Source organism: Oryctolagus cuniculus, chromosome 4, assembly GCF_964237555.1.
Source record: "Oryctolagus cuniculus chromosome 4, mOryCun1.1, whole genome shotgun sequence".
In the NCBI taxonomy this organism is placed as follows: Eukaryota; Metazoa; Chordata; class Mammalia; order Lagomorpha; family Leporidae; genus Oryctolagus; species Oryctolagus cuniculus.
The window spans coordinates 121285078-121429256 of NC_091435.1; positions in this window are offsets into that span (position 1 = coordinate 121285078).

The window sequence follows — 144179 nt, forward strand, 5'->3', positions numbered from 1 at the left end:
TTTTTCAGATCAGTTTTAAATTATTTATTTATTTACTTGAAAGTCAGAGTTACCCCGAGAGATGGAGAGACAGCGATAGATTGATCTTCCATCTACTGTTTCACTGCCCAGATGGCTGTAACAGCCAAGTCTGAGCCAAGAGCTTCAGCCAGTTCTCCCATGTGAATGGCAGATACACAAACACCTGGGCCATATTCTGTTGCTTTGCCCAGGCCAATAGTAGAAAGCTGGATCAGAAGAGGAGCAGCTGGGACACAAACTGGTACCCACCTTGGATGCCAGCATTGCAGGTAGTGATTTTACACACTATGCCACAACACTGGCCCCTCCAGTTCATTTTCTACCAACTGCTAGTCATGGCTTGTCACACTCAGGCCTATCCTGGGAGGTTTCTTGCAGGTGGTGAGGGCCCTGGGAGAACTGAGCTTCTAACACCCACAGCTGTACTGCTCACTAACCCACTCTTCATGGTCTTCCTCCCTTCCTATTCTCACTTTACCTCCCCTTCTCAGTGCTCCCTAAACAAACTACCTGCTCCAAAATCATTAGCTCAGCACCTGTAGTTGTAAGACCCAAACTAAGATAACTTTCAGTCTTTCTCTTCTTTGGTAATAAGAAGCAAATCTTGGCTAAGTGGTACCTGGGATTAGATCATGGAATCCAGTGAATGAACTGACAGACTCAGACACTGGCCTCATTCCCTCAAGTAGATCCTAACAGGTAGGGTGTTCCAGAGGGTACAAGAGAGGCAGCAGGACCAGTAGGGCACAAGCTCAATGGGCCCATCGGAGTTAGCTGAGGCAGTGGGCAGAGTGTTAGCACACTAGCTTCACTTTGAAATACTGCTGTTTTCAGTGTTAATAAAAGTGATGGGCTGCACTGAACAACTTGAAAAAAAATACACCTATTACTGTTTGGATAATAAAATAAAACCAGTTATCATATCGTGAGGAGTTCTCAAACATGACTGCTTATAATGCTGAGGAGTACAGAACCAGAATCTCTGAAGATATAATAGCAGATCAGAAAGATTAATGATCTTCACAGTAATGACATTTTTACCATTCAAAAAGAGCAATTTGCTGTCCCAACTTCCTCTTCTTCCTATCCCAGCTTGTCAGATAAAATCGCAGTCTCACACATGAAATATTTTCAAACTAGAGGTGGCAGGTTTATGGAAAATGATTCTGAATGTATTTGGGTTCAGACCAACTCTCCTAGCTCTATATTATTCATGATAAGCATGACTTCCAAGCCGTGGCTTTGTCAGATTTTCCTATTAATTGTTAATGTAACAGCTAAGTCTCCCTGGAGTGTGGGTTATTTTCTCATTTATAAAATCATAAGCCTTGGGATAATCCCTCATTAGATCAATAATATTCTCCTCAAATAAACATAACCCTGGCCAAGGGAGGGATGTTGCAGTTCACCACGGCAGTGGAGAGCCACTGTTACCACCCTGTGAGTTTATCTCCATCTTTGTCCCCAGGCTCATTCAGTAGTTCTCAAGTAGACCCACACAGTGGCCCACTACCAAAACCACTGCCCTCTTCCAGCCTCTCCAAACCGCATGTCATGGTCCAGCCAGCCAGAGGGACTGATGGTGTCATTACTCTGTTCGGAAAATTTTCACAGTCTTTATAGGGGAAGTTATTTATTTTTTGTTAACTCATCCTGTATTGATTCTTCCCCCAGCACCAGCAAATTTTTGTGTGTGTGAAAAGCTGAAAGGGAGGCTAGTGTTGTGAAATAGCAGGGTTAGGTCACAGCCTGCAGTGCCAGCATTCCAGACAAGCGTAGGCTCAAATCCTAGATTCTCTGCTTCTGATCCAGCTCCTTGCTAATGCATGCGGGAAAGCAGTGGAAGATAATACATGTACCTGGGCCCTTGACACCCAGGTGGGAGACCTGGGTGGAGTTCCAGGCTCCTGGCTTTGGGTTGGCTCAGCCCCAGCCATTGTGGCCATTTGGGGCTGTGAGCCAGCAGATGGAAGATACCTTTCTCCCTCTCTGTCTCTCTGTAATTCTGCCTTTCAAATAAATACTTAAAAAAAGCTGAGAGGGCATTTGCATATTCTCCCTGCAGTCCTCTCCTCTCAAGCCCAGGGAGCACAGAGGACTCCACCTCAACCAGTTGGTTGTAGGCTTCCAGAACTCGAGATTTTCAGCATGAGATAGAGGCCAGAAATGAAGACTGGTGCTCTCCTATCCTGACCCTTCCTGCCGGGGCTCGCTCCTAGCATTCCTCTTGCTTCAGCAACAGGAGATACTGCTCTCCAAGCAATGCCTGCAAGTCTCCAAAGCTATTCTCCAGCCTTCCTATGGGCTTCCTAAAAGCCCATTGTATGCCCTTGAGTTCACGATAGCTAAACAGTCAGTATCCATTGCATATAGTAAGGAACTAGGCTGATGAAGCTCACCACTGCCTTCAGGCTAAAGCCTCACTTACAGTCACAGTTCCTTCCCATTGTCCCATGTTCATATTGTACCCTATCCACTCCAGACTAATCACCACTCCCTGGACAGGACATGTAGCCATACAGAAGCCCCCAGAACTGGAGCTAAGGTGCTTCATATGACAGAGCAGGCCCCTCCACATCTCGCAGCTGCAGGACTGGTGGGCACAAGCCCCAGAGTCAAACTCACTTACTCTGTGCAACCTAGAAACATTCCCCTCTGCTTCTTGATGTTCAGCACCAGCAGTAGCAAATGTACAAGCCCAGAGGAGAGGACCAGGGGAAGTCCTCTATGCATCTCTTAGCGCAGGGTGTTGAGTGGCTAGGATACAAACCCTAGCATCACTTTGTGCATGCTGTGGGAACTGGGGGCAGTACCTGTTGTTGTCCTGAAGTTCTGGGACTATGGCTACTGATGCTACAATTCCTGGAATAACTCACAGACATCTGTGGGACGTAGAAGGCCCTGTCTGCTTTCCTCTACTTCTGGCTCGGTTCATGATCTGCAGCATAACTGTTGCTCATCTTGTGAGACATGGGTAAAGACTCCATTGCATCCTGCAGCTCTGAGACTATGACTGTTGGTTCCATAAATCCTAGGGACACCTGTGCTCCCCTGCAGTCCCTGGGCAAGGCCCAGTCTGCACTCCTCTGCTGCAGGACTGCACCTGCTAGTGAACAATTCCCAAAGGAACTTGTGACCATTGGGTGGGACCTGGGTAAAGTACTCTCCAAGTCTTGTAGCTCTAGGATGTGAATTTTGTAGTTATATTCGAGTCACCTGAGTTCACCCAAAGGGATCTGGGTAGGTACTCCACAGCAATCTGTAGCTCTGGGTCTGCATGTAAAACATAAGACCTGGGTAAGGTATCCAGTGCATCCTGCAGCTCTAGGACTGTGACTGTGAGCTCTATAAATCCCAGGAACAGCTGCACTTGTCCTTTGGGACCTGAGGAACACACTCTTTCATCTACTGCTTCAGGTCCATGGTTACCAGTGCACAATATCCAGCATAACGTAGACCAGGTACTCTTCCTCCTCTTCAGTTCCTGTGGGATGTAGACAAGCTACTGTTCCTGCTCTGCAGCTCTGGGACTGTGGTTATTAGTGTAAATTTCTCAACGTTATTGGAAACCACCCTGTGGGATCTACAGAAGACCCTACCTGCCCTTCACTGCTCTGTTCTGATACCTACAAGTGCACAATCTCCAGCACAACCTTGTGGAACTGTGGCAGGGGTCAGTTCAAATCCCCAGTGGTGAAACTAGTGATATTGATGTTGTATACTCCAGCATCATTCAGCCAAAGCAACAACCCAAGTGATATTCTGAATCCATTTAAAAAAAGTCTTTTCCAGGGAGCAGCAAGATGGCGGAATAGGAAGGGAGCACACTGATGGTCTGGGAGGAGACAGTTAAATAAAAGTGTTGATACTGCAGGTTCAAGGAAGAGTAGGGGAAGAAACAGCAGAGGAAACTCTTCCGGAACTAGTGATTCACAGTGGACCTGCATGGAGAGCGTGGGAGCCCACATTTCGGGACACCAGTGGCAGAATCAACGCACCAGCACTGGAACGCAAGGTGAGCCGAACCTCAATAGCCCAAGACACTGGCGGGCAAGCGGAAAGAGGAGACTAGAGGGAACGAGGCTTGAAACCCTGTGGGGAAAAGATCACCAGGCTAACTAGAAGAGAGAGGAAAAAAAAGTGACCGATATGGACACGAGTTTCTCTCTCTCTGCTCACCTCTCAAAGGTGAGCAAGACAAAGAGCAGGTGCCATTTTGGACATACGTCATAAGCAGGGCAACCTCAGGACTGCACCCACCCTCAGCCAAGCAGAAAAACCTGACTCTGGGGTGCGTGAAATAACAGGAGATTAGGACCTAGTGAATGTGTGGAGCTAATGAACTGAGATTGTGGAAAAAGAGACGGTGGGGTGAGAGAACTCATGGAATTCACGTGAGTACTCTCCAGAGATGCTGCAATTTGGTAAACTTGGCAACCCAGTGGGAGACTGCAGGAGAATTTGAGCCCACTCTGAAGGCAGAACAGATTCCCTGTGTGTTCTTTGGGAAAGAGCTTCCAATCTCTGGCTCCTGTGGGTATATCATTCGCCTGCTAACTACCTTCAATTCCACTCAGCTGTGTGGAATTACTTCCCTTTTGAATCAAAAGAAAGAAAGAAAGATAGATAGATAGATAGATTGACTTACCATGCCTAACCTGGGAGTGTCACCTTTGGCACACCCTTAACCCTGAGGAACCAAATAGAGCTCTCAGGCCACACCCATCTCAAGCCTCTAAGGCTCCATCAAAAGCAGACAGACCATTTAATACAGTCATAGTATAACAAGAAAAACACCACAGCAAGGGAAGAATCCAAAGGATATCTCCACAATGCCTAGCAAAAAACACAGAAACCGAGGAAACAAGAACAAGGAAGACATTATGACACCTCCAAATGAACAAGACACCCCAAGCCAAGATTATGAAGATGATGAGATGGAAGAAATGCACGATACCAATTTTAAAAAATTTATAAGAACAATTAGGAGTTTTCAAAAACAAATGCTTGAGCTACGAAAATCCTTACTGGACAGGATAGAAAATCTCCTTTGAGAAAATGAAATCTTAAGGAGGAATCAAAATGAAATGCAGAAACTAGTAGAACAGGAAAGTGTGATAGTGAAGAGAAATCAAAATGAAATGAAGAACTCAAAAGATCAAATGACAAACACATTAGAGAGCCTTAAAAACAGAGTCAGTAAAACAGAAGAGAGAATATTGAACTTAGAAGACAGAGCACAGGAAAGTATACAGTCAAACCAAAGAAAAGAAGAGGAAATTAGAAATCTAAAAAATATTGTTGGGAATCTACAGGATACTATTTAAAAACCCAACATTTGGGTTCTAGGAATTCCTGAAGGCATGGAGAGAGAGAAAAGATTAGAAGGCCTTTTTAGTGAGTTACTTGCAGAGAACTTCCTGGATTTGGAGAAGGACAGAGACATTCTAGTACAGGAAGCTCATAGAACCCCTAGTAAACATGACCAAAAGAGATCCTCACCACGGCACGTTGTAATCAAACTCACCACAGTGAAACATAAAGAAAAGATTCTAAAATGTGCAAGAGAGAAAGGTCAGATTACTCTCAAAGGATCTCCAATTAGACTCACAGCAGACTTTTCATCAGAAACCCTATAGGCTAGAAGGGGATGGCGAGACATAGCCCAGGTACTAAGAGAGAAAAATTGCCAGCCCAGAATATTATATCCTGCAAAGCTCTCATTTGTGAATGAAGGTGAAATAAAGACCTTTCATAGCAAACAGAAATTGAAAGAATTTGTTGCCACTCATCCAGCCCTGCAAAAGATGCTTATAGATGTGTTGCACACAGAAACACAGAAACACGGTCATCAATATGAAAGAAGGTAAAGGAAGGAAACCTCACAGCAAAAGATCACAGGGAGTTCAAAGCATATATTAGAAAATATCTTTGGCAAATGGCAGGACAAAGTTACTACTTATCAATAGTCACATTGAATGTTAATGGCCTGAACTGTCCAGTTAAAAGACACAGATTGGCTGATTGGGTTAAGGAACAAAACCCATCTATTTGCTGCTTACAAGAAACACATCTTTCCAACAAAGATGCATACAGATTGAAAGTGAAAGGCTGGAAAAAGATATTCCATGCCAACAGAGATGAAAAAAGAGCAGGCATTGGCCGGTGCCATGGCTCAATAGGCTAATCCTCCGCCCAGCAGCACCTGCACACCAGGTTCTAGTCCTGGTCGGGGCACTGGATTCTGTCCCGGTTGCCCCTCTTCCAGGCCAGCCTCTGTTGTGGTCAGGGAGTGCAGTGGAGGATGGCCCAAGTACTTGGGCCTTGCACCCCATGTGAGACCAGGAGAAGCACCTGGCTCCCGCTTTCGGATCAGCGCGGTGCACCAGCCACAGCGCGCCGGCCGGGGCGGCCATTGGATGGTGAACCAATGGCAAAGGAAGACCTTTCTCTCTGTCTCTGTCTCTCTCTCTCTCACTGTCCACTCTGCATGTAAAAAAAAAAAAAGGGCGTAGCCATCTTAATATCAGACAACATAAACTTTAGCACAAAAACTGTTGAGAGACAAAGAGGGACACTATATAATGATTAAGGGATCAATTCAACAGGAAGATATAATGATTCTCAATGTTTATGCACCTAATTACAGGGTACCAGTTTATTTAAAAGATTTGTTAAGGCACTTAAAGGGAGACTTAGACTCCAATACAATAGTACTGGGGGACTTCAATACTCCACTCTCAGAAATAGACAGATCAACAGGACAAAAGATCAACAAGGAGACAGTAGATTTAAATGACACTATAGCCCAAATGGATCTAACAGATATCTACAGAGCTTTTCATCCTACACAGAAAGCATTTACATTCTTCTCAGCAGTACATGGAACCTTCTCTAGGACTGACCACAGACTAGGCCATAAAGCAAGTCTCAGCAAATTCAAAAGAATTAGAATTATACAATGCATCTTCTCAGGCCATAGAGGAATGAAGTTGGAAATTAGCAACCCAGGAATCCCTAGAGCATATACAAACACATGGAGATTGAACAACATGCTCCTGAATAAACAATGGGTCATAGAAGAAATCAAAAGAGAAATCAAAAACTTTCTGGGAGTAAATGAGGATAACAGCACAACATACCAAAACTTATTGGATACAGCAAAAGCAGTGTTAAGAGGAAGTTTATATCAATAGGTGCCTACATCAAGAAATTGGAAAGTCACCAAATAAATGAGCTTTAAATTCATCTCAAGGATCTAGAAAATCTGCAGCAAACCAGACCCAAATCTAGTAGGAGAAGAGAAATAATTAAAACCAGAGAAGAAATCAACAGGATTGAATCCAAAAACAAATTACAAAAAATCAGCAAACGAGGAGCTGGTTTTTTGAAAAAATAAACAAAATTGACACCCCATTGGCCCAACTAACTAAAAAAAGAAGAGAAAGACCCAAATCAATAAAATCAGAGATGAAAAAGGAAACATAACAACAGACACCACAGAAATAAAAAGAATCATCAGAAATTACTACAAGGACTTGTATGCCAGCAAACAGGGAAAGCTATCAGAAATGGATAGATTCCTGGACACATGCAATCTACCTAAATTGAACCAGGAAGACATAGAAAACCTAAATAGGCCCATAACTGAAACAGAAATTCAAACAGTAATAAAGGCCCTCCCAACAAATAAAAGTCCAGGACCAGATGGATTCACTGCTGAATTCTACCAGACATTTAAAGAAGAACTAAATCCAATTCTTCTCAAATTATTCATAACAATTGAAAAAGAGGGAATCCTCCCAAATTCTTTCTATGAAGCCAGCGTCACCTTAATTCCTAAGCTGGAAAAAGATGCAGCATTGAAAGAGTAGTATAGACCAATATCCCTGATGAACATAGATGCAAAAATCCTCAATAAAATTCTGGCGAATAGAATGCAAAAACACATCAGAAAGATCATCCACCCAGACCAAGTGGATTTATCCCTGGTATGCAGGGATGGTTCAATGAGCACAAAACAATCAACGTGATACACCACATTAACAGACTGCAGAAGAAAAACCATATGATTATCTCAATAGACGCCGAGAAAGCATTTGATAAAATACAACACCCTTTCATGATGAAAACTCTAAGCAAACTGGGTATGGAAGGAACATTCCTCAATACAATCAAAGCAATTTATGAAAAACCCACGGCCAGCATCCTATTGAATGGGGAAAAGTTGGAAGCATTTCCACTGAGATCTGGTACCAGACATGGATGCCCACTCTCACCATTGCTATTCAATATAGTTCTGGAAGTTTTAGCCAGAGCTATTAGGCAAGAAAAAGAAATTAAAGGGATACAAATTGGGAAGGAAGAACTCAAACTATCCCTCTTTGCAGGTGATATGATTCTTTATTTAGGGGATCCAAAGAACTCTACTAAGAGACTATTGGAACTCATAGAAGAGTTTGGCAAAGTAGCAGGGTATAAAATCAATGCACAAAAATCAACAGCCTTTGTATACACAGACAATGCCATGGCTGAGGAAGAGCTTCTAAGATCAATCCCATTCACAATAGCTACAAAAACAATCAAATACCTTGGAATAAACTTAACTAAGGACATTAAAGATCTCTATGATGAAAATTACAAAACCTTAAAGAAAGAAATAGAAGAAGATACCAAAAACTGGAAATTCTTCCATGCTCATGGATTGGAGGAATCAATATCATCAAAATGTCCATTCTCCCAAAAGCAATTTATAGATTCAATGCGATACCAATCAAGATACCGAAGTCATTCTTCTCAGATTTTGAAAAAATGATGCTGAAATTCATATGGAGACACAGGAGACCTCAAAAAGCTAAAGCAATCTTGCACAACAAAAACAAAGCCGGAGGCATCACAATACCAGATTTCAGGACATACTACAGGGCAGTTGTTATCAAAACAGCATGGTACTGGTACAGAAACAGATGGATAGACCAATGGAACAGAATAGAAACACCAGAAATCAATCCAAACATCTAAAGCCAACTTATATTTGATCAAGGATCCAAAACCAATCCCTGGAGTAAGGACAGTCTACTCAATAAATGGTGCTGGGAAAATTGGATTTCCATGTGCAGAATCATGAAGCAAGACCCCTACCTTACACCTTACACAAAAGTTCACTCAACATGGATGAAAGACTTAAATCTATGATGCGACACCATCAAATTATTAGAGAACATTGGAGAAACCCTGCAAGATATAGCTACTGGCAAAGATTTCTTGGAAAATACCCCAGAAGCACAGGCAGTCAAAGCCAAAATTAACATTTGGGATTGCATCAAATTGAGAAGTTTCTGTACTTCAAAAGTAACTGTCACGAAAGTGAAGAGGCAACCGACAGAATGGGAAAAAATATTTGCAAACTATGCAACAGATAAAGGGTTGATAACCAGAATCTACAAAGAAATCAAGAAACTCCACAACATCAAAACAAACAACCCACTTAAGAGATAGGCCAAGGACCTCAATAGACATTTTTTCAAAAGAGGAAATCCAAATGGCCAACAGACACATGAAAAAATGTTCAAGATCACTAGCAATCAGGGAAATGCAAATCAAAACCACAATGAGGTTTCACCTTGCCCCAGTTAGAATGACTCACATTCAGAAATCTACCAACAATAGATGCTGAAGAGGATGTGGGGAAAAGGTGACACTAGCCCACTGTTGGTGGGAATGCAAACTGGTCAAGCCACTATGGAAGTCAGTCTGGAGATTCCTCAGAAACCTGAATATGACCCTACCATTCAACCCAGCCATCGCACTCCTTGGAATTTACCCAAAGGAATTTAAATTGGCAAACAAAAAAGCGGTCTGCACCTTAGTGTTTATTGCAGCTCAATTCACAATAGCTAAGACCTGGAACCAACCCAAATGCCCATCAACAGTAGACCGAATAAAGAAATTATGGGACATGTACTCTATAGAATACTATACAGCAGTCAAAAACAATGAAATCCAGTCATTTGCAACAAAATGGAGGAATCTGGAAAACATCATGCTGAGTGAATTGAGCCAGTCCCAAAGGGACAAATATCATATGTTCTCCCTGATCGGCGACAAATAACTGAGCACCAAAGGGGAAACCTGTTGAAGTGAAATGGACACTATGAGAAACAGTGACTTGATTTGCCCTTGTCCTGACTGTTGATGTACAATGTAAAACTTTATCCCTTTTAGTATTTTTTTTTTTTGTTCTAGTACCATTGGTTGAACTCTGTAATTAACACACAATTATTCTTAGGTGTTTAAATTTAACTGAAAAGTGATCCTGTTAAATATAAGAGTGGGAATAAGAGAGAGAGGAGATGTACAATTTGGAACATGCTCAATCGGACTTGCCCCAAATGGTAGAGTTAGAAACATACCAGGGGATTCCACTTCAATCCCATCAAGGTGGCATGTACCAATGCCATCTCACTAGTCCCAGTGATCAATTTCTGTTCACAATTGATCATAATGATAGGACTAAGAACCAAAGGGATCACATAAACAAAAATAGTGTCTGCAAATACTAGCTGATAGAATCAAAAAGGGAGAGAATGATCCACCATGGGAAGCGAGATACACAGCAGACCCATAGAATGACAGATGTCCTAAACAGCACTCTGGCCTCAGAATCAGCCCTTAAGGCATTTGGATCCGGCTGAAAAGCCCATGAGAGTATTTCAGGCATGGAAAGCCAAGACACTCTGGGGGGGAAAAAAAAAAAACAAAAAAAAACTAAAGATCTCCGTGAGTGAGATCCCAGTGGAAAGAATGGGCCATCAAAGAAGGAGGTACCTTTCTCTGAAGGGAGGAGAGAACTTCCACTTTGACTATAACCCTGTCGGAATAAGATCGAAGTCGGTAAGCTCAAAAGGATTCCATAGCCTTGGAAACTCATGACTAGAGCCTAGGGAGATTACTGACGCCATCAACAAGAGTGTCAATTTGTTACGTCAACAACAGGAGTCACTGTGTACTTACTCCTCATATGGGATCTGTCCTTAATGTGTTGTCCAATGTGAATTAATGCTATAACTAGTACTGAAACAGTATTTTACACTTTGTGTTTCTGTGTGGGTGCAAACTGATGAAATCTTTACTTAATATATACTAAATCATTCTTCCTTATATAAAGTAATTGAAAATGAATCTTGATGTGAATGGAATAGGAGAGGGAGTGGGAGATGGGAGGGGTGCGAGTGGGAGGGAAATTATGGGGGGGGGGAAGCCATTGTAACCCATAAACTGTACTTTGGATATTTATATTTACTAAATAAAAGTAAAAAAAAAAAGTCTTTTCCAACAAAATCTACAGCATAAAGAAGGAATTGTTATAACCAGATGTGCAAACATCACAGTAGGTTCACAGGAAACATGAAGAAGTAATGAACTAAGATATCTCCAAAAGAAAAATAAAGTTTTCCAGAAACTGATCCTAATGCAAAGGAAATCCCTGAAATGCCAGAAAAAGAATTAAAAAATAATGTCCCTAAGAAAATTCAATATACATGAAAGTAAGATAGCTAATTCAAAGAAATCAGAAAAACAATACCTGATATGAATGAGAAAATTAGCAGAAATAGAAATCCTTAAAAATCAATGATCAATTTTGGAGCTGCAAACTTTTATTACTGAAATAAAAAATACAATTGAGAGCTTCAATAACAGAATAGATCAAGCATAGGAAAGAATTTTTGTTCTTAAGGACAAGACTTGAAATAGTTCAACCAGACAAAAATAAGAAGAAGAAAAATAAAAGAATTACAACAATAAAGAAAGCAATTGGACATTTAAGATACCATTAAACAAATATTTGTGAGGAAGAAGAGAGCGGGCAGAAGTGCAGCACAAGCATGGACACAACACGAAACCCCAGCATCTGAGAGCTGGAGAAAGCAGCAGCTTTGGAGAGTTCACTGCGGTCAAACTGCAGCAGCTGTGTCATTGGTGAGCTAGCCAGAGGAAGAGCTTGCTGTGAGTCTGTCCTGGAGTCCTTAGGGCCATGGGGTATCTACTAACACAGCCAAAAAAAAAAAAAAAAAAAGGTTTCTCTTTCTATCCCCCACACAATGGTGCCTGACAACTGCCTGAGAGAGGGTGGGCGTGGTTTTGGACTTAAGTAGCAGCTGCAGCTGGGACAAGATGCCATCTTGTCAGCAGTAGTGGTGGCAGCAGCTGAAGTGCAGGTTCCCAGCAAACAGCGAGGAAAAGGAAGCATTGTGAAATGTGTAGGGGCTGCAACCAGTGGCTCTGGTGCAAGCATATGATCCAGGAGTTTTACCAGAGGGAAATATCTGTGTTCCCCATTGACTTTGACTCTAGCTGGAAGGATTGATAGGGGATGGGCACCCACATAGGACTGTGAGGTGTGCCCAGCTTCTCAACTTATCACAGGCTCTTGGGCTCAAACCACCTAGGTGGAGCAGTTGGCACTGAGGATATCTGACTCTGTGGACAGGGCAGGCTAGTGGAGTAGGGTGCCTCCTCTGTACTTCATGTCTGTGGGATCCTTGTGTGCTGAGATTGTGGGATCTCTGTCACTGCATGAAAAGGCACAGGGTATAGCTGGTTCTCTCAGCAATCACTGTGAGTGGCTCCAGATGCTCAGAGCTTCCTGATTGCCTGGGGTGGGAATTGTAATAGGATCTGTGTTCACACTGAGGACAGCACAGATCCTTTGTGCAGTTCGTAGGGCAGCATGGATGAGTATTGCACCCAATATGGGAAATACCTGGGAATTAATCAACTTGGAAGAGTGGAGGTGAGGGTGTGATTATGCCAACAGAGGTGATCATACACTCCTTTCTGCTAAAAAGAGGAGATCTACCATGCCCAACTTGGGTTGCACCTTGGATATCCACCCTACCCTGGAGCACTGACCAGAGCTCCCTGGCCATACTCAGCACATGCTTCTGGGTATTAATTGAAACAGCAGACATCCCACTAAGCCACAGAGGCATAGTTTAAAGATAAAAGCCATGAGAGGAAAATAAACCCCAACATTTCCATAAATGCTTAAAAATAAATGCAGAAATACAAGAAATAAGAATGACAACATGACCCCCAAAGGAAGAAAAACATCAATATTAGGATGTGAAGGTATTGATGAAATGCCTGATATGGAATTCAAAAGATTAATCATGGGATTACTCAGAAGCAAAGGGAAGCAAATTCACAAATTAAAGGAATCTATGTATGATATGAATGAGGAATTTTCCCATGAAGTTGATATTCTGAAGAAAAATCAAAATGAAATAATAGACATGAAGAATTCAACAAGCCAAATAAACTACACAGTGGGAAACTTAACAACAGACTCAGTGAGGCAGAAGGAATAACATCCAAAATAGAAGGCAAATATTTGGAAATTTTTCAGTCAGACCAAAAAAAAAAAAAAAAAAAGGTAGAGAAGAAATTAGAAAAATTAAACACATTGTTGGAGATTTATAGGATACTATCAAATGACCCAACATACGAGTTCCTGAAGGGATAGAAAGAGAGAATAGATTAGAAGGCCTATTTAATGAAATAATTACAGAAAACTTCCCCAATTTGAACAAAGAAAGGGATACCCAAGTACAGGAAGCAATTAGAACACGTAATATATATGACCAGAAAAGATCTTCACCACAACACATTGTAGTTAAATAACAACAGTAAAACATAGAGAAACAATTTTAAAATGTGCATGAGAGAAATTACACATTACTTTCAATGATATCCAATTAGACTCAGAGCTGACTCCCATCAGAAATTCTATAGGCTGGGAGATAATGGAGAGACAGAGTGCAACTTTTAAGAGAAAAAACTGTCAACCCAGAATATTGTACCCTGCAAACCTCTTATTTATGAATGAAAGTGAAATAAAGACCTTCCATAACAAATAGAAATTGAAATAATTTGTCATCAATAGCCTTACCAAAAATGCTTAAGGATGTGCTAAACACAGAAACACAGAAAGATAGTCATCACTATGAAAGAATGTGAAGGCAGAAAATCTCCCAGTAAAAGTATAAAGGAAATCCAAAGCAAACAATAAGAATATTTATTGAAAAATGGCAGGGCCAAGTCACTACTTATCAATAGTAACCTTGAATATAAATGGTCTCAACTCTCCAATTAAAAGATACAGGTTGGCTGAATGGATTAAAAAATAAGACTTATCTATTTGCTGCCTACAGGAAGCACACATCACCATCAAAGATACATGCAGACTGGAAGTGAAAGGATGGAAAAAGATATTCCACGCTAACAGAAAGCAGAAATGAACAGGTATAGTCATTGTAATATCGGACAAAATAGACTTTTTAAAAATTATTTATTTATTCATTTATTTATTTATTTGAAAGGCAGAGTTACAGAGAGGCAGGGGCAGAGAGTAAGGTCTTCTATCCACTGGTTCACTCCTCAAATGGCCACAATGGTTGCAGCTGGGCCAATCTGAAGCCAGGAACCTGGAGCTTCCTCCATGTCTCCCATGAGGATGCAGGGGTCCAAGGAATTGGGCCAACTTCTACTGCTTTCCCCACCATAGCAGAGAGCTGGATCAGAAGTGAAGCAGCTGGGACTCAAACCAGCACCCATATGGTATCCTGGCACTGCAGGAAGTGGCTTTGCTACTATGCCACAGTGCTAGCCAAGACAAAATAGACTTTAGCAAAAGAGACACAGAAAGGTACTATGTAATGATTAAGGGATCAATTCAACAAGAAGATGTGACTATAATAAATGTATATGCATCCAATGCCAGTGTTACTGGCTATTTAACACCAGTGTTAATGGATCTAAAGGGAGACACAGACTCCAGTCAAATAGTACTGGGGACTTCAATGTATAGATCAACTACACAGAAAATCAACAACAACAACAAAAAAACATAGACCTAACTGATATCTACAGAACCTTTCATCCCACAGTTGCAGAATACACATTCTTCTCATCAGTGCATGGAACTTTCTCTAGGATAGATCATATGCTAGGCCATAAAGCAAGTCTCAAAAAATTCAAAGAAATGGAAATTATAGCATGCATGTTTTGTGACCACAATGGAATAAAGCTGGAAATAAACAACTCAAGAACCTTGAGAACATATGAAAACACATGGAGACTGAACAAATGCTCCTGAAGGAGCATTAGGTTATAGAAGAAATAAAAAGAGAAATCAAAAAAGTTCTGGAAACAAAAGAAGATGGCAATACAACAATTAAACTTATGGAATACAGAATAAACAGTGTTAAGAGGGAAGTTCATAGCAATTGGTACCTACATCAAGAAATTAGAAAGGCACCAAATAAATGAGCTATCAATGCATCTCAAGGACCTAGAAAAAACAACAAATGAAACCCAAAATTAGTAGGAGAAAATAAATAATTAAAATTAAAGAAGAACTAAACAAAATTGAAACAAAAAAGTACAAATGATCAGTGAAACAAGGAACTGGTTGTTTGTAAAAATAAACAAACTTGATACACCATTGGTCCAACTAACCAAAAATGAGGGAGAATACCAAATTAATAAAGTCAGAAATTAAAAAGGAAATTTTACAACAGATACCATGAAAATAAAAAGAATTGTAGTGTCAATTTGTTAAGTCAACAACAGGAGTCACTATGCACTTACTCCTCATGTAGGATCTCTGTCCTTAATGTGCTGTACAGTGTGATTTAATGCTATAACTAGTACTCAAACAGTATTTTTCACTTTGTGTTGCTATGTGGGTGCAAACTGTTAAAATCTTTACTTAATATATGCTAAACTGATCTTCTGTATATAAAGAGAATTGAAAATGAATCTTGATGTGAATGGAAGGGAAGAGGGAGCGGGAAAGAGGAGGGTTGTAGGTGGGAGGGAAGTTATGGGAGGGAAGCCATTGTAATCCATAAGCTGTACTTTGGAAATTTATATTCATTAAATAAAAGTTAAAAAAAAAGAAAATAAAAAGAATCACCAGAAATTACTACAAAGAGCTGTATGCCAACAAATTGGGATACCTAGAAGGAATGGATAGATTTCTGGACACATACAATCTATCTAAATTGAGTCTTGAATACATGGAAAACCTGAAAGACCAATAACCAAGACAAAATTGAATCAGTAATAAAGACTGTTCCAACAAAGAAAGACTAAGGACTGGATGGGTTCACTGCTGAATTTTATCAGACATTTAAGGAAGAAATAATTCCAATTCCTTTAAAGCTATTCAAAACAATTGAAATGGAGGGAATCCTCTCAAACACCTTCTATGAAGCCTTTTACACCTTAATTCCTAAACCAGAAAAAGATACAACAGAGAATGTGAACTACAGACCAATAACTCTGACGAACATAGACTTAAAAACCCTCAGCAACTAACTAATTAAACCCCAAAATATATCAGAAAGATCATTTATCTGGACAAAGTGGGATTTATCCCTGGTATACAGGGAAAGTTCAACATTCGCACATCAATCAATGTGATAGATCATATTAATTAAATGAAGAACAAAATCCATATGGTTATTTCAATAGATGCAGAGAAAGCATTTGATGAAATACAGCACCCTTTCATGATGAAAACTCTAAGCAAGCTGGGGCTAGAAGGAACTTTCCTCAACACAATCAAGGCAGTTTATGACAAACTGAGGGCCAGCATTTTATTGAATGGGGAAAAGTTGTAAGCATTCACCCTAAGTTCTGGAACCAGACAAAGATGCTCATCTCACCACTGCTATTCAATACAGTCTTGCAAATTTTAGCCAGAGCCATTAGACAAGAAAAAGAAATCAAAGGGATACAAATTGGTAAGGACAAAGTCAAACTATCCCTATTTGCAGATAACATGATTCTATATAAAGGGGAACCAAAAATCTCTGATGAAAGACTAGTGGAAATCATAAAAGAGTTTGGTAAAGCAGCAGGATATAAAATCAATGCAGAAAAGTCAATAGTCTTTATACACACAGACAATGCCAAGGGCGAGAAAGAACTTTTAAGATCAATCCCATTCACAAAAACTAAAAAAGTATTAAATATCTTGGAACACATTTTACCAAGGACATCAAAGATCTCTACAATGAAAGTTATAAAACATTAAAGAAAGAAATAAAAGAAGACAAAAATGGGAAAATCTTCCATGTTAATGGATTGAAAAATCAATATCATCAAAAATGTCTATACTTTTGAAAGCAATTTAATTGTATGTTATCCCAATCAAAATACAAATGATATTCTTCTCAGATCTAGAAAAAATGATGCCAATAGCTACAGCAATTTTATACAACAAAAATAAAGTCAAAGACATCACAATACCAGCTTTCAAGACATACTATAGGGAAGTGATAATCAAAACAGCCTGGTAGTGGTACAAAAGTAGACCAATGGAACAGAATAGAAACCCCAGAAATCAATCCACACATGTATAAACAACCAATGATTGAAAAAGGAGCTAAAATCAGAAGGAGCAAGGACAATCTGTTTAACAAATGTTGCTGGGAAAATTGGAATTCCATGCACAGAAGAAACAAGACTCCTGCTTTATACCTTAAACAAAAATCAAAACAAAATGACCAAGGATCTTAATCTATGACCTGATACCATCAAATTGCTAGTTTCCAGAGAAACTGGAAGACATTGGCATAGGCAAAGTCTTCTTGGAAAAGACTCCAAAGGCACAGTCAATCAAAGCAAAAATAGACAAACGGGATTACATTAAACTGAGAAGCTTTTGTACTAGAAAGAAAGCACTCAGTGAAGTGAAAAGGCAACCTACAGAATGGGAGAAAACATTTGCAAACTATGCAAGGGATAAAGGATTAGTAACCAAAGCATATAAAGAGCTCAAGAAACTCAACAACAACAAAACAATCAATTCAGTTAAGAAATGGGCAAAGGACTTGAACAGGCATTTTTCTTTTTTTTCTTAATTTTTTTTTTATTTAGTAAATATAAATTTCCAAAGTACAGTTTATGGATTACAATGCCCCCCCCCTATAATTTCCCTCCCACTCGCACCCCTCCCATCTCCCACTCCCTCTCCTATTCCATTCACATCAAGATTCATTTTTCAATTATCTTTATATACAGAAGATCAATTCAGTATATGTTAAGTAAAGATTTCATCAGTTTGCACCCACACAGAAACACAAAGTGTAAAATATTGTTTGAGTACTAGTTATAGTACTCAAATGTGTCCAATTCACATTGTACAACACATTAAGGACAAATCCCACATGAGAAGTAAGTACACAGTTACTCCTATTGTTGACTTAACAATTTGACACTGTTGTTTATGGCATCAGTAATCTCCCTAGGCTCTAGTCATGAGTTGCCAAGGCTATGGAAGCCTTTTGAGTTCGCCAACTTTGATCTTATTTCGACAGGGTCATAGTCAAAGTGGAAGTTCTCTCCTCCCTTCAAAGAAAGGTGCCTCCTTCTTTGATGGCTGAACAGGCATTTTTCGAAAGAGGAAATTCCAATCGTCAACAGACACAGGGAAAAATGTTCAGGATAACTAGCCATCAGAGAAATGTAAATCAAAACCACAATGAGGTTTCACCTCACCCCAGTTAAAATGGCTCAAATACAGAAATCAATAAATAATAAATGCTGGTGAGGATGTGGAGAAAAAGTACCCTAATCTACTGTTGGTGTGAATGCAAGGTAGTACAGCCATTGTGGAAGACAAAATGAAGATACCTCAGAAAAACTGAAAATAGATATTCAATATGACCCAACAATTTAACTCCTGGGGATTTACCCAAAGGAAAGGAAATCCACATATGATAGAGCTATCTGTACCCCATGTTTATTTCTGATAATTCACAATAGCTAAGATATGATATCAACCCAGATGTGGTTTAGATACACTATGGAGTATTAATCAGCCACAAAAAAGAATGAAATATGGTCTTTTGCAACAAAATTAATGAAATTGGAAACTATTATACTTAGTTAAAAAAAGCCAGTCCCCAAAAGACATATCCCATATGTTTTCCCTGATCTGTGGTAACAAATAGGGTACCAAAAATGTAATGTATAGGAGTGAAATTGACATTTTGTGATTCAATGATTGTTTATAGTGCTTGTCCCTACTGTTGATGAACAGTGTTTTTTTCTTCTTACTATTTGTTGAATTTTTTAGTTAGTGTAGGTTTAATATTAGGAGTATAAAATAAACTGAAAGTTGATCCTTGTAAAAATTAAGAGAGTGAATAAGAGAGGAAGGAGGAGGAAGGGTGGGATCATGGGCAGAATGGAGGGTAGGGTGGGAAGTGTCACTATTTTCCTTAATCTGTTTATATGAAATACATGAAATTTGTTTACCTTAAATAAAAAAATTAAAATAAAATTAACTGAAAATAGATCTTTGTATAAAATAAGAATGGAATAGGTAAAGAGGAGTAAGATAGTTGGATTGCAGGTTAGAGGGAAAATAGTTTGGGAAAATTACTATATTTCTAAATTTGTATATATGAAAAGCATAAAGTTTGCATACCTTAAATAAAAGGTTTCTAGGTAAGAGAGAGAGAGAGAGAAAGAGAGAGAGAGAGAGAGAAATTGTTCCAAATTGTGGGAAAAATTTTAAAAACAAAACAAAGCAAAAAAAATAATGAGAGGTAGAAAGAGGGGGTCCAGTGCTGTAGTGTATTAGGTTAAGTCTTTGCCTGCGAAGCCAGCATCCCATATGAGTGCTGGTTTGAATCCCAGCTGCTATACTTCCAATCCAGCTCCCTGCTAATGGCCTGGGAAAGCAGTGAAAGATGACCCAACTGCTTAGGTCCCTGAACCCATGTGAGAGACTCAGAAGGAGCTAGTGGCAACTGGCTTTGGATGGGCCCAGCTCTGGCCATTGCAGCCATGTGGGAAGTGAACCAGCAAATGGAAGACCTTTCTCTCTGTCTCTTCCTCCCTTTCTCTGTAACTCTGCCTCTCAAATAAATAAATAAATCTTTAAAAAAAAACACAAAGAATAAATAAAATAAGCAATAAGCAACCAACATAATGCCAGAGATTTGTCCTTATCAGTATTAAACTTGAATGCAAATGGATTAAATTCCCCAGTCAAAAGACAGATATTGGCCAAATAGACTTTTAAAAAGATTTATTTATTTATTTGAAAGGCAGAGCTACAGAGAAAGAGTTAGGCAGAGAGAGAGAGAAATCCTCCAACTGCTCTTTCACTCCCCAAATGGCCACAATGGCCAGAGCTGGGCTGATCCAAAGCCAGGAGCCAGGAGATTCCTCTAGGTATCCAATGTGAGTGCAGGAGTCCAAACTTGGGTTATTCTCTGCTGCTTTCCCAGGTGCATCAGCAGGGAGCTGGATCGGAAGTAGAGCAGTCAGGACTTGAACGGTGCCCATATGGGATGCTGGTGCTGCGGCTTTACCCACTACACAAAACTGGGCTTGGCCAAGAAGATTTAAAAATGCAAAAAGGGGCCAGTGCCATAGTGTAGTAGGTTAAGCCTTCTTAGGCCTCCATCTGCGGTGTCAGCATCCCTTATGGGCACCGGTTTGAGTCTCGGCTGTTCCTCTTCCAATCCAGTATTCCTGCTGATGACCTGGGAAAGCAGTAGAAGGTGGCCCAAGTGCTTGGGCCCCTTTACCTGGGAGACCTGGAAGAAGCTTCTGGCTCATAGATTCAGATTGGCTCAGATTCAGTCATTGTGGTTATTTGGGGAGCGAACAAGCAGATGGAAGACCCCTCTCTATGTCTCTCTCTCTCTCTCTATTATTTTGCCTCTCAAATCATTAAATAAATCTTTAATAAAAATAGAAAATACCCAACTACATTCTGCCCTTAAGGAACTTTACATACTGCTCTTAAGAAACTTTATAGGTAAAGATCCATATAGACTGTAAATGAAGGGTTGGAAAAAGAAATAGCACGTAAATGGATAAGAAGCTGGAACAGCTACACTCAGATGAACTAAAGCATAACTAAAAATACTGTACAAAGAGATAAGGATGCACATTATCTGTTGATGAGAGGATCAATTCAGCAAGAAAACAAAGCAGTCATAAATACATATACCCCACACAAGACTACCAAAATATGTAAAGCAAATATTAGTAGACTTAAAGGGAGAGGTATACTCTAATACAATAATAGTGGAAGATGTCAATCCTACTGAAGACATCACAATACTTAATTTCAAAACTTACTACAAAGCATACCACAAAGCTATAATATTTAAAACAATATGGTACTAGCTTAAAAACCAACACATAGATCAATGGAACAGAAAAAGAACCCAAAAACTGATGCATATACATGTAGCCAAGTGCTTTTTAATAAAGGTGCCAAAATATGCATTTGAGATAATCTTTTCAATAAGCGGTGATAGCAAAATCGGATACACATATCTAGAAGAAGGAAATTAGGAGTCCTCTTTCTCATGATGTAGAAATATAGCTTTAAGATAGAGCAAGACCTAAATGTGGGACCTGGAACTAGGTCACTGATAGAAGAAAACATAAAGGACACACTACAAGACATTGCTACAAGCAATGATTTATTATAAGACCCTAAATGTGCAGACAACAAAATCAACACTACAGAAACGAGCTTATACCAAACTCAGAAGCTTCTAAACAGTAAATGGAGCAATTAATAGAGTGAACCGACATCTGATGAGAGGAAAATATTTGCAAACTACTTATCCAACAAAGGATTAATAAACTGTTGGAAGGAATGCAAATTTGTATAGCCCCTATGAAAAGCAGCACAGAAAAGTTTCAAAAATCTAGAAATATACCTGGCATATGATTCTGCAATCCCACTCCTTGGTATACATTCCAAATAATGAAATAATTATATCGAAGAGATACCTGCTGTACCATGTTTATTGCAATACTCTTCACAATGCCCAAGTTAGGAAATCATTCAAGAGTGTCCATCATCAGATTAATGGATTAGGAAAATGTGGCACATATAGAATAGAATACTATTGCACCATAAAAAATGAAATCCTGTCATTTTCAACAAAATAGATGGAACTGGAGGACATCATGTTAAATGAAATAAGCCAGACATAGAAAGACAAATACTGCATATTGTCTCTCACATATGGGGGTAACAATAAAATAAAAATTCAATCTTAGTACAGAATGATGATTACCAGATGCTGGGAGGGGTGGAGGGGACAGAAGGAGTTTGCATAATGAGTACCAAATCAGAACTATATGGAAGGAATATGTGTTACATGGCACAGTGGGGAGACTATAGCTCACAATAACCTGTTATATATTGTATGAACAAATAGAAGAAAGAAACTCCAAGCCTCCATTCATAAAGTAAAGTCAAAGAAGGAGAAATGTTGATTAACTCATTTTGATCATACACATTGTATTCATGTCCTGTAATATCACACTGTAGCACATAAATATGCACAGTTATTGTTTAAAAAGTCAAAAATGAGTACGAGTACTGATTTGAAGTCTCATATGCCTGGGTCCAAAACCCAGCTCTCCTTGGCCCACCGACCCCAGTGACCAACTGCTTGGCTTTGTGCAAATTACTTTGGGTTTCTACATCATTTCACCTAAAAATGGAGATAATAGTGACTACTTTACAGGAGTTTGTAAAGCCAAAAGAGAGTCTGGAGACAGTCCTTATCACCACCAAGGGCTCAATAAGAGTTCACTGAAAGAATAGCTAAACAGTTTCAGGCTTCCTCCAGGAACGTGATGAAAACAAGTAACCTATAAATGAAACATGGAGAGTCACTTAAGGGTAATAAGAAGCACACATTCCAAGGAATGTAAATGTGTGTGTGTCCATGTGATCACGCATGTGTGCGCTATTTGAAGGCTTCTCCTCTGGTCAGAGTCTAGCAAAATAAACTAGCAGGAAAGACTGCCCTTCTGTGATCAACTCACATTATCTCACATGCAACACAGAAGTTGGAAGTGCCTGCCCTGCAAACATGGTGATTATAGTTCTCCAGGCCCAGCCATACTGGATAACAACTCTTGTCTCCTGAGAAAATAGCCTATATAACGCCACAGTGCATAGCCAGTCAGAAGGGTTGTGCTCTGGGAAATGAAGATACATTGCCTTCCTCATAAAAGTGAGCTTTAGTTACTAGCAAATGAACTGTTGAGTAAGGATGATAACCTGTTCTGAGCATTAAGACTGAGCCAACCAAGTGAGCCATGGGAACTACAGGAAAGACTAGGTTGGTTTATGAGTGTGCCTATGTCTGCAATAAGATAAACTTTTGATTTAATTACAGTATAGATATAAATAATATGGTCATGCTCTGTTGGGAGACAGTGTGAATGTCAAACGATAGCAAATCAGGCATAAAAATATGCTTGGGGATGAAGTTAGAGATAGAAAATCCTAAGACACTTGGCAGAAGAAAAGATTCAATTCTAGTTCTAAATTTATGAACAAGAGCAGAGAAAATTATACAAAATCACATATTTATCTGTTTTCCTCCTTTTTCTAAGGGCCCAGATAAAAATCCTGGAGTCTACAGAAGATAAGGCTGTGCAACATATCATCAGGCAGAGTTGTAGGGGAAAAGCAGAGAACCTATGTGCTGCTTCTCAGCCCATTTTGGTTCTGAATACCATGTCTGGGAGTGGGAGGATGCCTTTGAGGGAGATTGCCCTGGAATGAGGAGCAGGTGGCCAGGACCTAGGAGCAGACCTGCTCCTCAGAGGGGCATTCTCATAGGCCCTTGGACAATTCAGGCCAAGACACAGTTTCAGTCCTCCTAGAAAATGAGGGTCTTTGTGATGGGATCAGAGCTTCTCAATCAGGCTCCTACAGCTCTTAGGTTCCAAAGGAGCACTCAGGAGTAGCTTCCTCCCAGTCCTTTCATCTCCACAAGTCAGCTGTGAATGTATAGGTTTTATATATTACTTCTGAGTAAGATTGCCACTAAATATTTAGGACAATTATGGTCTAGATAACCATGGGACCAAACCTGCATGTGGTATTTTCCATGTGCCAGGCTCTTTGCTAAGCACTTTACATTTATCAAATCACTTTACTCTCACAACCTCAAAGAAGTAATATTATTACCTCCCATTTTATTGCTGGAGAAACTGAGCTGTTAAGCAATTGACCCAAATTAATAAAGTTTGCAAGAGGCAGAGTTAGGATTAAACCAAGGCAATCTGGCTCCATAATTGATGTCCTTTTGTTTTATAAACTTTTTTAAAAAAATATTTATTTGTGTATTTGAAAGGCAGATCAACATAGAGAGGAAGATGGAGTATCTTACATCCACTATCAGTTCCTAAAGGCCACAACAGCCAGAGTTGGGTCAGGTGGAAACCAGACGCCAGTAATTGCTTTCTGATCTCCCACATGGGGAGCAGAGGCCCAAGTACTTGGCTAGCCTCTACTCCTTCCCAGGTGCATTAGCAGAAAGCTGAATAATAAGCAGAGCAGCCAAGACTCGAACTGGTACTTTGATATAGGATGGCAGCTCACAAGGGGTAGCTTAACCTGCCATGCCACAATAGTGGAATCTGATTGATGTTCTTAAACCTATGTCATATTACTTCTCGACTTCCCTTTGAAAGATTGTATAATTGCAGTATCAGAAACTCAGTCTCATCTTTAAACACAAACCTGGTCTCATCAAACTAATCTTGGTATCCACACACTTTCTACTACATGGCTTGCTTTGCACAAGAATTTAGGTTTTTTGCCCTTTAGCTATGGGTGGGCAAAAGAATGCCTTTGGCTTTCCTTAGCAGGAAGTAGACTTTTGAAAGACAAACTGGGATTGACTTTTCTTCCCTACTGTTTCTTTCTTTTATTTCCTATTTACTGATTGTCAAAGGCCAGGAACCAAACTAAGCAGTGGAGGTAACAGAATTGAAGTTCCATTTCCTAATGAAAAAGACCTCAGAGTCTAGAGAAAATGAATGTCTTTAATTCACAGAATGTGACCTGAGGCAGCCATAAGCCAGGATGGTGTGTCAATAAGAAGAGCCCAAGGATCCTTGGGGCTGAGAGGCAAGAAAGAATCCTAAAGGAGGATGTTTTACGTGCTACAGAATGGAACCGAAGGATTTAATCAGGTGGACGAGGCTGAGGGAGATTTACTACAGGCTGAGTACAGGAAGATATGGCCAAATGAAGCAGGGAGGCCACTTTTGGCTAATGGTGGTGGAGCACTTTCAAAGGCATGTAGATAAGAGCACAGTATTTCTGGCATCTTCAAGTAATTGACATGACTGGAAGCGTGGGGGCACCAAGGACATCAGTGAAGATGGTTGTGGAGAACAGTAAAACTTGGTGAGGGAAGATCTCACACACTAAAGAGATTGTTTTGTTTCCTTAAGACAATACGGAGTCCAATGAATTACCATGTGGACCTAGCAAAAGACCACACAAATTAGAAGTGGAAAGGATTAACAGTGTTACTATTGCCAATTAATCAATGGCAGTTGGACGTCTATACTCAAGGCTAAGAACTGGAAGGAGTGGGTCATGCTCACCATGATTCATTCTACATGATAGTTCCTTAGAACTGCATGGAGGACTAATAAAGCACCTGATAGATGCAGAGCCCCCTGAAGATTCGAATCCTGGCACACACAGAGTAGGAGGCAAACCAACATCTCAGCTGAGAAACCTCAGTCTCACTAAAGCTCAACTGTACCTGGCTGAGACCATTGCTGCTCACATATTGAATGTGCCACTTGCACTCTTAGTGTTTAATTCCTTTTGCAGATAACTTTCAGGTAACCTTTGGTCCCAAACATGCTTTATCTTCTGTGATCAAAATAGGATTCTATACTTCAAGTTTAAGACTCAATTAAATATCTGGGGTGTTCACTACCTTTGTCAAAAATCAATTATTTTAGCCATTAGTATTTGGAAAAGGAAAGAGAGCACAGTCGAGAAAAGGCATGGAGCTCCTCTAGTCCCAGTGTAAAGGGAAAGGACGGACCCAGGACTGATCACTTTACGATAGAGAGACTCTCTACCAGATTCCCTCTTGGGGTTCATTTCTCTTAATGTTCAAAGCAACTTGATGAAATAGATAGTCTTCCATTACGCAGGTGAGAAAATGGAACACAGAAATATAAATATGGGGCTGGTACTGTGGTACACAAGATTAAGCCTCTGGGGTCAGTGCTGTGGCTCACTTGGTTAATTCTCCACCTGTGGTGCTGGCATCCCATATGGGCGCCACGCTGGGTTCTAGTCCGGTTGCCCCTCTTCCAGGCCAGCTCTCTGCTGTGGCCCAGGAGGGCAGTGGAGGATGGCCCAAGTGCTTGGGCCCTGCACCTGCATGGGAGACCAGGAGGAAGCACCTGGCTCCTGGCTTCGGATCGACGCAGTGCGCCAGCCGTGGTGGCCATTTGGGGGGGTGAACCAATGGAAGGAAGACCTTTCTCTCTGTCTCTCTCTCTCACTGTCTAACTGTATCTGTCAAAAAAAAAAAAAAAAAAAGAAAGAAAGAAAGAAAGAAAGAAAGAAAGAGCCTCCACTTGCAGTGCCAGCATCTCATATGGGCACCAGTTCAAGTCCCCATGCTCCATTTCTGATCCAGCTTAATGCTAACACACCTAGGAAAGCAATGGAAGATGACCCAACTGCCTAGGCCCCTGCACCCATGTGGGAGACCTTAAAGAAGCTCCTGGTTCATGGCTTCGGATCAGTCCAGCTCCAGTTGTTGTGGCCATTTGGGGAGTGAACCAGCAGAAGGGAGACCTCTCTCTTTGTCTCTCCCCCTCTCTTAACTCTGCTTCTCAAACAAATAAATAAACCTCTTTTTAACAAAGATATAAATATGGGCTGGCGCCGTGGCTCAATAGGCTAATCCTCCGCCTTGTGGCGCCGGCACACCAGGTTCTAGTCCCGGTTGGGGTGCCGGATTCTGTCCCGGGTGCCCCTCTTCCAGGCCAGCTCTCTGCTATGGCCCGGGAGTGCAGCGGAGGATGGCCCAAGTGCTTGGGCCCTGCACCCGGATGGGAGACCAGGAGAAGCACCTGGCTCCTGCCATTGGATCAGCGTGATGCACTGGCCGCAGCACACCGGCCGTGGTGGCCATTGGAGGGTGAACCAACGGCAAAAGAAAGACCTTTCTCTCTCTCTCTTTCTCTCACTGTCCACTCTGCCTGTCAAAAAAAAAAAAAAACACACAAAGATATAAATATGTTTTAATAAGTGGGTGCTAACGGGATCGGAGCCCAAGTCTTTTGACTGTAAAGTTTTCAGTACTATTTCCCATGAACAGTTTATCTTAAAAGGTAGCAAACAGTTAAGGAAATTGTATTCAAGAGTGAGCATAGATGTGTGGAAAATTTCAGCATGATAATTTGGAGAGTGGTGCTGATTAAATCACTTGTAATATTGTGAAGGTTCATTGGGTGACCACACCTGTGGAGCATTTTTATCAGCTTTTTGTTTTCCACTGAAGCTTTCAGGCTGGGCTGTCAGATATCATCAGTTAAGATGTTGGCTTAGGAGGTTCTTATCATGCAAACAGGACTAATCTGCCCTTCTTCAGTCTGGAATGGCTGTCTATATCTCCTGCTGGGTGATATCATTCAATAAGCTGAGTTCTCAATGAAACTGAGTTAGATTTTATGGAATTTTTATACCTTTACTTACCCTCAAATATTTCCAAGAATTTGGGAGAAACTTACACCTGCTTAGTGGGATGGTGGGGAGCATCACATACTATGCCTGGGAGATGACGTCATGCAGTGTGGCATTTCCACAAACTTATCCTAACAGAACATAGTATTCTTATTAGCATGTTTTGAATACTAAGCTAGATCAAGACTATATTTACATGCACAATGTCTGAAAGAATGTAGCTTCTGTTATGAGCAAACCTTGAAATTGTGAAGTGCCTAAGGCAAAGCTCTTCACCTGTCTCTCTGGGTTCACACTGAATCATTTTGAAGATCCCAGAGAGTCCAAGGGGGCATACTAAAACAAGAACTCACATGCTAGCACCTGTCACCAGAGAACTGAAACCTCTGCTGGCCATGACCCTAAGAATTCACATGCAGGGCAACACTTGTCCCTGGAGCTGCAGTGGGAGGCATTTAGGGTTTGTTTGAGTGTTCTGTTGCTTTGATGAGACTCTGTTGACATAGTTATACAAAGATGTAATAATAGCAACAGCGTACAAAGAACATTTGCCTCAAATCCTCTGTGAAACCAAGCAGGGTATAAACAAACAAAATGCACATTGCACAGAATATCTCATTTAATCCAGATAGTAACCTTGCTGTTGAGTATTTGTTTATCTCCATTTTAGCGATGAGAACTCTGAGGCTTAGAGAAAACATGTATCTTGCCAAAATCCAAGGCCTGACTAGAATCTAGACATACTGATTCCAAATATTGTGTTCTAACGAGTATAAAGTTAACTGCACACAGAAGTACATGCTGGTTGATGGCATTTTGCCTTCCATCATCTATGGTCATGGATGAAGTGATTCTAGGAGAGTAAAGCCAAATGTACCTTTAAGGAACATCTACTCTGTCTCCACATTTTACAGGTGTAGAATAGGACAAGGTTGAGGTGCAGTGTATCACAAAGTGCCTGCTCATATATTTTTGTGCTAACAGTTACAGGAAATGAGCAAAGTAGAGGAAGCCAGAGAGTGGCACACACTGTTGTTTGACTGCCCCAAAGCCATTCCCAACCACCTTTTGCTCTGCCTGCTCCACACTATAGGCTAAGAAAATCAGAAACTTAATTTCCCAGCTACCCCCTGAAGGTAGGAATGCCATGTAGTTCTGTCTTGGACAGGTATGATAGATATACTGGAGAGGTTTGGGGAGAAAAAAATTCCCTCCCTGTTGAAAGGAGAGAAGCACATGGAATCCTCTCATACTCCCTGCCTTTGGAAACAGGGGGGTGAGGATATGATGCCTGGAGCTTTGGTAACTTTCTTGATATCTTGAAAAGAAGCCCAATGGAACTGATGATACACTAACCTATCACCCTGACATCAGAGAACTAAAAAACTGTCTTTAGAACCATCTAATTCAGGTTTTGGTTCCTTGAGCAATAAATGTCCTTGATGTTTAAGTCACTGCTAGTTGGAGTTTCTGATGTCTGCTCTCTAATGCACCCTAACTGATATGGAGTAGAAATCAGCAAGCACCATCCACTGCCTCCCTCCCTCCCTCTCTCTCTCTCTCTCTCTCTCTCCCTCTGTCTCTCTCTGTGTGTGTCTCATGGTCGAAGGATCCAGGATTCTGAAAACAGCTCTACTCAATTGTACATTCCATTAGGGCAAGGATGGCTTCTGTCTTGGTCATTGCTGTATTCTTCACCTAGCAAAGCAGATATTTAATAAACATTTGTTGATAAGTTTAATCACTCAACCACAAACATTCACTGTGCACCTCTGTTATATGACAGGCACTGAGGTGGATGCTGGGATAAAGAAATAAGACTTGCATTCTACCCTTAATATGCTCACAGTTCAAGTAGGGGAGGCAGACATGTTCAAACAACGATGATGCAGTGTGAGAACTACTTTAGCAGCAAGAAAGTTCTGTAACATGAAATGGTTCATGGGGTAGGGAGTATGGAGTAGCCAATGCTGTAATGGAGGCAGGTGAAGATGAAAGAAAAAACCCTCCCAACAGACATCACTCTATTTATCAGTGCTGGTGTCCAGTTCAGACAGCAAATATTTACTCAGCATCTATTGTGTGCATGGCACTGTTCTTAATAATAATTTATATTCATTATAAACTTAGCTAAGCTTTGCAGTGCTTAGAATGCACCAGTCACTCCTTTTGTGACTAGTACTTTTTTAAAGACTTTTCTTCACAACAGCCCATCCCTAGGAAGTAGCTATTATGGGGAAACTGAGACAGAGGAAGATGAAGTTAATTTATCCCATGTCACACAGCTAGTAAGTGGCAGAGTGAGAATTGGACTCAGCCAAACTGGTTCAAAAGTCCTTATTTTAATCAGTCTTCCTAAGTCACATTCACTGTTCTATTGGTATTCCCAATCATTTGAGGAGAATGGAAAAAATCCTTTTGTCATTTCTCTGCTTCTTGCGTTTGATCTGGACATATATTTTGCTGGATTTTAATTCTATCCAAGAATCAGGCAACAATTCTGTTCTTCAATCTCTTGTGGAGCACACAAATAACGTAAAACATGACCACATTGATTTCCACCTTCATTATAAATGTGGCCAGCAAAGGACCAACCCTGGGGTCGGTCTGAGAATGTCTCTTTTCTATCTGTGCAAAATGAGTTTAAAGACATTTTCCACTAAGACATTTTTTCCTTACAAAATGTGAGAGATGTGAAGTCTAATTACTTAGCTGTGCCAGATATGCTTTTTTCAGCTTCTGCTAGACTTAGCTCAACACAAACTGTGCTTACCCTTGCATACACAATGAGTCTCATTAATTCCTTCTTCCTTCCAAGTACACTGAAGGAAAATGGTAACAAAACTGGGGGCAGATTCTTCTTTTTTGTGAGTCTGTGTTAGAAGCTTCACCTCAGATCTGACTCTTTCCATTCTTACAAGGGCTGCCCTGCCCCAACCAGCTAGACAACCAAGGTCAAACCCTACAGGAACTCTGTAGCTAACATCATTGTTTCTCCCATGAAATATTGCATGAAAGAGCATACATGAAGGAAGTCTGCATAGTAATAAAGGAACACATGGAGCCATAGAGCCATCAACTCCCTCCCTTTTCTCATTCCATCATCAATGTAAGCATCTCCGTGCTGTCTTGGAAACCTCAGCAGATGCAACTGAGTGATAATATGCTCAGAGTTACACAAACCTTCTGAGGCAGGTATATGCGACATGGTACTATTATACTTCATTACTACATACCTAATAAATCTAGGATCATCTGAGTGTATTAGGTATCTCCAATGTGAGATTTTTCCAAACTTCTCAATTGTGTCCATCTCAAATATAGTTGTCACTATATTTTTTTTTGACAGGCCGAGTGGACAGTGAGAGAGACAGAGAGAAACAGAGAGAAAGGTTTGCCTTTTTCCGTTGGTTCACCCCACAATGGCCGCTGTGGCCGGCCCACTGCGGCCAGCGCACCACGTTGATCCAAAGCCAGGAGCCAGGTGCTTCTCTTGGTCTCCCATGCAGGTGCAGGGCCCAAGCACTTGGGCCATCCTCCACTGCACTCCCAGGCCACAGCAGAGAGCTGGACTGGAAGAGGGGCAACCGGGACTAGAACCCGGTGTGCCGGCGCTGCAGGTGGAGGATTAGCCTATTGAGCCGTGGTGCCAGCCTGTCACTATAGTTTAAAAAGATGTTTACACATACTCTGATATTTCTCACTTAAAAAGTAGGATCCGTACTCCTTGATTTGGGCTCTACAGGAACTTATTTCTAACTGAACCAAATTTAGTAGAAGTGAAGGTATGTCATTTCCAAATCCAAATCATGAAAGATTTAGAATTCCACCACTCCCTCATTCTGTGTGTGTCTTTCATCATTACTCTAAAGAAAGCCAGTTATATGTCATGAGGACACTCAAGCAGTTGTATGGAGAGGCTCATGTGGAGTTCCTAATACAGTATATGAATGAAATATACCTCTATTTTCATTTGATTATTGTTTATAGACCTTGCCTATAGTCCTATTGAACTATGGTCTCTTAATTCTTATTTGTTGGACCCTTCATTTAGTAGAGCATTAAGCCTTTGACCATAATGTAAATTTAAAATATGTTGTCTCAAAATTTAAAAATAGTAAAAAGTTAAAAAAAATAAAATTTTTAAAAACAAAGATAATTCAATACTATGAAGTGATAACTTTTTGCTATTATTTTTACCTACCTTTTTTATTTTATTTTATTTTTTGACAGGCAGAGTTAGACAGTGAAAGAGAGAGACAGAGAGAAAGGTCTTCCTTTTTCTGTTGGTTCACCCCCCAAGTGGCCGCTATGGACGGTGCGTTGCACCGATCCGAAGCCAGGAGCCAGGTGCTTCCTCCTGGTCTCCCATGCGGGTGCAGGGCCCAAGCACTTGCGCCATCCTCCACTGCCCTCCCGGGCCACAGCAGAGAGCTGGACTGGAAGAGGAGCAACCAGGACAGAACCGGCGCCCCAACTGGGACTAGAACCCGGGGTGCCAGTGCAGCAGGTGGAGGATTAACCTAGTGAGCCACAGCGCCGGCCTTTACCTACCTTTTTAAGAGTCCGACATTTGAGTCCAACAATCCTCTACCTCATGTTTGCTCCACCTGTCATAAGTCCCATCATTCTCATTTCAATCTTTCTCTCCCTGTATCTATCTCCCTTTCTCTCTTTTGCTCATAATTATATAATGATTTCTTTTATCTTCAAGCAATAAAAATGACTACCAACAAATGAGACTTCTTATTCAGTTTGGCTATTTCTTCACCTTTCTGTCTTTTCTCTCTCACTTTCTACTCCTCCTCTGTCTCAGCTGCCGCTATTCCCTCATGGCCCACTCACTTTTGAGACTACCTAGCCGCTCATGCCTCACCCCACACCCTCAGAAACCACGCTCCTGAGCATCACTGGTGAGACTTCCAATGGCCTCGCAGACTTCACCTCCCTGCCCCTTGGTGGCGACTCTGCCCCGTTCTTGCCACGTTCCCTGCTGGCTCTGTCTGCTTTGCCCACCTCACCACTGGTGCTGCTTCCTCCTTGTGCTTTCACTTCTTGTAGTTTTCCTCTTTGAATGAAATGTGCTGCTCCTTAAACTCTCTTTAAACGTGTAAGAGCCCCTTTCCTTAGGAGAAGCTCACCATAGACCTCAAATTGGTGTTGAAAGCCCTGTCACAAAGGTAGATTTTCCTCCTCAGATCTTGTGGTTTCAACTTCCACTTACTGTTGTAGCTCCGGCTTTCCTCTTCATTTCTGGAATCTCAAGATACCCCTTGTTTGCTGGGAGCACTGCCTTGTCTTTTTACTGGATATGCTATTATTGGGGGGCACTTTTATATAGTAAAGGATACAGAGTTGCAGGTCCTCCTGAAAGTCCTCTCAGTCCATCTCATCCATCAGACTTATCCCTGCCACTGTCTGTAAGTCCTGAGGCCAGTGATTTCGTTTTATGATTCTCTAGTAGTTTGCTCTATAAAAAATATTTATTAGAGTTGCACAGAGGCAGAAACAGAGAGAGAATTTCCATTCTCTGATTCACTCTCTAAATGCCTGCAATGGGTTGAAGCCAGAAGGAAGTCACTCAAACCAGGTATCTCATGTGTGTGGCAAGGATCCAATCACTACTGCCTCTCAGGGTCTGCATTAGCAGGAGGCTGGAGTCGGGCACCAGAGTCAGGCATCAAACCCAGGCACTCAGATGTGAGGTGTAGGCATCTTAAACAGTGTCTTAAGCAACAGGCCAAATGCTTGCCCAAACTGGTGGTTTCTGTTGAGCGCTTTCACTCCATCTCTACCAGATCATAAAAAAATTCTAATATTCACCATCTTAATTTCTTTATTGAATAAACTTATTCAGCCTAATAACTGTTTGATACCCCTCCCCTTACTTTCTCCCATTCAATGCCCTAAGCAGCCTTCAGTGGCCCCTATATGCACAAACAATTCTTGGGAAACCAGATTGAGCTGCGAGCCTAGAACCAGAGCAGAATGTAGCCTCAGGAAGCATTGTTTTCCATCCAGTGAAATCACTAAGCTTGATTACTTCTCTGGATCCTGATTTTACAAATGTAGGTTGTATCTAAAATTAAAGTGCATGACTCCATTTTTTTATACTGTAAATATAAAATGATGGGAATTTTCCACAGGGCTAGGACTCTATATTTTAGAAAGCAACAACTAAAACTGAGCTTAAGGAGTGGTTAATACTTGAACAGAGACAACTGGAATGTACAGGGGATTTGTTATTTTCTAAAAACTCAGAAGAAACAGAGGATTCCCAATTCAAATCAAAAACACATGAAGAAACAGACCCCACTTTTGTGTCCCCTCTGTATTGGCTAATATAAGTGTCATTTCACTCAATGGTTTCTTTTCTAAGAAATCAAATTTTCTTTTCTCTTTGGTCTGGGTGGTGGGAAGCCCAGACTAACCACGTTAATAGCTTTTGCTCTGCCCCATGTTCAAAAGCATTTAGTTGTTGTTGCTGTTGTTGTTGTTGTTGTTGTCTCCTTATGGTTCCTCCCTGGCCTTCCCAGGAGCTAGTACATCATTGGTATTCAGGAGCAGCCACCGTGACAGTTTAGTAAACAAACCCAACACTGAATTCATCTTTCCTGACACATGTGACAAAAGTCCTTCAGAGGCTTAATTAATGCAATTTAGGTCTCCAGACCTAAAGTGTGTGGTAATTTTATTTCACAAAAGCCCTAGGCAGGCAAGTATTTATTTTACACTCCTGGACCTCATTGAAGATATGGCATAACCTGCTCCTGTGTTTATCTTTTTGCAAATGAGCAATATTATATGGAGATGCCACCTGCTTCATGGTGGGAGAGCAGGAGAGAAGGGGGGATTAATTAGTTAATATCTATGAAGTGCTTTGCAGATGGAGAGCAAGATGCAACTGTGGATTTTCATGATGGTTCCCTGCTCTCCCTGGCACTTGCTAGAGAGGCAGAGACAAATAGGATAATTTCTTGGAATGAGAAGCAATGGTCTCACTTATCACTTTGCAGCTCTGAGCTTCTGTGGAAGGCAGCATTTACTGCCCACCCCACTCCTCTTTGGGAGATATGGGATTTGTCTTCTTCATGGAACCAAAAGTGGGAGACCCTACAAAAACATTGCAGTTCTCTTATGAAATTGTCAAGAGCTCATGGCTATTACTGGATTCTACTGCCATCATTTACGCTTTGCTCCTCTCTGCCAGTGTATATTTTCCTTTTGGGAGCACCGTCTGTTTACTCACAGAAGGGCATTAGAACCTGGAATGCCACTCTTAGGTATACAGCTCCCAGAACTGCCTCCATGTTTCCACCATTATTCCATGTAGTACAGTGTTCATGGCAACATTATTCATAATAGCCCTACACTGGAACCTGGCCAAACACCCGTTGAGAATTGAAAAGATGAATAAATTGTGATATATTCACACAAGGGAACACTGTACAGCTATGAGATTGGCTGATCTGTAAGTAAATCCAGTGCAAAATGTCTGACTCACAAACATAATGAGAAATGAAAGAAGCCAAACACACACAAAGAGGACACACCGTATGATTCCATTTATACAAAGAACTAAGAAGTAGGAAGAATTAGTCCCCACTGCCATTACCAAGCACAGTGGCTCCCCTTGGAGTGGTCTAGTGATTGGAAGGCTCACAGTGGCCGGGGTGGCTTTGGAACAGCTTACAATGTTCTGTCTACTGATCTAGATGCTGTAACACAGGTGTGCTCAGGTTGCAACAGTTCACCGAGCTGTGTACTTTTTAAAGATTTGAGAGGCATGGGACCAGTAAGTGGTACAGTGGATTAAGCTGCCACCTCTGACACTGACATCCCATAATAGAGCACTGGTTTTAGTCTGGCTTCTCCACTTCCAAAACGGCTCCCTGCTAATTCACCTGAGAAGGCAGAGAAAGATTGTCTAAGTACTTAGGTTCCTGCACCCCTGTGGGAGACTCAGACGGAGTTCCAGGCTCCTAATTTTGGCCTGGCCCAGCCCTGGTCACTGTAGACATTTAGGGAGCAAACCAGCAGGTGGACAATCTCTTTCTCTCTTTCTCTTTCTCCATCTCCCTCTCTCCCTGTAACTCTACCTTTCAAATAAATAAAATACATCTTTTTTTAAAAAAAATGAGAGAGACAGAAAGGAGAGACAGAGAGAAAAAGAGAGAGAGAGAATGAATTCCCATCTGCTGATTCACTCCCCAAATGTCTTAAACATTCTAGGCCGAGAAGGAGCTGAAGCCCGGAACATGATCCAGGTTTCACAGGTGGGTGCCAAGAACTCAGTTACTTGAGTACCTTGGTAGGAAGCTGGAATCAGGCACCAGAGCTGGGAATTGAACCTAGGTATTCTGTTGTGGGATGTGCTACCTTAATCACTGGGCCAGACATCTGCCCCACTGTAGTTTATAAGTAACACATGTCAATAAAAGATTTAATTTAAAAAAGTACTGATTATCCCACTAGTATTAGATTAGCTTGAGTTTTAAGGTACCAGGTACCTATTATTTCTGGCTTATAACTTAAAATATAGCAAAGCATTTGTTAGGTATATCTGGAAAATAATATAACCTGGCTGATATTTTTATAAAATTCAAGAATTTTCTAAAAACCCTAAGTCAGAAGATATGTAGGCAACCTGCTTCAAACCTTCCCATTCCCTTGCTGACAGTCAGTGGAGAAATGAAAGAAGGAGCCCTCAGATTTCTGCTTCACATATTACTATGCACACAGGCTGGGTTGAGAGCACACCATATACAACATCTACAGATCTCTGCATGTAAGAGGTCTGCAAATACTGTGTAGAAGATGCACATTATGAAAAACCTATGCATAGATCTCAAACATTTTTGCATAAAACAGACATCATTTCATTCCATTTTCCATGAACTTTTTGAAGTACCTTGATATGTTAGAATGTGACAAACTCTATGCAATGAAACAAAAAATACAGCAGGCAAGGGGTCTAGAGATTGCAGGGTCACAGTGAGAAAGGGAGCAAGTTGAAATTTTCATTAGATTGCTCAAGGTCTCAGGTTTCACTGAAAAGGTGAGTTTCATGTTTTTCTTAAGATTTATTTATTTATCTGAAAGACAGAGTTATATATAGAGACGGAGAGACAAGGAGATCTTCCATCTCATTTTTGATAGACACTGACAACTCTAAAGAGGTGAGCTCTCACTTGGGTCAATGGATTCCCTTTCTCAGCATCAGCCAGGCTTGTCTTGAAAATTGGCCTGGATCTACTACACAAACAAATAATTGCTTATATCTTAAAAGTTGCACACCATATGGCTAGGATAACAGTGGTTTGTGTGATCTTCAAAGTAGGTCTTAGCAAATGCCCACCACGGCCATAGAAATGGCACAATAGTGTTTTCTCAGTAAGTAAATGAATCAACTTGCTTCCTGGGGCTATCAAATTGGACCAATTACATTTAAAAGACATCTGCCAAAAATAATGCTCTCCATTTTCGAGCAGTTGATAATTATGCCATTGTTTCCAGTAACAGTCAGATAGCAGGACAAATTGTCTTTTGAGACCTCTTCTACTTCTGAACAATCAGATCAAATCACCCATGAAGAAGAAACTTCCCTCCTGTTCTCCACGGCCTACATGGCAATCATCCGCAGGCATTCACATCATTAACTTAGGAATAACAACTAAGGAGAGACATGCACGACTTGGAAGGTCACAATCCAGCTGTCCCCAACCCTCTGGCCTTCTTTAACACTTTATTCTTTTCACCTGGTGAACCTGATGTTTCCATCTAAAGAGGCTACTTCTACTTTTTCATACCCTTTGTGCATTTTCTCCATTGCTCCTTTGTTCCATCCATTCCCTAGCCCACAAAACCTCCTTTGTACTATAAATCCTCTCATTCCAAAACCTCAAGATATTTTTCCTTCTTTGAGAGGCCAGTTCTGACCCCTCACTCTTCTAATGATTTCTTTTTTCTTTACCTCCTGTAGCATTTATCCTTGTGTACTATCTGCACTATTGCTTGGCACCCAACATAAGTTGACTTCTTTTCTCTCTGTGCCCTCTTTCCCTGGGGATGCTATAAGACCCTCCTGGGGCTTTTGTGCTACTGGGTCTTAGTGCAGATCACGTAACTTCTTAGATCTATAACTAACAGCAATGAAAGCAGTAGTAGTAGCAGCAGTAGTAGTAGTGGTAGCAGTAGCAGTAGCAGTAGTAGAGAGAACTGGTCTTCAGACAATAAGCAAGAATCCCAGTTCTCCTTGCAATGGTCCTTATGTAGTCTGTGATCTAGGACCTCCATTTGTCCCATCAGCTACCTAGTACCTGCAGGCCCAGGCAGTGACCGTGACGCTATGACTGTACCTGGCTGTCTGCAACTAGAAAATATCATTGTTTTGAAACCACAACCATTTTTAGAGTTATGAGAATGTGAGAAAAGAATACATTCCCTAAATAAGATAAAACATGGCAGGAGAAAAGAGAGAGGTAAAATGACAACCATTCACTATTGTCATGAGTGCCACCCAAACACAAGTATTAAGTACCACTATTGCAGGCCTGTTGTGTGGCAGTCCTGGTACTAGGTGCTTCACCCACAGTACCTCCACCCCTCAGGCCAGCACTGCAACCTAGGTTCCCTATCTCCATTTATAATGGCAGAAATAAAGTGCAGAGAGATGAACTGGCCACGTTCTAGGTCGCTCAGCCAGGAAGAGGTGTGCTCAGTATTTAAATTCAGGCTTGTTGGTGCCTTTCCCTTTCAATGTGCTTCCTTATCCCTGGGGTGTAGCTGCCTCATGTTTTTGTTTGTTCAGTAGGTGAAATGGATATGAGAAGTGAACCAGGGTCCACAAAATAAACAACACTTCATTTTCTTACAGAGGTGAGGAAAAAGAGGCCCATGGATTTGTGTCCACAATCACAAAGAACTTGAAGGACAAAACCCCAACTCAGACTGCATCCTGGTGAACTCCCAAGTTCTCATGCTTTCCGTTGCCAACACTAAGAGCTGAGAATCTTAGAGGGGGAGATGCAATGTTGGCAGCCACAGAGCTCTGACATCAACTTCCTCTGAGGCTTTAAGCCATCACTGAGTCCCGGAAACAAAGCCAAGGGCTCCATGTCCATTATAGAAATTTGCCAGGTCACACCAGCTGAACAAATGAAGTCTGCACCTAAGGATATGAATTCTTGATTTAAAAATAAAATGCTCTCTATATAGAAACATAAATAATGATTGCAATAGTCAGTATTTTGTATAATTTGTAGGAAAATAATATAAGCTAAAGTTAATAAATATGAAATTCTTATAAAATCCTTTTAGAAAGAGGCATTATATTCATCCTTAAAAATAAGATTATATCCAAGCACAATTTAGAAGCAAGTTTTAATGACAATAGCTAGCAGATTTTGAAATGCACATATTCTTTGACCTAGCAATTCTACCTCTAAGAATTCATCCATTATATCAATATGCAAGTATACAAAGGCATCAATCTGTGTACATTCTTGGCAGTGTTGTTTGGCTAGTGAAAATGTGGACACAATCTAGATGTCTGTTGAAAGGAGATGCATTGGGCCTAGCACCATGGCTCAGTGGGTTAAGCAGACATCTATAGTGCTGCATCCCATATGGGGCCAGTTCAAGTCCCAGCTGTTCCAGTTCTGATCCAGTTCCTTGCTGATAAGCCTGGGAAAGCAGCGGAGGATGGCCCAAGTACTTGGGCCCCTGCACGCACATGGGAGATCCAGATGGAGCTCCGGGCTCTTGGCTTCTGCCTGGAACAGCCCTGGCCACTGCATCCATTTGGGGTGTGAACCAGCAGATGAAATCTCTAATTCTGACTTTCAAATGAATAAATAAATCTTTAAAGAGAGAGGTAGAGGATGCATTAAATAAATCAGAGTGCTTGAATACAATGGAATATTCTACAGTTAGTTCAAACCGAAGAGGTTGGTCTTTATATGCCATTATGGAAACAGCTCCAAGACATATGTTTCAGTTACTATTGTCACAGTAACATTATTTAATAAATAAATACCAACATTAGTAGCCTTATAATAGTAAATGTTCACTCACCTAGCATCTTGTTTCAAATGGGTTGTGTATGAGAGGGAACTAGAAGGATATTGGTTGGTTCAACCATATATCTGAGGGTTGCTGGGTAGTTGGCTGACCCAAGCTGTGTTGTGCTGGGAAGACTGGGACAACTCAACTGTTCCATGGTAAGCCAGCCCAGACAAAATCTTAAGATGATTGCAGAGGTTCAAGTGAGCACAACCCTATTTGAAAATCTACTCTTTCAAATCTGCTCATTTACCAATTAACCAAAGCAAGTGACTTAGCTGAGCCCAGTGTCAAGTGATGGGGCAGGTCAACTACCCTTGGTAGGAGGGTAATATAAAGTTATAGGAAAGAATGAACACTCAGACCATCCTTAAAATCAGCTACAGTATAGAAGTTGAGGAATCACATTCTTTGATCCTATTACTATCCAGCTATCATCTATTTACCTATGCATAAGCATAGACCTATGTTTATAAATACCTAGGACATTTTTAAAAGGATGGCAACAAAACTTATAATAGTTGTTATCTCAGGAATGTGGGCTTGTGGAAGTGGGTGGGATAGGTTTTTAAATGCATTTTCTAATAATAATTTGCGTGATTATCATGAACAAACATTGCTTAAAAATCATATTCACATATTCATTCAAAATACAGAGAGAAAGATAGAGATCTCCTATCAGCTGTTCCATCCCCAGATGTGTGCAAAAACTGGGGCAAAGCTGGGGCTAAGCTGGGGCTAAGCTGGGCTGAAGTCATGTTGGTTTCCCACGTGGTTGTCAAGGACCCAATAACTTAAGCATCACCTGCTGCCTCCCAGAGTGTGCATTCACAGGAAGTTGGAATTGGGGGTGGAGCTGGTACACAAACTCAGGCACTCCACTATGGGATGTGGGCATCCCAAGAATTGTCTTTACCATGATGCCAAATACCCAACATAAGAATATTAATTTTTAAATAGAATATCTTTTTATTGTGGTATCAGAACTCATGAGATTCAGTGATTATGGGACTCTCCACAACTGGATGACTTAGAACCTCATATTCCTTCTGTCAAGCTCTGAATGGTCTTCCAGAACTTTCTGCCAGTGATTCAGAGCCCAGCTTGGGAACAAGTGCTCTGTTGGAGGAAGAACTCATTAGTGAGCATAAATCACCACAGACCTGTCTTCAGCAAATTTTGCCAAAGGAAGTGGCTCAAAAGGATTGAAATATGACACATATAATAGCCTACACTGAGAAAGCTCTTTCATCCTGAAATTGAACACCCAGTGGCTCTTCATTTTCAGTCATGTTACAGACTGAAGTTGACTCAAATCATCTGAGTTTTTATTTCTTAAATGTGATTATGTCTGGCTACCCTTTCCTGTCGGGGACCCACATTGGCCCTGACAAAGTAAGCAGCAGCCCCAACCGCATACACACATATCATCCTGTTGGAGGCAGACTCAGGTGTGTTTTGGTGTTCTGTTACTGTCATATAATTTAATGCCTTGTCTAGGAGCACCATGTAGCTATACCACATGCATGTGTCAGATGCCAAGAAGTTGTACAATTAATACCTTCCTACTTTCATTAGAAACACTAAATCAAGATTTTAAATGTGGAATCAATCCAAATTTAAACTTTACTCAGGTATTTTGATGAATTATTGAATTTTGGGAGACCAGAAAATGAAAAAAGCCAATTAAAAAACACAAAATATTTATGGATTTTCTTCGAGTAGAATAAAACAATTCAAGAAAGTGTAGCAAAATGGAAGCTTGGTTATCCATTCACTCAAAAGATAGTTAAAAGCCTGTTCTACCCCAGATACTGTTCTAGACTCTAGAGATATCACAATAAGAATTAAATGACATCTACTACACAGAGCTGATATTTTATCAGGTGAAAATTGACAATAAACAAGAAACCAAATAAATGCATAAATAATTTTAGATAGTGATAAATGCTGTGAATAAAACTGAGAAAATAGGATGGATGGTTATGGGTAGAGGTGAGGCCATGACCCAAGATGGATGGTCATGGATACGATCTCTATAGAGATCATATGTAATATAAGACCCAAACAATGAGAATGCACCAGCCACAGGAAGATTTGGGGACAGTACAGCTGATGCAAAGGTCTTGGTTTTGGAGAATTTAAAGAGACCAAGAATGTCAAAGAAAGTCAGGCGTTGTGGTACAGCAGGTTAAGCTGTCACTTGGGATACCTGAATTCCATATCAGAGTGCCTGGGCTCAAGCCCCCTTTAGTTCTAATCCAGCTTCCAGCTGATGTGCACTCTTGAGGGTTAGAAGATGATGGTTAAAGTATATGCCACCCATATGGGACACCTGGGAAGAGTTCTTGGCTCCTGACTTCACCCTTGCCCCATCTCAGCTATTGTAGGCATATGTGGAGTGAATCAGCAGTGGAAGATATCTCTGTCTCTCTCCATATTGCTCTGCCTTAAAAAGAGAAAGAAAGGCCAAAGAATAGTAAATGAAATGGCAGTGGTATTAAATAAGGTCAGGGAGACAGGAGGAAGGTACTAGATCATGTGAAATCCTGGATATCATTAGTTTGATGTTTGCCCTCGACCAGGAGTTAGCTCTTTATATTGCAATCCCATCAGCTTGCTTCACTAATGTCAACAGAGCTGTAAATCAAAGCAAAACAACTCAAAAGTCGATTTTTGGCATGTGTAATAAAAATGTCACTGTTCTTTCATTTTACTAAGTTCTCCATTGCAGAACTCTGTGTTATCTTAAGTTAATAAAAACATTTATTGAGTAATTACTATGTACCAAGACTGTACTAGTTTTGTATATTTTAATTTCAATACTTAATTTTTAAATTTTTACCTGGTAGTCAGACATACTCAGGAATGTATTCTTAATTTTTGCTTTAAAGAGGATTAAATAGAGACTCGGGGGAAAGGAGTCCTTCTCCCCAAATCTCCTTGCTATTAAATGCCCACACAGGCATTCAATAAACATACAATTAGCCTTTGAATCCACAGACTATTCCTTCTGCATGAACACGCTGGTGCCAATTCAACTATGCTTTTTTATAATTATTAATATTTTTAATATGAGACTAGACATTGAAGCTAAAAAGCAAAGTTCTGCTGATAATCATGTCCCATAGGATTGTACTGGTCATACCTATGAAGCCAGCCCTGCCTACAGAACTAGTTACTTCCAGAGTATGTAAAAAAAAAAAAAACAAACAAACAAAAACCACAAACATCTGTGTATATTTGTGTGTACAGGCCTATGTAAGTGTTTAAATGTCTTTTTATTTTATTTATTTATTTTTTGACAGGCAGAGTGGACAGTGAGAGAGAGAGACAGAGAGAAAGGTCTTCCTTTTGCTGTTGGTTCACCCTCCAATGGCTGCTGTGGCCGGTACACCGCACTGATCCGAAGCCAGGAGCCAGGTGCTTCTCCTGGTCTCCCATGCAGGTGCAGGGCCCAAGGACTTGGGCCATCCTCCACTGCACTCCCGGGCCATAGCAGAGAGCTGGCCTGGAAGAGGGGCAACTGGGACAGAATCCAGTGCCCCGACCATGACTAGAACCCAGTGTGCCGGTGCCGCTAGGCGGAGGATTAGCCTATTGAGCCACGGCGCCGGCCTTAAATGTCTTTTTAGATACAAATACGACGGCTGGTGTCAAGCACCAGTCTGCAATGCCGTCATCCCAAATAGGCACCTATTCAATTCCCGGCTGCTCCACTTCCAATCCAACTCCCTGTTAATGTGCCTGGAAAAGCAATGGAAGATGGCCCAAGTACTTGGGCCCCTGCCACCCATGTAAGAGACCCAGATGGAGTTCTTGGCTCCTGGCTTCAGCCTGACCCAGCCCAATCAGTTGTGGCAATTTTGGGGAGTGAATAAGCAAATGGAAAATCTCTCTCTCTCTCTCTCTAAGTAAATAAAAATAAATATTTTTTAAAAAAAGAAAATATGATTACTGTCAAGATTCAAGTCATGATGCCAAGCAATCAATAAAGGTAATTTTTCCAAAAACATTATACAGCTTTGATTTTTTATTTATTTATTTATTTATTTATTTATTTTTTTGACAGGCAGAGTGGACAGTGAGAGAGAGAGAGACAGAGAGAAAGGTCTTCCTTTGCCGTTGGTTCACCCTCCAATGGCCGCCGTGGCCAGTGCACTGCGGCCGGCGCACCGCACTGATCCCATGGCAGGAGCCAGGAGCCAGGTGCTTTTCCTGGTCTCCCATGGGGTGCAGGGCCCAAGCACCTGGGCCGTCCTCCACTGCACTCCCTGGCCACAGCAGAGGGCTGGCCTGGAAGAGGGGCAACTGGGACAGAATCTGGCGCCCCGACCGGGACTAGAACCCGGTGTGCCGGCGCCGCTAGGCGGAGGATTAGCCTAGTGAGCCGCGGCGCCGGCCTACAGCTTTGATTTTAAGAAAAAAGGTAAATACTGTGTACAAATACTTTAAAATTTTAAGACATCTTACCTACAATATCAAATACAGACAATTATAAAATGTTTCTAAGTTTTGGAGGATTTCAGGATCTTCAATTACAGGAACCATCAATTTTTTTTCTTCTACTACCTGGAATGTCATTTTTCTCTTCCACACTCTATTTAATGATCCTCACTAATCTTAAATGTCCAAATTCCAACTTTTTCTTAAGGCCTTCCCCAACTAACCTGTGTTAGTCAACATTTTTTTTCCAATTTATTTGAAAGGAAGACAGAAATTTTCCATTTAACAGGTCATTCCTCAAATGCCCATAACAGCAAGGGTTAGAACAGGCCAAAGCCAGGAGCCCAGAACTCCATAAGTCTCCTACGTGAGTAGCAGGGACCCATGTACTTCAGCTATCATCTGTTGCCTCCAAGCAAGCTGGAAGCAGAAGCAGAGCCAGAACTCAAACTTGGGCACTCCAATATGTCATGCAGGCATCCCAAGCAGCTTAACCAGCTTAACCAGCTTAACCAGCTATGGCACAGTACCAGCCCCTGAACCTTTTCTTTATAAATTTGCTTCTCTCAGGTGTTTTAGTTGTAGTAATGAAAAGCCACCTAGGTGGGCATTTGGTTCAGTTGTTAAGATCCTGCTTGGGATGCCTGCATGCCCTATTGGAGTGCCCAAGTTTGAGTTTCAACTATGCTTTTGTTTTAGCATTATGTGCTTACAATAAAAAAGAGAAATGTCTCAAATTACAGATCTATTAGTGTATCTTGAAGACTTAGAAAAACAAGAACAAACCAAAATCAAAATCAGTAGAAGATGAGAAATAATGAGAGTAGAAATAAATGAAATTGAAACTAAAAAAAAAAAAAACACACAAAAGATCAACAAAACAAAAAGTTGATTTTCTGAGTAGATAAATAAAATAGATTAACTTCTAGCCAGACTAACAAAGAAAAAAAGAGAAAAACTCAACTAAGTAAAATTAGAGATGAAAAAGAAGACATTACAACTGATACCACTGAAATACAAAGGATAAAATACTACTGTGAAGAACCATATGCTAATAAACTGGAAAATTTCAAATAAATGTATGAATTCCTGGATTCATTAACCTATCAATATTAAATCAAGAAAATATAGACAACATAAACAGATCCATAGCAAACAATGATATTGAAGCAATAATCAAAAGTCTTCCATCAAGGAAAAGTCCAGGACCTGATGGCTTTACTACACAATTTTATAAAACATTCAAAGAGGAAGTAACTCCAATACTCATCAAACTATTTCAAAATATTGAACAGGATGTGACTCTACCAAACTCTTTTTATGAGACCAGCATTACTTTGATACCAAAACCAAAGACAACATGGAAAGAAAACTACAGACTTATATCCTTAATGAACACAGATGCAAAGATTCTCAACAAACTACTAGCAAATCAAATTCAAAACCACATCAAAAAGATCATACATCATGAGCAAGGGGTATTTGTCCCAGAGATGCAAGGGTGGTTCAACATTCACAAGTCAATAAATGTCATTAATCACACCAACAGAATGAAGAACAAAAACCATATGGTCATCTCAATTGAGGCAGAGAAAGCATTTGGTAAGATTTAACACCACTTCATGATAAAAGCCCTCCACAAATTAGATATAGAAGGAACATCCCCAAATTATATAGGCTGTATATCACAAACCAACAGCCAATGTCATACCGAATGGGGAAAAATCAAAAGACGCCCGCTTTTACCACTCTTATTTAATATAGTACTGGAAGTGTTAGCAAGAGCAACTAGGGAAGAGAAAGACTTAAAGGGCATCAAAATTGGAAAAGAGGAAATCAAATTATCCATGTTTGCACATGACAAGACGCTGTACATGGAAAAACCTAAACACTCCACCAAAAAGCTGTTAGAATTGATAAACCAATTCAGCAAAGAGCAGGTTACAAAATAAACATACAAAAATAATAGCTTTTTGTATGCTAATGATGGCCTCACAGAAAGAGAAGTCAAGAAAGAAATCCCATTAGCCACAAAAAATCAAATATTTGGGAATATATTTAAACAAAGAAGTAAAAAATTTCTACAATAAAAATTATCAAACACTGATGAAAGAAATCAAGTACACAAAGAAATGAAAAAATATTCCTTGCTCATGGATCACAAGAATCAGTGTCATCAAAATGTCTATACTACCTAAAGCAATTTACAGATTAACAGAATCCCTATCAAAATATCAATGGCGTTCTTTACAGAGTTAGAAAAAATCCTAAAATTCATATGGAAACACGAAAGACCCTGAATAGTCAAAGTGATCATGAGCAAGAAAAACCAAGCTGGAGGCATCACAATATCTGATTTCAAAGAATATTACAAAAGCTATAGTAATTAAAACAGCTTGATACCAGTGTAAAAACTGATAGATAGATCAATGGAACAGAATAGAGAGCTCAGATATTAATCCATGTAAACACAACCAACTGATTTTTGACAAAAGTGCTCAGACCATACAGTGGAGTAAGGGTAATCTCTTCAACAAATGGTCCTGGAAAAACTGCATCCTGTTGGAGGCAGACTCAGGTGTGTTTTTGGTGTTCTGTTACTGTCATATAATTTAATGCCTTGTCTAGGAGCCCCATGTAGCTATACCACATGCATGTGTCAGATGCCAAGAAGTTGTACAACTAATACCTTCCTACTTTCATTAGATTCTTCTACATGAAAAAACACTAAATCAAGATTTTAAATGTGGAATAAACCCAAACTTAAACTTTACTCAGGTAAAAATCAAATGAAAAAGAGAGAAGAAAGAAAGATCTGTGTGTATCAGTATTGTTGCAAATGTAGTTTGGTAAAATTTTGTTATAAGTTTGTCAAACCAATGATTAAGAATGCTATACTACTACAGTTTAATGATTTGTGATTACTTTAAAATTTACTGTATATAGGTGAAATGGTCAATTATTGTCTATATTCAATTATTATCTATATTCTCACTAAACTAGGGCCTTTTTGTATTTTAGTTGTTAAACTTCTTATTTGGTGAAGTATTAAACCTTTTTACTATAATGTAATTTTAAAATATGTTATATTAAAAACTAAAAAAAGAAAGGGAGAAGTAAAGATTGGGAGGCAGAGAGGGTCAGGGAGGGAAGGAGGAAGGGAATATCATTATGTTCTTAGAATTGTATCTACAAATCGCATTGAATCTTAAAAACTGATAAAAAATTAAAAATAGCAAAATTTTAAAACACTCCCTGCAAAACTTAAAAAGGACACAGAACTTCAAAACACAGTGCTCAAATACCCAGGGTATAATCCAAAATTACTTGAAAAAATCATCTTTTCATGTGGAAAAAGACAATCACTGGATGCCAGTAACAATGTAGCACTGATGTCAGAATTATCTGACAAAGACTTTGAAGGCATTCTCTTCAGTCAGAAGTCCTGCCACAGTACATGCTGTCTCTAATATAATAAGATCAGCAGGCTAAATATGAAGAAGCAGCAGTTAAAACTGTGAGTATATAATTAAATTTGGTGTCTTTAAACTGGACCAAACACGTTGGAATAGTCCCAAAAGAGGAGCATCTGGCTTCCCATGGCCCTGGATTCAAAGAACATCTCAACTTGGCCATTTCCTATCTACTTAATCATTTGTAAAGTACTTTTCTTCCCCCATTCCTATATAAGTGGAAGATAACAATGTTTACCAGATAGATTTCTTGTGGGGCTTCAAGGTCACGTCCCTAAGCCACTAGATAGTGTTGACACAGAGAATGAGAGCATTAATATGTGCTTTTTTCTCCCCTCCCTACTTTAGATTACCAGTCCTGACAGTGAAATGGTGAAAATTTTTCTTCTGAAAAGAAACAAAATGTTTGGAGTCTATTTCTCTACTGGTGACCCAAGAATAATAGGAAGGGACACAGAACTCCTTCTTTTCCCATGGTGCCATGCCACTGCATGGTTTGTGTGGAACAGGGGTTCACACAAGCCCCACAAAGCAGGGTGTTTTCTGTTGTAGCTTCTTCAGGGGGCTGCTAGAAGGAATGATTACACTTGGGTCCCCTAACCATACTTCTTGGTTTGTTCTTCAGTTGACTTATGAGTTTTGTGCATGGAAAATTGTCAGAAACTGATTTAAGATTTCATTTTTAGCATTAAGAATAGGGAAGTTGAATAATGAAGGGTACTGTCCTTCCCCCAACCTGATGCAAGTGATAAGAGGGTCACAGGATTTTAGGGCTGGGACATGCCTGGGGAGGTATCCAGGTCAGTGTACTTATTTTGAACTTGGGGGAACTGACAACCACAAGATAGAATAGTTTTCATGACTTGGAAACAGCTGTTTATACAAGTAGTTTTTAAAGTGTCATTTTTCACAGAGCATTTAGAAATGCTCAAGAATGAGATCTGAGAATTTATCATGTTCACCTTTACATCCCTGGTACCCGGAAGACTTCCTGCAACACTTAGCAGACTCTTTTTTTTAAACTTTTTTTTAGCAAATATACATTTCCAAAGTACAGCTTATGGATTACAATGGCTTTTTCCCTCCCATAACTTCCCTCCTGCCCGCTCTTAATAAATGCTTGTTGAATCAATGTAGGAATCCTCAGCTGAGACAAATGTTCCAGGCCTTATGTTTTGAAAGATTACCTGATTAGAAGGATTTTGAAAGTGCTTTTTTTATTTTTTAGTTCATAAAAATAATGAATTCCCATAAAAAGGTCAATATCTAGCTGCTAATTACCATTGAGGATGACTCTGTCCAGTTCCATAGCCTCTTTCACTCAGCGTTCCCCTACCCAGCCTCTCCTCCTCGACTGTATTGTTTTCTCTGGCCTCTAGACCAGCTCCAACAGCCTGGTGCAGCTGAACCCAGGCTGTAGATCCAGATGCTGCAGCTGTGCCTGCCACCTGTTTAGTAGAACTGCTCTCCTGCTGGGCCAGGGCCATTGGGAACTAGCACCAGGAGGCACCAGTCTTTCATCATAATATAAGGGTTCTTGTCTCTGAAATTTCATAGTGTAATCTGGATCCACATAGCCCCAAAGCACCATTTTGGACCCATAAAATTGACTGGTCCTTTTCAAGTCAAGAAAATATATTTTCTCCAAGTGCACTAGAGAGCTCTTAACACATCGCTATATATCATAATGGCTACCCTGTGGGTGTTTGTGGTATACCACCTCAGTTTGTGTACCCAATTACAATTACAAACCAGTGTTTGAACTGTGCTATCTATGTATCATGTCAGGATGTGGATTGGAAAGATGTTAAATATGCTAAGTACTTATTACTTGCCTGGAAAAGTCCTGGTGAATGCCCAATAAAATTGCTAATAGTGTCCCATTTTACTATCAAATTAATCTCAGTTTGAATGATAATCCTTATAAGATACAGTCTGATCTTTGATAGGACAATAAATTTGCACTAAAGTTCCGCAATTGGTTAGTAACTAAGAACATGGAGGGACTGGTGTTGAGGCATAGTGGGTTAAGCCATTGCCTGCGAAGCCGGCATCACAAATGGGTGCCTATTCAAGTCCCAGCTGCTCCACTTCCTATCCAGCTCCCTGTTAATGCACCTGGGAAAGCAACAGAGGATGGCCCAAGTGCTTGGGCTCTTGCCATTCACGTGGGAGACCTGAAGGAGGCTCCTGGCTCCTGGCTTTGGCCTGGCCCATACCTTGCTGTTGCAGCCATTTGGGGAGTGAACCAACAGATGGAAGATAGTCATTCTCTTTCTCTCTCTCTCTCTCTCTCTCTCTCTTTCTCTCTACCCTTATCTTTCAAATAAATAAATAAAACTTAAAAACATGTGCTTTAAGTTCAGATTCTGGCTTTGCAAGCTGGCGCCGTGGCTCACTAGGCTAATCCTCCTCCTTGCGGCGCCGGCACACCAGGTTCTAATCCCAGTCAGGGTGCCGGATTCTGTCCCGGTTGCCCCTCTTCCAGGCCAGCTCTCTGCTGTGGCCCGGGAGTGCAGTGGAGGATGGCCCAGGTGCTTGGGCCCTGCACCCCATGGGAGACCAGGAAAAGCACCTGGCTCCTGCCATCGGATCAGCGCGGTGTGCCGGCCACAGCGCGCGGGCCGCAGCGGCCATTGGAGGGTGAACCAACGGCAAAGGAAGACCTTTCTCTCTGTCTCTCTCTCACTGTCCAAAAAAAAAAAAAAAAAAAAAAAAAAAAACCACAGATTCTGACTTTGCCACTTATTAACTAAATGATTTTGAGAGAAGTTGCTTAACCTTACTAAACCTCAGTTCTTCAGCTGTAGTCCTGGGATGGACAACATTAACATCTCCTTGGTTTGTTTGGTGGCTTAAACAAGATAATATATGGTTAGCACATTCCCTGCTGTGTAATAATCAGTTGGTAATCATTACCTTCAATAATAACAATATATTGATAGCAGCATTAAGTGATAAATGGACTCGTTCTTGGCTTGATTTTGATCTTCCATTTCAACTCAGAGCTTTTCCCTATGCTTATGTTATGGTTTCCTTATAATAGAATGTATCATCCTTGGTCTTCATGCCTAATGAATGCCTGAGTCAAGATTGTGAGCTTTGCAAAGCAACTTTCAGGTGGGGTGAACACAAATTCCAAGTCTAATTGCTTTTACAAGGTTACATGAGCATAGTTTTCAGTGTCTGATCTGTGACCTGGTGTCAAGTCATGAGGGTCTTGATAATGGCCTAAGAACTGGTTCAAACATGAAGATGTTTTATTTTATTATTGTGGATAAATGATATTCAGTTCCATAAGCTTCAGTTCAATGAAGATTTGAGGGTTTCTTATGATTGTTTTTTAAGGGCTATGACATTTATTTATTGGATAATTTAGTTAATCCTTCACTATACATTGGTGCATCAACCTAATTTTTGACCTGTTATTTTTTAATTGATATTCTTTAAAATGTATGTGCTGCAGTTCAAGTAGGATTTATCCATACTCTTATTGATATGATAGCCTTATGTCTAATTGCCCTTATGTTTACTTAAATGGAGACATTTATAGATTATTCCTACATTCTGTTTGTCCAGTAAGGAATAAATAAGAGTAAGCAGGTGTGGGATCTTGACCTTTGTAAATGAGCTTCTGTTAGTTTGAAAACCCCTGGTTTGTGTTCTTCCTTTTTTTAAGATTCTTTTTTATATTGAAAGGCAGAGTTACAGAGAGAAAGAAAGATCTTCCATCCACTGATTCACTCACCAAATAGCTACAATGGTCACAGCTGGGCCAGACCAAAGACAAGAGCTTCATCTGGTTTTTCACATGGGTACAGGGGCCCAAATATTTGGGCCATCTTCTGCTGCTTTTCTCAAGCCATTTACAGGGAGCTGGATTGGAAGTGGAGCAGCCAAGATTTAAACTAGTGCCCATATAGAATACCAGCATTGAGGAGGCAGCATAACCCACCACACCACAATGCCAGCCCTCTGTGTTCTTCGTAGATTCCTCAGTTTGGGTACAATAGGATCCATGTGGGGCCTCACAGCTCATAAGTGTGTAAAATTTGAGGTGATGTTTCCAAAAGTAATTCACAATGCGAATGTACAGGAAGATAAAAAGAATATGGATTTGAGTACTGATTTTATTACCTGAAATTTGGGTTGGTGTTAGGATTAAATTAAATTATACATATGCCAGGCAAATAGCAAGAGTATAAAAAATGGTAATCATTGTTACTTAAAATTATTTAACTCAACAAATGTATGTCATTCAATATTGGTTTATGTTAGAAGTATACCCTACTGGTTTAGATATTCACTTGGTTTAGATTTTCAACTTTGTACATCCTTTCCCATAAAATGCAGGCTAAGTATATACTAAAAACCTGGATACTTACTAGACTCAGTGGAATTACAGTCAGTTTACTTCCTATCAAGCATGAACTTATTTGTGTAATATTGTTTGAAGATATAAAAATTAAGATCTTACACATCATGCTTTCAAATTGTTCATGACTAGTGGCAGACTAGATACTATAGGACTGGCTGGAATTCATTTTTTAACACTATATATCAAGTACAAGTTCAGTAGATCTGTGTACATAATCACTTGGGATACTAACAGCCATATTAATAAATAGTATTATGTTCACTTAATAAATGAGGCTATCCAGTTCTAGAGAGGTCAAACAACTGGCCTAAAGACACAGAGGTTGGGCAGACCTAGATATCTAGGGCCTGTTCTTATCACTGATACCCTGGAGATGAGTTCCATGTGCTTCTGTCTCAAACATGGGAATCTCAGGATTGGCATTGTAGTGTAGAGGACTAAGCCACTGCTTGCAATGTCCACATCCCATTTCAGAGCATAGATTCGAGTCCTGGCTGCTTCACTCCCATTCCAGCTTCCAGCTAATGAGCTTCAGAAGATGGTGAAAAATGCTCCAGGTACACGGTCTCCTGCCACCCATATGAGAGACTGGATGGGGTTCCTGGCTCATGTTTCAGCCTACCTCAGACCTGGCTGTGGTGGCCATTCGGAAAGTGATCCAGCAGATTGAAATCTCTCACCCTTTCTGTTCTCTTATCCCTGTTGCTTTGCCTTTCAAATCAATCAATCAATCTTTAAAATACTTGCTAGGACACTGAATTAAAGAGTAGTTTAGGGCAGAACAAAGGAGAGATGAGAAGTGAAGGGATTAAGTGATCAGTCACCAAATACTCTTTCCAGATCCTATGTTAGGCTCACTTCAAATTACTCAGAGGCTACAGGGAACCAGGCATTTCTAGTAATTTAATTCTGAATGCATGATAATGAAGTGGAAAGAGAGGGAGCTTTGAGGCTGGACAGACCCACATTGGAAATCATTTACTGGCTGTATACTCAGAATCCAGTTATTTAAGTCTTTTGAGTGACAATTATATCCTTTGTCAAAAATAGACAATAATACTATTTTACAGATGATTGGGCCATTAGGATAATAGATACAAAGTACCTGGCATATAATAGCGTTGAGTTTATTTTAGATATTATTTAACAAACATTTTAACTACTCGATACACCATTCTGTTCTCTGATGGGAACTAAACAAAATAATTCTTAACCAGTTGTTTCTCAATGAATTATCACAAACATAATAGTATTCTCCCCTCCAAAATGTGCCCCCACTTATACCTACCAACTAGTTTCTCTCTTCAAGCCCATCCTAATCTTCTCATCTCCAACTCTTAGGTGCCACACAGATCTCTCTGTTTCTTTAACTCCAATATGTAAATACCAGGTCCATTATTGCTTCTATAACTTACTTGTCAGAGCATAAAATTTCCTGGACCATGGATTTCTATCATGCTTGGGTATTTTTCCTCCATAGAAATTCCAGGCTCCTAATGTGCAGGAAAGTATCTGAGACTTTTAGCAGGTGTTAACCACTGGTTAAATGCTCCTTAAGTTATTTGTTATCAAAGTTTGGTCCTTAGACCACCAGCATAGGCATCACTAGAAGCTTGATCAAAATGCAGAATCTAAACTGTCATATTCACTGATTGCATCATAATCTGCATTTTAACAAGATCTGCAGGTAATTCTTGATTGTGTCTAAGTTTGAGAATCACTATTCAGGGATCTGTTACATTGGATTGGAATGTGCAAAGAATAGTGAAAAATGGAGGTTCCTGTATGGAGATTATGGTGCTTCACTAAGATAATAGAGTGCCTCAGGGCTAAGCAAACAGTCATTAACAAACATTTATTGAGGGTCTCCCGTGTGTCAGGCACTATTCTGACACTTGGTATCCAGTGAACAGATAAAGACCCTCCTCCTGTGGAGGTTCCATTCCTGCAGGGGGGAGAGATAATAAATAATAGAGATAATGAGTAAATACATGATCGAATACAAGATGATAAGAGGAAAGAGAAAAAGGAGTAAGGAATGATTGGAATTACAATTTTTTAAAAGATTTACCTATTTATTTGTAAGGCAGAGTTATGGAGAGACAGAGGCAGAGAGAGAGAGAGGTCTTTCATCCACTGGTTCACTCCCCAGATGGCCACAACAGCTGGAGCTGGGCTCATTTGAAGCCAGGAGCCAGGAGCTTCCTCCGGGTCTCCCATGAGGGTACAGGGGCCCAAGGACTTGGGCCATCTTCTGCCTTTTTCCCAGGCCACAGCAGAGAGCTGGATTGGAAGAAGAGCAGCAGGGACTTGAACTGGCGCCCATATGGGATGCCGCACCATAGGTGGTGGCTATACCTGCTATGCCACAGCACTGGACCCGTGGAATTACAATTTTAAATAGTATGGTTTTGGTAAGATTAAAAGGGGAGGAGACTGAGCAAAGCCTTGAAGGAGGTAATGCAGTTAAGCAAGCTGATTTGGAGAGAAGAACGTTACAAGCAGAGAGAATAGCCGCTGAAAAGGCCTTCAGGCCAGAGTGTGCCTAGTGTGTTAGAGCCATGTCAATGAAGCCAAGGTAGTTGGAGTGGGGTAGGGTGGCGTGGGGTGAGCACAGGATGTGAGGTTAGGGGGGAACAGGTGCTATGAGTTGTGCTGTAGCCTGAGCCTACTGCTCACCTTGTTAAGAATCTTCATATCTAAGTTCCAAGTAGTATGCAGATATGTCAAAAATAGAAAAATAGAATTAAACATAAGTTTATTTCATTGCAAAAAAATTTTTAAACCCATTCATGGTTTTTTTACATTCATGGTTTTTTAAATATTCATTATATCATAAACTTTTTGAAAATTCTTCATGTGCATAAGTTTCAAACATTTTTCACAAAAATAAACATGTATTTTAATTCCATTTTCCATGAACTTTTTAAAGGATCCCCTATTTCTGACTGCCTATGGGACATTTCCACCTGAGTATCATAAGGTACTCAAACTCAAAAAGAACCAAAATTTAACATATCACCTCCTGCCCCTTCTAACTTCTTCATGCCTCCAAATGGCGTATCTATATATCAACCAAACCAAAAACGGAGTCATCTTTGAGTCTCCTGGATCTCTCATTCTCCCCTTAACCACATTCAAGTAATCACCAAGTCCTGACTATCCTACCCCCAAACACCTCTCAAGTCCTTTCATTTTTATGCATTTCCATGAACTCAGAGTCAAGTCACCTATAGAAATCACCAGGATCAAAATGTTTGTGCCCTAGTTTCTTTTTCTGCATCCCATCTTGCTGCCATGCCACCACATTACAGTCATGGATGCTTTTCCAAGGTTACTCCCTTGAAAGAGCCACTCCGATGTCTCATTCTCTAAATTAATAGTCTCCTCATTCAACCTTGACCTACAAGAACCCTCATCATTGCTCTAAAGACCTTTGTTCTGCCAAGGACATTTTCTTAAGTCTCAATCGTGTTTACATGTGTTCATCAGAACAGTACCTCTGGTCTGACTGCGCTGCCACTAATGCTGATTTGTTGAGAGGGCTCAGAAATGACTCTGCTTGCTGTAAAATGAAATAAGTAAGAGCTCATGAGAAGTAACAAAGAGATGTTTGCCAGCTCTGTAGGGCTTCCAAAGGTATAGGCACTTACAGAAAAAAAACCCAAAGTGTCTTTTGAGATATCTCTCTTCTTCCAGAAGGGAAAGAAGACAAAAGGCCTGGCCAGGTTGCCCGTTTCACTTTATCCTTTGCTGAATCTGGCATGAGCGTCATTGGATTTACAGCTGGCAGGCCTGCGTTTGCCATGTGTCTGTCATGCCATTACCTTGCAGTGTAGCCATGGGCAAGCTATTCCAAAACTCCAGACTTCAGTCACTTCCTGTGTAAGATGTAGAAACTGGTTTTAATGGCTCCTAAGGTGTAGATATGTTACCCTATAAATCCATGATTTAGGGATAAGTAAGTAAGAGGAGAAAGGGGAAAGAAAATTTTCTTTTATTTTCCCACCAATGCAATGAAGTAATGGATGATATTTTTTCTGTGCACTTTCATTCAATAAATATTTATCAAGTATCGTCTACGAGCAAAGATCCATAGATAGGACCTTGACCTAAGAACAGAATTTAAACAAAAGTCCAGTGAGTTGCAGAAATGATTTTTATACAGATGTACATTGCACAGCTTAATTGCTTTCAGGCAAATGCCCCTTTGAGCCTAGGTATCTAAAGGTTTTCCTTAGAGAATGTATCATATTTTTATACTCTCAATATCTTCAGTATTATGTATGAAAGCCCTGAAATAAAAGAAAAGAGGCCCCAGACTACCACCTTGAAATCCAACATTTGGATGAAATAATTTTAATTCATGAATTCATCAGGATTGCCATCAAAATGATTGAAAGCAGCAAAAAAAATTCTAGGAGAACTGGACCTTTAAGAACTGACTTTTTGTTGGCAGCGGAAACATGTCCACTATAATGGGACAATTTAAATGCATAACTGTTAAAACAAACTCTTCAGACTATTCCCTGCATGTCCCAACATTCATCATGTTGACTAGCAAGACATCAATTTTTCATAAAATACTGTATAACTGAGAAGGAGACATTTAAAGGAGAGAAAAAAATTGAATTCGCTGTTTCAGCTCAGGCCCTGACAATTTCGGCATCAGGTGATTAACTGATTGTGTGAAGAAAAGAAGCAAGTGGCACTTCACCAGCTCTATAGATTGAGTTCTCGCTCCTGTTTTATTTATTTATTTTTTTGCTCCAGAAGCACCCTGAGTTTTTTTTTTCCTCCCCAAAGCATTGCTTATGTGGCAAAAAGGAGAGGGTCGTGTGACAAACTCTTTGCTGTGGTGACCCTACTGCTACCTGGACAAACACCAGTGTCAGCATCCTGTGTCTGGCCAAATGGGTTAGAAAGTGCACAGCTCTCTTTTGTTGAAGTGTAATACCCAAATGTGCTTTATCTTGGCAAAGGGGAAAAACAGCAAGGATGACATTCTTTTCTTTCAGGGTCTAGCCTTAATATGTTAATTTTCAAAAGAGCTAAAGAGTGTTTTTTTCCGTCTCTCCCACCCGCATGGGGGTGGGGGGGAGCCATTGTAATCCATAAGCCGTACTTTGGAAATTTATATTCATTAAATAAAAATTTAAAAAAAGAGTGTTTTTTTTTTTAAATGGGTTTAATACAATGCCTCACACTCTTGGTTTCTATAGTCCCCTTCTCCTTTAGTATAAATTTTATCTTCGGTCTGTGTTGAAGGACCTTGGGGTAAGACAATCAAAACTACCAGTTCCTTTTCTGGCTCATCTTGTTTTAACATACAACAGATGTGCTACATCATTGTCCCAACAAAGAGTGCAACTGAATCACTAAATAAAATCTTGTTCTTGTCCAGGGCATAGCAAAGTTCATTTGATTTTGAATAAGGACAGATGGTTAAACTACTGAAAAGACTATGCATTAAAGAACTTCTTGTCTCATAAAAAAGCAACTGCTTGAATATTATGCTGAGATATAATTTTCAAAAAATTGCAATCCTGGCTCTTATGCAAGTATTAAATGTCCATGTCAAAGATTATTTTTGATTCATAAATTAGGAAATCAGTAACATCTTAAGACTAGTGCAGGGGCTGGTGTTGTGGCACAGCAGGTTAAAGCCATGGCCTGCAGCACTGGCATCCCATATGGGCGCTGGTTCGTGTCCCGGCTGCTCCACTTCTGATCCTGCTCTCTGCTAAGGCCTGGGAAAGCAGTATAAGATGGCCCAAGTCCTTGGGCTCCTGCACCCACATGGGAGACCTGGAAGAAGCACCTGGCTCCTGGCTTCAGATCAGCTCAGCTCTGGCCGTTGCAGTCATTTGGGGAGGTAACCAGTGGATGGAAGACCTCTGTGTGTGTGTGTGTGTGTGTGTCTACCTCACTCTGTAACTCTGTCTTTCAAATAAATAAAATAAATCTTTAAAAAAAAAAAAGACTAGTGCAATGAGGAACCCGAAACACATTTTTTTTAAAAAGGCTTTTCAAATTTATTTTTATTCATTATTTGAGATACAGAGATCTTGCATCTATTAGTTCACACCCCAAGTGCCCCCAGTAGTAGGGGCTGGGCCAGGCTGAAGCCAGGAGCAAGACATTTAATCCAGGTTTCCCACATAGGTGGCCAGGACCAAAGTATTCGAGCCAATCCCAGGGTTTTATTAGCAGCAGCTGGTATCAGAAATGGAGTCAGGACTTTAACCCAGGCACTTTAATTAGGGATATGGAAGTCCAAGCATCAACTCAACTGCTGCACCAAACATCAACCCTCTTGAAGAAATGACATTTTATACACATACACATGAGTGTGGATAATCGGGAATGGCAAAGTAAATTTGTTAATAGATGCAAAAGTGGTTAATATTCCATAAGAAAATTAAATATTGTATTTGGTGGTATCCTTTTCTATTGGGCAGAAGTCAGTTTTATTTCTATGGAATATAATTCATTTGCATTCCTATGGACAAGGATCATTTGCATTAATATTCATTTTCTACAACTTCCACCCTTTCAGAATTACAAAATATCCTAGCAAACAGAAATAAAAAGGTGCTGATGCGTTACAGAATTAGATAATCTGTAGACTCTATTCAGCAATGTCTACCCTTCATTGAAAGAATACCCAGTAATCTCACTGGCCTATTCCCAATTCTTGTGCAATTTTTCCCAATAATTTATGCATAATTACACTTATTCTTGGTTGAGAACAGTAATACACAGCAACGTTTAGATTGTCCCAATACTTTTTCCTATTAGAAATCATACATCATTGGTTATTATTTTGCATATATTTCAGTACAAATATGCTAGCATTTATATAGGAGTGCTTCTATCAGTGAAATTGCCAGGTACACAATCACTAAGTGGAATTGCATGACCACTTAAAGAGTGGCCAAACAGCCAAATTGTCCTTCAAAAACACTTTGCTAGTTTTACTCCCACTTAAAGGTGTATGGAAGGCACTCTATACCCAGACCTTGCTAACACTTAATATTAGAATCTTGAAAAATTCTGTCATAGAGAGGAAAATTTTTGTTTTAACATGTCTTTTATGAAAATTAGTAACATTAGGGGAAAACATATCATAGAACATATTGTTGTGAGGATTACATAAGTAAACCCCTTAAAACAGCCCTTGTTACATAAAATTCAATCTGTTTAGGCTTTATTTTCTTTTAAAAAATGATTTTGATTTTTAATTAATTTGGGGAGCTCTTTCTACATTAGAAATATTAAGCTTTCATACAAGATACACTGTGCATTTATGCGTGTATTTGTATATACACACATATTTATAAATATAAACATATAAAATATAACACACACACATACATTCAAATCAAATATCTCAGTGTTTTTCCTTTCATACAAGATTTTGTGGTATTCTGTCCAAGCTTATAAACTATGTTCTAATGCTTTTATAAATTTTACATACTTAGATTTCTTTCATGTATGGTGTGAGGAGAGGATGATATTTAATGTTTAAGAACTCATATGGGTAAGCTTCTTATTTTAAGATAACTTATCAAATAGTTTATCTGTTCCTAACCAATTTGCAATACTACTTTTATTATACATTTCTTTTTATGAGTTTACCTTTGAAGTGAAAATTCTGTACCATTGATCTATTGTCTATTTTTCAAAATTATAAAACACAATTACTGTAGGATTAAGAAGTTTTAATATTTGAAAAGGCCAGTATCCTTATGTGTTCTTCTTTTTTTCATGTTTTAATTAATCTTGCCTTCACATTTGCTCTCCCCACTGAACTTTATTATTGTGTACAGATTTACAAATGGCCTGTAGAGACTTTCAGAGAGTTTATATTGAATTTATAAATATACTTAGGGAGAAACTGATATTATATGCCATTTAGAAAAGTTTTTAGTCCCTTTATTTAGGATTTGCACATTTCTTTGTAAGTTTACACCTTGGCAATTTTAATTTCTGACATATTGTGTGTGAAAGTTTTTTCTCTTACATTTTCTAATTGCAATTTCTGGTATTTGGCACAGCAATTAATCTTTTTATATTTACTTTATAGGCTATTTATCTAATTCTATGAGCTTTTCAGTTGATTCTCCTTAGATATTCCAGGTAGAGATCCATATTACTTATAAATAATGATGAGTTTCCTTTCCAATATCTTTACTGCATTCTTTTCTCTCCTATTTCCTTGGGCTGAAATTCTCAAAACATCACTGAATAATGTAGGATATTGCATTCATTTCAAATTTATTGCTTTGATGCTATAGAAACAATTCTAATATTTTCCCATTAATTTAATTATTTTTATGTTTCTAATAGTTCTTCTTCCTTCAGAACTGGATTACAAAGGGGAAAAAACATGGCCACCATTGTTGCCTCTCCTGTGCATTTCCTTTAAAATCTACACCATAATCATTCGGTGTTAGAGAAAGCACGGTTATGTTGATTATGTAACGAAGGTGTTGGCAAACTATAGTCAGCCATAGGCCAATACCATTTCACCACCTGTCTTCTGAATATAGGTTCATTGGAACACATGCCTACTTATTTACATATTGTGTTTGATTGTCTTTTACTACAATGGCAGAATTAAATAGTCACAACAAGGATCACATAGGTTCCAAACTCTAATATATTTACCATCTGGCCTCTCACCGAGAACGTTTGCCAGCCTTTCATGTATCAGATCATTTGGCGATGTCATTAAGGAGCATCTGACTTCCTTGTTCAAGAATGCTCTAAAGGTATCCTTCATTCAGAAAGCTAATTTTGTATTTTTCATTTTGGTAACTACTGCTTGCCAGATAACTAACGTTGAACATTTCGTTTCTACTTTTTTTTATCATGCAAAGTTTCATTTTTAACAAGTCAGCCTGGTGAAACCAGTCTCATTCAAAATTCATTATTTAAGTAATTTTATGGTAGAGGTACATGATAATTGTTATGCTCAAAAGTCTTTAGTATCAAGGTCACTTCTTCAATGCTCCACAGTGCTGGACTTCTGAGTATTGGCTTAACTGAGATGTTGATGTGTGAGAACTGGTTTTGTACTTTCATATTTCGCCTTCAGTTTTCTGCTGCTTGTGAATAGATTTCCCTTGCTGATAGGATAAAAAACAGTCTATGGAAAAGAGATGGTGAAACCAGTCTGCCTGGGCTGAAGCTAGATAAATTTGAGGCAGAGGCAACTCACAAACCATACTGGATGTATAACATGAGCAAGAAATAAACATGCTGTATGAGGGGGTCTTCAAAAATTTCGTGGAAATGTGTTTATGAAAAACGATGCATTGTTTCATTTTTTATCAATATCTTACCTTTTAATTCCATTTCTCTATGAATATCTTGAAGTTGCCTCATATTATGACACTGAGGTTTTGAGATTATACGCTGCTAAAGAAGAACTACTACAACTATTTCCTTTTTTTAAGATTTATTTTATTTATTTGAAAAACAGAGTTACAGAGAAAGGTAGAGCCAGAGACAGAGAGAGAGGTCTTCTATCCACTGGTTCAGTGCCCAAATGACCATAATGGCCAGAGCTGAGCTGATCTGAAGCCGGGAGCCAGGAGCTTCTTCCTAGTCTCCCATGCAGGCTCAGGGGCCCAAAGACTTGGGCCGTCTTCTACTGCTTTCCCAGGCCATAGCAGAGAGCCAGATCAGAAGTGGAGCAGCCGGGACTTGAACTGGTGCCCATATGGGATGCCAGTGCTGCAGGCCAGCACTTTAACCTGCAGTGCCACAGCGCTGGCCCCTACTAAACCTATTTCTAAAGATATTAAAAACAAACAAAAAGGAACAGATTGATTTCAAAAGTACTGACTCAGTAAAATATAAAACAACACAACACAAATGAAAAAAGCAGAAGGCAAAAAAAAAGTAACAACAACAACAACAAATGAAACCAAAACAAAACACAAACCTATGGAAGCTGAGGTATTTTTTAATTAAAAAAATATAAGTAACAACTTTAGAAAATGTGAAAAATAATAAAATAATAGAGGGTAAATTTGGGGGTAGATGTTTTAAAATAATATGTTAAACAAATCTTTAAAAAAGAAAGAAATGGGTGGGGTGCAATAATATAGGCATAAATTTCTGAATATTGAGTCAAATTGGCTAAACTGATTGACTCAGTTTGACAAAATGAAGAGAGGAAGACACAACTGACTATACATACTATATATACGAAGTATACAAGGCCCAGACTATGGTCCACTGCTTGGATTTTTTTGTTTTAGTTTGCTTTTTTTGTCTTTTAGAACTGATTAGCTATAGACAGTGATATCTGTTACCATTTTAAAAATATTTATTTTATTTATTTGAAAAGCAGAGTTTCTCGAGAGAAAGATAGAGAGACACAGATCACTTCTATCCACTGGTTCACTCTAAATGGCCACAATGGCTAGGGCTGGGCCATGCTGAAGCCAGGAGCCAGGAGCTTCATCTGGGACTCCCATGTGTGTGCAGGGCTGCAAGCACTTGGGCCATCTTCCACTGCCTCTCCCAGGTGCGTTAGCATGGGGTTGGATCAGAAGTGAAACAGCTGCGACAAGAACCAGTGCCCACATGGGATGCTGGTGTTGCAGGCTGCAGCTTGACCTGCTATACCAGTGCCGGCCCCATCACCATTGCCTTTCTAGTATAGCTCTATGACTAAGTTGTTTGCTGCTAATCTCCACAACTTTCATTTGACTATATCTTGGTTAAGGAGTAACTATGATGTCTGCTGATACTGTCATGGTGATTTCATAGTACTGTTGCTTTGAGGAGCTCCTGTTACTACAGGCAGAGAAGAGTAGAAAAGGGAGCAAACAGAATGGCAACTGTTCCCTTTGAACATCATTTAATTCTTGGAAAGTACAAAGCTGTCCATGTGTTCAGCTAGAAAGCCAGTCCTCTCTCACCTGGAAAGAGCCAAAACCTATTAAATGCTTTGAATGGTCCTTTGTGTCAGAGACTAGGCAAGGATTCTAATGCCACTTTAGTCCAAAATGTCATCTAAGTGCAACCATTGTCTAATATGAAATTATCCACTTGCATAATCATACACAATATTTATAAAATCTCTGCCAAATATTAAAACATAAGGCAAAACTACACTTTTTCTTTCCCTATGTTGGCACTCGCCTTATCTATTCAATATTTTGCGACATCTATTGATCATTTACTTTATACCATGGATTTTTATAGGCCTTGGGATAGATCAGTAAGTGAAACAAAGGTAGCTGCTTTCCTGTAGATTTCCTACAGGGGGAGTCTGCCAATGAACACAATAAGTAAGTTAACATACACTGTAAAAAAGAAGCATTGGAACAGAGTGAGGGAGCAGGTTGTAATATTAAATAAGAACAGGTGACATTGGAGTCAAAACTTGAGTGACATGCTATCACTGGATAAGCAGATAACCGGGGGAAGAGTCTTTCAGATGGCTGTAACCACGAATGCAAAGGTATGCCCAGGTACCAAAAGAAGACATCAGGGAGTAAGAAATGTAGGGGGGAAAACAGGTCAGAGAGGCAAAGGAGAGAGAAGAGTCCATAGGTTGTGCAGGACTTTGCCTTGAGAGACATGGGGCACAATGAAGGGTACAAGCAGAGGAGTAACTTGCTAACTAAGGTTTTAGGTGATCACTCTGTCATGTAGAGAACAGACCAAGGGGACAAGGGTGAAGCAAGGTGACCAGCTCAGAGGCTATTGCAGAAATTCAGCAAGAAATGACGGTGGCTGAAACCAGGTGCCCAGGTGGGAACAGGCGCTCATATTCTCATATCTTTAAGGTGAGCATGGGTTAGGCACGGATATGAGACAAAGGTGTCAAGAAAGACTCATAGTATTTTGACCTAAATTAAATATGGTAACAAAATCTTTTTAGAAGAAAGCAAACCAGTAGCATAAAGATTCAACTCAGAGTTTCTAAAGAAAAAGCTTCAAGGTCACTTAGCCTTGTGAAACACGTTAGGTATCTTGAGACAGTATAGAAACAGGACCCACAAAAGCAAGCTCCTTCTGGCCCGAGCACATGTTCTCTGACCACAGGCTGCTCTACGCAGTCCCAAACCAATCAGAAGCAATGAGCATCCAGAACTTAACAGCACAAGATCCCCTTCTGCCCTATTAGCGACATCCCTAACCCAGGCACTCACAGAGAATAGCCCAGTAGCTATTATCCCAGTAGCTAGTAACCCAGCCAATATATTCTCTTCCTGGGGAGGCAGCAATGAGCCGCAGCGCCTGAACAGAACATTGAGCCTAGTGCTGTGCGCTGCAGAGACAAGCCGGAGACCCAGAGGGAGCAGGTAGTCCTCCTCTACCCAAAAAAACTCCTGTTCAACTCCTGAGAGCCAGTTGGTGGAACCTCTTTCTGCCATGTTGTTTCTTTTATGTTCAAGCAGAGGCCCCCAGTTAACCTTGCCTGGGTTGAACACTGGCCTGTATTTCAAGTGTTGAGCTGGTAACAACCTGCGCATCTGGTTCAAACAGGAATCAGCGCCTTTTCAGTTCTAAGGGCAGCTGGCATTCGTGATCTTCTGTCCACCTAGTGCAGCTGAGTTGCCTTGAATTTCTTGTTTGTATTTTATGAATCTTCTTCTGGTATAACTCTGGAAATAAACTGCCCTAAACGATTCATCTCACACAAGAGCACTCATAAACAAACTGTAGTAAGTTAAGCAACTCCTTGTAAATGTAGTTCATGAAGTAGTTAGAATTTTCCCACATGAAAGTGACACTTATTTGGCACATTTACAGCATTAATAGAGACTAAAATAGCTACTGCTCTTTAAGCTCTGTTATGAACTGCTGTAGGCTCTTTTATTCCATATACAGCACATCTTTCACTGGCGCCTGATCCACTGCTCAAGAGGTGCAGCAGGATATGATGAAAACCTCTTGGCTTTAGAGTCAAACCATACTGGATTTGTGTCTTACCTTTGCTCATTGTTAGCTATATGACACTGAAAGAGTTGCTAAACTTCTCTGAGCTTTGCTCATTTTCCTTATTGCTAACTTTGAGACAACAATTTCCATCTTGCTTAGATGTTGGGAAGATACCTAAAGCGTGACACTTGGTGGGTACTGAGCAAATTGATATTATTATAACATGCAATTAAAACTATTGCATATTATACAAAATTACTATATTTTAATATTGGTTTTAATAAGCCCTTTGTATTAATATGATAATAACTAATAATGTAGCAATGACATAAGGCAGACTCAATGTGGAATTAATCCTACTCTGCTTATCTGAAGAAATAAGCTTTAATAGGCCATGTCATGTCTATAGTTTTGGTAGCTCATATATTGCTAGTGGCACTGATGAAAAGGAGATACACAAATTGAAAATGTGTCAGCCTTGAACATGTCAAACAGTTGATGGAAAATAAGGCCACCAACAGCTGTTTTCCCGATGTAGTAGTAAGACTGTAAGAACAAGAAGACAGGACAGATTGCACTGCCAGAAGTCCTCCTGGAAATGGGATTTATGCCATCATTCACCCCAGTGGGATTAAAGGACTTCCTGTCTTCATGAGTCACAGTGTCTTCCAATGAAAGAATTTCACAGATATTTCCAGAAACCTTCTGACAATCAAGGCTACTCACTCAGCACTTCAAAGTAAACATAGCTTTAACACTTGTCCTTGCTGCCATATTTTCTCTAACACTGGGAGCTGAGTTCAAATTAAATTCATATTCCACATAGCAAACTAGGACTATGAGATTAAATTTTTATTTGTGACTCCCTATCAGAAAACAAAAAGTATCTGAGAACATCAAGTGAGCCATAGCATTCCTGGCTTTTCATGCAGTTCTCTGGGAAGAGATAAGAAAGTCAGACCACTCTGGCACGGGCCACAGGTGCATGAGCAAATCAAGGTGTCTAGACTTACTGAGCATCTTTTCCTGAACCAGGAATGTGGAATGACACTGTGACAGACATCGTCTCATTAGTCCTCTGAACAGGCAGGTGCTAGGACTTTCATTTTACAGATAGTGCAACTGAGACTGGGAGCAATTAGATAAAAAGCCGGGTCCACACACTTGGCCCAGGGTAGAGCAAGAGGGAGAATGCAGAGTTCTACTTCTCCAGAGATTTAACTCTCCCTACTTCTCCTCAAAGGGGAAGGCACTGCCCCATCAATTCTTCCCACCCCCTCTTTTGTCCAGGAGACCAACTAGACTTCCTGTTGGTCATCAGGTTGGGATCCATACTGCAACTATGAGTTCCAGGAGTAGTGGAACCCCACTAAAGGGCAGAGGGAAAAACCTGGGCTAGTTCCCAGGGAGCACAGTGGATCGTGCCCACTAACGGGAGACTAGCAATGCACAACTTGAATCTTCAGAATCATGTGAAAGCCCTATGTATCGATTGGGGGAATTAAAACTAGTTATTTCCCGTAATTACAAATTATACCACTCCATTTTACACATGGATGGTTAAAAAGCCACCACAGGCTATAAAATCATTGGCTAATGAAAAGAACATCCTAAGGTTTTGATTTATTGTCTGTGCTATCAGAGAGGACCACAGGCACCATTACAAATGCGTCAACAGCCTCAATGAAGGTTTAATGGTCTTCCATCCCCAGCCTCCATTGTCTGGTGCCAGAGAGATGAAGCTTTGTGCTCCCAAGCATCGTGTAATTAAAATCCTTTCACTCAAAACAGAAGATACAAAACCTTCACAGGAGGCTGTGTCTAGGTGATAATAACTGATGATGGTAAACAGATCCAGCTTGCAGAGCTGCTTCTGATGACCTGTTTTACTGCCTGACAGAGCTCAGCGGTTTCCCGAGAGTGTGCATGGAGGTTCAAAGCGCGCAGTGTAAGGGCGACATGAAATCAGGGAGACCACAGCCCATGGCCTGACCCCAGCTGAGGCAATCACAAACAACAGCAAGATGCAGATTCGCCACCTCTCCTTCCTTGCAGACCGTTTGTCTCTACAACTGGGTCAAGGATGGGATGAATCTGTTCCCAAATGTTTCTAAACTTAAAAATAAAAACTAAAACACCCCAAGAGTCAATGATCTGTTTGGTGTTATACCTCAAAGACAAGATCCTTGAAAAACAAGACCTCAGTCCCAAGAAGAAATTATTCTTTTTGTTCGGACATTTCAGCGTACTGTTTTCTGTGGGTGCAACTGATTGTGTGTGCTGTGAACCTGAGCACAGGTCCAGCTCTACAGAGTGAATTACTGATGCCGCACAAATCCTGAGATTAACCTTCAGTACTGCCTGGGCTGCTTCCCTAGTCAGACAATAAGAATGCAGAAGTACAGGGCTGCTGAAGACAGTTTTCTTTTCCAGTCTGAAGTTGTCTAAAAAAATACTGCTTCATTATTGTTAGGGCTGAATCCTATTTTCAAAGGAGAGTCATTGACTCTGCTTTCATGTGTTTGGAATTGTGCCAAAGCCTACATTACTTCCTGGCTCTATGCTGCACCCGCTTGGCAGGTCCTTGCAACAAGCTGACCAAAGACAATGCCTGAAGAAGAGGAGCAGAAGATACATCATGCGTCCATCTTCCTTGAGTCGGGATGGGCATGGTTGCTCCTATCTTTCCTCTACATGGTCTTTGTGATTCCCACAGCACTTCCTTTGGATCACAAATTCTAAATCAGTAAGATTTCTCCTAAGAAGCAGAACATTTAATAACATACTTTTGAAAAGTGTTTAAATATCATGAGATGATGACAGGCTAAAAATACAAAACTGACTTTGCATTATTTAGTTCTAAATTAAAAAATAAAAATTGCTCCAATGTAAATGACTCATTATCCCTAAAAGAGATATTCTTCCTTTCTTATCTAAAAGCCGTTACTTCGTTGAGTCACTCAGTATGTCAAATGACTACTAAAAAGGTAATTGAGCCAGCCACTGACAGCCCAGGTCTGAACAAAGCTATATATTCCCAATGTCCTCTCCTTCTTATTTATTTTCTCTATGATTGCAGGACAAAGGTCTGAGGCAACAACAAATCATCTGCAAAAGAGAAAGGAAAGCAGGTCTAGTTTTTGCCTGGGGTAAACCCATGAAACTCAGGGTATAATGACAAATAAAGCACTTGGAATTAAGTGATTCAGCTATGCTGGTTTTCTAACTTTATTTACTCTTTTTTTTTTTTTTTGAGAAGCTGGGGGTGTGGTGGAGAAGAAGGGAGATTCCTTTCACTGGCCACAATGGCCTCTAACTGGGGCTGAAGCTGGAAGCTGGAAACTCAGTCGCTAGAGCCATCACCAGTGCCTTTCAGAGTCTGTTTAGCAGGAAGGTGGAGTCAGGAGTAGAGGCAGGCATTGAACCCAGATGCTTCAAAATGGGATATGGGCATCTTGACTACTAGGCCAAATGCCTGTCCTTGCCATGCTGTTTTATGATGAATAAGCGCCAGGACCAGACACTGGGCTCTTTTATGATGGGCTAAAGTTCTCCAGCTAGTCTTGGTTGGAAACCAAGTTAAGAAGCATGTGTAAAAAATGGGCTATTTGTGTTAGCAAGGGTGCTTGGTTTTCAAAACTATTCATTCCATTTTCCACTATCCAGTTACACAATTTGCTAGTTTACCTCCAACCTCCAGCAATCAAGAGTACTTTTTGGTTCAAGAGAATTAAGGAATCACAAAAGAATAGAGTGAGAATTGAAGAGGTCAGCTTCCTTTAAAGCCTTAATCTTGGTGTTACAATGGAGTAGTTAAGCCTTTGAAGAGAAAGTCCAAACTCATAAAATTAATCAGCTACCACATCTAAAAACTGTAACAGCGAGGGACAAGAATAGCCGTTTTAATGGAAGCCAAGTGCTTCCCTGGCTTCTTAGAGTGTGCTCTTGTCAGCAAGCATTTTCAGTGTGGAATTTAAAATTAGGGCCACTGATATGAACATAGCAGGCATCCAGGTCCATAAATTGTTACACTGGCTCAGAGGTGGTACATATCCCAGCGTCATGGTATACTTAGTGGAGGAGGACAGGCATAGAGAAGCAGAAAGGGGAGAAAGTCCAGTCATATCCATGAGATGCAGCTCTTGGAGAAGATGAGAGAGAATGGCTGGGACCCGGCTGTTCACTTCATGATTACCTTCCAAAAGTGCTTTATCAAAGCACTTTTCCCAGGACTGTAGGAAAAAATGTGAAGTGATACTGATTCAAGTAATATGCTAAAATACAGTTCCTTACAGTGTTTCTTACTTAGGAATGAACTGATTGCAGGATGGAGGTAAAGATTGTTTGGGAGTTGGGTGCTCGTTGCTGTTGGAAGAGGACACCACAGCCAGCAGCCAGGCAGCAGTTGGGCCAGACTGACCCCCCTCCCAGCACAGAACTGGCCCAGAATCCCAACTTTGTCTACAAAGTCTTTGATGGTTATGTTCATTTGAATCTTTCTCGTGAGGATTACATTAAGTATGGAAAGCTGTTGGTGGAATATTATCGCCTTTTTGCATAAATAATTAGCAAGTTTAAGCCTTTGTCCAAGTAATTTTTATATCCTCTGGAAAACCACTTTATTGTTGTCATTGTGAGCTAACAGGGCCTTTGGGACTTTCTAAGCATTATTACATTTTTTTAAAGATTCATATATTTATTTGAAACTCAGAGTTATATATAGAGAAACAGAGACAGAGAGAGAGAGAGATCTTCAATCAGCTGGTTTGCTCCTCACATGGCCATAAAGGCTGGAGCTGGGCCAGGCCAAAGCAAGGAGCTTCCTCCAAGTCTCCCATGTGGGTGCAGAGGCCCAAGCACTTGGGCCATCTTTCACTGCTTTCCCAGGCGCATTAGCAGGGAGCTGGATAGGAAGTGGAGCAGCCAGGACTTGAACTGGCATCCATATAGGACACAGGCACCTCATCACAGTGCCAGCCTTGTATTATTTACATCTTAAATGCCATACAAAAATATCATAGGCACTCCTTATCTGGTCACCTAGCTGTAAATCAGTTAATTCATGGAACAAATGTGTAGAACTAATCAATATCACTTCTAAAATTCACAATATGCTATTTTGGAAAAGGTTTACCCCCAAATTTTAAGTGCTTCTTCAACACAATTGGAAGATAGCATATTTTTAGATGTAAGGCCAGATCTAAATTTTTTCTAAGCTGCTCTTAATGTCTGACTTTCAAAGCCCTTCCTTGGTGGTTGCTTTCTATATCTGACTTGACTTCTCCCATTCCCACAAACATATCTTAGCTTTAAATATATTAAACTATTAATAGTTTCCTAAACATGACATGCCATTGCAAACTGCAGTCCCACTGCGTATGCTGTATTCTCTGCCCACATTTCCCCTGAACGAGGTGGGGGTAGGAAAGAATAGGAAGATGAGAGTAAACAGGTACAAAGCCTCAGACAAGAGGAATAAGTCGTTGTTGTTGTAATTGCTGTTATTTCAGATCTATTACGCAGCACAGCAGATACAGTAAATAATGTATTGTGCATATCTAAGAGAGAAAATTTAAAATGTTTCATCCTCACAACTGATAAATATTTGAAGTGGTGGATATATTAATTAGTTTGATTTAATTATGTCACACTGTATTCATTAATCATAACATTGTTTTGCCCATCAGAAGTAGATCCAATTATAACTTGTTAATTTATAATTAAAAATAAAATTAAAAAGTCATGTAGAGGATATTGAGAGAATTATAGTCATTTTAGGTTTAGTACAAAGGAATCCAAGTTTTTGCATGTTTTAAAATTTGTGCTGCAGAACAAAAATTGCTGATGACTGATCTCAACGACTAAAAAACAAGAAATGGATTTCAATGTGTACAAGGTTTGACTATGTTACAAAAAGTGGAAATTGAAGTAAATGTAATGATATAAAAATAGTTTCTCATCTTTGCTATCAGTTCTAAAATGTTCAAAATTATATACAAAATAAAAGACAAAATGCACATTTCAGTCAACATATATAAAGGTAAATCAAAATTATTTAAGCATTTCAGAAATTCTCAAGTTTTGTATTGGGCCATGTAATTCTTAGCTTTTTATAAATTCCTGTGCCAAACATAGTTCACTTTCAGTTTTAATTTGAAATTGAAGGTCTTTATTTTAAGCCCCTTCTGTTCACTTCCCATTCCTAATTAACAATTTGTACACTTGAGAAATATAGCATGGCTTATTTTAAGACTAATTTTTTTCACAATGTCCTACTTAATTTGTACTCAGCCTGAGAAATTAGAGATAACAGCTTTTAATTACTGAAAAACAGGTCTAAAAATGCTTAGGCATGCTAAATCGTTCATATATACCTTAATACATATTCTTTGACCAATACTAATATCTCAGTTTTGATAATCTATTCCATTAGAATTGAAATGTATATAATCCTTTGTCATAAAGTTAAATCATGGAATGTTTTGTGAAGATGACTCCAATGGGAAAAGAAAACTTTACACAGGTAAATATTAATAACGTTTTTTTCTTTTTTTAAGACTAATTTTATTCATTTGAAAGAGTTACAAAGAGAGAAGAAGAGAGGAAGAGAGAGAGAGAGAGAGAGAGAGAGAGAGAGAGAACCTTCCATCCACTGGTCACTCCTCAAATGGCCGCAATGACTAAGGCTGGGTCAGATCAAACCCAGGAGTCAGGAGTTTCTTCCAGGTCTCCCACATGGGTGCACTGGCCCAAGTATTTGAGCCATCCTCTGCTGCTTTCCCAGGCACATTAGGAGGGAGCTGGATTGGAAGTGAGCAGCTGGGACACGAACTGGAGCCCATATTGGATGCCAGTGCTGCAGGTGACAGCTTTACCTGCTACACCAGCCCTTGCATTATTTTCAGAACACCTGCATGTACAGTGCTTCTTTTAAGTTTTAGAACTCTGTGATGTAAGGAATACTTTTACCCCTAATCTCTCTCTCCTTTTGGTACTTCTGGCCTTGCCCAATTGATAAAATGCTACAAAGCCCAACTTGAAGCTTTCCCCAGTCTCTTCTAGAAAAGCTAGATGCTCCCACAGACACTAGACAAGAAATGCCAGTATGTTTGACAGACTTCTCCATAAAAACAGAATAGGCTATATAGATACAGATACATAGCTATTTAAGAAAAATTGGCTTATATGATTATGGAGGCTATGATAATCTAACACATGCAGTCTGTAAGCAGATGAACTATGAAAACTGGTCTAAAAACAATCTAAGGGGCTAGTGCTGTGGTGTAGCAGGTAAAGCCACCGCCTGTGATGCCAGCATCCCAGATGGGAGCTGGTTCATGTCCCAGTTGCTCCACTTCTGATCCAGATCCCTGCTAATGCACCTGGGAAGACAGAGGAAGATGTCCCAAGTGCTTGCACCGCTGTACCCACTGGGCGATTCAGAAGTCCTTGACTCCTGGCATCAGCTTGGCACAGCCCTGGCAGTTGTGGCCATTTGGGGAATGAACCAATGCATGGAATATTTCTGTCTGTCTCTTCTTCTCTCTGTGTAACTCTTTCAAATAAAATAAATAAATCTTTTTAAAAATAATTTAAAAAAATAAAAACCACCTAAAGGCAGGAGAAACACAGAAGCCAGTGGTAGAACTCCCAGTCCTAAATTGAAGGCCAGATAATAAAGAAAGTGGCTGGAGGAAAAGGCACTGATTTACATCTGAAGTATGAAGGCCCAGGAACCAGGTGCTTCAGGATCAAAGGACAGAAGATGAATATCCCAGCTCAAGAAGAGGGAGAGAGAGAATTCACCATTCCTCTGCTTGTTGGTTCTATCTGCACCTATAATGGATTAGATGATGCATTCATAAAGTAGGATCTTTTTTTTCAGTCTACTAATTCAAATGCTTCTTCCAGAAACACCCTCACAGACACACTTAGAAATAATGTTCTATCAGTGATGTGGGCAATCCTTCCCACAGAATGTCAAGTTGACATATAAAATTAACCATTAGACCAAGGATGTTAACTTGACATAAAACTACCATTAAAGCCAGTAAATTTTGACCTATGGTTGATGATTGTAAATGCCAAGGAGAAAAACTGAGAAGGGAAGGGCTTATGCAGTGTTGGGATGGCATTGCATCATTGAGAATGTGAAATTTAAGTAAAGAATTATGAAAGACAGAAAGTGAATCACCCTCATGGAAAAGCAGAGGAAAGAGGGAGGCAGTGTGCATGGTCTCTTGGGGGCCAGATTAGCTGGGATGGAGACAGCAAGTAAGAATCTATACATTGGAGGAAGGAGGAAAAATGGAGAGCCAGAGATACAAGTTCAAAGTGTTTTGCAAATACTGGTGCGTTCCCCAAACCATTAGAGGGTTCTGTGTGGTGACATACTTGATTTAGATTTCAGTAAGATTACATTCATCAAAGGAATGTACACGTGCAGAAACCGATGCATAAAGAAGAAAGCATTTTGTCCAAGGTCACACACTTGCTACTTAGAAAATAATGCACCAGAACTCAGGCTTCCTGGCCTACATATTCTTTTATATAAATTGTTCCCCCAGAAATAGTTCTCAGGGATGTGAATATGGTTGAAAGGAATGATTTAGTTTCCTTGTAAATTGCTCATTGATTACATCTAGGGCCAGTTGATTACCCTCAAGGAAAATCAAAAGAAATCAATCAATCCTGATATTTTAACTGGATAACCCTAACATTCAACACATGTCAGACATTTAAAATGTGCATGAGTTTGTCATTGTCCAAACAAAACATTTGGATGTGAAGCTGAATTGTTCACTTTTCATTTGGTTGCCCTTGGGTTATTTATGTAACAAATTGGCCTCTTCGATTTTATTTATATTCATGACAACTATCACTTGAGGGCAGTTATCCATGAATTTGAAAGATACATACCATTCATTTCTTTCAAAAAAATCAACATCTTTGCAATGAGTAATATTTAAAAATTTGGTTTATTTTTTCTCCCCAAATTAGGATCCTTTAGCTACAGATGGTCAGCCTGATGTTAAACTTAGATATAATGTTGTTCACTTATCTCTGAAATTCCATCTCTAATCTTAAACTGAGACAGAATATCCACTTGTACAGCTGACAGAATACACAACACAGTGAGGTATTAGCAGTATTATACTTCTAAACTAACTTTATTGAAATAAAATTCCTGAGAAGCACGTTCATGTAACCCATCACTTCACTGGAAAAAAGGATATTATGGATAATGGTTAAATGAATTATTGAGAGAAATATTAAGTGGTACCATACAGAAGAAAAGGTGCAACTACTAGATATGCTTTTGTTGAAGACAATGGACTAAAACATTGAATGTTAATTGAAACCAGAACAAAGGGCTCCTCCTTTTTTAAAGTAAGAACATAAACTGTGAGAGAGGAGAAGCCCTCCAGTGGGTTAGGGATAGGCCCGTGACCTAGGCTCAGGTGCCCATATTCATCTCCATTCCATCTCCAAAAGCACCAAGTACATGGATGGCATATAAGTAGGATTTCATCAGCTGCAGAGCATTGTACTGACTTATTTGTGTACAGCTCAGACTTTATAAAATGTAGGCACGTACATTTTCTCCTTTGTTGATTTATCAATTTGGCTACTTTGAATAACTTACCTGATACTGTAATGAGTATTTTGTAGCTAGATATGCTTTTCCAAGCTTAGCTACTCACTGGCTCTCCAGCCCATCTCCCACAGGCCTCCCTGGATTTAAAGTTAAACATCACCTGATCAGTGCCACACCCCTTCAACCCACATCTTCTCCTGTCTGCTAACCTGTGGTGTATTTGACCTTGTCACATGTCCAAAAACCAGGCTTGTTTTGTCTTGTGTTTTTTGGTTTTTTTTTTTCTACTGCTAGGGTCAAAGCCTACTTTATGGGATTGCCAATATTTTATTTAAAGTACCAATATCTGATATTATCATTTCACTCTTGGCCACTCCTGGTTTAGAGACTTGTTCAAAGGTAGCCAGAATAGAACTTTTCAGGAACTAAGACTTGTCTTCAGAATCCCGAGCCAGTGCTAAGAATTGCAGTTTGTTCAATTTAGTTCTATTCATAGGTATACACATATGTGTGTATATATATATAAACACAATAGGCTGGTAACTGAAAGTTAACCTGATGAGACATGTGAAATGAAAAAATAAACACGGTAGAGGCTGGGGGAACTTGGAGATGGGGTTAGACTTGCTGAGACACATTTAGTTAAGGAGAAAGAGGCAACATTCAATGGTAGCACCAAACCAGCTATGCAAGGGCCAATAGGGGAGCCAGTGGGGAGTCTGTGAAAAATTATAGAGGATATGGTAGACATAATAACGTAGTAATGGATAGAAGTCATTGTTTTGGGTACACTAAAGAATCAGAGAAGTTTGATCAGAGGAGTTGAAAGGACTTAAGACAGGAAAAAAAAAAAAGAGTTGATGCTGGGGGCCAGTGAATAGAAAGATTCATGCTAAGACCATTAGTTAGATAAAAATCAGGAAATTGGAATAAAAACAAAGAGATTTGTCTGAAAAATGTAGGCTATTTTTTTTTTGAAACCAGAACAAATAAGTGGTTTAAAAAATGGAGGGGATCAAGCCATCTTATGAACAAAAAAGTTAACAGAAATGTTCCACACACCAATCAACAGTGCTTAATTCTGGGTTAGTAAAGAATAGATTTTCAATGCCATTTGTTTGGCAATTAATCATGCTGTCTTTTAAAAAGAATTACGGGGGCCAGTGCTGTGGCATAGCAGATAAAGCTGCCACCTGCAATGCCAGCATCCCATAAGGGCACAGGTTTGAGATCCGGCTGCTCCTCTTTGGATCCAGCTCTCTGCTATGGCCTGGTAAGGCAGTGAAAGATGGCCCAAATTCTTGAGCCTCTGCACCCATGTGGGAGACCCGGAAGAAGGTCCTGGCTCCTGGCTTTGGATGGGCCCACCTCCTCCAGTTGCAGCTATTTGGGGAATGAGCCAGTGGATGGAAGATCTCTCTCTCTCTCTCTCCCTCTCTCTCTCTCTCTGCCTCTCTGTAATTCTGCTTTTTAAATAAATAAATAAATATTTAAAAAAGATTTATGTATGTTTTTATTTATTTTACAGGCAGTGTGATGTTTGGGAGAGGGGAACCACAGGGAGAGGAGAGGAAAGGGAAGGGAAGGGTAAGAGGGAGAGAGAGATCGTTCATCCACTGGTTCACTCTCCAAATGATCATAATAGTCAGGTCTGAGTCACGTCAAAGTCAGGAGCCATAAGGAATTCCATCCAGGTCTTCCACATGGACAGTAGGAGCCCAAGCACATGGGTCATCTCCTGCTGCCTTCCCAGGTACTTTAGCAGGGAGCTGGATTGGAAAGTAAAGCAACAGAGACTTGGCACTCTGATATAGGATACAAGTGGTTGCAAGTGGCCGCTTAACCCACTGCATCATAACACTGTCCCCTCATATGCTGTCTTGTGCTGTTTTTCATGTGGTTGTTGGAATGGTTATTGCCTCTTGCATTATTTAATTTTTTATTTAATTATGTCTTTTCTCTTCCAGAAGTTCTGAGGTAAGGGCACTGTGGGTGAAGCCAACTAGTAGAAGCAAAGTATCACAGTTGTGAGAGGAAAAAATGATTCAGGGGTGGACTTTGGAATATCCAGCATAGCCTATATGGCCCAACTCTACACAGGTTATATAAACATAATGCCTGATACATTGGCATGGATCCATTATTTGTTAGCAGTGAGGAGATATAAAGGTGATAAAGCAAGTCACAATCCACAGCACGCACATTGTAATGCTGACTGAGATTCCTGACAGGGAGAAAGACTGGACATTAGTAGTAGCTCTCAAAGGAGGCTCCAGAATCTTCCTTGGAGTATTTCAGAGAAAACTTGACACAGGATAGGCAAGGGTTTTCAAACGGCAGTCTGTGGACCAATGCTTGTCTGTATCATGTTTTCAGAGATTTCCCGTGAAATGAGAAAAACAAAGGCAATTTAATAGACAAATAAATGGATTCACAGATAGCATAGTATAGATAGTATAGTTGCTAGATATTCTTTTTGAGAAGGGCTTGTTGTTCTGTATTCCAATGAGAAGTCCTTTCTAGGTTTGGGGAATATTGACATCTTTTAATTAAATCATGGTGATAGTAGAAATTGATATTTTTAAAATGACATTATTTGTCAAACAAAAGCTAGCGTTCCTAAGATATAAACACTTTCCCTATTAAAAAGTGTCTTGGAAAACGTTTTTGTCCCAGTCAGTGTTCGGGCAGGACTCCCCTCAGTTCACGGACATCATTGTGGGTGTGCACAGGCGGAGGATGTGGCTCAGCTTTTCCTACATGATTCTTAACTTTAAATCCAGTGGAGACTGTGAGAGATGGGTCTGGGGAGTCCACAAGTGATGGAATCTGGAGAGATATGTCTAGACACAGATTATTCCTACATGAACAGGCCATGTTTAGTGAATGCCTGCTCTGTGCCACTATATGAGGTAGATATCACCATGAACTCATTTTTACAGATAAGGGAACTGTTAGGGAGAATGAGGCACTTCTTCAAGGGCACAAACTAGTAAATGCTAACATAAAGATTTGAATGTAGATTTACTCAGGGCCAGCGCTGTGGCACAGTGGGTTAACGCCCTGGCCTGAAGCACCAGCATCCCATATGGGTGCAGGTTCGAGACCCAGCCGCTCCCTTCCAATCCAGCTCTCTGCTAGGCCTGGGAAAGCAGTAGAGAATGGCCCATATGCTTGGGCCCCTGCACCCATGTGGGAGACCCTGAAGAAGCTCCTGGCTCCTGGCTTTGGATCAGTGCAGCTCCAGCCATTGTGGCCAATTGGGGAGTGAACCATTGGATGGAAGACCTCTCTCTCTCTGCCTCTCCTCTCTCTGTGTAACTCTGACTACCAAATAAATAAATAAATCCTTTAAAATGATTTACTCAAATTCACTGCTCTTATTCATTCACGGTGCTTATTGACTTTTGTTAGTGTTTAGGTGGTTGTTGAAAAGCTTGAGTGCATGTAGCCTGGCACAGTGACAGAGCAGGTTAAGCTGCCAGTGTAGCACTGGCATCCCTTATGGGCACGGTTCAAGTCCTGCATGTTCCATTTCCAATCCAGCTCCCTGCTAACGTTCCTGGAAAGGCAGTACAAGATGGCCCAAGTGCTTGGACCCCTGAAACCATGTGTGAGACCCAGATAAATCTCCTAGCTCTTGGCTTAGACCTGGCCCAGCATTAATCATTGCTGCCATCTGGGGAGTGAACCAGGAGATGGAAAATCTCCTTGTCTCCCCCTCTCTCACTGTAACTTTGACTTTCAAATAAACAAATAAATCTTTTTAAAAAAATGCCATCTCACTAGTCCCAGTGATCAATTTCTGTTCACAATTGATCATAATGATAGGACTAAGAACCAAAGGGATCACATAAACAAAAATAGTGTCTGCAAATACTAGCTGATAGAATCAAAAAGGGAGAGAACGATCCAACATGGGAAGCAGACCCATAGAATGGCAAATGTCCTAAACAGCACTCTGGCCTCAGAATCAGCCCTTAAGGCATGTGGATCCAGCTGAAAAGCCCATGAGAGTATTTCAGGCATGGAAAGCCAAGACACTCTGGGGAAAAAAAAAAACCTAAATGAAAGATCTCCACGAGTGAGATCCCAGTGGAAAGAATGGGTCATCAAAGAAGGAGGTACCTTTCTCTGAAGGGAGGAGAGAACTTCCACTTTGACCATGGCCTTGTCTAAAAATTATCAGAGTCAGTGAACTCAGGGGGCTTCCATAGCCTTGGCAGCTCATGACAAGAGCCTAGGGTGATTACTGATGCCATAAACAAGAGTGTCAATTTGTTAAGTCAACAACAGGAGTCACTGTGCACTTACTCCTCATGTAGGATCTTTGTCCTTAGTGTGCTGTACATTGAGATTTAATGCTATAACTAGTGCTCAAACAGTATTTTTCACTTTATGTTTCTGTGTGGGAGCAAACTGTTGAAATCTTTACTTAATGTATGCTAAACCGATCTTCTGTATATAAAGAGAATCGAAAATGAATCTTGATGTGAATGGAAGGGGAGAAGGAGTGGATAAGGGGAGGGTTGCGGGTTGGAGGGACGTTATGGGGGGGAAGCCATTGTAATCCATATTCTGTACTTTGGAAATTTATATTCATTAAATAAAAGTTAAAAGAAAAAGAAAACTGAAGAAGTTAAAATACTTCACTGAAAAGTCAACTAAATGCAAAAGAGATGATAAAAAAAATGCTTGAGTACATAAAGGCCTGCCAGGAAGACTAATATAGAAAAATAGGGTGACAATTAGGACACAATAATAATTCACTCTGCTCATGGAGAGAGGAAGCCAAAGCACAGGAGAAATCACCTTTGTCCACAGTAGGGTCACTAGAAGCAAGGGCAGTAGGCACTTTATGGCTCTGCTGTGGCATGAGAGAAAGAGAGGATGAATGATCCAACCAAATTCCACCACTGGATTGCAACGCATGAGGTGAGATCAGAGCAACCTACTGGAAGCACTGCACAGAGAAAGAAATTAAAGCAAACAAGCTCAAACCTAGGACTATCAGAGTATGTCACTAATGCATGTGTCAAATATTTTGAGTATTTATGGTATGTCAAGTGCTGTTCAAGACACCAAGGTAGAGTGGTGGACAAGCAGACAAACTAACACATCCTGTGGAATGTACACTCTAGTGTGAAGTAGGGACAAAAACAATAAGTATATATAATATGGGGAAGTGGTCAAGATAAAGGGTGGAGAACAGAATGGGTGCCATCTCTGACACTTAGTGGTGAAGTGCATCATACACTGCTGCCACTCACCTCTTTCTTTCAAGGAGAAATGTAGCATATAACAATGCACCAGCTCATCACAGTGCAATAGCATGCGATAGCTTGTGACATTCAGTGTCTGTTATAGAATATTCTAAAAGTGGAATATCTGTCTACAGAGAAATATCAATAGAGGCAGGCCAATATGATTATATCTCATATCAGAAGGCAGTCCTGTCAGAACTGCCATCTCTCAGGTCCCTGCCCCTCTACTTCTCTCTTTGGGGTGTGGAGATGGTCATGAATTCAGCATGATACAGACACCACTCCATGACATTACTGTCAGGCTCAATTTTTGCCATAATTTTTGCCATAATTCTAAATGTCAGATTTAAGAACCAGTATTGAGAGGGCCAGCACTGTGGTCTAGCAGGATAAGCCACTGCCTGCGACATCAGCATTCCATATGGGCACCAGTGCATGACCTGGCTGCTCCATTTACAATCCAGCTTCCTGCTTATAGTATGGAAAAGCAGTGGAAGAAGGCCCAAGTGCTTGGGCACCTACCACCCATGTGGGAGACCCAGATGAAGTTCCTTGACCATTGTAGCCATTTGGGGCGTGAACCAGTGGATGAAGATCTCTCTTTCTCCGTCTCTCCTCTCTCTCTGTAACTCTCAATTTACACTAAATAAATAAATCTTTTAAAAAAGAGCCAGTGTGCAGAGGGTGCTTTAACTCTAAGCCTACTAGGAACTTTGTTTTGCACTAAAATAGTTCAGAAACATTATCAACAAACTGAGAACATCTAAGGTAATGAATGGATACTTCCTCCTTCAATCCTGCATATATACACAAATATTAGCTAGAACAGTAGGTGATGACAGACCATGAATTGGACAAGCTTCACCTCAGTTCTGCTTCACTGTGATGGAAAAGGAGCGTGTGTGCGCACACACACACACACACACACACACTCAGTAGATGACTCAGAGATTACTTAGTAAACAAGAGGATTTATCTGAACTTGGAAGCCTCGAGTCTCATTCACATTGCTCTCCCCAATTCCCAGTACTTATGGTGCCCCCTAGTTCTGCCCAGACTTGCAGAGGAGACAGCTTTCAATTTCTTTCAAGTCCAAACTCCCAAAAGCACTTTTACATCTCTAACAGTAGGGTTGAGGGCTTACTGCCTCTAAAGAAGTTGGAGGGAGAATACTATAAACATTTTCTGCCACAGGTCCATCCAACAAATGTTCATGGCACACCTACTGCATCGGAGAAACAAAGTCCTGAAGTGGCAAACTTCTCTGCAGTGTAAAGAACACAAGCAAAGACTCCTTTCTCTGTGATTCTTGATTTTATCACTATTGATTAATTATATGCTCTTTTAATTTCTATACTGTGCTGTGCTAGGAAATCCACATCTTCAAGGCAGTAGAGTCTTTCCTGTTTAGTCAAGAAGTATTTTTAAGGAGTATCTACTACATGCACAACTTGAGAAAGTAACATTTTCTTTCTTTCTTTCTTTTTTTTTTTTTTTTTGACAGGAGAGTGGACAGTGAGAGAGAGAGAGAGAGACAGAGAGAAAGGTCTTCCTTTGCCGTTGGTTCACCCCGCAGTGACCGCTGCAGCTGGCACGCTGCAGCCATCGCACCGCACTGATCCAAAGCCAGGAACCAGGTGCCAAGTGCTTCTCCTGGTCTCCCGTGCGGGTGCAGGGCCCAAGGACCTGGGCCATCCTCCACTGCACTAGAGCTGGGCTGGAAGAAAGCAACTGGGACAGAATCCGGCACCCCGACCGGGACTAGAACCCGGGGTGCCAGCGCTGCAGGCGGAGGATTAGCCCAGTGAAAGTAACATTTTCACAATTTATGTTTTATTGACCATTTTGAAGACTGCATTAAACTTCAAGTTCATGTGTCCCAGATTTACTAATAAGCAATTCTTATCTTGAGATCAATAAAAAGAAGTCAGGGTGTTGATAGCGTGATGTGCTATTTATTAAAAGAAATTGGGAAATATCCTCCTTTGCAAAGGTTTCAAATTCTGTATTATACCATTATTACATTATTGGAACCAGCAATGTGCAAAACAGGCATGCAACATTGTGAGAAACATGAAGAGACAAAGTTGGCTATCTTATAATTAGCTTGTCTGAAGAAATGAATAGTTTTCACTAAAAAATATGGAAGAGTTTCTATAGATTTTTTTTTTCCTGTTGGCTTCAGGCATATTCTGAGTTTCTTTTTTATTCTTCCCTATCAGGTACCTTGTAAAAGCAGAACTCATTATCAATATAGAAACCATAATGTATTTTTCTGGCAGAACAGGGCTAAACCACATCAAACAAATGACCTTCAACAAGACAATGTCAATTGTCATTCCAAACACTACTCTCTTGGAATGAGTTGGGAATGCGTGACCAAGCATTACAGTCTGTAGTGCAAAGACGCCAGGTAATCATCCTGTTTTCACATAAAAATAGTTGTTTGGAGGACGATAGGGGCTGGTGGGTGTTTTGATAGGGGTCTCACAGAAACCCAGATAATGAAGCATGACAGTTTTATCTACCAAAGCCGGCCAGATGGCTACGTGCACAGATGTGTATCTGTCTGGTGAGGAGGAGCAATTGCTGTTGTATTTTTTCCATATTTCTCTATTGGGCAAAACGGTGAGGGCCCATCTTCCTTTGGTCTCATTACTATTACATTACTGGCTTCCAACACAATGTGGCAGCTGCTGTACTCATTTGTCATCTCTATACAGAGTTCACTTGGCTCTTTATGAAAGCAGAAAGTTTGATTACTATCTAAACTCAAGGTCATTTATTATTTTATATTTTATTATATACCACATAAAAATAACTTACTTATTAAAGTGATTTACTTACTTATTAACCAGATTTTCTTTTTTTTAAAAAATCCTTGTATGCTACTTTCTTCACTTTTTAAAGTGAACATAATTCAACTGTGGCTATTTATTTTCCTTGTTAACCCTCCCTAAACCAGAACTTTGTCATTACTAACTACATGCATTGGAATAGGAAGAAGAGCAAATACAAATTTATTTTCAAAGGGTTTTCATTGGGAATGTTTGGATGTGGGAAACAGAGAAAGGAAGTGGGAAATAAGTGTGACTGAGGCTCTTTTAACTCTGTGTTTGTGTAGTTTTTTCCATAAGAGTCCAGTTACCCTGGTACAGGAGAAGGTCATGACATCAATCATCCAAGAATGGTGGCTGCCTGGCAGGGAATATAGAAGTGGATGTACTGACAGGCAATCTCTTGGAATGTATGTAGAGAGCAGTAAGCAGCTGCATGCAGAGAGCAGTTCCAAAACAGGCCGTGAAACAGGGAGAAAGAAGAAAAGTTAAGAGTGACCCCTGACTGAGGCCCACACTCAGTGTTGGGTGTGGGAAGCTCATGGTCAGAGGTGGAAACCCTGGGCTTTGCTCTGGGACGGGGAGCCAGGGGAGTGGGCTGCTCCTGAGCCTGCCTACTTCTCCTGTGGGCAGCTGAGGTAGAGCTGAGAGAGGTTAGATACAAGAGAAAGGCGAATGTAGGGACGTTCACATAATTTCCAACTCCATTGCAATGCTGATTTGGTTTCAGGGGAAGAAAAACTTGTTCTTGGAGAAATAACTAATAATGTGTCACATTATGGAAAGACTGCCTTATTTCTGAATCTTAGCCCTGTTGGCCAATTATAATAGATCAAACCCTTGAGAATTAGAAAGTGCGGTGAAAATAAGCAGCTATACAAAAGACTTAATATCACTGACTGTCTTCACCCTCACAACCAAGACTAGAAAATTCTACACCATCTTCAATAAACTTCGGAAGCTGGGGTAGGCATTTTGCTGGTGACTAAGAAACAGGTTGGTATGTCCGTGCCCATTATTGGGGTACCTAGGGTTAATATCCAGCTTTACTTCTCATGTTAGCTTTCTATTAATGGAGACTCGGGGTTTGGGTGGTAATGGATCAGTGACTGAGTTCCTGCCAGCCACTTGGAAGATCTATATTGGGCTCATGTCTGGCTTCAAGCCCCCTCAGGTACCAATGCAGGCATTTGGGGAGGGAACCAGAGGATGAGAGCGCTCTTGTTCTCTCTCTCTCTCTCTCTCTCTCTCTCTCTGTCCCAACCCCCAATCTCTGTGTGTGTGTGTGTATGTGTGTGTTCCTCTCAAATAATTTCTTTTAGAAAATCGTTTTTGGAAACACATTTAAGGAATGAAAGAAAAACTGTCCATTTTTTTCTCATTGGCTCTTTAGACAATTGCATAACTTAAAATCATCTTCCAGATTAACTGATACACATATATATTTAGGGACTGACAAGTATTTCATTGTGGAAACAGGAGAAATGTAATTATATGATCAATTATCAGCAGTACCAAAAAATCTCTCTTCTACTTTACTCCTTCCCCTTCCCTTTTTCTATTCTTCTTCCTTTCCTTTGAATGGAGGTTGTTGGTAGTGGGGATGGATATAAAGGAATTGTTGGAGAGAGAGAGAAGAAAATAGGGAGGAAGGAGGAGAGGGGAGAAGGGAAAGGAAGGTAGCATCACCAACCAGAGATATAGAAACATAACTACAGGAGACACAGAATATATAAGAGAATGAAACTCCCCATCTTGTCTCAGGTTTTTAATTTTGTTCAGCTATGATATCCAAGACAGGCAGATAATCTGGTACCTTCTCTGTGTGTATCACCTTTTAGATGCTAAAAAAAAAAATACAGAACCAAAAGAAAATGTGGTCCCTGGATTGAGAGATAAGCAACTAGAAATATTTGGAAAATATAACTCATTTTAAAATGACAATGCTGAAACAACATACAAGGAAACTTTGGCTTATCAGAATCCTGGTTAAAACATCTGCTGGATGTTTGTAACTCAGAAAGTATTTTCCATATAAACAATCCTATAAATGGTGGCTGAGTTGCCAGATTTGCTACAGAAGGCTCAACCCATTCTATAGAAAATAAGAACGCACAAGAATTCCAAATGTACAAATAAAGTCTACAACTGGCCTGCTACAACCAGCGAGGTCATGAGCTCACTGTGGACCTCAACCACTGGTCTGCAGGTACTAAATACTCCTGTCATCCAGGAAGAAATGGCAATGGCACAGACCTTTGCATCTGGGAAATCATATCAGGCTAGGGGAAAGCCAAGGAGTCTCCTGGGAGAGAAGGAGAAAAAAGATGGGATGCGATGAGAGAATGGTACCAACTGTCAGACAAGCTGATAAGTTTGTGCTAACACACAAATGAGCACACAGATAAGCCCTTGTGAGGGCAACAGAAAATGTAAGGCAACTGCATCCCCTGTATTGATGAGCAGAGGGTAGAGGGGCCCAAATTCCACCCATCTATCATCCATCCGGATCCAGTGATCTATATGACAAATATTAAACACCTGTCTTCATGGTACACTGGACACAAAGAAATTGGCAACATGCTCCATATTCCCTCTCACTACTTTTTAGGATTTTTACTGGTCAAGTTCTCTTTCTTGGTTCAGTATTTTCAAGGATCCCATTCTTCTCTTGACAAGAATGTTTCATCAGGAGTAGATCTGAAGCATAAATGCTTTCTCTTTCATAGTAATTGCATTTGCCCTAATAGTCACTTTGGGGGCATTTTTAGTCTAGTTATGCTTAGTGGAAGGTAAGTCTTTTCTTCTGTTTGAAAGGCAGACTTACAGAAACAGAGAGGGAGAGACAGACACAAAGAGATCTTCTATCTGCTGATTCACTCCCTAGATGGCCTTAATGCCAGGGATTGGGCCAGAAGCTTCGTCCAGGTCTTTCATGTGGGTGTAGGGGCCCAAGTACTTGGAGCATCTTCTGCTTTCCCAGACACATTAGCAGGGAGACAGATAGGAAGCAGAACAGGTGGGACATGAACAGGCACCCATATGGAAGGCCTACATTGCAGGTGGAGGTTTAACCTGCTATGCTATAACACCAACCTTGTGAGGTCGTTTTAGTAAGAAGTTTTTCTTTTTTGTTTGTTTGTTTGTTTGTTTTGGTCAATTTCTGTGGCTTCCCTAGTAAAGCTAAAAAAGTCAAAAGTGACCCATGTTGGCTCAGGTTAGCCAGGTAAAGCTTCTTTGAGGGGCTGAGTTGTCAAGGAAGGGCTGGCGGAGGATGACAGGGATGATCCAGAAGCTGAATGGGGGAAGAGACAGCAAGGCCAATGGCCAAGTGCTTCCCTTGGCAACAAAACTCCTTCAAAGAGTTGTCTATGCTCACTGGCTCTAATTCCTCTCCTTCTATTCTCTCTTGAACACACTACAATCAGGCTTTTGCCTCCCTCCCTCCACACAAACTGCCTTTGTCAAAGACTTGAAAACTTCCACATCATCAAGACTACTGGGTTATGCTCAGTCCTCCCCTGACTTAAGCTCAGCATTGGAAAGGACTGGTCATTCTCTGTGCCTTGATAGGCATCCCGTACTGGGGTTCAGGAAACACCTTCTCTTGGATTGTTTTTTCCCTACCTCTATCACCATCCTTCTGGTTATGTTCAGCTAGGTCCTCCCTTTCCTCAAATTCTGAATGTTGGAGGGCACTAAGGGAAGTTCTTGGTCCTCTACTCCTTTCTGTTTGCCTCATGTCTTATATGATCTGGCCCAGGCTTGTGACTTATATGCATAGCATTTACACACCAAGAACTCTCACATTTACACTTGGGTCTCTAGCTTCTACTTCAATCCCCAAATCCAGATAAAACTCCAGTCTCCAGGATATCTAATACCCATCCCAGATGCCCTTATCCTGTCTCTTGAAATCATAACATGCAGGTCTTCCTTATTTCATCTGATGGGCAATTTGGGTTTCTAGCTCCTTGGCCCAAAAATAAATGAATTCGTTGTTGTATATGTTAATAAAAAATCACAACCTACAATCCAACTAGTTGGAGATTCATGCTAGATCTACCTCAGAAATTTATCCAGAATCTACTTCCTAGCCAGCTCCATGATACTGGCCTAGGAAAAGCAGCAGCAGAAAGTTAAAGTGTTTGGGACCCTGACATCCACGTGGGAGACCTGGAAGAAGCTCCTGGCTCCTGGTTTTAGCCTACCTCTGTGCAGGCACTGCAGTCATCTGGTGAGTGAACCAGTGGATGGAAAATCTCTTTCTTTCTGTTTTTCCATCACGGTATAACTCTGAATTTCAAAATAAATAAATAAGTCTTTTTTAACCAAACACAAAAAAATTTAGAGCCCACGTTATGATGTGGTGGCACCACGTGTGAATCCAGCATCTCATACAGGTGCTAGTTCATGTCCCAGCTGCTCCACTTCTGATCCAGCTCCCTGCTAATGGCCTAGGAAAAGTAGTAGAAGGAGGACCAAGTATTTGGGCCCATGCCACCCATGTGGGAGATCTAGATAAAGCTTCAGATTGCTGGATTTTGCCTGGCCCAGCCCTGGCTCTGGCAGCCATCTGGGAAGTGAACTAGCAGATAGAAAATCTCCCTCTCCCTCTCCCTCCCTCCTTCTCTCTCTCTCTCTTCTTTCCTCACTCCCTCCCTCTCCATCTCAAGACTCTTTCAAATAAATAAATAAAAATCTTTTTAAAACAGCTACTGATGCACTTAAGAAGAAAGTAATAATGCAAAAAATATTCATGAGAACATAATCCTGTCAACCTCATGCAAGAAAGAATGAAGGACTAACATTTGGTTCACAAGTAATTCTGTCTCCAACTGAATCTAGTTTACCTCTCTTTTGATAGTCTAGTCTAGGTGTGCTTTTATAATACCTTGTCATGACCCCAAACCTAACCTAGCAAAAAAATGTATACTAAATAATTCCATTTATATGATTTTCTGGAAAAGGCTTGGCCGCAACCATCACTGGTATTTATAGAGTTAATTAGTGGCAGGAGATACCTGTCTATGTGTCTTTCTGCCGCTCAAGTAAATAAATTTAAAAGAAATGAAGAATCTCAGGCTCTGCCTTAAGATGATTGAATCATAGTCTGCACTGAAGGGAGGAAGGGAGGAATGGAGAGAGGGAAGGGGGGAGGGAGGGAGGGCAAATCAGTGATTGCCAGGCTTAGGGAAAATGGAAGAATCCAATAACAAAGGATCAGCATGAGCTAATTCTCTGAGGGTGTTAGGGCTGGTCTGTTTCCTGTTTGCAGTAATGGCTACCAAAACCTATGCATGTGTTAAAAGTCAGAGAACTGTGCACCAGAAAGTTAGTACTACCATATGTAAATTTTTTAAAATGACATTCTCCACTTGCAAGATACTGCTGATGCTCTGTTAGAATGCACACTGCAAAGCGACATGCTTATAAATTTGAGGAAAAAAAGTGGAAGCTTAATGGTCCCTGGACTCTTTATGATGTTTGCACTGAGCATCTTTAGACAACCATGGAGGGCTCCTCTGGGTCCAGACATTTACATTTGTCCAGTCATGCACTGTTTGGCAGTGAAAAGTTCTGGGTATGTTTTCTCTAAGGTGTCATTTATTAAACCTACCCTGCCCTGTCACCTTTGCATTTCTGTTGTCAGCTAACAAACAGGGGAAGTACACGAAAGTCATGCCTGTGGGTCTCTGTTTTCACAACAGGCCTGCTGTTCTCAGTAACTGCATGTGGCTGGATCTACTTAACTTTGGAACAGTTGTCTGCTCATGATTTATAGGAGTTGCTCTTTTACAGGAGGATATTTTCTTACGATAGCGTCCAACTTTCTGATTATTGCATAAGCTAGTTGCATTTTTTGTTCTACTCAAATTCCCAGTTTACATGATGTATTTCTCATTTTCAAATAAACTCTACCTTGGAAAGTTAAAATATTAACCATTTTGATAACACCATGACTTTAACATGGATCTTACAGTATACCAAACACTTTTACCTGTGATGCATTGATACATCTTTTCATTCCCCAAATAATCAATTAAGTTGACATGCAGGTGGTTTTATTTCTGTGTTGAAAATAAACAGTTAGAGATCAAAAGTGGTGAAGTAACTTTCTTAAGGTCACATGACCCACCAGAGAAGCAGAATGAGGACTAGATTACCATTAACAGCAAGAGCTCAGTAATCCTCATTTCTGTTAATATTTGATTGACTCTGAAATCTATCAGTATATAATCATGTTCTTTGCCCTATCCTTTATGAGGGTCTTTGGGGTTGGGAATAACTCTGCTATATTGTGAGACTAACAAAAGACACTGGAGTAGCCAGGCACATCCAACAAAATTTCTTTTCTCTTGTTGTTGTTTAAAGATAGATATTGATTGATTGATATGAAAGATGTGAGTGTGTGTGTGTGTGTGTGTGTGTGACAGAGAGATAGAGAGAGAGAGAGAATGAATGAATGAGAATCGTTCATCCACTGGTTCATTCCCTCAAATAGTTGCAACAGCTGGGGCAAGGCTAGGCCAGGCTGAAGCCAGGAGCCTGGAACTCCACCCAGGTCTCCTGTGTAGGCAGCAAGGGTCCAAGTATTTGGGCCACCTTCCACTGATTTACCAGGCACATTAGCAGAGAGCTGGACTAGAAGCAGAGCAACCAGGACTCCAACTGGCACTCTGATATGGAATACTTGGTGTCAAAAGTGGCAGTTTAACCTGCTGTACCACAACACCAGCCCCCAGTAGAAATCTCTAATCCAATCCTACCACTTACCCCTCTGTCATCCACTTTACCTCCCTCCCTTTAGGCTCTGTGTTTGCTTCCATTACACCACTGCTGTGAGGGGCTCTAAATCAAAGCCTTCAAACATGTCTGTTGGTTGCTCTTCATGCATCAACATTTCCCAGATGTTAAACCTCATCCTTCAAATGTGGTTCAAATGCTTCCACCCCCACCCTCTCACCTCCATGGCAGCTTTCCCCTTTGCCTGCCCCATGAGGGAAGAATCAGTTGTGCTTTAATCTGAGTTTCTGTGACCTTCTGCACAGCATCCCTCGCAGTGCTGCTTACATTTACCCCACATTTCACTGCAGCTCACAGCCCGCTGGCTGGTAAGATTCCAAAGACTGTGTCTGTGTTATATTTATGCACATTTTCCGCAGGTGCTTGCTAGCTAGTGCTTAGCAAACCCTCAATAAGTGTTTCCTGCTTTAATAAGTAGTCAAATCTTCCTCTTATGATAACTGTACACATATATTGATATAGTAGAGGAGGAATAAAATGTCAATGAAATAAATATGCTGATTCCAGAAACAGAATAAATGCAACTTTTTATATCAGAAAATCCCCTATCAGAAATCATTTATGTTGTTTGGTTAGATATTTGAGTCATCTATTCTACACAGTAATGTTCCCCCTCAAACAATCTATTTAAAAGAAAAGTAGTTATTGTCCTCTCACTGGTAAAACTCACTTGAGTTCTGTCTTGACTGGTTGTCCAGCTTGTGTATGTATGTGTGTATGTACATATGTTCATTCTGTCTGTGTGTGTGCATGCTGTTTTTGTGCCAAGTCTGTTATTTGAAAAATGCATATCACCCTAGAATTTCAATTATTATCAGCAATCTGAAATACATTTAAAAAGAGCTTTCTGCTTAGTCTCCTTTGTGTTTTATATTTGGATGCCTGTAATAACCTTAGGTTCTGTAAGGTCTCTCTCTTAAACTTAGATTTTCTTAGCTTTATTTTAATAACAAAGCCCAGCATCACTGGACAGTGAAACATTATGAATACAAGTGACATTCAATTATAGGAAAGCTATCTCTCCATCCTGAAACAAAACGCGTGCTCTATCTTTTAGAAACTCATTCCACAAATTTGTGTTAAGGTGTTTTATCTTAAATTTGATCTAATCCAATTCAAATAATGGGAATGCAGGGAAATTATGGGAGAGGAACGCATAAAAGTAGGTTGGTTGTTCAGGTATATTTTTCTTCAGATGTTCAATTTAGTTGAAAAGAATTGAATTCATTTGCCACGTTCTCTTTGGGAAGCATTGTGAGAAGTATAATTTAGAGCACTCTCTCGTCTGCATCGTCTCTGCGAGACATAAAGGGGGCTCACAATGCATACTTCTGCTTTAATGAACACTCTGCTCTGTCTGTCTGCCTCCATGAGAATTGCTCCTTCAGACAGAAAGTTAAAAACTATAATGAGTGAAAATTCTCCCAGGGCCCAAGCTAGTCCTAGGGAGTAAATTAGGCATCTTTTGATGCTTAACTCTTTCAGGCCCAAAGACTTCTTTTTTATTATTATTATTTTGAAAGTTGCTAATGATTCAAGAAACTTGATTCTACCGTCAAAATTGTCTAATTAGCTAATGAGGAGGAGTTAAGTTCAGATCTCTTCAGACTAATTTTTTCCATATTCAAATGCCTAATTCAGACTCTAGAAACAAAATTGAAACAATGTTTTAAGTTTCTCTGTCTACTGCTCTCAAGATAGAAGTAGAAACAGGGACCTGCCAAATAGCAGATCTGCATCCTCCAAGACAAAGCAAAAACCTTTTCCACCAAAGTCTACATATGAGCTATTATTCTGGATGAATAAACTATGGTTTAAGTGCAGAAAGAAGGAAGATTGGCATTATCAAAATGGACATGCAGTATACTAGATATGTTGAGTGTTTTCATTGCCAACAAGATTATATTCAAGGTATCACATAGGACTAAACAACAGTACAACTCAAGGGTCAGAGGAATTTTTCTTATGAAAAGGACCAGTCTCCACTCAAGAATTTTGAATTAAACTACCACTGCTAATTTAAAAAACAAAGCAATGGGGGAAAATGACTTCTTAAACATTCATAAAAAGAGCAGTAACCCACACTCACTGTGGTTTACAATTCCCCTAAAGAAATTCTGATTTAAATTGTTCAGGTCAAATTTACCCTCACCGGGGTCAGTGCCTTGGTTCATTTAGCTAATCCTCCGCCTGCAGCACTGGCATCCCATATGGGCGCCAGTTCTAGTCACGGTTGCTCCTCATCCAGTCCAGCTCTCTGCTGTGGCCCCAAAGGGCAGTGGAGGATGGCCCTGTGCTTGGACATCTGCACCCTCATGGGAGACCAGGAGGAAGCACCTGGCTCCTGGCTTCAGATCAGCTTAGCTCCGGCCTTAGTGGCCATTTGAGGGTGGGGGGGACCAACAGAAGGAAGACCTTTTTCTCTGTCTCTCTCTCTCACTGTCTAACTCTGCCAAAAAAATTTTACCCTCACCAGGAACAATATAATAAGGTGTGAAATGGCAAAGATTTGGGATCCTTTGGATGAGGCTGTGGGTGGGTTGGGTTGGAGGGTTCCAGAAGAAAGGTTGGACTGGGAGGAATCAGGATTTTAGAGGAAGAAAGTCTTTCTCCAAGAAACGGAACATAATTTTGATTCCAGGATTGCTACTGAGCACCAGAAATGCAAGAGATGCTTATCAAGTTTCTATTTCATGCATCTGAGGAAATTGATTTTCAGATTTCTGAGTACACAGCTATCTGATCTCATGTAATGTCACCTTCTCCTGCACTAATGACTGAGACGCATGTCCTCAGGCCTGGCTGTTTTGAGCTAGTCATTTCCTGGCTTTTGCTTTAGCATGGTAGTACTGTTGGGCACTCAGTGTAAGAGGGACATGGTATTTAGACGAGTGTCATTGATGGATGCCCTCTGACAGACTTCCAGAGAGTAAATTATAAGTCCCTTTTGTCCTTTCTGAGTATTTCTTCAGTTTCTTCCAACTCTTCCCCGCAGGTGGGTTGGGGTATGTGTGTGAGCATGTGTTAGTGTGTTTGTGAAAGAGCACCTAGACGGACTGCCCAGACTGGAGTGTGGAAATGTCTGCAAGGAACGGCAATGCCAGACAGCTGTAGATGTCACTCAAAATCTCCTTTTATCTGTAAGCTGGGCATGGCTGTGGCAGACTTTTTCAAAGCCTTAGCTAACACTTTGCCAACAAACAAAGCTGACAACTCAAACCAGTCTTGGGGCCAGTGGTATGGCACAGTGGGCTAACACCCTGGCCTGAATTGCTGGCATCCCAGGTGGGTGCCAGTTCAAGACCCGGCTGCTCCACTTCTAATCCAGCTCTCTGCTATGGCCTGGGAAAGAGGTAGAGGATGGCCAAGGTCCTTGGACCTCTGCACCTGTATGGGAGACCTGGAAAAAGCTCGTTGCTCCTAGCTTCAAATTGGCACATCTCCGGCCATTGTAGTCTATTGGGGAGTAAAGCATCAGATGGAAGACACCTCTCTCTCTCTCTCCTCTCTCTCTCCTCTCTCTCTCTCTGCCTCTCCTCTCTCTGTGTAACTCTTTCAAATAAATAAATAAATCTTAAAAAAAAAAAACCCAGCCTTGGAGGGTACATATTCAGTCTTGTCAATCTGTCTGCATTTAGCAACTTCATAGGACAGAAAAGGCATGACATCCTTCCAATGGAATTCATTTCTTCCTGTGCTATTCTTTTAATTCCACCAGAAAGAATCAAAACACAGTCATATTTGCATTTCCCTACCTCACATAGTATTAATCTGGATGTTAAATGAATGCTATAGGTTTGTTTGTTATAAATAGCTACTGGGCTCACCAGGCATACAGTTTTTAAAAATGCTTATATTATTAGTTTTCTTTGTATAGTTTTCCCTTTTCCCTCCATCAGAATTGGAAGTAACAGCTGCTCTGGCATCATCAGTCCTTGATTGATACAATTTTAAATTACCAGTAAGCCAATATCACCGATATTCTTTCCTCAGGGGAATAATCACTTTATATTCTTCAGGGTTCTAATAAGAAGGTTATACAGGCCTGACTTATAAAACTTAGAGTATAACATAAAGCTTTTTTGTATCCCAAAAATAACCATTGAAGTTCTCCACATGCGTCTTTCTGAAAGTGAATACACATTACCACTCTTCATAACATTCAGGGGGAAATTCCTATGAATTAATGCAGTGATAAATATTACAGATATAGCCTCTGGATATATAGTAACATAATGTTTCTAATTAAGATGCACCAAGGTTCCCAAACACAGAATGGTTCTTTTATATTAAGAGCCAGAATTAGAATAACTTGTGTTAAAGATTACACTAACTCTAGCACCAACCCATTACCATCGTGTATTTTCAGTTGAAGCTGACTACATTTATGCTTTTTTAGAATGTAATAAAATCATGGAGTGAATCTCATTGAAATAACAGATTTGTTTTTAGTGTTGTAAGTCAGTAAGTAACAGAAATTTTCATTCAATTTTGTTGTTATTGTCTAGAACTTCATAGAAAATGAAAACACAAATAAAAAAATAACTCTCGGTAAGTTTTCAAGAAATGTAGTTTGCATTTCACTAGGAAATGAAACTATAACTTTTAGATTCACTCTTAAACTAGTAACACTCATCCTAAATTAAACCATTGAAGTGGGCAACAGAGAGTTATTGAATGCCTACTGTGTGTACAGCAGAGGAGAAGGTAGTGTTTAATGGGAATGATGTTGCATTTTGTCTACACCAAAAGTTCCTTCAGTTTCCCCTATGGTGGTTCCAGTTTCCAAAACAGAAAACAAATGCATACACCTTGGGATAAAGAATCTATTCTCATTTCTACAAGGGCTACCTTCAGGAATAAAATTTTTAAACATCAGTACATAGCTCTTTTTAAAAAAAATTTTGGATTTTCATTACTATCACACCTACAAGATAATGCAACAATAGTAATATCTTAGACCTATAGAATCACATGTTTCAGCCTAATTCTCCTTCCCCTTTTTTAGTATGATGGTGTAATCAAGTTGTGTAAACTCATAACTCCTCAGTAGCAAACACATTATTCTCTTTGATTTCTAGGTGGAGTAAGTTCAAGTTCGCTCAGGTATTCTAATGCCTACCTTATTTTCCCCTTTGATTTAATAATCAGTAAGGATGGATTACATGTGGGAAAGCAAAACTATTTTCAATGCAAACTTAAAAAAATACAAACTAGCCTGTTTTGCCTTCTCATGCCTGCTCTCCCGCACCGCCTGCACCCTCCTCCTGTGTGCTCTCTCTCGCTTACAGTCTCTGGACTGCTCCCCGGAAAAGGCTGGTGTGGAACTCCACGTTTACTCTTTCTGACCTGCTTTCCCTTAATAAAGCCCTCACGTTCCTGGGTATTTCTCTCACTTTCCAAATAAATCCTGAACTTTACCATGTTGTCTGTTTTGTATGGGCCAGTGCTTAGAATTCTTATCTAAGTAAATGGCAAGAACTCGAAATATTAAATTTTGGCTTAAGGTAAACCATAACATAATGGCAACCCAGATGGGACTAGAAATCTGTTTAAAAACCAGCAACATGGTAACAGTTTCACCCAGCTTTTAAGTCCTGAAAATCTTTCTTTCTCCCAGTCTCTACTCTCAGCTCTTGCAGTTAAACGTGTTTTATTAGCAAACACACGGTTTTGTCTCTCTCTCAGGAAAGGAGCCTGAGCAAATGCATGGTGGTTTTGCCTCAGATGGTTTTTGGTTTTCTCTCAGTGCTTATGATTTAGGAAGAGACTGTAAAGATGCAGATTTTGATCTTTTTTGCATTCCTAATTTTGGTAGCGTCAGGAAAGCAAAAGCTGATAAAAAATGTTGGCAGTAATGGAATTAAGGAGAAAAGGTAGGAGAAAGCAGTTAGTTCATGAGCATTTGCCAATATATAGAAGTTTCCAAGTTATTTGTGACGTGTTTTTGAGGACAATTCATGTATTTTCTAAGGGGAAAACTTGAACGTTAAAAAGTTTCACAGGTGGTTTTAACGATACCAAAACCTTTGGTTGGCCTCAGGTTCTTTGATTTTCAAATCAGGCATGCTTTTATTTCTGGTGGTGGAACCAGTTTCTGTTGCCTAGTAGCTGATAGCACCAAGATGGCGGCCTCCATTAGAAACATGTGTTTGCCAAGATGGCAGCCTCCATCAGAAACACATTTGCAAAGATGGCAGCATCCACTAAAAACATGTGGTTGCCAAGGTGGTGGCCCTCATGGGGACTTCCACCCTTACCGGAAAGTGGGCAAGAGACTCCACTCCCGAGATGGTGGCCCCTATTGCCAGCCACATGCTGCATGCCTGATTAGTGGGGTGACTTTTTATTATTTTAGCTTTTTACTTTGGCTTTTTGCTGGACCTCTTGGATTTCCTGGGTTTGGGTGGTTTTTTTTTTTTTTTTTTTTTTAATCATTTTGACTCTGCACTGGCTCCCTTATCCTTTTTGGCTATGTGTCAGCTCCCTCTTGGATTACTGTTTTTCTTTTTTTTTTTTAGGTTTTTATTTTAGTTTTACATTGGTTCTCTTTGGTGTCCTGGGATTCCGTTCTCCAGGCATGGCAGTGGTCTCCTGGAGTTTGGTATCCCAGGCACAGTAGGCCTTATGAGATTTCGTCTCGGACCAGGTAGTTTTCTCTTTGGCCTTCTGGGATGGTGTTTCCCAGACCAGACAGCATTTTATTTTTATTCTGGTATGGTGTTTTAACCTTTATGCTGGCTTAAAAATATAGGAAAAAAATTGGGAGCCCCTCTCAGTAGGCTGGGTAAAATAATGGACCCAGTTTTGGTCCATTATTCTCTAGGCTCTTTGAAGCCTAGAGAAATGAAGTATCCATGTATAGGGCCATTACAGATGAAAAAAGTAGCTAATAACATTTCTAGGAATGGCAGGATTCTGTAGAATATGGATTCCAGGATTTGGATGAATAATCAAGGTATTAAGAAAATTCTAGCTACACTTTGCCAAGTGACCTCAGAAACATGGCTTAAACCATTGCCTATTTTCCCTAGGAGATTTAGTTTTATTAAAAACTTGGAAGGAAGGAACTCCTTCAGACCAGCTGCAGATGAAATGGAGGGACCTTACCAGGTGTTACTGAGCACGCCTACCTCAGTGAAATTACAGGGCATCCCAAGCTGGGTATATCTCTCAAAGATTAAACTTCTACCTCCTGAGATTTCACAGGTGAACTTGAAAGACATGTTTGCTTACTCCTGTGAGCCAATCGAAGATCTTAAGTACCTCTTCAGAAAGCAAAAATGTAAGTAAAGCTTTTGTTTTTGTCATATCAGAGCTGCTGCACTTTAAGGCAGGCACGTTATACCTACCTCTTCTTTGGATTCTCTCTGGGATCTGTTACTGGCAGGAAAACTCCTTAGTGGGTTCTTCCTTTATAAAGACAGAAGATCCTGAAGCTGACTTAAAAAACCTGACCACTGCTTTAAGCAATCTGGTGTACACTTCAGGCCAGCTTCTACAGCAAGTAGTTATGCCTATAGACACTCTGTCCAAGGTAGTTATGGACCATAGACAGGCCTTGGAATATATACTAATAGAACAAGGAGTAACATATGAAGTGATTGATGGTATCTGCCACCTTTATTCTAACAGTAGTATGTTCACTGAAAGAGACATTAAAAATGTCTATGCTCAAGTGAAATGGTTTTATAATCCACATAAGGATAACCTATCACCACCCACTATATAGGAGACTATAAAATATGTTCTTTCCATTTTAAAGGGCACTCCACCTGTAATCTGTTTTGTTCCAGTTTTGCTTATGCTGATTGATAAAATTGTATCAATCGACTTCTAAGATTAATGATGACCACGCAGGGGACACAGCCATTGGCAGTGACTGAAAGTTCTCCAGCTCATTAAATTAATTCATTAGATGAGATGTAATATGTCCTGGACCCAGGACAGGCAGGGCCTAGGTTCCTGATTGGCAGGAAGTAGATATAGAAGATATGATGAGTCTACATCCTTCAGTATCCACTAAAGATTAAGAGTCTGGAATCTCTGAGTGGGGAATGATGTGGGACCAATCAGGGACATAGAATTAGTCTCAAGAGCTGGAGACCACACCTTCTGCCACCTAAGTGATCTCACCCACCTGCCAATCAGACTGTGTAACTACTCCCCTTTCAGAAGTGGGTAAGTGGCTGGAGCACACTGAACCGTCCCTGGTTTTGCCACTTCTCGTGCCTGTGGTCCCATGCTGCCTGCACTCTCCCACCTGTGAGCCCTCTCACTTGCAGGCTCTCCCTGGAAAAGGCTGGTATGGAACACCCCATTTGCTCTTTCTGAACCCACTTGCCCTTAATAAAGCCCTCACATTCCTGTGCATTTCTCTCAATTTCCAAATAAATTCTGAACTTAATAAAATACAAATTATAGCTGTTACCTGGTACTTTTCCACTAGTAAATCAGCCAAGGTATCCTTAAACCCTCTTGTACTGAATCTACCATGGTTGCCCAAATGTTTGGGAACAACTAGCTGAATTTATAGCTGAATCCTGAACACTGTTCTAGAAGTGTTGGCTTGGAATATTCAGGCACATTTAAGGGTTCTGTTTAGAATTCTTCTATCCTGCTCAACTTGCTATCTCCCAAACACATTATCTATCACTTTCACGATTGTTTATCAAAGTCATGCACCACATGAATTACTGTTTTCTTACTATGTTTTTTAAATTGTCCCTTTTCTAAACTACCTTGATCTTACGTAGTATTTTGAAATCATGATTTTGAAGTGCTAATTTTTTCCTAAAACAGTGAAATAAAAACATATCTATTAAAAATGTTCATCTCTTAATGAATATGATAGAGATGGTTGTCAGGGTTTGGGGGAGGAAAAGGAGAGAAAGGTAAATGCTAAAAAATGTAAAAAGAGGGGGCCTTATGAAAGGGCTGCTCTATGCTATGCTTATGAGGGTTCTACAGATTCAAATGACAAAATTGCATCAACTGAACACACACACACACACACACACACACACTCCTTGCTAAATTAGTGAAACTGATTACAGTTGTTGGATCATATCACTGTCACTTTCCTGGTTGTGATGTTGTATTATAGAGATGCCAGATGTTACCACTGGGGAAAGCTAGGTAAAGGACATGCAAGGTTGCTCTGTAATATTATTTCACTGAATGTGAACCTACAAGTATGCCAACATAAGATGTTAAAAATATGCAGGGTCCCCAGTTAAATTTGAGTTGTAGATAAGCGCCAGGCAGTTTTTAATATAAGTATGTCCCATGCAATATTTTGGACATATCTAAACTAAAGAGATGGTTGTTTTCTGAGACTTAAGCCAGCTGTGGGTCCTGTATTTTGTCTGACAATCCTGCATTTAACCTAAAATCTGAAGTGGATGAAGAAGTCTAGCTATGTAAAATCATTACAGGCAGAGGAAAATCACATTAGCAACAAGCCTGGTGCCAGAGAGAACTTGCTATACTTAAGGAACTGAAGGAGTCTTGCAGGGGCTTTGGAAAACAGAGCAGATAAGGAGTTGTAAGAATCTGGGATTCTTGAGGTATGTCCCAAAACAGGTGAGGGGTACAATCACTGTCATATCCACCGGAACCCTGGGTCCCAACACCACAATACAAAACCCCCTAATGATTTCTTGAAGCTGCCCAGAGCCAGATGAAGCAGGACTTGGCTAACTACCACGAAAACAACTTTTATTCTTCAATCCCTTTTTCTACAGTGAGAAAAACAAATAAATATATTAATAATTTTTTAAAAATTCTCATCTAAGTAGCATCCCAAGTTATACAGTGTGCTGGTGATGGTCTGCACCGCATACTGTTGGAGACACTAGATGAGTTCTCAACTCACTCTGCCCTAGGCAAGCAGTGTATCCTGGGGCCCCTCCCTTCAAGTCTGAGGATTCAATTTTCCCTTTTTATATAAGGAAGAGTTTTGCAAATTCTAAGGTTCTTTCCAACTCCTGTGGTCTGGTTTCTCCACCCATTGTGTTGTCCACTCATCGTAACAGAAAACAATGGGAGAAATTGGAACACAATTGATGCAAGAAACTATCTGACAGTTCTCTCCTGCTTGCTAATGTATGTGGTGAAATGCATCAACTCCTATAGCAGTAGCACTATAACTTTAATTCCTATGGTTACGCTCTGGCGATTGCACCATCAAGGACACAGAATGAATGCTGATCATTTCCCCCAACTATATACATATTTGAAAACATAACTGTATTGGATTTTTGCAGGAATACCTAGCACATGTGGGAAAAAAGACTGGAATTGGATTTAAGAGATCTAGGTCTGATCCCTGGCTCTGTTACTTACCAGTCCTAAGAATTTTGGTAAGTCACTTTACCATTCCAAAAGCTGACCTTTACTCATCTGTAAAATGGGCATATTCATACCCACACAGCTGAATCACTGGTAAACTACAACACTGCCTAGAAAGTCATATTGAATCGGGGCAAAATCCTCAAAAATCTGTATAATCTCAGATCTAAAGAGCTGTTAGGTCAGGAAGGTCTCAGGTTCTCTACAAGGGAAAAGTGGAGATGGCAAGCCCTGCAGTGGTCTGAGAATCCCTGTAGAGAGTCTAAAGAACTGCCAAGGTGCTGCTTTACATAGACAACTAATTCTGAACTACTGTACGGGTGTATTTTTAATTGCTTTTATCTTTATATTGATCTCTACTAAGAGTAGTATAATTTATGATTTTGTGCTTTAAAAAATGAAAAGGAACTTAAAAGTATTCATCAGTTTTTCCCAGAAAATCCCAGATAAAAACATCAGGCAGTCTTACTAGCAATTTTGAAAATAAATACTACAAATAAATAATATAAAAAATAAATACCACAAGTTCATTAAAAGGAAACTGTCAGTTTTTTCCAGTTCCTATTTAACCATCATCATTACTAATTAAATGTGAGAAAAAAAGCCATTTTCTAATTATTTTCAGACTATCAAGTGTAATAATCCCATTTTCACATTTTAGGATAAATATTTATGAAACAAGTCCTTTTTAATAACAGTTCCAATGTTTTTGCACACAAAATTTCCATCAAGTGTTGTATAAATTCATTTTTTAAAAAAAGGAATAAGGCTTACCCCAGAGGGCATAACACTGACAGAAGAAATTGGAGCTCTTATGTCAAAAGGACTTGGGTTTTAATCTCAAGTTTCTCACTTTGTTTCTCTGAGTTTCAGTTTCCTAATTGTAGAGGTGCTGTGAAATTCAAATGAGATGATATTAAATAATATATGTAAAACATGTAGAAGTCAAGCACAAACTGCTTTAAAAATGCCGGAGCTTGAGCAGCCATGCGACATAATCAAGAACTCTAGAATTCAACAGACCTTTATTCGAGTGGTGAACATTTTTAGACAAGTTGGTTTTGCCTTCAGAATTTCCACATGTTTTATTGTAAAATGGGATAATGTACTTTTCAGAGTTTTGGAATATTATTAAATAATAATAACATATAAAGCATATAGCCTGTGTTACATACAGTGATGGGAACACAATAGTTGGCAAATAAATGTTAGCAAATAATGCAATAATGATGTTCAGAGCTCCCTGGTTGACAAAATGGCAAAAATACTTGACAAAAAATAACTATACATAGTAGAAGAAAGGGGTGACAATGTCATATTTATGTGTATATAACATTATAGTCCTAAAGTATATTCTATGATCAGGCAATCTAAAATAGTAATAATGATGATAAATAGAAATTATCTGTTCCAGTCCACCAGACCCAACTCCCCTTCTCACACAGCAAGTGTCCCTTTGGAGGACATGACGTTTAGACTACAGGGTTCCTTCCCAAACAATGCCATTATCAAGTCAAAGCCTGCCTGACAATCAGCTCCCTGACCCAGTCTACTTTGTGAACATCTTCAACAATTAAAGACTGGCAAAGAAATTTTAAGTTATTTACCTTTTAAAAATGTTTTTATTCATTTTAACTTATCTAAAAGGCAGAGTGACAGAGAGGGATAGGACAGTCTTCCATTTATTAGTTCACTCCTGCAAAAGCCTTCCATAGCCAGGGCTGGGCCAGGGCTAAGCCAAGAGGCAGGAAATCCATCTGGGTCTCACATATGGGTGTCAGGAACTCAATACTCGAGCCATCATCTGCTGTCTCCCAGGCACATTTGCAGGAAGCTGGATCAGAAGCAGAGGCTGACATGGCAATGGGACTCAAAAGAGGCATTCTGATCAGGGATATGGGTGTCCTAAGCCATGGCTTAACCTGTGCAGCATGACACAATCCCCATATTATTCACTTTTTTTTTTTTTTTTGCTATATAAACTTGTGTCACTAAAGCACCCTTCAGGAAATTGGCTCCTTCTTGGTAATTGTGAGATACCAAACTCACTCACACAGAAGTAAAACTATTCAAGCAAACTGGCTGGTCCACACTCTACCTAAAGATTATATTATCTGACTAGGTTTATTTACTTACTAAACAAAAACAGTTTGGAAAAACAGGTAGTCTTTAAGGGAAGCCTGATGCAACAGTCCTAAGTTTTCCTGGCAATCTGAAAGAGTGCTGAGTGTTGTCCACAGGATCATTTAAACTCTGATAGGGGTAGAGTTTGGGCTCATCACATACTGACTCACTTCACAGAGTCAGAGAGGAAAACAGGCTGGAATATTTTGATGATCCAGATCTACCTGACTCCAGTGTAGGACTCTTAGGTACCTCCTAAAGCATGATGATACTCACAAAGTAAGAAATAAAGTTACATCAAAGTACCTCAGCTATATCTATCCTCACTTACACCTAGAACTATGAACATGCCCTGTAGAACACAGGCAAAATAGGTGCTGTCTGTTAGCACTGGTGAAAAATAAAATGGTTTCTGAATATTTGGTTAGCACACCAATCATCACCAATCTTGAAAACTGTATCTCTGAGGATGAATGTTATCTTTGCGCTGAAAAAAAAAAAAAAAAAAAAAAAACCAACCTTCATGGCATTCATTTAAATAAAATGGAGGATTCTCACTCTATAATATCCCAATTCCAGGATAGTCACCTGTCATTAACTCAGCACATAACTCTCATTCAGGCTGAATAATGTTCTAGAAAAGGCAACTAGACTACTTAAACATTCATACCTATATTGAGCAGGAATTCATCTTTTCAACTACTGAACTTCTCATTCCTTATGGACAGAAAAGGTAAGATCTGAATGAAATATGCGTTGAAGAAGGAACTATTTCCCCAGGACAGTTCAAAATAGGTGGAAGGCACTATAGCAATTTCCTTGCAATTGCATAGTTCCTTTGCTTATTAAATTTTGAAGAGGTTATCAATTTGGAATATAACCTAAAGAGTTTATGTTTCATAATTTTACTTTATTGCTGAAATATTTATGCAAATATTCAGTGCAGGAAGATGCCGCCAGATGGAAATGCAATAGTTGTGGAATTCTTCCTGGCATTTCCGACAGAATATATAATATCGAATCGCTTTATGCTAATGTTTTGCAATGGAATACATATTTTATAGCTACTTTGAAATGCAAATTTAAAAGATCTGAACACTCTAGAAATCATGCCAGTGCAAAGTAAACTAATATAAAAAATAGGAGTTAGATAAATTACAGCAGTGCCATATCAACTGTATTTTGGTAAAAGTAATGAGCCATGTCTTTATCCCCTTTGTGTAAATACACTTTAATATTCAGAAGTAAAATCGTGCTTTGGTAAGAGTAACATTAACTAACTTCAAGATATATATGACATCTGTCAAATATCTGACTTCTAAAGATGGATGCTTTCTTATGCCATTTTCTCTCCCTAATTTTTCTCATTGATATATTCTGTGATGTAGGGTTTGTGACACATTTACTGCATCCTAAACTAAGTGAAAAATTTGAGGTGTGTGTCACAAACATGTTTGAGTTTCAAGAAAACTGAAGTTTTATTATTATTAAATATCATCAGGCCTGGAATTTGTTAAGTTTTTAAAACTTGTGGAATCAGTTTTATTTCTCTACATTATAGTACCTTGTAGGAATCAATACTGTATTCTAATCCTGTCATTTCTTAAACTTGTGGTCAGAAACTCATTGTTTAAGCAGTAAAACATTCTTTTTTTTTAAAGATTCATTTATTTACTTAAAAGGCATAGTTACAGACAGAGAGAGGGAGAGACAGAGAGTCTTCCATCCTCTGGTTAACTCCTGAAATGGCCACAATGGTCAGAGCTGCACTGACCTGAAGTCAGGAGTGAGGAGCTTCTTCCAGATCTTCCATGTGGGTGCAGGGGTCCAAGCACTTGGGCCATCTTCTATTGCTTTCCCATACCATCAGCAGGGAGCTGGATTGTAAGTAGAGCAGCCAGGATTTGAACCAGTGCCCCTATGGGATGCCAGTGCTGCAGATGCTTAACCTACTATCCACAGCACCAGCCCTCTGCAAAGCGTTCTTTAAACAGCACTAGAAAGCACAATCTGTTCACTGAGTTCAGTGAGCAATTTCTTATCTTAAAATTGGGATTTATTTCATCCTGGGAGTTTGAATACAATGGCATCTTGTTTTGAAAGACATGATTGTTCTTGACAATACTGTCAATTTGTATCCTCCTTTTAAAAACTATGTTAACACTAATTGTGACTCGGGAATTGGATCCAGATTAAAAAAAAAAATAAAAGGAAACTGTAAGATTCTTCAGAATGATTAAAATTATAATCCCAAAGCTTGATTAGAAATAATAGCTTTGGCTTATTTAAGTTTCTAAAACACCACGAGCTTTTCTTCTTTTGTCTCATTCCTCCTTAGTCTTAAAGAAGAGGCAACAACAAAAGCTAGCATTTGGCCTTGTGATCAAGCTGCTGGTAAGATGCCCATGTCCCACATTAGAGTAACAGTTTGGTACCCACTTCTGGCTTCTGATTCTGACTTTCTTATGGAGCAGCAGTGATGGTTTAGGGATGGATTCCTGCCACTCACGTGAGAGACCTGGACTGAGTTCTCAGCTCAGTCAGGTGCCTGGCTATAGCAGGCACTGGGCGTGTGAACAAGTTACAATACTATGCTTGCTCTCTCCCCACACTGCCCTCCCCCCGACTGCCATCCCCATCAAATACATACTTAAAAACAAACACCAAACAACAAAACCAATAAACAGCATCAACACTACTGAATTATATTTTGCAGCCAGTAAAATATTCAAATCCTACACACCTGACAGACGGTATTTCTGTATTCACTATGAATAAAGCATATTACATCTTGACCAAGGCAAAATCCTTTCATAGCTGTCATTCCACTCTCTCTTTGCAACTACTATAGCAGGCAGGTGTTACTATTCCATTTCACAGCTGGGGAAATAGGATCTTTGAAGTTAAATGGTTCACCCACATCACACATCCAAGGAAGACTAGTGTTCAATTTCTTTCATAATACTTAAATTTTGATAATTAAGGTTTGGCTGAACCATTTGCTGAAATTGTGATTTGGAATGTTTTCATGTTAGTTTTACTCTTCTCCCTTTATCCAGTAGGACCAAACACTATCCTCTGGTCTGCATTGTTTACTCTTTGTGGTCCACAAATGTAGAACCACACTTGCTAGAGTATAGTTTGTGGTGCCACGCTAGAGAACTGTAGAGCCCAGCATTTTTGAGAAATTCAGATTTGGCCTTGTAGCAGTGAGGTGTGAAGCTGTGGAAGAAACAAAGACGGAACTGTGCATGTCCTCTCCCCTGACTCCTTGGAGGCCCTGGCCACCACTGTGAACGGACCCCTGCCCAACAGCAGCTCCCGGCTCAGAGGCCTAGCACTCAGATGTCGTCTTGCATTTGTCAACCTGACGTGGATATCCCAGGGATCTTACTTACTAACAAAGAAGCGTTAAGTCTATTTCTTTTTCTGAGAGTGCATGTATCAAAGTTTTACACAAAAATCTTGATCATGCCATTAGAATTCCTGGGTGAATATTTGTAAAACACACCTACTAATTTCAATGGCCACACCTCCATACACCTACTTACCTTACTTAGAAGGGGTACTGTGGTTGATTATTTTTTATAACAAAATTACTATTCTCTACAGTGCATAGACTCAAGCTAATCCAAAATGAATCATGTGGCTCCCAACACATTTGAGGTAAATTAGGAATCACCATCTGGCAGAGAGCGTCTCTCCTTAAAATTGCTCTCTCCTTTTTTAATTAAAATGTGTTTTAATTAAAAATAGACATGTCAAGAAGCACAGTATATCAATTACATGACTGACAATATGCTTTCATTTTTTTCTAAAACATATGAACCTGAAATGGGATGTCATGATTTCTTTCAAGAAAAACAGTAAAATATAGAACAGAGCCATTTCAGCTATGTTAAAATCCAACCAAATCATTTCTCAAATGTTTCACTGTTTTCAAAAAGCAATGAAAGAATGTTTACTCCTCAGTTTCCTGATGCAGCTAATGGAGGTCTCCATTCATTCTGTACTACCAATGGTTACGGAAAAGTTTTCAGCTGTTCAGCCTCATTGTGGTGACCCTGGGATGTTCCAAGACGTATCCTCATTGCTGAGGCTCTCCTTTGGGCCCTTTCCTGTCTACACTCTTAACTGGAAGATACCATGACGCCTGATTTATGTTAGATAGCCAGGAGTGTCAACAGGAGGATAGGGCAGAGCAAGGGGGAGAGACGGGCACCAGAAGAAGAAGGAGAAAACAAGAAACTACAGTGTAAATTCACACACACACACACACACACACACAGAGAGAGAGAGAGAGAGAGAGAGAGAGAGGATTGCTGGCAAATAAATTGAGCTTTCCATTCCATTAAGATTGACATTTGAACCTTCCTGGCTTGACCCTAGGGAGTCTCTGGGCAATTCCTTCAGGACACCTAAATCTAAATGTTTAAAGGTAAAAAAGTAATGATCATATGAGACAAATTTAGCAATAATCACATAGTTTTTAGCTTTTATTGGTTTTCCCAACTGCCATAAATATTTAGTACCACTGCAATTTTCTTTAAATTTTTCACTAATATTTGGTTTTATTTTTTAGTTTATTTTACATTATGTTTCTTTATATCAATATTGTTTAATATTTTATTAAGTATTTTTTTAAATTTTAGAACAGTTGTATATCTGCAGAAAACTGAATACATACAGAATTTCAATACATCCCGATATGACTCCAGCCCTGGCCCAGCCCCAATCACTGTAAGCATTTGGGGAGTGTACCAACAGATGGGAGTGCTCTCTCTCTATCTCTCTCTCTCAGAAATGAAATTTAAAAGAAGCAAAAATTTAAAGAGATTCAAAATAAAAAGTGATGTCATTTTGTAGTATGCGCTATTGATGTGTTGAGATGTGATGAAGTAACACGTCTGCAATCTTCCTCCCAAAATCTAATCACATATCTTCCTCCCAGTCTAATCACATATCTAATATTAGACACATCTCAACTGAGGGGCATTTGACACAAAATCTGACCAGCAATTCTCAAAACTGTCAAGCTCATCAAAAATGAGGAAAGCCCAACAATCTGTCACAGTCGAGAGGAGTCTAAGGAGACATGATAACTCAATGTAATGTGAAATCCTGGAATAGAAGGAAAGTAAGTTAGGTAAAAATAAGAAAATTTTAATAAAATATAAGACTTTAGCTGATAAAAATGTATTCATTTTGGCTTCTTAGTCATGGAAAACATACTACACTAAAGGAAGATGTCAGTAGGAGGTGAACTAGGCCCAATTGTAACCCTGAAGCCAAACACATCCTGCTCATGTGTGCTCTGAGAGGCAGCAGGTGACAGCTTAGTTAGCTGGATCCCTGTCACTTGGGAGACCTGAATTAGGTTTTTTGCTCCTGGCTCTAACCTGACCTAGCTCCAGGCCTTGTGTACCTTTGGGAAGTAAACTAGCAGATGGGAGTGCTCGCTTGCCTTTCCTCCCTCTACCTCTCCCTCTCTCGCTCAAATATATAAAATAAATATATAAGTTTCTTAACTTTATTTCTGATTGGATAAAATGTCAGAGTGATTGTTACATAATGAAAACTTTTAAAAGTAATAGTTTTTAATATTTATTCTTCAAAAGCACTTTAGGTTGAAATGTCTGCAATTCCTATCTAGAAAGAGGTTGACAAGGCTGTGGCCCTCATATCCTTGCTAGCCTGAGAAAGTGCCGGAGCCAAAGCCAGAGGACCCGCAGCGTGAAGTGAAGCCAGGCTGGTCACGACACACTCCAGCATCCAGAAGGAATAAAGATATCATCCTTATCATCAGGTTTGAGTTCAATCACATGCCTCTAACAGAATATTAAAAAACTATGTATTCCCGGGCCGGCGCCGCGGCTCACTAGGCTAATCCTCCGCCTTGCGGTGCCTGCACACCGGGTTCTAGTCCCGGTCAGGGCGCCGGATTCTGTCCCGGTTGCACCTCTTCCAGGCCAGCTCTCTGCTGTGGCCAGGGAGTGCAGTGGAGGATGGCCTAAGTCCTTGGGCCCTGCACCCCATGGGAGACCAGGATAAGTACCTGGCTCCTGCCATCGGATCAGCGTGGTGTGCCGGCTGCAGCATGCCGGCCGCGGCGGCCATTGGAGGGTGAACCAATGGCAAAGGAAGACCTTTCTCTCTGTCTCTCTCTCTCACTGTCCACTCTGCCTGTCAAAACAAACAAACAAACAAACAAAAAAACTATGTATTCCCTTATGTATTTTTGAGATCTGAAAGTTTTCATCATAAATTTAAATAGTTTTGAAAGATGTAATTCTTGGCATAAAGTATATATTAATATTTAAAACTTAAGTTGAAACATCACTTTTAAGTAGAACTAATGCAATTTAAATAGCAAATGGTTTTGTATCCACAATCATCAGTTTTAACACACATTTGAATAGAATTCTGGTTTGCAAGAAGAAAGTCACAAAAGATATTACCCTTAACCTAAAAAGCAAAAATTTTAAATATAGAAATTTTAAAAATAAGCTACCAACAACAACAAAAAGACTCATACAAAACGCTTGATAGAGATACAAAGATATCAAAAGACACTAAGTTCCAGAAAGTGGCAAGTCCTTCACAAAGGGGAAGAGAGTCATGGCCCCTCCCACAGAGGGGTAAGAAGCCGGCAGCAAACTAGAAACACATACTGAACAGCTGCGGGGAGCTGGCACAGTGGATTGCATCCCCAGTGAATATGCATGCGCCTACCCGCTGTTGGTCACAGGTCTTTACTGAGTATGGAGAGATTTCCCCAAAGCAAGGGGATCAGAGAAGGAAAGATAACAAGGAGTTCCCTTTGAGGTTCACAGAGATTTTCTCAAGGGAAATTCCCCTCAAAAGTAGGGAGTGTTGGGGGCTGCTGCCATGGAGATGAGAAGAATACATCACAGGCCCTCCAAACTCAACCACCAAACACTCACAACTGGGCAGGAGACCCTAGGGAACTCCTTCCAGAGCATTCTAGGTCTCCACAGAGCACAAGCCAGCAACATTCTAAAAGCCATGGGAAAAAACCAACCAGGCTGGAAGATATCTCCCAAGTTGCAGAAAGCAAGGTGGCAGGACTAGATAGGAGAGAAAACTCCCCAGTGACCTGAAATTATGCCAGCTGGGCTGTAGAGAGAGATCTCAATTCCAGTTCCCAAATGTGGCAGCTGAACTCTAAAGTGCAGGGAGGTTTCTGGAATCTTTCCAGTGCTTGCTACTAGGCCCTGGTTAAAGGGAAGTTTGGATCATTTCCTTGATATATCTGAAGCCAACAATGAACCAAAGCAACAACCAGTGCAAAAGAGTCCAAATATCTGTTCAGTACAGTTCAGAGTAACAGAGCTCTGCCCTGGACACTTGATAGAGGTGTTCTCCTACTCAGAGGTAAATATCATTTTCTTCAGTCTCGACTTGACTCTTACACAAAATATTCATCCTAAAAAGAGTTATAGGGGCCGGGCTGTGGAACAGCAGGTTTAAGCCCCAGCCTGAGGCACTGGGATCCCATTTGGGCACAGGTTCAAGTGTCAGCTGCTCCTCTTCTGATCCAGCTCTCTGCTATGGCCTGGGAAAGCAGTAGAAGATGGCCCAAGTCCTTGGGTCCCTGCACCTGCATGGGGGACCTGGAAGAAGCTCCTGGCTCCTGACTTTGGATTGGCTCAGCTTCAGCCATTGCGACCAAATTGGGGAGTGACTCTTTCAAGTAAATAAAAATAAATCTTAAAAAAATTTAAAGAGCTACAATGCATACAAAAAACAAGAAAGTGTGACCCATGATCAAGACAGGAAACAATAGGAACAAATTCCAGGATGGCTCAGAGGTCGGAATTTTTGAAGACAGGTGAAAATCACTGACAAAGAATGCTAAAAGATCTAGAATACAGGTGAGAGAACAAACGAGGAATCTGACATTTTACTCCACTAATAGAACTTTATCTGAATTTAATGTAAATTTTATGCCTGAGTCTTTGACTGACTACTCATAAAATGTGAATATACTTTTAAAAACTTACTTCTCATGACTATAAGACTTCCAGTATTTAGCACTTCTACTAGCTCTAAAATAACTTTTATTCTTACAATTTTTGGTAGTATGTAGTTAAAATAACTACAAATTTTGATAGATGATTACTAAAGATAACTATTTTTATTGGAATTGTATCATCTAATAAGATGAATCAAGTCATTTTTCTACTAGTTCATCTGTCTATAAATTAGTCCTACCTTTTAACAGGATGAAAGGATTTTTCCATCAATCTATTCCTACTTATCATTTAAGTAAATTTGAGAAATCTTATTTATGCAAATATGTAGATGAGAATGGATAGGAATTCAGTTGTAGTAATGTTGTTCAAGTCTCTAAAGTTCTTCATAGTTAAACTCAAAAGTAGTGTCTGTTTTCAAACATTATAGTTAATGATCTGTCAGCTGACAGGTGGATTAGGTCCTCTCAATTTCACTAAAAAGCAAAGAATTGGAAACTATCTGACTTGCAAAACAATTTGTTGTCTAGTCACTAAACCAGTCCCTTTCTCAAAATCAGCATCAATATTTTATGTCTTAGAGGCTTTTATACTTTGGCAAGAGCAGTATATTAAATTTGAGGTGCAAGTGAAAGAAGGGAAGTTATACAAGTGGAAATGGAAAAGGATAAATAATCTGAATGTGTATATTATCAAGCAGATTACTTCTAGAGAAATAAGGAAATTCTTGTAGTTTTTGACCATTGAATTCTATCAATGCTCCCCCCCCCCCAAAAAAAAAGAAGTCTTTTGTTTTTCTCCAATGTGAATGTCATGGGCTTATAACAGTTACTGAATGAGTCAATGCATGCATGCAGGCTGCTCTGTCCAACTGTGACCAAAAAGGGGCATTCTTCATAATTAACTGAAATGGCTGCCTGAAATAGTTTCCATGTTTCAATATTCAATATTCTGGGAGAAAGAGAACTTCTATGTAGGAAGAAAACTCCATATTCTGCTCCCACTTCTTGAAACTTCTTGGAAAAAGTGGCTATGAAGAAGAAAGCAAAGCTTGTGACCTTGAACAAGATTTCTTTCAAGCCTTTTGGCAGAGACTAGCATCAGTGTTTTCAGATATGGAAAGAAGGAGATTTTTCCTTTACCATAATAAAAGAAGAAAAAACACATATAGGATGAAAAATCACAGTGCTGCCACGTAAGTGAAGAACACCAAGAGTTTTGTTTTTTTTTTTGTATTTTTTTTTCTAATTTTGTTATGCTTGGCAAAAATGGTTTTTCATCATTTTGAATATGTGAGAGGCCTTTGTAGTTTCTGAAAGGGGCTCATAATATAATAATTATTTGATGTTACAGGCATGCACAGATCTTGAAATAAAAACCTGGAGTTAGCTTTAGTGGATTGTACACCAGGCTGCCTGTGAATGACCATGGAGAATATGAATTCATACGATTGACTGTGAAATGATAGGAGCAATGTCCTCAATTCCAGGGATGGAGTATGTCACCACATTGAAAAACCATATTTCAAGGTTTCTTCCTCAGTTAAAAGTTACAGCTGTAGCATTTTCTGGAGTATGTGGATTCAAGCTTCTATAGTGTTGTAGCTTCTTTTGCTTGGAATTGCAATATGCAAAGGTGCAGTCTACAAGCACAACCTTTTATATTTGATAAAATCCAATTATTGGTAACATTCCAGTATGTTGAAAATGAGTTTTAAAATCAACCATCACATTTAATACATTGTCAGAATATTCAGATAAAGCATCTTCTTTCAGCTTGATTGGATTCCTATGACCATTGGCCACCACCCTGACCTAAGTCCCCATTGTCTCTTGCCAGGATTACTACAGTAGCCTCCATCCTGGTCTTTTTTCACCCATTCCTGGCCCCAACATTATGCTCTGCATAGAAGACAGAGCTAGTCCTATCCTAACACTTCCCTGCTTAAAACACTAGTGGCTTTTCATACACTTAATTCTTTCACAGTACATTCTCTTGTGGCTTAACAAGTCTAAGGGTATGTATTATTGTTTTGTTATTTTCTTCACAGATCATGATTTTTAACAATATATTTGACTAAGTTATTGAGATACATGTCTTTTTTAAAAGTAGATATGTATTTCATGCTTGCTGTCTTTTCTATTAATTATCTTTTATTTTACTCAACAGGGATTATATTATTCACTTTTAGAATTCAAAATTAGTTATTTGGACCATGGGTTCAGCTCTTCAGGACTAAATCACTTTCTAAATTTCAATGTTTATTTGAAGCAATTTCTGGCCACAGTTTAAAATGAAACACTTTTTCACAGAGTTGATGGAAAAGGGATCTTATTATGTTTTGATGATATCAGACTAATGCAAAAATCAACCTAAAGGTTAGCTTCAAGCAAATGCCTCTGAAATAGATCATAAGAAGGCTCATACATGTAGTAATAGTCTTTAGTATTATCTATTTGTCATTTGTGTATGCTTCGATATTTGAAGGTGAACATGTGAGCACCTAATAAATTGTGTGTTTTAATTTCAATCTCGTAGAAAAAAGTTGTCGAGAGAGAGACAGAGAGATGGAGGGGAGAGAAAGCTTGTTAATAAATGGACATTCATTAATTTTAACACAACAGAAGAACAATTCATTCAGTGATGGAATTTTCTTATAATGGTAATGGTCTCAAACATTTATTGGCTGGTTATTCCAGAAATTATATTAAATGTCTTACATTTATTTTCTCCTTTATTCAGCCTCTAAATTATTGCCCAATAATTGAATCTTTCATGTCTTATTTTTTGTACCAAGGATCTAACTATCATGAGAGCTTAAATGGATGCATGCTAAAAAAATATATTTTGTAACTCTGGATTTACAGACAATTTAATGACTTTGGTAAATAAGTAAATTCTTATAATCTTTTGAGCTCCATACATTAAAAAAATAAATTCCTGTGAGAATGAAATAACTTTATCTTGGAAATTGTTTCCTTTTTTTTAACTTTTAATTAATGAATATAAATTTCCAAGGTACAGCTTATGGATTACAATGCCTTCCCCCCCATAACGTCCCTCCCACCCGCAACCCTCCCCTTTCCCTCTCTCTCCCCCCTTCCATTCACATCAAGATTCATTTTCATTTCTCTTTATATACAGAAGATCAGTTTAGCATACATTAAGTAAAGATTTCAACAGTTTGCTCCCACACAGAAACATAAAGTGAAAAATACTGTTTGAGTACTAGTTATAGCATTAAATCTCAATGTACAGCACACTAAGGACAAAGATCCTACATGAGGAGTATTTCTCATAATTTCCCAGGCTCATAGTTTATTTAAAAAATAACTGTATTTCAATATCATGCCTCTCTCTTGTCATTTATTTGTTTCTAAATCCAAACACTATTCTATTTCTCCAGCAACCCCCTGCAACTGATGCTGATGCTCAAGCAAGGGTTATGGTGAGTGCGTAGCTCTTCCAGGAGATTTGGGTGCATAAACAATGCAGTAAGAACCCAGAAACACATCCATGTAAGCGCTTTGTAACTGATGGATAATCACTTCACTTCCACAACCAGTGATGTATGAAAATTTACTGCTTGTACTTCCAAGTCTCTTTCCTCTGCCCAACCCCCCAGGTCCTCATATATATCTTCTTGTCAAAGTGATCGGTGCTTATATCACAATCTAAACCTGGATATTCATTCTGATGATCCAACACCCACACGTGAAGGTTCCACAACGAGTTACAGGTTCCTCTCAGCAAGCTGTACACCAAACCTTGCAGGTGTCAGATTCCTGGTGGCTGAGAACTTCATTTCCAGAAGAAGCCACCTGTGAACACATTCATTTCTAGAAACATGTTCATTTATTTCTTAAAGGGTGAAATAACAGAAGCATTAAGTGCTTCACAATATAAAAATTAATGGAAAGAACATGGACTTTGGAGATAGATTTGAGCTCAAATCCTGATTTGAACATTTATTGGTTGTAATCTTAGCCAATCTGACATCTAAAATTTTGTTCAAGTAAACATGGTATCTATCTTATAGGACTGCTTAAGGATTAGAGAAGAAAATGTAGATCAACTAACCTAACAAGTATTTAATGAGCACCTATTGTGAACAGGTACTGTGCTAGATGCTAGAGATTTGAGGTTAATAGTCACTCACTGCCTTTAGAAAATTTAGAGCACCCTTGAGAAGTTGCACAAATAAGCAGACAATAACATCCAGGCATGCTAAGTGACTGGATCACATACTGCCAACCTTAGGAGGGGAGAGTTGAAGAGTGAAAACATTCTTGGGGGTGACACTGAACTAAACTCTCACAGATGAGCTGAGACCAGGTGGAACCTGTGCAGAGCCCAGGGCTACTCTTATGGTACACAATGAAGTAGTGAATGTGACATGGGATGGGAATGGTGGTACCATGAAGGGCTTCATACACTATACACTGCACTGTTACTAATGATTTTTCAGCAGGGAAGGGACAAGGTCATATCTGCAATTGAGAAAAATAATTGGGTGGAGGAAGAAAGGCTTATACATGGCATCCTGGAGGCACAGAAACAATAGAGGACTAAGGCAGGGAAGTGGGGAAAATAACATGGGTCTAAAATGATGTACTAAGTGACAGCAGTGAGACAGACTCAGGAGCCCCTGAGGACGTTAAATTGATAAGAGTCAGTCCCTGTGAGGAAGTAGAGGGAGTGGAGGTGGTGAGCCATTTCAGCCCAGATCAAGGAATACAAAGAAGCACATTCCCCAGGAAGTGGTAGAGCCAGGTTTGGATATGCATAGCTTAGAGAATCTGTGTGATATTTACGTCTAAGGCACTGATGCACTTTTCATGTGGCTTTGGCCCTCAGCTTGTCAGTGTACATACTTGCGACTTTCCACTTGAGGGTTTTCATTCCCCTGTGTGGAAGGGACACCCAATGAAAGTGATGGTGAATGAACACCATCGGAAGCAATCTTTGTGCAATCACAGATGGAGCATAAATATGTCAGGTCCCCCATCCCTATGTGGCAGAAAAAATAGAAGGTGTCTGTAGTGCTGTCTCCCAGAGTTCTCCATGGGGACCAAGCCCCAGTTGTGCACCATGAAATTCTACTTCAGGATGCACCTGTGACTTGTTACTCCCTTCCTGGAGCTGTCTGGGATACCTCCACAAACTAACCACTGGAACTCAAGCCCTTGTTTTGCAGCTTAGGGGGAAATCCCATCCAAGACACACCCAGTGGGCATTGGAGCATATGGATCTGTATTTGGAAAAGGTGTCTGGGGAGGAGACATATGTGGGAATTTAGAAATTTAGAATTTAGAAATTCCCACATATGGGAACAGCCAAAGCCAGAAGAGGGAATGATCTCACCTTGAGGAAGGCTGTACAAGGGAGCCACCTGACCATAAAGCACAAGAGGAAAAATTTCAAGTACACTGTGAAGACTTGATACTCAATAGGCACCTGTTCCTTTTTGGAAGCAAAAACCTGTAACAGAGAAGTTCTCAAAGTTGTCTGGCAACACTGGACTAATTATTTTATAGTTATATAATCGATTTAATTTATAGTTCTGCTGCTGTACCTGGAATATTGAGTATTTACTAGTTCTTTATGAGCTGTAACATTTTATGGCTTGTCAGGGCATTGATTGATACAGTGCACTGAAAAATAATCATATAAGATTACCTTAAAATACATGTCAGTATCTGTCATTTTGACAGTGGAATTGCAATACTATAAATCTACAAAGATTAAAAATTTTAAGTGAAATGTTCTAAGTAGAATATTTATTGAAATAGCTCAACTGCTGCACAAGAAGAAACAAAATATTAATTTGAATTGAAGGAAGTTTAATTCTAGAATTCTAAGGCTGCACAGGTCATATATATCTTTATACATATATAAAATGTTAAAAATTTACCTGCCATTCTCACTCTATTTCTCTTGACAAATCCTGTGCAATGGTACAGGATGCCATCTCCCCAGTTACATTTCTAAGTAACACATAGAAATGGACAAAGGAATTCTTGATCCGTGCACACTCTGAAAACAACTCATCCTAAAAATCAGGAGGCATATATATCACTGGGGTTGATTTTTAATAATCCAAAATAAAAGATGACGTGGCTGCTTCTGCGCATCTCAATAGTCTTATCGGCCAGTAAGTCAGAGTCCACTCATTTTCTAATGCTCCTTTTAATCCCCATCTGTGGACCAGATATTTTGAAAGATCATTAAACTGTGCACACTCACAGTTAGGTTTCCAATGTTTTATTATAGGAGATAAATAAATGCTACTCAGAGCTTTAAGTGAATACAACATAACCATTGTCACCACCCTAGCTTGATTGAACACTATCTAAAGTTTGTTTTAATTTTAAATACTGGGTATGCATGTGTCCCTGTCCTCACTTTTACTCCCCTATCCTGTGGGAGTTGAGAATTTTCCATTTGGGAAACACTGCAGTAGATTTACAACCAGAACTAGAGTTCCAGTGCATGATGTAAATATAATTTTCTGTTGTTAAGAGCAAACAAGACATATTGGAAACAAAAATGGAAGTGAGATGATAGCCATAGAAAAACAATCAGGATTTTATTCAAAATCAGAATGCAGAGGCTTTTATATAAATAAACAGGAAATCTATCTAACTATACAGCCAGTGCTCCTTATGTTAGACTCACCCATTCCACAGAGGTCCACCCCTTTGAGCCCTTCCTACACATTCCCTCGAAGCCACAGTGCCCCAGCAGCCTCTTGTCGAGGAGGGAGGTTGCGAGGTGGCTCCCTGTAGATTCCAACTCTCCCTATCTCATGACCACATCTCCTCTCTTGCTCACAGCAACATGACTTCCTCCTTGGTTCCATCTGTTGTCTGATTTTAAGCACTCATTGCCTCACTGAAACCTAATCTTTGCACGGGTTACCTGATGCCATAGCCTCCTTCATAGCTTACAATATTTCATTGCAGGACAGGAGAGACTGTGTGGGGGCATGTGTGGGTTCATGTGTGCATCTGTGGTAGGGTGTGTGTGTGTGTGCGCTGTTACTTTTGTCCTTGACTTACCTGTTCACACCAGCAGTCCCACTGATGTGAGGGCATAGGGGCCTTATTCATTTGTCTCCTTGTAACATTAAGGACAAAAGGAAAGGCTCAAAGATGTGCTGGATACCTACTGTGCGCCAAGGACTGTGCTGGCTGCTTTACCAATATTATTCCGTCCCCATATTAGCCCTATGAGGTAATATAAGCCTCCTTTTACAGATGAAAAACCTCAGAAGGGTTAAAATCCTAGCCTGAAGACACAGTGAAATGGATAGCATTCAAAACATAATCCCACTGACCAAAAAGCTCTTTCTCCATTCCAATTCATACAAATATGATCACGATTCACTCTTCTGTTTAAAACCACTACTCACTGTACATCCTGCCTGGTGTGGTGCCCTCACTCTCCGCCCCCGGTCTAGCCCCGCCCACCTATCTGGGCTTAGCTCTGGCTACATATTCCAACCTCACTCTTCCAGGCCTTCCATGGATACAGCATGCATTTCACCCTCCTTAATTTGCTCCTCTACTTAAGCTTATAATGTTCTCCTCCACTCTTTTGCCCTTGGGGAAAAGCTACTTACCTGTTACAGCTCAGATCAAGTTTCCTCTCTCTAGGAAGCCTTTTGTGAGACCCTCTCCTTACTGCATCCTACAATATTTGACCACTGTCTCCTGGATGCCCCTTCACTCTTTCGGCACCCACACAACAGTGTGCTGACAGGCCTCTCTCACAATCCCAGCAGCTAACTTCTTCTACCTTCCTAGACAGGTCTTGGCCATGTTTTATTTACCTCTGGGCACTACTTACTGAGAGAACTTTCTAGAATGAAGCAAATGCTCTTCTAGATTGGCAAATGCAGTAGTAACTAGCCATCAGTTTTGTGCGTTAGGAACTTGAGATGTGGCTACCATGAAATAGAAACTGGATTTTTTATTTAATTTTAAGTAACTTAAGTTCAAATAGGTACATGTAGCTGATGGTTGCAATATTGAATGATGCATTACAGGGTTTATAAAAGAATTGGAACATGGTAGGTACTTTACTGAAATTGACAGGACTCATTCAGTTCAGGTCACAAGGTTTTCTCCTAACTAAGCCCAAGAATCTGCTTTCGTTTTAATTCTGTTGACCCACTTCACTGACGGAGCCTTCTGGACCATCCTTCATTTTTCTTACCTACTCACTAAGTCTGCTGAAGGAGACCCCTCTCTGTCTTGGAAGCTTTCTGACCACTAATTTGCTTCCTTTCCTATTCTTTTTTTGTGCCTCTCATTACTACAGAGGCGATAAAACAGGATTGTATTTCCAACAGAGTCTCATTTCGCAACATGTAACCATAAAACATGGAAGCAGAATTATTAAAGCCTCAAGGGAAAATATATGAACAAAATATCAGCCTGATTCATTATGAACAGTTATTATAAACATTGGGCTTGCTAGCAAATGACAGGAAAACTAATTTGCATTCACAACAAAATTATGCCACACACGTCTGCCACAACTCCCATCCCCCCAGCCACCATAACACTGGGACTCTTTAATTAAAGAAATCCTGCCAAGTTGCAAAGCTTTGGGGTCTGTGACTCATGTTCATGAGGATTTGACTTGAACTATTTGCCAGTATTCTCAGTATTGCCTAGGTTTCCAGTGGATAGAAAGTCCTCAAGATACCCAATTCAAGAACACATGCCAACAATTACTAGGCTCTCACTGCAATCCAGGCACTGTACTAAAATTAACCCCCCAGCATTAAGAACCTTTGAGTAGGTGCTGATAGTTCCATTTCACTATGGTGAAGAGGAGGATGAGAAAGGTTACTGCTATCCCCAAGATGCAAGAGCAGCTGAGCTGGTCACACAGCCATTGTTGCCCAGCCCCTGGAGTATGTCTTTTCCCCTTTACCTCTCTGGCTCTCAAAGATTTCAGCCAAGAGTCCAGGTGTTAGTTCTTCTTTACTAGGGAAATTTTACATGGGATCACGTTTTTCTTCCATATAAAACCATCATCATCATAATTCACGCTTTTGAAGCTATCTTTTAGGTTAATTATCCTCAGATTAAATGATCCTAACTACCTCTACATTTCTCTAAGAAGTTTGATTCGTAAACTTCTCCAAGATCTCTATAATCACATCAAGGATAAAACTTTGGAACTTGAGAATATTATCTGGACCTGCTTGTGCCTTAATGCAATTGGACTTAGAGTTTTACTGCAATCAACCAATGCTTTTGTAGAAATGATCCAGAACTAACTATAAATTTAATCAGTACAAACATAGACTTAATCAAATATTGGTTTGGGATACCTCATGTTCCTCTTTCTCACCATTGTCATTCACACAATAATGAAAATAATAATGGGTACTATGTGGGGGTGGTTGAATGAAAATCAAATGAATATAATGCACAGGAAAAAAGAACTAAATCTATTATTTCTTCATAATTTCTGATATTAATATATGTAAATAATAAAAGTAAAGTGTGTTCTTATCACACTAAAATATTAGACTCAAAACATAGATGACCCTTAGCAAGGGTGGGATAGAAAGATAGGGAAAAGGGAGAACTTATGCCATCATATAAAATCTGAATGAAATTGTAATGATTAAAGTCAGGAAGAAATAAATTAGGGAGGAGAAGAATGAGTTTCATAGTTTCCTAGTTAATGTTTTTTCCCCAAAGAAAACTTTTATTTAATGAGTACAAATATCATAAGTACAGCTTTAGGAATATAGTGATTCTTCCCACCCCTACTCCCACACTACCTCCTCCCTCTCCCATTACTAGTCCCATTCTCCATTATGAAAAAAAAAAAAAAAACTGTTCCTCAACAGCAAAGACAAGGGCTGTTCAACTCATTGCTTCTCAAAGTGTCAATTTCACTTTACAGATTTCCTTTTAGGTACTCAGTTATCACAGATAAGGGGAAACATATGGTATTTATTCCTTTGGGACTGGTTTATTTCACTAAGCATGGTGGTTTCCAGATTCATCTATTTTGTTGCAAATGACGGGATTTCATCTTTTTTTTTTACCACTATATAGTATTCCATAGAGTACATATCTCATAATTTCTTTATCCAATCTTCAGTTGACAGGCATTTAGGTTGATTCCATGTATTAGCTATTGTGAATTGAGCTGCAATAAACATGGGAGTCCAGATAACTCTTTTATTTGCTGATTTCATTTCCCTTGGATAAATTCCGAGGAATGGGATGGCTGGGTCATATGGTAGGTCTATATTCAGATTTTGGAGGTATCTCCAAACTGACTTCCATAGTGGTTTTACCAGTTTACATTCCAACCAAAAGTGGATTGGTGTACCTACATTCTCACCAGCATTTGTTGTTTGTTGATTTCTGTATGAAAGTAATTCTAACTAGGGTGAGCTTAACCTCATTGTGGCTTTGATTTGCATTTCCCTGATGGCTAGTGATCCTGAACATTTTTTAATATGCCTATTGGCAATTTGGATTTCCTCTTTTGAAAAATGTCTGTTCAGATCTTTTGCCCGTTTTGTAACTGGGTTGTTTGTTTTGTTGTTGTGGAGTTTCTTGATCTCTTTGTATATTCTGGTTATTAATCCTTTATCAATTACATTGTTTGCAAATAATTTCTCCCATTCTGTCAGTTGCCTCTTCACTTTCCTGAGTGTTTCTTTTGTAATACAGAAGCTTCTCAATTTGATATAATCCCATTTTTAAATTTTGGCTTTCACTGCCTGTGCCTCTCGGATCTTTTCCAAGAACTCTTTGCCTCTGCCAATGTCTTGCAGGTTTTCCCCAATGCACTCTAATAATTCGATGGTATTAAGTCATAGATTTTGGTCTTTAATCCATTTTGAATGGATTTCTGTATAAGGTGTAAGGTAGGGGTCTTGCTTCATACTTCTCCATGTGGAAATCCAGTTTTCCCAGCACCATTTGTTGAAGAGATTGTGCTTGCTTCAGGGATTGGTTTTAGCTTCTTCATCAAATAAAAGTTGGTTGTAGATGTTTGGATTAATTTCTGGTATTTCTATTCTGTTCTGGTAGAATTCATCAGTGAAACCATCTGGTCCTGGGCTTTTCTTTGTTGGAAGAGTCTTTATTAGTAATTCAATTTCCGTCTTGGTAATGGGTCTCTTTAGGTTATCTGTGTCTTCATGGCTCTATTTACATAGCTTGTATGTGGCCAGGAATCTATCCATTTCTTCTAGGTTTCCCAGTTTGTTGGCATACAGCTCTTGGTAATAATTTCTGATGATTCTTTTTTATTTCTGTGGTGTCTGTTGTTACATTTCCTTTCTTCATCTCTAATTTTATTGATTTGGGTCTTCTCTTTCCATTTTTTGGTTAGTTGGGCCAATGGTGTGTCAATTTTATTCATTTTTTTTTTCAAAAATAAACCTCTTCATTTTTGCTTATCTTTTGCATTTTTTTGGTTTCAGTTTTGTTGATTTCTTCATTAATTTTAATTATTTGTTTTCTCCTACTAGTTTTGGGTTTGGTTTGCTGTTGTTTTTTTAGATCCTTGATATGCATTGATAGCTCTTTTATTTAGTGCCTTTCCAATTTCTTTATATAGGCACAAATTGCTATAAACTTTCCTCTTAACACTACTTTTGCTGCATCTCAAATGTTTTGATATGTTGTGTTGTCATCTTCATTTGTTTTCAGAAATCTTTTAATTCTCTTTCGATTTCTTCTATGACCCACTGTTCATTCAGGAACATGTTGTTCAGTCTCCAAGTGTTTGCATATGTTCTAGATTCCTGAGCTGCTGATTTTGAGCTTTATTGCATTGTAATCTGAGAAGATCCATGATATGATTTCAAGTTTTTTGAATTCACTGAATCTTGCTTTATGGCCTAGTTTGTGGTCAATCCTATCGAAGGTTCCATGCACTGGTGAGAATGTGTGTTCTGCAACTGTGGGATGAAAAGTTCTATAGATATCTGTTAGGTCCATTTGTCCTATAGTATTGATTAACTCTGCTGTTTCCTTGCTGATTTTGTGTCTGGTTGATCTATCCATTGCTGAAATCGGGATATTGAAACCCCATTACTATTGTATTTGAGTCTATGTCTCCTTTTAGATCTTTTAATATTTCTTTTAAATAGCCAGGTTGCCTATAGTTAGGTGGATATATGTTTATAATAGTCACATCTTCCTGTAGAATTGATACTTTAATCATTAAATAGTGTCCTTCTTTGTCTCTTTGAACAGTTTTTGTGTTAAAGTCTATTTTGTCTGATATTAAAATGGCTACACCAGCTCTTTTTTGGTTTCTGTTAGCATGGAGTATCTTTTTCTATCCTTTCACTTTCAGTCTCCATGCATCTTTGTTAGTGATGTTTTTCTTGTAGGCAGCAAATAGATGGGTTTTATTTTCTAATACATTCAGCTAGTCTGTAACTTTTAACTGGAGAGCTGAGGCCATTTACATTCAAGGTGACTATCGATCAGTAATGACTTTGCCCTGTCATTTTTCTATAATTATTCCTATTCTGTACTTTGGATTTCCTTTGTACTTTTACTAGGATATTTCCTTCCTTTACCTTCTTCCATAGTGATAACAATGTTGTTGTGCAGAAATAACAATGTTTTCTGCAGTGCTGGAAGGGTGGTGACAAATTCTTTCCATTTCTGTTTGTCATGGAAGTCTTTATTTCACCTTCGTTCATAAATGAGAGCTTTCCCAGTGATAGTATTCTGAGTTGACAGTTTTTTCTCTTAAGTCTTGGAATATATCTCACCATTCTCTCCTAACCTGTAGGGTTTCTGATGAGAAGTCTGCTGTAAGTCTAATTGGAGATCTTCTGAAAGTAATATGGCAGTTCTCTCAATGCACATTTTATAATCTTTATGTTTTACAGTGGAGAGTTTGATTACAATGTGTCACGGTGAAAATCTTTTCTGGTCATGTCTATTAGGAGTTCTATGTGCTTCCTATACTTGGATGTCCCTTTCTTTCTCCAAATTGGGAAAATTTTCTGTTATTATTCTGCTAAAAAGGCCTTCTAATCCTTTCTCTCTTTCCACACCTTCAGGAACTCCTAGGATCCATATGTTGGGTCATTTGATAGTATCCTGTAGATTCCCAACAGTATTTTTAGTTTTCTGATTTCTTCTTCTTTTTGTTCTGACTGCATAATTTCCTATGCTTTGTCTTCTAAGTTAGATATTCTTTCTTCTGCTTCACCAATTCTGTTGTTAAGGCTTTCCACTGTATTTTTTATTTGTTCTACTGAATTCTTCGTTTCCAAGATTTCATTTTGATTTCTCTTTAAGATCTCAATGCCATGGGAGAATTTTCCTTCATGTCATGTGTGGATTTCATTAGTTTGTGTATTTGCTTCTGATTACTTCTTCTTATTCTTTTTTTTTTTTTTTTGACAGAGTTAGACAGTGAGAGAGAGAGAGACAGACAGAAGGAAATGTCTTCCTTCCGTTGGTTCACCCCCCAAATGGCCGCTCCGGCCGGCGCGCTGCGTCGATCCGAAGCCAGGAGCCAGGTGCTTCCTCCTGGTCTCCCATGCGGGTGCAGGGCCCAAGCACTTGGGCCATCCTCCACTGCACTCCCAGGCCACAGCAGAGAGCTGGACTGGAAGAGGACGACTGGGACAGAATCTGGCGCTGCAACCGGGACTAGAACCCGGTGTGCCGGCGCCGCAAGGCAGAGGATTAGCCAAGTGAGCTGCGGTGCTGGCCTGCTTCTGATTACTTCTAAGTACTCCTATGGTCAATTTTTGAATTCCATTTCTGGCATTTCTTCAATCTCATCATCTTTACAATCTAGTTTTGAGGTGTTGTGTTCTTTTGGGGGTGTCACGTTGTCTTCCTTATTCTTGTTTCTTGAATTGATGCATTTGCTAATCAGCGTTTGTGAAGATATTTGTTGGTTTCTTCTTCTTCTTTTTTTTTTTTCTTCGCTGTGTTGTCTTGTATCTGCAGACTATGTCTGAGTGGAGTAGTGGGGCATCTGCTTTCAGGGAATACTAGAACCATGTGATGGGTGTGGCCAGGGAGCTCTGTTCATTGCTCCAATGTGGAGGGTGCATCTGAGATGACACACTCAGCTTTGTCATGGCAAATCAGAGGGGAGGTTTTTTTAATCAGAGGGGAGGTTTCTTCTTGTCTGTTGGTGTAGACACAGCTGCGCTCCTCTCCTTGAAGGAGACCAATGTTAGGGTGCTAGTCCCAGTGAGTATATTATTCGTCTTCTCTGCCACAAGGATCACACAAAGGTTCTATGCAGTCCTCAGTGTAAGCTCAGATTTCCCAGCAATGTCCCCATCCAGGTCACCAGGAAGCCCTGATTGTATGGAGCCTCCCACAGTGACTGCCCCATAGCCCAGCCACACCCTGAGTCCTTTCATGCAGCCTCAGTATTTTCATAGTCCTGGCACACAATCTCCCAACAGTTCTAAGCACCCAGCCCCCTGTCTGTTCTCCCCACCAGACTCAGGAGTCTCTGCTTGGCTCATTGCTGGCCACGAACATAAGCTGGTAAACCTGTTCCATATGTCCAAAATGGTGCCTGCTCTCTGTCAACTTGTTACAGGACATCTTTGCACGATGATTGGGGAGAGAGAAAACATGTTCCCTGCTTTGTTTTTTCTCCTCTGCTTTGGCAGGTACACTATCCCCCATGGAGCTCCAAGCTGGATTCCCTCTATGCTCTTCCTGCAGCTTTTTCACCAGTAGCTTGGGCTGCTTCTGTCTGCCCTCACTTCACTCTCCAATGCTGGTATGGAGGCTCTCAGCTGCTGGAGTCCTAAGTTGTGTGCATCCTCACCTTCCACATAGGTCCACTGTAGTTCATGTGCTTTTAGAATAGTTATTTTAGCCTATAGGATACAAGTACTTAGAATAATATTGAGCCCAGTATTGATCATCAATAGATAGTATTTAATTGACCATGTCTCTGAGTGTTAGATGAGGTATGGTTATCAAATTAAACTGCTTTTCACAAGAAAGAATGGTGATTAAAGAAGTGAATCAGAATAGTAGTCAAAAAGTATTCTTCATTAATTTTTATCCTAGTCCCACCATTTAGCTTGGGCAGGCTACTTAATCTCTTTCTGTCTCAACCTTGTAATCTACAAAGTGGGAATAATATTACATAACAAATAGGATTACTGTGATGAGCAAATGAATTCATGCATGTAAGTCTCTTGAAACAATGAGTGTAATGGTGTTCTCTATCATAAATAACAAAGATTGACCAGTATGGGTTTTCAGCTGTGAAAGTCCAGAACTGTAGTTATCCAAACTTTTCAAGACATAAACCTATTGTTGTTATTAACATTTTAGGAGCAATATGCTTTTTCTCTCAAAACTGGAAACAATGAAGGAACAAATGCAAACAGTGGCTTGGAAAACAATTCAACCTTCCTATAACCAGTCGCAGGTGCACTGGGAATGAATTAATGATTAAAGAAGAACAGAAATTCTTGAGCTAATGACAAGGAAAAAGGAAAAATGATGAGTACAAAGAAAAATATAATTATTAATGTTGTTCGCAAAACAAGTAGACAGTGTATTTATTATAATCATACATACATGGCTGATACAGATTTTTAAATTAGAAGAGCATCAAAACACAGGATTATAGCAATTCTACCTTTCAATTTGCTCATAAAGCTTACTTTCTCAGACTGGTAAAACAAATAATCTATTTTAAAAGTTGTCTGGGAAAGACATCTGGAGGGGAGGGGATAGGACGGGAGGGGAAGAGATGAAAGGGAGGGAGGAACGGAGAGAGGGAAAGAGAGAGAGAGAAAGAGAGAGAAGCAACTATCAAAGACTGACTGATTCAACAATTCCACTTCTAGGAGTTTATCTGATAGATATACTTACATTTCTGTGAGATTGAAAATACAAATGGACAATGACTATACAATATGTGAATAAAAAGGGCTCTGACTACAATCTACCCAGGAAACAAACCTCTTATCCACAACAAACAACCCAGGAAGCCACCTTGCTATAAATCAGACTTTCAGGAAACCAGATTGCTATCTTTAGTAATAACCTAGCAAGGTAAGCAATGACCTATGCAACAATTGGCCCAAAATGTCCAGTTATAAATTAATAACTGATACTCTCTAATTTTTGTCCCTGTTTCCAAGTTGGGACTGAGAAAGCTAAATATGTACTTTTAACCAGTCACAAAGGATGTCCTACTTCTAGTTAGTCCACCCACAGCATCCTCATGCCAACTGCTTCCAATCAGCCTTTATTCCTGAGCCTGCCCAACATTCTCCTCCCCTCTGCAAGCCTCTGATTCTCTGACAAGCATGAGTGACAGTAGCTGACTCCTATTCTATAGCAAGCTTTGAGTAAATAGCTTTTACTTTTCTCATTTGGTTAGTCTTCATTTATTTCCAAGGGTAGAAAGCTTCATGTACCATGACATTTATTCAATGATTGCTTAATATATCAAAAGACAGAAGACAACTCAAATGGCTATCAATTTCAGACTGGTTCATCCATAGATGGAATCCTATCCAACTATTAACAAGAAGTAGATGAATATGTATAAATATGAGCTAATCACCATACTACATCAAATACACACACATAAAACTCCAAAAATAAAATGGTGCAAAACAATGAATATAGTATACAACTATATATTACAAAATAATTCATAACAAAGTGGTAAAGATAGGTGTTCAGGGGAGATTAATTAAATGATCAAGATATAAAGATTATATGCAAAATGTATCTGTATCTGTTCTTTCCTTTGAATTTTGAAATTTTGGGGGAGAGGATTTTTGTTGCTCAAAATGTTTTCTCTGATATCTGGCAGTTAATATATAATGCAAAAAATATATAGGAATGAATTGGACATTTTGGGATCTGATTGTCACTTTTAGCCCTTGTTTATATGCCTGTGGAACTGTGGTCTTCCTCCTTTTTACTTGTTGAGTATTATGATTAGTGGTGAATTAAGCCTGTGAATATAGAGTGGATTAAAACTGGTTTTGCAAAAACTGATGAAGAGAGGGGAGGGATGGGGAGAGATTGAGGAGAACAGCGGAGTGGGGGAAATATGGTTGTCTTTTGGAACTGTATCTATTAAATGCATGAAATCTGTTCTCTTTATAATAATAAAACATTTTAATTTTAATAAAAAAGGAAAACAAAGTATTAAATTAAGTAATTTTCTTAAAAAGTTAACTTCTATAATATCCAGAGTAAAAGGAGAGTGACCATTTACCCTTTAAGACACTTGAATCAATACATAATTTCTTTTTTTTAACAGGCAGAGTGGACAGTGAGAGAGAGAGACAGAGAGAAAGGTCTTCCTTTGCCGTTGGTTCACCCTCCAATGGCTGCCGCAGCTGGTGCACCGCGCTGATCCAAAGCCAGGAGCCAGATGCTTCTCCTGGTCTCCCATGCAGGTGCAGTCCTTGGGCCATCCTCCACTGCACTCCTGGGCCACAGCAGAGAGCTGAACTGGAAGAGGAGCAACCGGGACAGAATCTGGCGCCCCGACCGGGACTAGAACCTGGAGTACTGGCACCACAGGCGGAGGATTAGCCTATTGATCCGCGGGGCCGGCCAATACATAATTTTTGACTTTAAAAATATGGCAACGTCTGGGCATTGTGACAGTGGGATAAACTGCCTCTTGGGACACCTGTATCCCATACTAGAGTGCCTGGGGTCCAGTCCCTCCTTCTGTCTACCATACAGTTTCCTACTAATGCACACCTTGGGAGGCCACGGTTCATAATTCCAGTACTTGGAGCCCTATCGCTCATGTGGGAGGCTTGGATGGAGATCAAGGCTCCTGGCTGGCCCTGGAGAGTAAACCAGGGGGATAGAAGATCTCTCTGTGGCACTCCACTTTTCAAATTAATATCAAGATTTTTAAAATATGGCAGTGGATTACAAAAGCAGTATCAATGCTAATCCTTTGAGTAAGGAAACCATGCTAATTGAGGGCAGCATATTTCCCACTGCTTCAGGGTCAGGGTGATTACAGCTGGGGCAGTGGGTGACAAAGGGGACACTGCCCAGGTTAACTCTGGCAATCACTGAGATGCTGGGAGTCCCACACAGAAATCCCCGGTTTTCCTAATTTTTTAATTCCCAATAGAGCTCCATAGTCCTGTATCTGTTCAGTAACAAGCACATTATTGTACATAACTTTGTGGATTCTGGTATTCCACAGCATAGTAGCTTAACTACAGTTCCCAACAAAAGAAATGGAAGGGCTAATTGCCAGTTATGATTCGTTCATGCTGTGTGTATCTGTGGAAATAGTGTACTACATCCTGCAAAAAAAAAGGTACAAGTATTTCATAAAAACCCAAAATTTAAAATAGAGAGAAAGAGAGAGACAGACAGACAGACTGACTTTGTCACTTTACCAGGCTTTCCCCCTTACTCCAGGGAACAGCAGAGCTCATGGTATTTTTCAAGGACCTATAAAGATGCACTACATCTTGGTAAAGGTGGGGCACTACAGAGAGTGTTGTTGAAGGTACAGATCTCTGCCCCAGGCAGCATTTACCAAGCACTAGCACTCCTAAATTCTGCTCAGTGGAGGCACCTCGCCTTCTGCACCCTCCTCCAGTAGGGAAGGAGCTCATCTGGGAATCAGCAAGACCCTAGTGGAAGGCATGTTCACTTTGGACACAGGCTCAGTCATGCCCCCAGTGATGTTCAGCACTCCAGGTGGGTGCTGGGGTGCAGCATTGGCTCTTTGGACTCTAACAACCAGAAGCGGGTTATAAGACAAGGCAGCAAAACAGACAGGAGATCCCAGGGCTTCCAGGAAATTTCATGAGGTTAGAAACAGAGGCCAAGCCGGCGCCGCGGCTCACTAGGCTAATCCTCCGCCTAGCGGCGCCGGCACACCGGGTTCTAGTCCCGGTTGGGGCGCCGGATTCTGTCCCGGTTGCCCCTCTTCCAGGCCAGCTCTCTGCTATGGCCCGGGAGTGCAGTGGAGGATGGCCCAGGTGCTTGGGCCCTGCACCCCATGGGAGACCAGGAAAAGCACCTGGCTCCTGGCTCCTGCCATCGGATCAGCGCGGTGTGCCGGCCGCAGCGCGCCGCCCGCGGCGGCCATTGGAGGGTGAACCAACGGCAAAGGAAGACCTTTCTCTCTGTCTCTCTCTCTCACTGTCCACTCTGCCTGTCAAAAAAAAAAAAAAAAAAAAAAAAAAAGAAAGAAACAGAGGCCATATTAAGATGTCAGTGCTTGCTTCCCCCCAGACACGGTGAGTGTATACTGTTCTCGCTACAAATAAATTTGAAAGACAGTCCGCACACCAGAATCCAGCTCTGCAGGAGAGGGATTTTGGTCTGTTTTGCTGACCAATACTACTGAAAATTCTATGTGTGGTTTACCACATAATGGGTGTGTGATATAAATTAGACAATTCAGGAGCTCTAGGGTCTCACACACAAGTTTAGGAAGTTGGACTTAGGTTCTACCAACTAATTACTAAAATCTAATCCTCTAATTCTGCCCCAAATGCTACACAACTTTAGTGGCTTCTGCTTGGGCCAAATGATATGAGCTATTGGCAAAGGTGTAGCCAAAAATAACTCTTTTAACACAGATAAAATGGACTGAAAGCAAATGTCACTGATGTATTCATAACACAAATACTGCTTCAAAAGAGAAACTCACTGCTGTCAAAAGGAATCAGTAAATGTAATGTTGAAATCACTCTACTGTAGGTCAAGATTCGAAATTATTATCATTAGATAAGAATGTTTAGGATGCACACCACTGTCTAGAAAACTTTAAATATGTCCTTTTTTATTTTATCTGAATAGATAATGGCTTTATAAATAATACAAACTTCTTGAGAAATAAAATTAAAAACCAATTAGAAGAGCAGTTTCATTTGTAAATAGAAACCCAGGGGTAAGTGTTTGGCACAGAGGTTAAGTTGCTGCTTAGGATGTCTGCATACCACATCAGAGAGCCTGGCTACAGTCTTGGTTCATCTGTTTCTGATTCAGCTTCGTTCTAATGCTCAGTCTTGGAGGCAGTGGGTAATAGCTCATGCACTTGGGTCCCTGACACCCATGTGAGAAACCCAGATTGAGTTTCTGGCTCCAGGATTCTACCTGGCCCAGCCTTGGCTGTTGCAGGCATTTGGGGAGTGAACCTGTGGATAGAAGATCTCTGTGTGTGTGTGTGTGCGTGCATGTGTGTGTGTCTCAGTGTTTCAAATAAAATGAAAATAAATAAAATCTTTAACTAAATAAAATTAAAATACACTGTATTCCATTTCAACTGCAATTCTTGCCTGAAAGAATAAACCATTGGCATAATTTCTTCACATTTAAGTATATATTTTAACAGAATCTGTTTTATAAAACAAGGAAAACATATCTTCATATTCAGCCATCTGGGAATATCAGAAGTCTTTATTTTTCAGATTTCCAGTTATTGAACCAATTGAAATACAGAGATTATGTAAGATTACAGAAAGATGGAGGGTCTTGTCACTAAGGACACAGTGATGCATGGGGAAGAAGGGTGTTTCTTGTAATCAAAAAGAATCACCCAATATGGAGAGTTCTTTTTGTACCAAGTACTTTCAGTTTATTATATCTAAATCTTCAAAATTTTCCTGAGTAGATGCCACCATTTTTACTTTTTTCAGCTGGCAGTGGAAGATGAAATAAATTTCCAAAAGCCACTTGATTGGTAAGTAAGGGAGCTAGCATCAGAAGCACAGCTGTACAACTCCACAATTCACACTCATTCCACCCAGTCCTTTGCATATTTTTGGAAACTCTAGAAATTAAGGAAGTATTCTATAAACAACAATGTGCTTTATGCAAACAGATAGCCATGATTCAACCAGCTAAGACTCCACTATTCCTAACAGAAAAAGGAGAACTCACTACCACATGTCTGAGACAAATGCCCCTTAAGGACAAAATGCCAAGAAGCTCTGAACCAGCATTTGAGTGATGATCAGAGGTGAACCACCACTGGAAATAGGTAGCAGAGCATCTTAGTCATTTCAGGCCACTATAACAAAATATTATAGACCAACTGTCTTATAAACAATAGAAATTTATTTCTCACAGTTCTGGAATATGGAAGCCCAGAACTGGGGAGCCAGGAAAGTTGAGTTTTGTTGAGGGCCCTGTTTTGGGTGCAGACTGTTGACTTCTTGCTATGTCTTTCTGTGATGTAAAGGGCAAGGCATCTCCCTGGGGCCTTATTTATAAGAACACTAACCTCATTCATGAAGGTTCTAGACTCATGACCCAATCATATCCCAAAGGTCCCACCTCCTAATATCATCACATTGGTGATTAGATTTCAACATATGAATTGGAAGGTGCAAGCATTCAGCCCGAGCACCAGGCAAACCCATGCTTCCATGGGTTTGACAGATTCAAATGAAGAAGCAATCATGATTATGAAAGAGAAGGAAATACTTTTATCTCTAATTATACTTGGACACTAGAACCAAAAATTCACTAGAAGTGAATTGGTGTTTCAAAAAAAAAAAAAAACAAACAAATTTCAAACAGAAAATGAACCCTTAATATCAGAGAAATTACCTGCTTATTCAACAAGACTTTATTAATGTTAATATCACTGCCCAGAAAAATGTGGCTTCCATTGATATTTTAATAGAACATTAGCATTTGAACTAGATAAATGTTATGGTTCAGTTCTCAGTAAAGTAACACCATCCATAAATATGCAGACTTGCATAGACACTTATAGCAGGTATTTAATACCTATGTGCAGATAGGTATTTGCCAGTTGTTAGGCTCAAATAGTTTCTTGTCCTTTGGTGAGCTTTGATGGCTCAAAACCAACAACTACAGCTTTTTATGTTCCAACTTCGCAACACTGACCTTTATTACTAGTCACTGGTTTGAGTTTCAGCATAAGGAGAAAATGAAACTTTTATTCCAGGAAAGCATTTGCATCTCATATCACCTCCTCTCACAATCAGATGTGAACCAACGTGATCCTACCATGAAGGCACCTGCTCTCTAGGGTTCATGGGAGAACACTTAAATTCAGGGAGCTCCCCTGACCATTGTCCTAACCTCAAAAGTGGTCTCAGGATCTGGTGTGGATGACAGCCAATATTTGGCTTAAAAGAATGTAAAGAAAATGAGGACATCATATAACTCCATTCTATACAGATGAGTTCAAAAAGAGTGACTTGATGAAGTCCCTTCTTTCTACTGTACCTTTTTATGTCTCTCCTACTATTTAGTATATTTCATTTCTCACTTGGAATAAGTTGTTACGGCTTCTGAATTTTGTTTTATCTTGTGTTACACTTTTTAAAACATATAGCATGAAGGTCTTTAGTTTACATGGCTTTAGTTTGGTGGTTTCCCAACAATATATACCTAGCCTATGATTTTAAAGCTATTAAATACATAGAAATTTATTTAGAATGAATAGAAATATAAATCTGAATATACATATATAGGCATCATTAATCATAGTGTGATACTACTACAAATGCACATGCTTCAGAATGTTTAAATGAAAATACTGATAACATCAAGCATTAACAAGGACATAGAACAACTGTAACTCATTTCTGGTAGGAGTATATATTGAAATAACCCATTTAGAAAAAATTCAGTAGTATTTGTTAAAGCCGAACATAAACACGATTTATAATTGAGCAATTTTATTACTGGGTGTACATATAAAAGGGACATTTACTAGACATTTACTAGAATATTCATAGAAGCACCATTCCTAAAACTAGACACAATCTGAATGCCCAGCAAGAGTAGAATGGGTAAATACATTGCATTGTATTTGTGCAAAACTCATACTTTACTTAAAGTGGTACTATCTACTATAAGTCACTGGATCTAAATTACTGAAGTAACAAGGCTCAAATTAACTTAATAAAGAAGTGTTCTATTGCCAATTACTACAAATCCACTTTTAAGCTCAGTTCCATGGCTGATTGGAACAACAGCTTAGACATGCATCAAGGACTGGGTTCTTTCATGTTTTCACCCTGATGTCTTAGTGTTGTTTTCGTTTTCATTTTAGAAACTATGATTGCCATAGTTTCAAGTACTATATTCAGATTTAGCTATGTCAAGAGGTAGAAGAAGGTGAACAATCTTTTCCTTACTTCCCCCAATTAGGAGAAAAGAAGTTTTCATTAAGAAGACAACAACACATTTTCTTTATATCTCAATAGCCAAACATCAGCTTATGCCACTCCAAAACAAGTCGCTAGCAGGAGAAATGGGATGATGAAATCTGACTCAGACTGATCTTTCAGAATGGAAGGGAGTATTGACCACCATAAAAACTAACAGTAACTATTATTAGTAAGAGTATTTATTTAAACCCTCAAATATTGGACTTCCAATTTCTTCTGAGACTAGGAAACAGTGCTGTTTTCAAACAGATAAGAAAATTTATGAACAAAAAAGCAAGTTCACAAAGTGCTAAGGTTGCAGGGCCACCACTATCCAGAATCTAGAGAAGCAGGTATCCACAAGAGAGACAAGATGTAAGCACTGACCCAAATTATCTACCCCTCAATATCTATGAAAGGCAAATAAAAAATAGTATCCTTTCAATGGTGGAAACTGATGGGTACCACTTCCTCAGATGATCAAAGATAACATCACTAGTTATAAGTCAGGTTGCTATCATTCCTCTATGACACAATTTATTAGACCTCTGCAGTATTCTTCTTCTGAAATTATGGGACATCCTAAAAATGTTCTGGGTAGTATTCGAAGGATTAAGTGATAGAAGACAAGCAAATAATAGGGAGAAGTCACAAATTGTAGGAGAATAAGGAGAGATGACAGTAAATGGAACGTGGGATCAGCTTCTGGAACAGAAAAGGTATATCAGTGGGGAAAAAGGTGAGATCAAAACAAAGCCTGTAGTTTGGTTTATAGCATTGTGCCGATTTAATTTCTTACTTTGAAAACTGTACCATGGTAATGTTGGATGTTAACATGAGAAGAAAGTGAGTGGCGCTGGGGTGTATAGGACTCTTCTCTTCTACAGTTGCCTCTCATTTGTAACTCTGAAATTATTTTGAAAATAATAAAATTAAGAATAAAGCTATTTACTTCTTATTTTATTTGTATTTCAGGACTTTAAATATTTCATAAATATCAAAATGTTACTAATTTTTCCCAGATCTCTGGTATTTTTGCCAACAAAATGAAGTAAGTATCATTATGGTTCTCTGGCACTACACATAGACACAGGCAGCCAGAAAGCACGCAAGATTAGGGAGGCAGCTAACAGTAATTTGAATGTCATGAAGCCAAATCACTTTGCTGTTATACTATTTTCTCTATTCCTGTATATCTTGTCTCAGAAGTAATTTTCTCAACTCTTTTAAAGCTCATAAATCTTTTTCTATAATCCTTATAATCACTGATAAAGAAGTTTTTTTGTTAACTCCATTATATGCTTCGAATAATAAGAATTGTAGAGGATTTTACTAAGTAGCTTCACAGTAGATAATCTGAACTATGAGAGCAAACAGATTTAATAGGTTCTTAATATGGTACAAATACTTTGGTGATTTCTCAAGAGGAATAAAAGCAAGGAGAAAAGGAGATGACATTTGTGATTGAAGCTAAAGAATAATGCAAGATTCAGCAAAACTAAAGGGAAGAAAAAGACTTTCTAGCTGACTACTGATGATCTGCTTTTCCCTACAGAAATTGTCAACGGCGGCATTTATCCTTATTCCATCAAGGTGTACTGAAATGTCTGGAGGACGGTGGGGAGATGATCATTCGCCTTCCTAACTCGTAGGTTATCAGACCCTAAGAAGCCACACGTGAAGGGATTAAAGAGGATGGGGCACCTTGCAGAGATTTTGGACATTGGGCTCCCACGCAGACTCAGACTTCCTCATTCTATGTGTGGGAAGCGGAGTGATGAGATCTTAGTTATCACAACAGTGGAGAGGTGCAGAGTAATCGATATGTTTCTGTTAACCAAACCTCATTTCCACTTCTGCACGGGTTGACAACCAGACCTCAGTCTGCAGGCTCTCTTAGAGTTAGATGGCTCATAAAATTGAGTTTTGGGCACAGAATGTGGGAGAAAGCAATGTGTGATCTTTGCAGAATTAGCACATGACAAAAGTTCTATGCAATCCTCCACGTGCTCTTTCTTCTATCTTTTGGCTGGATATTTACACCTAAGTGTATTTATTTACACTATTTACTATTATTTACACTATTACTATTTACACTAAGGCTACCTTGTTTGTCTCAAGTTCAAGAAAAGGGAGCCTCTGTATGCCTAGGTTTCTGAGCCATGGCCCACATCACTACTTCCTTATCCCTCTGTGATGGACTGTGATATGAGTGAGAAGTAAACATTTATTATTTTATGTCACTGAGATTTTGGAGTTCTTTTTTTATAGCCATTAGCTTACCTCAACTAATATAGTATTCCTGGTGATTTAAGACACAGTGATACAAGAGATTCCCATCTGTCAACCTGATAAGTGATATATGCTGAATCTAGATAGACTGAAGTCAGAAAGACATGATGGAGTGTTTTTCCAGTATCTCTTCTTTCTCACTCCTTCCTTGTCCTTTTGTCTTATGTTATTTAAGCTATGACTTTATTGCATTTAAGTTGTTAGTAAGTGGTACGACTGTGTTTCAGTCTTTTTGCGACAGGGCTAGTTTTTCTGTTACCTTAATATGATTGCTAGGATTAACCCTTTGACTTTTCTGGGTTTGGGTTAAAATCACATGCTCACTCTAATGATAAACAACCTTATCTCCTTTTTAGAGGTGGATAAGGCATAAGTGAAAGAATGAATAAAATACATTTATCACGAAGAGCACATTTTTGTGAGTATTTGAAGTTGAATTTTCCCTATTATTTTTTAAATAGCCAAAAATATGGCACTTTCTCTCCAGTGTATTGTATAATAAAATATCATTTCTTTACAAGTGTATCAATTGTAATGATTAGAAAAAGACTGAACGGAAAGCCTGGAGAATATAAGGCACAAATATACTCAATATTTCACACACATTCTTTTGGTGTATGTTGCAGAACATCTAATTGCAAGATATTAAGTAATGAGTCTGGTTATTAAATATATATATATATAATTATAAAACTGTGGCCATTATAGTTTTGAATAAAGAAAATCCATATACAAACTTAATCTATAATAAGTACAACTAGAAAAGAGATCTGGGTCACATATCACACCTGAGTTGCTGAGAATTTAAGTTTGCATTAAAGTCTATGAATAAAAATTGATTCAATATAAAATTTTTCCATTAAAATGATTTTAAAACTTGTTAAAAAAGCTTCATTCAAAAATAGGGTGTAATTCTTGATTTTCTACTTCAATAATTGCAAATAGACATAAATTCATATTCCTTAGAGGCAGTTTTAAAAAATCACTTTAGTTTAGACCATTTTTTCACCACAGGTTTAAAAAAGAGAAAATACAAAGGGAGCTCCAAATGACTATGATTCAGTCAGGGTTAATTATAAATTAACCTTAAGATAACTTCTTGTTAAACAATGACAGTAAAGAAACTTCTTTTTCAGAAGGATGTGGAAGTCAGGGGATGAACTTTAGTGAATATGGCATTTTAAAATCATAAAAACCATGACTAGGTCAGTAGAAGATTCACCTTTTCTGTACCTTTCACAGTAACACATCTCCTGCCATTCTGTAGGTGGATCATATCTCTATTTTAATTCTGACATGCAAATGTTATTGATTTTGCTCAGGTTGCTACCTGAACCTATATTACCGAAATCGCTCTCACCTAAGCGCTAATTTATTATAAAACAGTCATTAACCTTTCATGAGAATTAATCACAAAAGATGCTGAAATTTTGTGTTATAGCCTTTACCTGCAAACCTATTTGAAACGTGCTCTCCCACATTGAGTTTCTGTCTGAAATAGCTGATTTAAGCCCTTGATATAGTAAAGCTGGTCCCCCATTCATTGTGTTATCATTTTATACAGTCTGTCCATAAAAACCCCAAGAGAAGAATGCACTGTCTGTCCATGAAAAATAACCCCTCTCTGTGGCTTATGGAAACAATGATAGAATTTTAAATACCTTGGAAAAAGCCAGGCATAGCCACTTACATGGTTGTTGCCAGTGTTCCTCTGGCTGAATTGCAACATTCAACTACAGTGAACAGAATACAATTAAATATGCACCCTAATGAGGAATGGATAACTGAGAATTTTGTCATTTTTCAAAAACAAAAGCTTCCAAAATTTAAAATAATGAAGTAACATGGCTGCTGGAGAGAAGTAAGGGATGCATTATGAGACACAGCAGTAAATGTCAAATATAATATACTACAGCAATATTCTTCAGTTTGACTATGGCTCTTTTATTTCTTGTTCCCATGTATCTCCTGCTGTTAACTGTTCATCTCCCATCAATTTTATTCTCATCAGTAGTTGCCCTGGTCAGGCAGAAAGACTATCTTGGTTTAATTAAATGCCCCCACTAATAAGCAGCAGCTAAGCATATCTGAGCATGCCTCAAGCACCAACTTGCACATCTGAGCAGGTGGTGACAGCCTTGAGCTTACAGTGCACTCCGGATTTTCTGTTTGCTTGAGCTGAAGACTCAGAAAACTATTCTCTCTAAAAATTGCTTCAAGTCTTGAGGCCCTAAAGAATGAAAATGATTTGCACTGAGATAATTACTAGTGGTTCTTGGTGTATGCAACTCTATTGTACTGAATTCAGATATATTAAGCCCTCAATGTCTTAAGTTTCATTAAATTGTGATCCATATATTACACTTTGATCTTCACAAGGTATTCACCTAAATAAAGTTTATTAGAATGAAAGTTTTGGTCTTAGAACATTCCAAGAAGTTATTAGTTGTTTCCAGGTCAAGGGATAATAATGGAACCACCTTTAATTCATCTTTATCCATTTTCGTCTCAGAAGAGGAAGATGAACAAGGAGGAAGAAGAGAGGCAGTGGTGTGTGACACTGTCCACACGTGAGCAGGAGATCAAAGCACCAGACAACACCTTTGTATCATATGAGCATGACTCTACATGTACTCTTTTAGCATGAAAATGAGGCTAATTCCACATCTGTTTGGCAGACACTGGGTGAGCAGAGAATGGTGGCAGAATCCTCAACAACTGCTGAATAGCAGGACACACAGAAGTGTCAGTCTTGCCTGTGACTGCCTTGAGAGTGGCCGCAATGCTCTAATGGGGTGCCTATACTGGTTTGGTTGATGGGAGTTTAAATTGGAGGTAAACCTAATTTGTAGGCTATTTTAAGAGCTATTTTGGTTTTCCACTAGTTATTATTTGCTTCACATATGTTGTAGAATTTACAAAAGCCTTTTCAACATTCACTCCTGCTAAGCCCAAAGCATCAATTGTTTTTCCTTGTGCACGTTCCTGTCTGTCTTTGCCTTGGGCATATACAACAGGTCCATGTGCCAGGTGCTACTCTGAGCACCTGCCCATATTTGCTCATTTAATCCCCACAGTGACTCTGGAGTCACTCTGGAGTGTTGTTCCCATTTTAAAGGGAAAGAAAGCTAAGCCCCAAGCCATAGGTTGCATGACAAGTCTAAAGATCCTGGAACCCATTCTTCTTGTCCCAAATTTAAGATTCGTACTCTGCCCCTACAACATAGTCACCTGTGTGACATGATCAAGTCATGAATATCCAGCTTTATTCTTCCATCTCGCTTAAATGAGTTTCTTGTCTTTATTATTGGCTGACCCAATTCTCTTGAAGACATATGTTGTTAATTCACTATTCTTGTACGTCTCATTTCTCTGCTGACATAGCTACAATTACGATTAACATTTTCTTGCATAATGCTGTTTTCTTCTTCTTTCTATCAAATTAGTTGCCAAGAGTAATAGTGTTTTTTCAATATAAATAAAAAATATTCAATTATTTTAAATACATTAAAATATCACATAAAGGTTTTAGAGGACTTTGAATAAAGGGACAAGAATTGTTATATTACATTCTTTCAACATCCTTATAAGCTGTTGTTACATGCTGGGAAGTGAAATAAATGTTACATGTAGAAAAAATCAGGTGGCACAATGGGTTAAGATGCTGCTTGCAATGCCAGCATCCCATATGGAATGCCAGTTCAAGTCCTAGATACTCTGTTTCTGATCCAGCACTCTGCTAATGGGCCTGAAAAGGCAGTGGTTGATAGCCCAAGTGTTTGTACCCCAGTCACCCATGTGGGAGACCTGAACAGAGTCCTTGGTTCCTGACTTCAGCTTGGTGCAGCTCTGACTGCCACAGCTATCTGGGAAGTGAATCAGTGGATGGAAGACTTCTCTCCCTCTTCTCCCTTTCTCTCTTTCACTCTGCCTTTGGAATTGTTTTTTTAAAAAATTGTTTAAAAATTAACCATCAGAGGACTCCTGATTTCCTTGTACTTTATTCTACTAAGGCAGAAAATTACTCATTTTAAATATGTATCTTCTTCTTAAGTTATTTTATGACAAAATCAAACCAGATTCTTTTGAATTATTAGAAATAAGGAAGGCTAGAGAGGTGTTTTAGTAGCTTCTGGTAAAGGAAAGTAGTATTTTTAAATAGCTGTACACTCCCAGCTCCCACACTAAACAGAATGCCATTGGGAAATTTTGTTTAATCTTTGTTTCCTCATCCATAAAATGGATAAAAATGTATCATAGGATTAAATGAGATAATACTTCTTATAAAAATGCAAGCACTTATTGTACATTCAAAAATTGTTAGCTAATTTAATGGTGGGCTGGAGGCAACTAGGAAAGTCTTGTAATTACTAAATACTGAGAAATTTTTGCAAGAAGGTTGTTAAACACACTCATTATTAAATACATGGTAAGAGTATTCACACTAGAGAAATTAGCAAAAGAAAATGTAATGTTTTGGGAATAGTATTCAACCATAAAAAGGAATGAAATTTTGTCATTTATAGCGAAATGGATGGAAATGAATGGAGGACATCACATTAAGTGAAGTAAGCGAGACACAGAAAGACAAATTCTGCTTGTTTACTCTCATAAGTGGAAATTTGGAAGCTTTAAAATAGGGAGAGTAGAAAGGAAAGTAGGAGAGAACATGAAGTTGGATAACAGGTACCAAAATACATCAGATAAAATTAGCAAGTTCTAGTCTTCCATAGCACACTGAGGTGGCTATAGCTCACAAAAACATATTATAATCTGTATAAAGACTGGAAGAGAGGCGCTGTTAGGCTTAAAACACAAGAAAAAGATAAGGAATAGAAGGGGTAGTTGCCTGGTCGACTGGTTTACACTGTTTAGATCTGTTGGAATGTTGCATATTTACAAATAGTGCATATTAATCAAAAATTGAAAAATGACTTTTAAAGCAGGGAACGAAATTTGCAAACATAACTGGTAAGAATTTTCACTCAAAGAGCAGTGATTAAGCATTCACCTCCTTCCTTACAAGGAAAGAACTGCTGAGCAGCCCTGAGGACAGAGCTTGGCTAAGAGATCGCATCTGTAAGGTGCCCCTCAAGTATGCAACCCAGTAAAGCTGTGGCTCAGGTATAGAAGCAAAAAGGCACACAGCTGGACAGGTCCAGGAACCAGAAACAGTAGGATAGGGGTAGTGGAAAGAGGTGGCGGGAAATGGGGCACTGTAAGAAGAGATGAAGTGATGAGTACAAGAGAGAAAAATACGGAAGTCAAGAGCTACTGTAAAGACGCAAAGAAATAAGAGGAGTCTGGAAACCATTGATCTCAATGACCTCAAAAAGCAGTGACCATGGAAGGATAAGAGTATCAGAGACACAAAGGTGTGGGCTGCTGTCAGAAGCTGGGAGCAGAGGCAGGAGTTTCTGAGGTGAAAGTATTTTGGGTAATAACAGGTGTTTGTGTCACAGTGTTATGTACAGCTGAGTCCTTGTATCTACCAGTTTTTCAGTTCTACAGCAAAGCACAGGAGGCAGCCTAATTTATCAAGGAAATAAGATCATTAAGTTTGTGGTTCTAGAAGTCCAAAGTGTACAATCAGATGGGCCCCCGGATCCATCTTTGTCATTCTTACTGGCAGGGCTAAAAGGAGGCATACATAGGTCATCACATGACAAGAGACACAAAATGTGCTCACACATCTGTTTTTTTTTTTAACTTTTATTTACTAAATATAAATTTCCAAAGTACAGCTTTTGGATGACAGTGGCTTTTTCCCCCCATAACCTCCCTCCCACCCACAACCATCCCATCTCCTGCTCCCTCTCCCATCCCATTCACATTAAGATTCATTTTCAATTATCTTTATATACAGAAGATCAATTTACTATATACTAAGTAAAGATTTCAATACACACATCTGTTAATATCTCTATCAGTCTGCGATGGGTTTTTTCTCTGTCCTTACAGACATCAGAATCCAACCGTAGAGGCTCCATCCTCATGACCTAATCTAATACTATTCTCTTGCCAAAGTTCCCAATTCTAAACACCTCAGATTAAGTTTTCACCCTCTTAGTATCATCAATTTAGGACTTTGGGGTTTAAATCCTTGCATGAATTTGGGGGGTCAAATCATTCCAACCATATCAGTCCTCTAAAGCAGGCAGTCAAATGGCTGAATAATAGGAGTCAAGTATATGGACATGATACAAGGCTGATTTTTCCAGGTGACTGGAGAGGTATCTGGAATATTTATGAAGAAGGAAACAGATACAAAAGATCAAAGCTATTAGAAATGTTGACATTAGTAATGTACTAATGTAGACATTAGTAAGTACTTTTCCAAGGGAACACTTTTTGTTTCTTTAAAGGAGACAATACACATTTAGCTATGTTAGCATGATATGTTTATGTGAAAAACGAAATTTGTTGCTTCATAATCACATGGTAGCTAAGAAAACACAAGATCTAAAGCCCATTTAAGAACTACTTAGACTGTGTAACAAAATGTAAGCATGAAGCTATCACCTCAATTTCATTTGTGAAAGGAAAGCATAATGAAATATCAACAGAGCACAGTGGATAAGGAAATTGTGCAGTAGATCCTTGATAGACATGCAATACTTATTAGCCTTCTATAATGGTCACATCATCCTCTGGGGAGATGTAAACTTAAAAACTCTTATCCAAATTCTGAAACCTAAAATCACTGATGCCATATTAACTGTCAAATTTCCTCTTACCCTTAGAAAATTACTAGATTGTAATGTATTTATCTCTGTAGTTTAAATAATTTTTGCAAGTTGAAAGCAAGCAGCTTTCTAATTGCTTGGGGTTGAATATTCCTCATCTCAGAAGAATCCTAACCAATAGAACCTGGGATGGAAGCAGCTTATCATCTTGACGTCATAAGCATAACCGTTCTCACTACCCCTAGCAACCAATATGTAAGCATAGTAACAGCAGCTGGTACACCGGAACAGCATTGTTTAAAATTAATACTCTTCCTAGTTGGCATTTGCCAGTGATCTTTTTCTTTCCATCATTTAAAATATAAGTGCGAATATATCTTAGGAAAACGCCAAACAAATGAAAGAGAAACTACTTGGGGAGGCATGCAGGAGAAGAATAATCACGAGAAAATGATAACTTTCAAAAGCAATTTATTCTTTGTCTTTAACCACCACCAGAAATTGCACTCTGGGCTATATTGGAAGGTTTTTTTTTTTCCGAAGTTTCTAAAAATCTAGAATTCTATGACGTCCTACAAATAAAGTCATTTTATACAGTATCATTCTCCAAGTGTTTGGAGAGTGCCTACCATATGTTAGGAACCACTGGGATGCCAAGATGGTAAAAAAAATCATAAGAAAAGCGCACAAATAATCACAAAATTATAATGCATAAAGAGAAGCTTAGTAGTGTAACTGTCAGGAGCATGGTATCTGGATCCAGAAAAACTAAGTTTGAACTATGATTTAGCCACTTAGTAATGGTACCACTGGAGAAGTCAGTCTGTGGTTTTCATTTCCTCATCTGTGAAATGGGGTTACAACAGCACCTACTTCCAATGGCACAGGCTTAAGTGAGCTACCTTCCATAGTGCTTGGAATGAGGTCTGCATATAGCAAGTGCTATTCGTGTGGGTGTATTAAAATTAAAGATTGGATCTACCAGGTAACATCAGGCAAGTTAAGAAGACACGCAGGGGCTGGCACTGTTGTATAGTGGGTTAAGTCACTGCCTGTAGCTTTGGCATCCAATATGGGCACCAATTCAAGACCCAGCTGCTCCACTTTGCAAAAAGCTCCCTGCTAATGTGCCTGGAAAAGCAGCAGAAAAATGGCTCAAGTACTTGTGCCCCTGCACCCACATGGGAGACCCAGAAGAAGCTCCTGACTCCTGGCTTTGGATTGGCACAGCTCTAGCCTTGCAGCCATTGGAGGAGTGACTCAGTGGATGGAAGACCACTGTCTCTGCCACTATCTCTCCCTCTCTGTAACGCTACTTTTCAAATAAATAAATAAATAAATAAATATTTTTTAAAAAAGAAGACATGCAAAAGACAATTAAGAAGGAGAGCAGATATCATGATATTGGGAAAGTTTCAAGGAAAAGGTGAATTGGGTGGTCTGTAGGGTATCATCAGGACAATATGAGAAGCAGGAGCAAAGTACACACAGCAGAAGAAAGGGTGAAGAATTTTGGTGTGAGAAGGCAGGCAGCTGGGACATATAGGAGCAAAGAGGGTACCAATGAAGCATCGTGGCACAGAGTGGCTCTTCACAGACTCCCTCAGAATGATAAGCAGGGCTTTGCAAGGCCCGATGCTGAGAAGAGGCCATGCTGGTTGGTGTGAACGCTTGGAATCTGGATGCATCTCTTCATGTTTGTGAAATGGTAAGAGTTCAGTTTGGGCCAAAGGATAACTGCAATGAGTTGTGGATAGATGGATGGAAGGTGTGCAGAGGAAGGGCAGAGGAAGGTGGCAAGAGGACAGGAGGTGGCTGCAAAGTCCATGGAAACAAGATAAGTAACATGGTATTATTATATAGGCCAGCATTTCTCCAAGTGTGTTACATGGCATCCTCAGAGTCTTGGCCTTAGAACCTTTAAATTTTTTGTTTAAAATCAGATCTCTGTGTGGACCTTTGGCATATATAGTTAGAATATCCACATTCCATCCTGGGGTGCCCGGGTTTGAGTCTCAGTTCCAATTCTGATCAACTTTCCTGCTAATGCACACCCTTGAAGGTAGTAGATGATGGCTCAGGTAGTTGGTCCCTGCCATCCACATGGGAGACCTCGATGGAGTTCCAGGAGTCTGGCTTTGGCCTGACTCAGCCCTGGTATTTAGTGAGTAAACCAGGAGA